At 36.3% G+C, this 143021-nt stretch overlaps 15 protein-coding genes and 1 pseudogene across 25 annotated transcripts in view; 11 read left to right on the top strand and 5 right to left on the bottom strand.

Moving 5' to 3' along the window:
* LOC306862960 (traf2 and NCK-interacting protein kinase-like) overlaps positions 1-947 on the top strand; it is a 61224-nt gene extending 60277 nt beyond the window's left edge. For all 4 annotated transcript variants that reach the window (XM_079406078.1, XM_079406077.1, XM_079406076.1 and 1 more), the window contains one exon: positions 1-947. This exon is cut by the window's left edge and continues 2286 nt beyond it. The gene's annotated coding sequence lies outside the window, so the exon portion shown is untranslated.
* Positions 948-4067: 3120 nt separating this feature from the next.
* On the top strand, positions 4068-7408 carry LOC306863620 (eukaryotic translation initiation factor 5A-1). 2 transcript variants are annotated; one of them, XM_079407070.1, is made up of 5 exons: positions 4068-4300; positions 5271-5461; positions 5547-5651; positions 6328-6459; positions 6549-7408. In XM_079407070.1, the coding sequence occupies exons 2-5, from the start codon at positions 5294-5296 to the stop codon at positions 6609-6611; spliced, it is 468 nt and encodes a 155-aa protein (XP_079263196.1). In that variant the 5' UTR covers positions 4068-4300; positions 5271-5293; the 3' UTR covers positions 6612-7408. The 2 variants fall into 2 exon arrangements, with proteins under 2 accessions (XP_079263196.1, XP_079263197.1); XM_079407071.1 differs by having other exon boundaries at positions 4279-4541.
* A 1500-nt stretch (positions 7409-8908) lies between these two features.
* On the top strand, positions 8909-10200 carry LOC306863155 (ribosomal protein eL22-like 1). The gene is made up of 4 exons (XM_079406367.1): positions 8909-8935; positions 9288-9392; positions 9765-9886; positions 9977-10200. The coding sequence occupies exons 1-4, from the start codon at positions 8927-8929 to the stop codon at positions 10116-10118; spliced, it is 378 nt and encodes a 125-aa protein (XP_079262493.1). The 5' UTR covers positions 8909-8926; the 3' UTR covers positions 10119-10200.
* An 8900-nt stretch (positions 10201-19100) lies between these two features.
* On the top strand, positions 19101-27297 carry LOC306863573 (putative cationic amino acid transporter; the record flags this gene model as incomplete). Its single annotated transcript, XM_079406994.1, has 7 exons — positions 19101-19398; positions 20399-20635; positions 20744-20961; positions 21063-21209; positions 23135-23343; positions 24580-25430; positions 26969-27297. 7 exons carry the CDS (start codon positions 19101-19103, stop codon positions 27295-27297), a joined length of 2289 nt encoding a protein of 762 aa, XP_079263120.1.
* A 4760-nt stretch (positions 27298-32057) lies between these two features.
* LOC306863665 (claudin-11-like) lies at positions 32058-33589 on the bottom strand (the record flags this gene model as incomplete). The annotated part of the gene is made up of 4 exons (XM_079407173.1): positions 32058-32331; positions 32398-32462; positions 33302-33368; positions 33490-33589. 4 exons carry the CDS (start codon positions 33587-33589, stop codon positions 32081-32083), a joined length of 483 nt encoding a protein of 160 aa, XP_079263299.1. The 3' UTR covers positions 32058-32080.
* A 1041-nt stretch (positions 33590-34630) lies between these two features.
* LOC306863315 (uncharacterized protein) lies at positions 34631-50908 on the bottom strand. Of its 4 annotated transcripts, none has more exons than XM_079406565.1 (14): positions 50730-50864; positions 47421-47624; positions 46672-46761; positions 46439-46594; positions 44970-45077; positions 44106-44343; positions 41097-41932; positions 40194-40353; positions 39769-40016; positions 39442-39574; positions 39158-39272; positions 38192-38288; positions 37848-38118; positions 34631-35675 (listed from the first exon to the last, which is right to left on the bottom strand). In XM_079406565.1, exons 2-14 carry the CDS (start codon positions 47595-47597, stop codon positions 35515-35517), a joined length of 2790 nt encoding a protein of 929 aa, XP_079262691.1. In that variant the 5' UTR covers positions 47598-47624; positions 50730-50864; the 3' UTR covers positions 34631-35514. The 4 variants fall into 4 exon arrangements, with proteins under 4 accessions (XP_079262691.1, XP_079262692.1, XP_079262694.1 ...); XM_079406566.1 differs by having other exon boundaries at positions 47421-47610; positions 50730-50818; XM_079406568.1 differs by lacking the exon at positions 44970-45077 and having other exon boundaries at positions 47421-47610; positions 50730-50908.
* A 587-nt stretch (positions 50909-51495) lies between these two features.
* LOC306863314 (uncharacterized protein) lies at positions 51496-56907 on the top strand. The gene is made up of 5 exons (XM_079406564.1): positions 51496-52038; positions 52200-52258; positions 55016-55099; positions 55387-55460; positions 55545-56907. The coding sequence occupies exons 1-5, from the start codon at positions 51719-51721 to the stop codon at positions 55560-55562; spliced, it is 555 nt and encodes a 184-aa protein (XP_079262690.1). The 5' UTR covers positions 51496-51718; the 3' UTR covers positions 55563-56907.
* Positions 56908-58704: 1797 nt separating this feature from the next.
* Positions 58705-68816, top strand: LOC306863312 (ski-like protein). Its single transcript, XM_079406562.1, has 7 exons — positions 58705-58976; positions 60821-61999; positions 65266-65348; positions 66202-66371; positions 66449-66645; positions 66769-66981; positions 67954-68816. Exons 2-7 carry the CDS (start codon positions 60941-60943, stop codon positions 68161-68163), a joined length of 1932 nt encoding a protein of 643 aa, XP_079262688.1. The 5' UTR covers positions 58705-58976; positions 60821-60940; the 3' UTR covers positions 68164-68816.
* A 1170-nt stretch (positions 68817-69986) lies between these two features.
* Positions 69987-76418, top strand: LOC306863311 (leucine-rich repeat-containing protein 31-like). The gene is made up of 11 exons (XM_079406561.1): positions 69987-70088; positions 70243-70324; positions 71013-71228; positions 71301-71447; positions 71541-71708; positions 72421-72591; positions 73547-73714; positions 73923-74090; positions 74161-74325; positions 74416-74583; positions 74691-76418. The coding sequence occupies exons 2-11, from the start codon at positions 70312-70314 to the stop codon at positions 75038-75040; spliced, it is 1734 nt and encodes a 577-aa protein (XP_079262687.1). The 5' UTR covers positions 69987-70088; positions 70243-70311; the 3' UTR covers positions 75041-76418.
* Positions 76419-76658: 240 nt separating this feature from the next.
* LOC306863663 (leucine-rich repeat-containing protein 34-like) lies at positions 76659-77903 on the bottom strand (the record flags this gene model as incomplete). The annotated part of the gene is given in 6 exon segments (XM_079407171.1): positions 76659-76781; positions 76881-77080; positions 77125-77237; positions 77774-77824; positions 77826-77846; positions 77848-77903. Coding segments are annotated over 6 exon segments (564 nt in total).
* Positions 77904-78839: 936 nt separating this feature from the next.
* LOC306863246 (myoneurin-like) lies at positions 78840-93210 on the bottom strand. 3 transcript variants are annotated; one of them, XM_079406495.1, is made up of 10 exons: positions 93117-93210; positions 92620-92659; positions 92272-92342; positions 92052-92167; positions 82528-83906; positions 81637-81796; positions 80917-81095; positions 80718-80801; positions 80536-80622; positions 79016-80395 (listed from the first exon to the last, which is right to left on the bottom strand). In XM_079406495.1, the coding sequence occupies exons 4-10, from the start codon at positions 92057-92059 to the stop codon at positions 79998-80000; spliced, it is 2295 nt and encodes a 764-aa protein (XP_079262621.1). In that variant the 5' UTR covers positions 92060-92167; positions 92272-92342; positions 92620-92659; positions 93117-93210; the 3' UTR covers positions 79016-79997. The 3 variants fall into 3 exon arrangements, with proteins under 3 accessions (XP_079262620.1, XP_079262621.1, XP_079262622.1); XM_079406494.1 differs by having other exon boundaries at positions 78840-80395; positions 92052-92342; XM_079406496.1 differs by lacking the exons at positions 92272-92342; positions 92620-92659; positions 93117-93210 and having other exon boundaries at positions 82528-83901; positions 92052-92148.
* An 839-nt stretch (positions 93211-94049) lies between these two features.
* LOC306862997 (apolipoprotein D-like) lies at positions 94050-96440 on the top strand. The gene is made up of 5 exons (XM_079406131.1): positions 94050-94255; positions 95112-95251; positions 95562-95683; positions 95773-95858; positions 95995-96440. The coding sequence occupies exons 2-5, from the start codon at positions 95135-95137 to the stop codon at positions 96228-96230; spliced, it is 561 nt and encodes a 186-aa protein (XP_079262257.1). The 5' UTR covers positions 94050-94255; positions 95112-95134; the 3' UTR covers positions 96231-96440.
* A 358-nt stretch (positions 96441-96798) lies between these two features.
* Positions 96799-98707, top strand: LOC306863004 (otospiralin-like). The gene is made up of 4 exons (XM_079406139.1): positions 96799-96888; positions 97059-97125; positions 97477-97500; positions 97781-98707. The coding sequence occupies exons 2-4, from the start codon at positions 97062-97064 to the stop codon at positions 97966-97968; spliced, it is 276 nt and encodes a 91-aa protein (XP_079262265.1). The 5' UTR covers positions 96799-96888; positions 97059-97061; the 3' UTR covers positions 97969-98707.
* Positions 98708-98761: 54 nt separating this feature from the next.
* LOC306863003 (COP9 signalosome complex subunit 9) lies at positions 98762-102446 on the top strand. Its single transcript, XM_079406138.1, has 3 exons — positions 98762-98948; positions 100767-100839; positions 102287-102446. Exons 1-3 carry the CDS (start codon positions 98886-98888, stop codon positions 102322-102324), a joined length of 174 nt encoding a protein of 57 aa, XP_079262264.1. The 5' UTR covers positions 98762-98885; the 3' UTR covers positions 102325-102446.
* A 2801-nt stretch (positions 102447-105247) lies between these two features.
* On the top strand, positions 105248-108410 carry LOC306863486 (uncharacterized protein; the record flags this gene model as incomplete). Its single annotated transcript, XM_079406835.1, has 4 exons — positions 105248-105311; positions 106149-106193; positions 106328-106467; positions 106941-108410. 4 exons carry the CDS (start codon positions 105248-105250, stop codon positions 108408-108410), a joined length of 1719 nt encoding a protein of 572 aa, XP_079262961.1.
* Positions 108411-109878: 1468 nt separating this feature from the next.
* On the bottom strand, positions 109879-112875 carry LOC306863662 (adiponectin-like; annotated as a pseudogene). Its single transcript has 2 exons — positions 112657-112875; positions 109879-110370 (listed from the first exon to the last, which is right to left on the bottom strand). The product of its transcript is annotated as an adiponectin-like (transcript).
* Between the last annotated feature and the right edge of the window lie 30146 nt (positions 112876-143021).

Here is a 143021-nt window from a genome sequence, read left to right as displayed (position 1 = left end):
TTATGTTGTCATTCCATGTAGATTCTGAGGTGATTTGAGTGTAGAGCGCCAGACAGAAATATTCAGAAATGGACACTTTTTTTAATAAAAAATAAATAAAAATCTTTGTGCAATGTCTTGTGTAACAGCCAAATCAAGCCTACACTTCATATTAGGGGGATTCTTCAATTAGGGCTACTTTTTGGTACCCACAGATGATTTTAAGGGAAAATCTTTCAATTTTTGATCTCTCTACCCCCCCCCCCCCCCCCCCCCCCCCCCAAAAGACATGGTCAGTTTTTTTGTAATTTATGTGAACATTTTTATTTTTATAGCTTTTATCCAATGCTACTGTCATCACCTCCATGCCAAGAATTTTATGTATTTAAAAAAAAAAATTTTTGGACCAAGCACACAACTGACATTATTTCAAAATGTATATGATCACATTGCATTTTTAGGATTACACATACACAAAAATGCCTCTAACTGCAGAATCGCTCATTAATAGACTTGAAGTCCTTCCAAATGATGTGGCATTTTGTTCAAATAGGTGGAATCATGAAATGACAGTCCTTTATATACTTTTATAGATTTCCATTACAGTTCTGTAAGGGCAATAGAGTGTGAAATTCACTTGACACAACTAGGATCTTTTGAGACGTCATGTTTTTTGTCCATCAAACTGTGAACTGAGTGGATGTGTGTGTGCAGGTTTGAAATACTTATGGGGTCTTCCCATTCATTTTATCAACATGGCTGTGAGGTTGGTTGATTTCTTCGTCTCTCATGCACCACCTTCAGTGGTGGAAAGTCTTTTGATGTGTGCTTGACCTCATTTTCTTTCTTAATATGGACATTAATACTGTAAGTACATCCTTTATATTCAGGCTGAGTGAGTTGTTGTTTTATTTCTGTATTTCTCTTTTTTGTGTGTGTATTAAAAATTGAGATTTATAGCACAACCGAGCATTCTGGATATTGGCTGTTATTTTTATGGTTGTTCCAGTGTGTGTGATTGGGTGTGTGAGATTTAAACATACCTTTTTTCTTTTAAGCCTGTAAATCCACCAGTTAAAGAAGTGATACAGGCATTTAGGGGAAGTCGTGGCCTAATGGTTAGAGAGTTAGACTCGTAATCGAAAGGTTGCGGGTTCGAGTCCCCGGCCGGCAGGAATTGTAGGTGGGGGGAGTGAATGTACAGCGCTCTCTCCCTCAATACCACGACTGAGGTGCCCTTGAGCAAGGCACCGAACCCCCAATTGCTCCCCGGGTGCCGCAGCATGGCTGTGTGTGTGTGTGTGTGTGTGTGTGTGTGTGTGCATTTGTTCACTACTCACTGCTGTGTGTGCGCACTTGGATGGGTTAAACGCAGAGCACCAATTTCGAGTATGGGTCACCATACTTGACAATACGTCACGACGACTTTGACACTAAAATGACAAAATGGTGAGGTTTCAAGATTACAAGCCTTCTGTTATAGACATTTGAAGCTGAAACTTGGCATATCATGTCTTGTTCTCGAAATATGCAGGCTGTAGTATTTTATAAATAGATTTTTAAGGCTATTATATTATAGAGTTTTGTTCCAAATGTAACTTTAAATGTAGCCTGGACTATTAAGAGATGGTGATCTCATTTAATCTGTGCCTGGTCCATGTAGTGGGTGTTTTATTCCTTACAATTTATTACATATTGTAAATCAAACAAACAACAGAATCACTCAAATCCCCATTTGTCATCCACAAAACCCACAAAAGAGCTGAATCTTCTAAACTGAATATTTTATGGTCGTAAACCTTTTTACAATCCAGTTTTTTTGATATTCTGATCCGTTTTATTTATTGTTTTGTACAGTGCTTTAATGCTGGTATCTGTATTTAGAAAGTAACAGTATTATTGCTGCTCTTTTTTTAAAGGGATTGTTTTCTTTAGCTGTATTGATTAGTCGTTTTAGAGAAATATGAAATTTATATTATAATGTCAGAGATGCTTTAATAGGAGTACTTTAATTTGCTTTTTTGTTTGTTTTATAAGTTGTTGGTTTGTTTTCTGATTTTAATGCAGTATTGTTCAGTGCTCTTTCCTTATAAAATAAATTCACCCCTGATAACTGCAAAAATGTTATATCATAGGGTTGTTTGTGGATCTATTCTAGTCTTGTTAAACAATTCTCAGTGCGTTTATGTTTAAAGAGGAAAATCGCAGAGAGAAGACTGCATATCAAATGTGATGGCAAAGCAGGTTGGTGGATCAGTCTAGAAAAGCTATAGCAATAATGAGCATTACTGATTTTGTCAGTCTTCATGTTAGACCCTTTTCTACTTTGACTGAAATTCCAGTTTTTGATCTTAATCAGATGGACTCAAGCGTTTCTGAATGAGGAGAATGTGAAATGGATAATGGAAAAATTTCAGATTTTGGAAACCGTGTGTTCACTTGTCACCTAAAACGGACAGTTTCTTTGCTTTTTAAAAAAAATAAATTGACACATCAAACCAGACCATGTGTGGTGTTATAATTTATTTTTATAATAGTTTCTGTAATATCATTTTATAATAAGAATTATAAATTAAATCACTTATATATAGGACTGATCAATGACTTAATAACCACAAACCACCTGGATTTTATGTCTAAATGAAACATGGCTAGAAGACAGCTGCAGTGCAACAGTCCTCAATGAAACAGACCCTCCTAACGTTAATTTTACAAGTGTCTGCAGGATTGTTAGGAGTGGTGGAGGTGTAGCTGCTCTATTTAATAATGATATTAATTAATAATTTGTTACATTTATATAGCGCTTTTCTGAGTACTCAAAGCGCTTTACAAAGAAAGGAGGAATCTCCTCAACCACCACCAATGTGCAGCATCCACCTGGATAATGTGACGGCTGCCCTGAGGAGCTCCAGTGCTGATGGTTCAAGTGCTGGATGTGTATTTTCCCAGCCTCACTAGCTGCTGCCTGTCTTTCAGGAAGCTGGTGGCACTGACAGACGGAGGTGTGGACGGAGAGCTGTGTCAGTTTATACTGAAGGGTGTCCATGATGATGGTGTTAAAAGCGGAGCTGAAGTCTACAAACAGGATCCTCACATAAGTCCCTGGTCTGTCCAGATGCTGCAGGGTGAAGTGCAGTCCCATGTTGACAGCATCATCCACAGACCCGTTTGCTCTGTAGGAAACTGCAGGGGGTCCAGTAAGGGTCCAGTGATGTCCTTCAGGTAAGCCAAAACCAGTCTTTCAAATGATTTCATGGCCACAGATGTTAGAGCCACAGGTCTGTAGTCATTAAGTCCAGTAATTTGGGGTTTCTTTGGGACGGGGATGATGGTGGAGCGTTTGAAGCATGAGGGGACTTCACACAGATCCAGTGAAAGCTTTTTCTACTCTTAACTGTTTTAAATTGTTTTTAAAAAATTAACTGTTTTAAATCTTAACGGTTTTAAATTCATTTTAAAACTAATTTTATGTAATTTCCTTGTTTTTATTGTTGTGATTATTATCATTTATATGATTATAATCTCACTTCCTTTTATGTAAAGCACTTTGAATTACCATGGTGTATGAAACGTGCTATATAAATAAACTTGCCTTGGTTACCTGGATGATCCATGGCAGTTTTTATTGTTTTGTGATGGTTGTTCATGAGTCCCTTGATTGTTCTGAACAGTTAAACTGAGCACTGTTCTTCTGAAAAATCTCCTGTCCTGCGGAATCTTCAGTTTTCCAGCATCTTTTGCATATTTGAACCCTTTCCAGCAGTGACTGACAGTGATTTTGAGATCCATCTTTTCACACTGAGGACAATTGAGGGACTCAAACACAACTATTAAAAAAGTTTCAAACATTCACTGATGCTCCAGAAGGAAATAAGATGGTTTGTTCCAAAAGTTTGGAATATGTTTTTAAAAGACGTCTGCATCAAGACTGCATTTATTTATAAAAACATTAATATTATGAAATATTATTACAGTGTTTAATACGTGTTCTATTTTAGGCTAACAGTCTATATTTTAAAATGTAATTTATTTCTGTTAAGGCAAAGCGGAATTTTCAGCAGCCATTTCTCCAGTCTTCGTTGTCACGTGATCCTTATGAAAACATTTTGCAAGCACTAACTTAATTATTCTTCCCTTTTGGCTGGATAAAATGTCATTTGAAGTAAAAGTGGTGGCATCCTAATCGCTGAGAGGCACTAAGCACAAACTACAGGCCCAGTCCATCCTCCCGTCTGCAGAAGAAGAGGAATCCCTCCCACTGTACGGATGCCGCATTAAAATTGGCCGCGCTTGCGCGTTGACGTTCCTTTTTTTCTTGGAAGTAAGTGCTGCATGGAACGTGTTTGAACTGTGACGAAACATTACACAGAACTTTCCTGTCTTGATGTTGTCTTTAAAACGCTGTCGGGTTCGAACGCGCGCGTCTTGCTGTTGAACGTAGCCGGCTTGTCTTGAGAAAGAGCGTTGCGGTGGTTCTTTAAGGAGCGGCTCTCTAGTTCGCAGGCCGCGAGCACAGCACGCGTGAGGCCTTTCCCCGCGCGCAGTGACTTAACTGAAAAGAGGCATGTGAGAAACTTGCTAAACCGCACGAGACCCGTTTTCCCCGCTTTGTTTGTTACGTTATAGTTTACCAGTCGTGGTTATATTATGTGTTTCAAATGGTATTTTATTGCACGGAAGAACGGGGCGTTAGCCTCTTAGCCGAGTTATTGATCAGCGGCGAAACCACGTTGACGTGCGCCTCGCGAATTAGACGTGTTGGCTTTTCTGTAAACATTGGCGTGGAATTAATGCTTATTATTGGTTTAGTGATTGTTTCTGGTTAAAGCGTTTTAACTTACATTATCATAAATAGCTCAAATAGAGTCCATCTGGCCTGCTTCGGCGTGGTCTTTGTGTTAATTTAGTGCAAAATAACGGCTGTAAAGTGTAATTTGAGGCTCGTTAAGTATTTTAACGATACATTTGATACTGTAAACAACTTAGTTGAAGTTTGATCGAATTTAGTAGTTAATTTGAATCGGATCCGTTATGTGGTGAAATTAGAGCTAATGCTAATGCAAACAGAAATCGATTTAAATGTGTTTTAACTGTTGAGCTTTTTAGTAAATGGTTCATAGTTAAATGCATTTTATCTTGCGCTATTAAGTTTGTAAGCCTGACTATGCCCAACTCGTACAGTGGAAAGTTTACGCATTCACACGTGATTTAACCATGATGTTCTTGTTATTGAGACCATTTTAAAATGAAAACGTACTAATTAACCACATGTCCCGTTTTTTTTCTTCCAGTGCCCCTTGTTTAGATCCCCATCATGGCAGATCCAGATCTTGATTTCACCAGCGGTGATGCCGGGGCTTCAACCACCTACCCCATGCAGTGCAGCGCCCTGCGCAAGAACGGGTTTGTGCTTCTGAAGGGTCGCCCTTGCAAAATTGTGGAAATGTCTACTTCTAAGACTGGCAAGCATGGTCATGCAAAGGTAATAATTTGATATCATTCTTTTGCATGGCAGTTTTTAACCTACTAGTGTTATTAGTGTTAAGTATTCCAATCTTTGTTTGCAGGTTCACATGGTTGGAATCGACATTTTCACAAATAAGAAGTATGAAGATATCTGCCCCTCCACCCACAACATGGACGTGCCTAACACCAAAAGAAATGACTACCAGGTGAGATGTGCATGGCTTTGTAAAATTCAAGCTTTATAGGGGGAAATACACATGTAAGGGTACTTCATTTACCCTAAAGTTCTCCTGACTTTTAGTTGTGTGCAATAAAGGCAATTTTTGGTAAACTCTCCAGAAATAAACTGACTTTGGTCAGTTTATTCAGGATTTAGATATCACCATGCTCTCCATTATTGTTCTTGATTGCATTGAATAATGTTTTGGTCATTTTAATTAGCTGGAAAATTGCTAGTTTTAGGTAAGGTGAAATGAAGTGATCATTGTTTTGCTGTGGCATTTGGAGCAACATTACAGACTTTGTGGGCTCTGCTATTCTGCGTATGATTTTAATTTTAGTATGTCACAATCTCAAATTGTATATAACTTAAATTATGTAATAGTATATGATAGGACTTAATGTAACACACATATGTATGTGTGTGTGTGTGTATATATATATATATATGTGTATATATGTGTGTGTGTTTGTTACATTAACTGTTGGTTCATTGCAGCTTGTTTTGCAGAGGTTTTTTTTTTTTTTTTTTTTTGTGAATCATTTCAACTTGATCTTTTCCACCAGGGCAATTAAGTGACACTTTAGCTTTGCATGATACGTTTAGCTAGATTCTTATTCCATTGCTTTTTCTTTAAAATACATTTTCTTTTGCTCTACTAGGTGGTTGACATCAGCGAGGGATTCCTCTCTCTTATGATGGACAACGGAGACGTGCGTGAAGACCTGCGTGTGCCAGAAGGTGACCTGGGCAAAGAAATCGAAAGCAAATTTGCAGCTGGTGAAGAGATGTTGGTAAGCGCACCAGTTTGAATGAATGCATTTATTTGTTTATTTTATTTTTTTGTCACTGTAGCCCGCTCATTTTTTTCTTTGTTTGGCAGGTTACTGTGCTTTCAGCTATGGGCGAAGAATCTGCAGTGGCTGTCAAACCCATGACCAAATAGGAAGAAAGACTGGGCTGCTCAGGCTGCGACATGCTACACTTTAACAAATCTCTTGCATTTGTTTTTTTGGTTTTATTTGTCACCAAAGCTATGGCCTTCACAAGCAACCTCAAATTTTTGTGATTGTATTCCTTTTTTCTTCTCCTTCCAATACTGTGCTGGACTTGTCGGGTCAGTTGGCATTTTCTCGAGTAAGGTTTAATACTGTCAGTGTGTTTACCCCCTCAACCTCCCCCTTTTTCCCCCCTCAAGTTCTACCACTTTCATTCCTGAATGTTAAATAATGGAATCCATTTTTCCTTTTTTGTATTCTCGACTTTCTTAATAGTAATTAGTGTGCAGGATTTACGCAAAGGTGTTGCGAAGTGAGGAAACCCCAAGTGACACTCAATTTCTCTCAATTGAATGCTCCCCCCAAAGTGAGATGCACACTGGTAGTTGGCACTTCCTTGTACTTTAAAAGTACCTTCTCAAGTAAGACCGCTATGACCGAGAAATAAACTCCAGCGAAATGTCCCCTTAAATGCCAGTCTCTAATTGTTCAGAAGTGGAAAGGATGTGATGGCCGTGTGCGAATGCCTCTGTAACACAATAGCAGCCAGCTTGATTTTTGGCTGTCATTGATGACCTTAAATAAAAGTGTTGAAGCCTGAATTTGTCTCCAGGTAGGCTCTTATCAGTGCTACCCCCAGAATGAGCTTGAGGACTAAATCTTTGTGAGTTCTAATCTTCCTTTGTTCACTCGAGGCCTTTGTCACATGACTGGAGAGCGCAAAAAATAAAAACTTAATAGATTACCTTTTCTTTTTTTCTTTTTTTTTTATGGCACATTTGATCAGTATTAAAACAATATCCAGAAGTCTGGTTAAAGGTTTCTTCATAGTTACGGCAGAATTTCATCTGGTAAAATTTAACACAAGAAAATGTATTCCAGTCTGTGGTGAATGAATATCATACTTATGTAAATTCAGGGAAAAACTTCCTAGTCTAACTTGTCTGTGGTCATTTGGTAAATCTCCCATTAAAGGTGTTAGTGTTATTCTATAAATAGAAAGTGTCTATTTTGGTGATTTTGGGTTCCTCACAGCAGTATTTAGTAGCACAACCTGCAATGTTTATTTTCTCAAACCAAGAAGGTAAAATAGTATATTCTTTTTTATATTATGTATAAAAGTGTTTTTAACATCTATTGTATGGTTTTAAATGTTAAATTAAAGATTTTAAATAGGCAAAATGACATGGGATATGTCATTTTAGAAAGTTAGGACAGTAACTGTGAAAGAAAGACAAAGCTTTGTTGGGTTGGGCTGCCAAGTCCTCTGCATGGGAGGAGCCAAACGCTCATTTCTTGTTTGTGGCCTGGTGCCCAGACAACACTGACTGAATGAAAGTATTGCAGTTCAGGATTGGCACTGCAGTCTATTCAAACTCCAGCTTCATCTGCCTACTGGCTCCCACTGAGTACTTTCTCTAAAGTCAAAGGGAATTATATGTTGAGTAACATTTTAATGTGAATAATTCAAATGGATTAGTTTCCAGTTTTGCTGTTGTGTAGCTGAGCAACATTAAAATGAAGATTGTATCCAAACAGGAGTATTAAATTTGTTCCAAGAGCAGAAATCTGCCCACTAACTGGTAAATAAGGTTGTTCTCATGTGCTGCTTGAGGCCTCACCCAATTTTGCCTTGGTATGTCTGCACAATGATGTAAAGATGAGTCACGGTTACTTAGTAGGTAAGCAGAGCCCAGTCTCTCCCTTCTCTATTCAGTGTGTACATGGGAATATTTGAATAGCCTATTTGTGGTTTATGTTTTTGTCATGTTAATTGTATGTTAAGCCAGCTACATCCATATACAGTAATAACTACAGAGCCATTTAGCAGATCTGTTTTCAATACTACAGTATGCACAAAATAAAATCATTGAATAAAGCCATAATGCTCACGTTTATATGGTGAAACAGAAATGCTATATGATACAATTTTATATTAAAATGTTATACAATAAGAAATTGTACAAATATAGCTCTTTACACTCAAAATGAACAAGATCAGTGAATCAGTTCGTTTCAAAGAACCGGTTCAAAAAACTGATTCTTTGACGTCAGATTTTCCTCAGAAAAGTACGTTTAATTGATTCATTCAAATGAACCGATTCATTCAAACGAATGATTCATTCACAAATCGAACGTCGCCGAACTAACCCAAAAAGTCCTCGTGAATGCTCCCTAACCGACAGCCAATCAAATGCGAGAAAATTTTGTGAACTCTTGCGCGGACCTACGCCACTTCCTCTTTCACGCCAACCTCACCAAGATGGCACCGGTACGTGTCGACCGGTCTTAATGGTTAAATGCATTTCATTTTTGGTTTTGTGTGATTAAAATATGAGATCTATTACATTTATATGTACTGTGTTAACCAGACTTAGTGTTTGCAAAAGGGATAATATATTAATCCATTAGTTTGACTTCAGTGGGAGACACGTGGATGAGCAGTTCAGCATGACAGAACTATTTAAACACATTTGGTTATCATGATAAGAGAGTAGTGCGTTTCATTATGTGTTCATAAGATTAATGAGTTTATAAACAAGTATGAATTACGATTGCAGTATTTAACTGAGAAAGTAGATGTTTAATTTAGGTTTATATAAATTAAATGTTTGTTTCTTTAGAAAAGGCAGACTGCTGTGAAAAAGAATAAAAAGGGTGCTTCTTGGAAGTTCACCCTTGATTGTACTCACCCTGTGGAGGATGGGATCCTTGACTCTGCCAGCTTTGTAAGTTGTATAAAAAACATTTGATGATAGAAACACATGACTTCTATTTATGGTCAGGATTCTTGTGGACATGGAAAATCTGAAAATGTAATGACATTTCCAGACATGGAATAAATTTGTAACATTTCTCTGCTGAAATAAAAAGTCCTGTTTGCGTTGGCTAGAACACCAAATGAATGCTTTATTTGTTCCTGTTAGAAGGATCTATACACTAAAATATGTACCTTTAAATCTATTAGTTTCTGATCCAAACAAATAATAAGGTATCCTTTAATGATCGTCACTAACGCTGTGCCCTAACTAGGGTTCCCTTCCCTAGTTAAATGCCTAGGGTTCTCTTCCCTAGTGGTCATGTTGTTTTATTACTAACAGGAAACCTTTCTGAAAGAGAAGGTGAAGGTTAATGGCAAAATGGGCAACTTGGGAAATATAGTGCAAATTATTCGTCAGAAGAACAAAATCAGTGTCACATCAGAGAAGCAATTCTCTAAAAGGTGAGATTCGTTACATCAGCAGGCTCATGTTTATTATTAGTGTTCTTTTTAAAGTCTTTGTATATATACTAACAACCTCATGTTCCTCAGGTATCTTAAGTACCTCACAAAGAAGTACCTGAAGAAGAACAACCTGCGAGACTGGCTGAGGGTGGTGGCGTCGGATAAGGAAAGCTATGAGCTGCGCTACTTCCAGATCAGTCAAGATGACGAGTCTGATGCTGATGAATGAAAGCTCTGTCTTGAGTGTATCAAGGTCCTGTATGAGCTGTCACATCTTCAAATGCAGGGCTGTATGTTTTGATATACAAAATATTTGATAATTTGATATGTAAATAAAATGATACACATTTTAAAAATCATGTCTGTTTTTTAATGGTAGTAAATGTTTCATGTAGTGGGCTTGATTTATAATCAAGGGTAAAAGAGATAAAGATTCATTAACAAACATGTTGCCAGTGGTGTCTGATAAGAGACATTATGTTGCACTGATGAAACTTAATCATTATAGTAGTAACAATCAATTCAGGAGTGTATTTGCAATATTAAATTATATAGTTGATTTATAAGTTACTTTATAGTTTTTGTCATGAATGTTGAGATTTTTTAGGAATTTAGTGTAAATGCAACTCTCAAACTGCATTTAATAATTTCTGAAGACACTTTGAAGTTAAAGAACAGAGTTCCTTTGTTTTTTGATATTTTAATAGCATCAGAAGATGCAACAACCAAATGTAATTGATTTGAACGTTCTTTGAAGAAAGATAAAAGCAATATGAAAAAATGTTTGTATGTTGTGTTGCACTAAAAGTGTATTCTAAATGTGATTGATTACACATTTGACCGGTTTAAATTAGTTGCAAAATTAAGGCTACACACACACCCACACACACACACACATATATATATATACACATACATTATATTTTTTTCTTCTGGTTGTTGACGATATTTTCAGATTTATGGAGTGATAAAATGAAATATCCAAAATTCCCTCTGTACATTTATAGTGATATTATTTTCACCCTGTTCACCTGTGGTGGCTTGCCTTTAATATTGCATTGTTTAAAAAAAACATGAATAGCTAAAACGCTTTCATGCTCACAATGACATATACTATAACAAGAGCTAAAGCTATCACTGGCAGTAATACTGATCTCCCAAATGCTAACCTTGTTAACTTTTAAAATGTAATCTCACATTTGATAGCGTTAAGTTTTATCTTTAACAAATTCTTCACCTAAGGTCAAAGGTTAGTGAAAATCTTATCAATAGACAGGTAGAGCAATAGAAAGGTCTGGAATTAAATGCATTTGCATTGTATGGGTGACTTCGCTATAAAGACCTTCAGTGTGAAAGGCAGCCAGTGTTAGAGCCTTCAGCCTGTTACCAGGATGTTATCTAATGCTCTGCACAGAGAAGAGACTGAAGCAGCACTATGGACCAGCACTGGGAGGAAACGTATTAGAGATCGATTTCGTGCTACTTTGGCAGGACTCCTGGAGTTGGAGGTCCTGAGAGTCAGACACAAAATAATGGTGGAGACAGCCCTGGGAAAAACCAAAGTCGATCCTAAAGATTCAACGTCAACGATTATCCAGCAAAGACAGCATCATTACTGGGTGGATAAAGACTCGTTCAGACTAAATCTCAAACGCAGTTTTTCTGAAGAGGCTGTTCACGAGGCTAGAAAATCCAGAGGACTTTGGTCATGTTCCAGTCATTCATCTGAAGACCTGCTTCTTCATCAATGCCTGACGGAAAGAAGCTGGCATGACCAAGAACTTCACTCGCACATGGAAAGTCAGTCAAGGGCAAGCTCAGGTTTTTGCGACTTTGGGGATGTTTTTACCCCCTCTGACTGTGACAAAACCATCAGCTCTCTCTCCACCTCCTTGGCCTCTTTGAAATACAAGAACACTCTCGGAGAGGGAGAATGTTTCATGGAGGAACCTCAGAGGAGCCGACCCATTTTATTACAAGAGCATAGAGGAGTTCAATCCCATTTCTCAGATGAGACGATTCCTGAAGATGGTTTCCGATCTGTGGCAGATCTGTTTCCAGACTCGCACTGGCCAGATGTTTCAGACATACTTCAACCCAAAGTTGTCTTGCAACCCACCTACCGTTCTGATCTTCCAGGTCACCAGGGCATGGAAGTGTATCGCTATCCCAGTCCACTGCATGCTGTGGCCCTGCAAAGTCCACTATATGCACCACAAAGCCCCCAGAACAACAGGAAAAAGAATGGTAGACGTTTTTCTGGAAGCTCTGCAAGCTCTTTACTGAGACCAGGCTTGAAGGTTTCAGAACATTCATGCTGTCTTGCAAAATCCACCTATTTATCATCCAACTTGCTAAAGAAACATACCAATTCTATGGGCAGGAACATGCAATTTGAGAAGCACAGACGTGAGGAGATCATTCTGAAACGAGCCAGAGTTCAATGCCACGGTCTTAGCGCTGCACCAAGAGATGGAGGCATGACCTCACGGCCAAAAAGAGGCATGCACCGCACCAACTCCTTACACAAAAACAAACCATCCTTCTATTATTTTCGGTCCACGCATCTGCAGAGAAACAGAGAAGATGTGTGTGAGGCTGCAATGAGCACAGCATCCACTATGCAAGCTATGAAAAGGCATCTAAATTTATAAAACGTTACCATGAGGCAAATACCTACTTGCTTTGACCAACTTGATCATGTGCAATCATGTCTTCAAAGGAATCCAAAGCTGCAAATGAAGGACATAATGCACGAGAGAAATGCAAAAGACAAATGAATAAAAAAGCAGAGTTAGTAATCGCATTAAAACTCATTATCTGTGATCTTTCAACTTGATTAAACTGCATGTTAAAACAATAAGTCTTCCTCTGTGATCAAATCATATTGTTATGTGGCATGTATGTTATTGCATATTCTCTTTGCGAGAAAGCTCAACTATAGAGGTTAAAATTAGTCACAAAAATACAGAAAATATATCAAAACACTTAGCTTAGCAGGTACGTCACGTGCATCCTATAATAAAATAAGTCTATTTACAACACTTTTCTCAGGTTAAATCCAATTAAATGTTAGTAGTAATAAATATAAGTATTTTGGTACTCACGGTATCGTTTTTCAGTTACGATATAGTAAGTGTGTCAAGAAATAGAGTTCATCTGAGGTTTCCATTACCTTAAATATTCCTAATATTAGTCTTAATTGAATTGTTCAATTAAATGCACATCATTTATTTTGCTGAATAAATTCATGTTAATTATGATCACGTTGATTTCGTTTATTTTCTTGCGTTGAAAATCCTCAAGCTCGTTCATATTTTAACTTAACATACCCGATCATATCCACCAGATGTCAGCAGAGATCTGTTAGTTTTATATTTCAAGATAACTGTACAGCTGTAAACGTGTAAAAATTCATTTGAAATATTTTGTAATTCCTGCTTTGTTTTGTTCAGTCTAACTGCATTTCTAACAAAAAACACATACAGGCGTTTAAACCTTAACTTTGACAACTTCAGTTATATGAAAAATATTGTTCCACTGACCTAGTCTAGCTGGCCAAAATTCAGGTTTGTTCTAAAGAAATGCCAGGCAAGAGATTTTTCTTCAGAACATTGTCTAAGGGGGGGAAAATCAGCAAAAATCAGCATCAGCAAAATCAGAAAAAAAATCAGAAACTGTTAAAAAAAATAATCTTTGTGATCCTGCTGTTTTCACAGAAATTGTGGGATAACAGATACTGCTGTGTGTCAACAAGTCAGAGCGCAGAAGCTATAAAAATGTGCCTGACAAGGTTTTAATATGGGAGTCAAGGCCATGTAAAGGAAATATTTGAAAGAAAATATTGCATATCCAAAACCAATTTTGTTGATTAGGACTTTGCTTTATGCAGACCAGTCAAGTTCTTCCACACTGACTGAATCAATCATTTCTTTTTGAACCTTGCCTTCTACACAGAGGCACTGTCATGTTAGAATAGAAAAGGGTCCTGTTCAAACTGTTGCAATAAAATTAGAAGCACACAATTCCCTAGAATATCATTATATGCTTAAACATTAAGATTTGTACTCATGGAAATGACTAAAGTAGTCAAACCTGTTCATTAGAATGGGGTGACCCAATACTTTTGGCAATATAGTGTATGTCATATCTTAATGCCATGATTCTCTATTGTGATACATGTGTCCCCTACAAAAAGGGGGAAAGAAGGCCACCACAGTGTTATACATTTATTTGACAGCGTCATTTTTTAACCTGCTTCAATTTTATTTCCTCCATGGAGCCACAATGGGGCTAAGCTACTGGTCACTATGGGTCTTTGAGGCTACTATACCTACAAAGGCGCTAGTAAATCACAGTTAATGGCATGTAACATTGAACTAAATGTGAAATTCTGAAGACTGAAATACAAATAATTGTTGAGTTTTAAAAAATTAAACTAAATAAAAAAATTTATTAAATCGGCACATATTTCAGTGAACTGAAAGAGTTACATGTAGCAAACATGCATTTCATTGGATTTTATTGCAGGTATGACTAACGCTGGTGAAATTTTGAAAGGTTGACATGACTTAGCATGGGGAAGATGTGAAAAGTGTTTGGTCTTGCAGTTGAAATGCATTTACTTATATTTGAAAGTGGTTGTTTTTGCAGAATAAGTGTGTTCACTGTTGCAGTGAGAGCTGGGCTCGTTGCAAACACTTGCTGCATTCTGGCATGCAGTCACCATGGCTATACTTTTGTTTCCTACGGAACCTGAGATCCACTTGAGTCTCAGCCATTGAAGTTGAGTGGCAGGGTAATTAAAAATGAATTAAATGCCATAGACAAGAATTACTACAATAATAATGAAACTGATGGCTTTGTGTCTCTACTACACATGTCTTTTTTGGGGAGGCTATTGAGTCAGTTTGTCAGTGATCTCTTTTACCTCTCAGACTATAATGAATGTGCTGCAACAAGTTTATTTGATTAACTATACAGGCTGTCTGTTTTCTGATTATGACAGTAATTGATGTTGCTGTTCATCATGTGTAGTATAGCTATTTCTAAGCCTTAGGAGAAAAGATCTCCTGTTTTGCTTATTTTTGAATCATCTTGCACATTTGCACAACAATAATGACCCACATTGGAATTTATCTTATTTATTTGTCCTGGTAAAGTAGGCTGTACATTTCAAACTCTTTGTTTAATCCATATCATCAGTCTCACCAGGGGAATGTATGTATGTAGACATTGACCTAAGAAAGTATGACAATCTAAAACTCCATCCTAAGCAGCTGTTGAATAGCGAACACATCTTTTAATAATGAACTCTCCTCTGATCACAAGGAGAAAAGCCTAAATAATTCACAATGTCTCCACATTATGTCCCCTGCCGTCTCTACAAGCTTTGCCTGGATTCCTCCTGTACTGCTGGACATAATGGAGAATAGAGTGTAAAATCCCCCATCGGTGAGTTTTTGCTCCTTTTCTGCCAAGGAAAAATATTTTCTGCCAATTTGAAACTGGACACTTCTATTTCTGTTTCGGAAAGCTATTTGTTTTTATCAGAGTGGACAGTTGCAGGCTTTACTTTGGCTCAGATTGGAGAAAATTGTGTTTTCTATGTGCTTTAAGCTTAAGGCTCAGCTCAGCATAGCACTCCTTAGTTTAACGTTCAACTCTCCCTTGACAAACTAAGGAAGGTCCTCATCAATTTTATATATGGGAAGGTTACCAGTTGCACAATTTAAATGACTTATTGCATTCCAATTTAATCATGCATGTACTACATATATTTGGATTAAATGCAGGAGACAAATGCAAAATCTGAGGATTTTTTGGAGTAAAATGCTGATGTTAAATATGAAGTTTAAGTGCACTATTCCAGTGTTTATTCTAATAAGATATTAAGGATATAGCATTCTTTCTCATTATTATATCATTGCATGTTGTCACATTATGTATGACAACGGAACTGACCAAGGTGCTGAAAAAATTGTCAGGATAAACAAATTTAATTTCAGTGTTTACAAGGCAGCACTGTTCAAATGCTTAATGTGCATGTAAGTGTTTAGTGCATAATTCAAGCCTTTTACAAGCTTTAAGAAATCTAAAGATTCAAGTTTCAAACAGACATTTGACATTGTTTACAACAAAATCTAACTGACAGCCATTACCATCATCAATATTTACATATTGAATTGCACTTGGCCTCCTTTCCTGCATTATATTTACACACTGCATTATCGTTGGTCATTTTTTCTCTAAGATATATTTAATAATCTAGCTGCTCATGCATATCTGCTCTATCAGTGCTCATTTTATATGGCCTGTTTCTCAAAATCTGCATTGTTATAATAGTCATAGCCACTTTTGTACCCCATAGCCACCCAGTAAAATGCCGTAGAATTGGCCAATTGCTTTTTTCCAATAAAAATACCACATCTGTTGTTCATTGTAAATGACCTTTAAAGTCTACACCGTTTTCATTTGGACCATTCATGGCCTGGATGATAACTCAAAACCACAAATTTTCACTTCTAAGTGACACAACACCTTTTTTGCATTTTACTGCGCTGCTTTTTAAATTGTTTTCTATGTAAACATTCGCTAGACGGACGTCTTTGACCTTTGCGCTGGGTCTCTTTCTTTTTCAGTAGGCCTATGTGTGGCACGTTTAAATGTAAAGCGGTCTCGAAACTCCGCAACGCGGAATAATGGTGTCATTTCCTTCTGAACTTTATGATTGGCTGAAAGCAGACTTCTAACTTTAGCAAACTAATCTTATGGCTTAAATATCATATTGTTTCTGTTACAAGGAACAGCATTTTGCTGGAGCTCTGTGTAATTGTGACTTTACTGATGTCTGGCTTCTCTCTTTATATATACATGCCATTCATCTCTCTTCCTTATAATCTGTTTCCTATCCCTTGCTCTGGAGTCTGATGACGTCAGTCCTTTTGTCAGGAGCAAATGAAATCAGAGATCCTTTTCAAGACTTCATGAATCATTTCTACACACAGAAGATGAGAGCCGACCTTTATCTTATATATTTGTCTATATATTGTGAAGACTATTTACTGCGCGCATATTATTACTTTGTAATTTTGAAATATTGTAGCTTATGTCTATTCAAATTTGCTGACTGGAAAGGTCATATCTGACCTGGAATGCTTGACTTTGTTTGCTGTTTAATGCTTAAATACTTTTCCATTTCCAGTTATTCATTTAATTCAGGCAGGTGAAATGAGAAACAGAAAAGTGAAATATAATTATAATGTCTATAATACGGCACTATTATGGAGACACCTGAGAGTGTTTGACATCTGGTCTCTCTCTCTTTCAAACTCCAAAGATAATGTGGATATAAGTTCCCTCTGTATATGACATGATCTGGTAAATCACTATCAGCCGTGCCTCAATTCCCCCTGCTTTGATAACAGATGAAATATTGTCAGGTTGTATGAAACAGATCCTGCAGGCACTGACAGAGCAGTGGGACTGGTAATTACCAACAGACAGATCCAGCAGATCTTGGGTCTGTGACGGCAACTGCAGCTTGTCTCAGTGAACGGCAGGCCTGCATTAGATTGAAGGAAACAAGATAGCACTGTGTGGTGATGCTATCTGTGAAGGGAAAAACAAAAGAAGGGCGTGAGGAACACGGTGGATTGAAGCTGATGGAGACTGACATAGAAGATGACAGTTTATAAATAGGCCTCATGCAGACAGGCAGAAGAAAGTATAGTGAAATGATGACATTAAATGTAAAAGGTTATGGATCAGGATTCCCACAATTATGAAAATCAGGAAATTTAAGGAAAAACTGTAGTTTTCATGCCTGGAAAACTTAATTAATGGACATTATGGACAATGGAAATTAATGGACTTAAACAGGGTAAACAAAAACCAAACCAAACCATAAAATAACATAAAATAAAATTATAGAACTTAAGATAAATGTTAACTGAAAAAAATAAAATAAATAAATAATAATAATAAAAAAAGAACCTTAAACTTATTTTATTTTAGCTAGTTTCCAAGGCAACATTTCTCATTTTCTTTTAGATTAACTTGAATTACTACAATAACCCAAACTAAAACGGAAATAAAAATGAATATAAACTATACTGGCATATTTAAAAAGAACAGAATCTAATAAAAATGGCAAAAACACATAAAATTACTAAAACTAAATTAACATGGAGGCAGAAAATATAAAAATTCAATTCAATTCAAAATATTAGGAAAAGTTATAATAGTGTCTCAGTGATACTAAAATACAATTGATCTTAAAATGCATTCAAATATCATAATTTCTATAGTGAACAGATTTTATGCCAAAATGTATTATATATGTTAAACATTTTTTTGTATTAAATTAATGACGTCCTCTTGCATTTATGCCAATAATTTAATACAAAAAATGTTTAACATATATAATAGATAGAATAATAATATTGTTTTGTTTTGTTTTAGTAAGACTGTTGCCATTGTATTATAGGTAATGAATGTATAAAATATGCTAAATATTCAGGAATAGTATATTCTGCTTCTTTAGTAAGACTGTATGTAGTCGATACATTTTAAATTATTGTTCACACAATTTCTATGCTTGTCTGTCCCAGTAACAATAAACTGTCAACGTTATATCAACATTTCGATCAATTCGGTCCTGTTTACAGACCTCTGTACTGTTTCTCCAGGCTGAAATATGACATTCTATTCACATTGTTGTCTCTATTAGTATATCAATGTCCGCTGGATATCTGATGCTCTCCATATGCTAATCTGCAAGTTTAATGAGACGTGCCACCATAGCAACATTTCACCTAAGTGAATGAAGAGACACTCTCTATTGTTTGACTATTGTAACATGTTGCTCTGCAGTTTTAAACCCAGCATGATGCTTTGTCTGAGTTGATTATGTTGCATTATCTGTGGATTATATGTGATTTACATGCTTTCCTCTTTTTGTAGGATGTCATTGCGGATCCAGTATAGAGCACTATGATGATTGATCGGCTCATGGATCCTCTCTGAGACGGCGTGTGTGTGTGTGTGTGTGAGAGAGAGAGAGCGAGAGAGAGAGAGAGAGAGAAAGAAAGAGAGAGAGCGAAGAATAAAGCAGGAGACGCTCATACAAGACAAGTTTAGAGGAAACACCTGGTACGAGACACTGAGGACAAACCTCACCCTCACCCTCCGAGTCTTCCTGTGCTGGAGGATGAGTGCTGTCTTTGCTAAACTGGACCCCAGGAGAATTGAGTGGGAGTCATCCTGGTATGGATTCCACTCACGAATCCTGCGCACTAAACCTGTGGACTCCATGCAGGAGATCTCAGATGAGCTGCATGGCACCAGGCTCGCCCGTGTGCTCACTACGGTGGATCTGGTGTCACTTGGGGTGGGCAGCTGCGTGGGCACTGGCATGTATGTAGTCGCCGGGCTTGTGGCTAAGGAAATGGCAGGACCTGGAGTGATCTTGTCCTTCATCATTGCTGCTGTGGCATCCATTCTGTCAGGTGGGACTTTATGCTAGTTTATAAACAGTTTGCATATATATATATATATATATATTTTTTTTTTTTTATTTTTATTTTTTTTTATTATTTTTTTTTTTTATTATTATTATTATTTTTATTTATTTATATATTCTTTTTCATGCGTCCTGAAGGCTGTGAGATAACCCCACCTGTCTGTAATCATGGCCAGCTGTGCTGAGGTGCTGTGCTGTGCTGAAATAGAGTAATAACATAACATGATAATAATAATACAAAGCAATAATACAATTATTGATTTTTTTTCTAATGAACAGAAAGTAAAATCATGAGACTATATATTAATTTAAACATTTATAAACATGTTATTTTATTAATATAATAATTTTATATTACATGCATTAATCATAAATATTAATACTTTTACATTCATTAGATTTTACAAAAAATGTTGAATTTAAATATTAATAAATTTTTGTCTAATAAAGAGAAAATGACAACATTAGACTATTTGAAATTAAAATTAATTAATTAAAATTTATATGCATATTATTATTATTGAGGATGATAATAATGATAATAATAATAATAATAATAATAATTTCTAAATAAATTATAAATATAAATACTTTTGCATTACCAAAAATTTTAACATGGTAAGCTTTAATTATCAATTACTTTTTCCTAATAAACAGAAAAAGAAAACAATAAAACTGTATATAAAATAAAATGTGCAAATCTAATAATAAAAAAACTAAAGTTATATTAATAATAATAATAATAATAATAATGAGAAATTCTACAATAAATAAATAATTTTACATTGCCAGTAAAACTTTAAACGTGGTAAAATATGAATTGCCTCTTCCTAATAATCAGAAAATAAAAACACATAGAAACGATAAGCTGTGACCTAAATTAACGTCCATAAATGGCCACATCCATAAAATTCCAGACGTTGTCTTTAAATGTGTTTCTGCATTATGAACATGTCAAACAGCTAATCTCAGTGATTTTCACACAGGTGTCTGCTATGCTGAATTTGGAGTGAGAGTGCCTAAGACAACAGGCTCCGCCTATACGTACAGTTATGTCACAGTGGGAGAATTTGTGGCCTTTTTCATTGGCTGGAATCTCATTTTGGAGTATTTGATTGGCACAGCAGCGGGGGCCAGTGCACTGAGCAGCATGTTCGACTCTTTAGCCAATCACACCATCAGCCGCTACATGATCAACCATCTTGGAACACTGAATGGCCTGGGTAAGTGTCTTTAGTAATCAGATACTAAACAAATCACTTGTGTGGTTGATGTGGTCTTTATTCCTCCTTCATGTTCCTCACATAGTTCATTTGTCTTTCTGATTCCAGGTAAGGGAGAGGAATCTTATCCAGACCTGCTGGCTCTGCTGATCGCTATGGTGGTGACCATGATTGTTGGTTTAGGGGTGAAAAACTCTGTGAGCTTTAATAATGTGTTGAATGTTGTTAACCTGGTCGTGTGGGTCTTTATGATGCTTGCTGGACTGTTTTTCCTTTCTGGAGCCAACTGGGAGGATGGGAGGTTTCTGCCCTATGGCTGGTCAGGGGTAAGAATGTTAACTATATAGGAATGTAAATGCATTACTCTTTGTCTGCAAAATGAGCATTCTATTATAATAAAGATCAATGATTTTTATGTGCTCTGTAGGTCATGCAAGGAGCTGCAACCTGTTTCTACGCCTTCATTGGCTTTGATATTATCGCCACAACAGGAGAAGAGGCCAAGAGCCCCGACACTTCCATTCCATACGCCATAACAGCCTCTCTCGTCACCTGTCTCACAGCGTACGTCTCTGTGAGTACAGTGACTCCTCTCATACCCAAACACTGAACTGAGAAGCATATTAGTTCATTATGTTTAATTACATAATCACTTTTAACAAGTTTACCAAATATGATATTATTTTTGTCATAATTCTGCTTTCTAAGGACTTAAGACAGAGAATAATCATGAAATGAACCCCTAGTTTTCAATAGTAAATAGAAATACATATAGAAAACTTATTATTTGTGCATTTTTCTGTGGAGTTTTGTCACATTTATCTTGTTCACTGAGGATTGTCAGGCAGTATTCTCTGTTATTCATATTTCATAGTTGAAGTTTCATATTTCATTTCAATTATTCATAGCTGAAGTGCAAATAAATAACTTAATAAATCTTCAGGTAATAACTCTGGTGGAAAGTAAGATATTGTACAGTGCTAATTTAATACAAAATAAATATTCACAAGGTATTTTAACCATTTGCTCTAGTTTAGTACAATAAAAAGCCAAATATTTAATTTTAAGATTTGTTTTTTTGCAAAATTATATAATAAATGTTTGTTGCATTAATAATATCACGATTAGGGGTTTTCTCACTCAGTATAAATGGATCTGTGTAATATGAAAATATGAAAACATATAGTGGCCTTTATTTTTTAAAGGGGTTGCTCACCCAAAAAGGAAAATTCTGTCATTAATTACTCTCCCTCATGTTGTTCCAAACCCGTAAGCCCTTCGTTCATCTTCAGAACACAAATTGAGATATTTTTGATGAAATCCGAGAGCTTTTTGACCCTCATTAGATGGAAATGCAACTGACATGTTCAGATATAATCTTTGTGTGCAAAAAAAAAAAAATTCAACAATTTCTTGTGTCAGACAATGACACAAAAACTATTCTCGTAGTTTCATAACATTGCGGTTGAACTACTGATGTCACATGGACTATTTTAACAATGTCCTTACTATCTTTCTGGGTCTTGAACTTGTCAGTTGAGTTGCTTATGGAGGGTCAGAATGAAAGCGCTCTGATGATGATGATGCATTTATATAGCGCGTTTATTGTGTATTGCCGTACACCCAAAGCGCTTTACAATCATGTGGGGGTCTCTCCTCAACCACCACCAGTGTGCAGCATCCACTTGGATGATGCGACGACAGCCATACTACAACGGCACCAGTGCGCTCACCACACACCAGCTACAGGTGGAGAGGAGAGTGTGATAGAGCCAATCAAGTGGATTTGTCTGATTTCATCAAAAATATCTTAATTTGTTTTCCAAAGATGAAGGAAGGTCTTATAGGTTTGGAACGTCATGAGGGTGAGTAATTAATGACAGAATTTTCCTTTTTGGGTGAACTATCCCTTTAAAAAACATGTACCTCTCAAAGAAAGGGATCAACATGGTTCATGGTTCAGAAAGTTTTTTTTTTTTATGTACTAGCTTATAGATAGCCTAAAATATTCTTATATAATAAACATGGACTCTATACTTTGTAACCTAACTCTGACATTAAACTGTTTACCAAATTTGAATATTGAATTATTAAAGGACAGGCACTGCAGAAAGAATAGATGTAAAAGATATGCAAGTATTTCAGCTTACATTGCACATTCAAACAATTCAATGAATCATTCAAGCACTTCAGTGCTGGCCTTTAATTTATTTAAGGCCTATTCTGATCCCTAGAGCTGAAGACCTCTGCTCATCCTTTTTAAAATATTAATCTGAAAGCAATTTGCTTTAACTCTCCTGAGACAGATTAACTGCACCATGAGTTTTCTTATTGTGCAATGGAATTGGATGAATCATCCTACAGCATCCATTCATTGGCACACCTTGAAATAAGATCTAGACTGAGATTGTGTCCTAAAGGACATTTCTATGCCATGTATTTTAAATTGTTGTGACAAACTGCCACATAATAAGCATTTAGCCTGTTTATATATTTTAGGTGAGTGTGATTCTGACATTGTTGGTGCCATATAACCTGATTGATGGCGATGCCCCGCTTATGGAGATGTTTGCCGTTCACGGCTTCCTGGCAGGGAAGTATATTGTAGCTGTGGGCGCTGTTGCAGGACTCACTGTCAGCCTACTGGGATCTCTGTTCCCTATGCCCAGAGTCATCTATGCCATGGCAGGAGATGGGCTACTTTTCAGGTATTTGTGTAAATACTTTTCTTTTTTTAATGCTATGCATGTTTTACAAGCTTTTATCCCAAGATTGTTTCAGTGTTATTTTTAGTACCATTGAAATGGTTTTGGTAATATTTTGAATTAGATTTTATTTTTCTATTTTCTGTTTTTAGTTTAATTTTAGTAAAAGTTTGAGTAAAGTAAAAAAGTTTGAGTAAAGTAAAAGTTTGAATTTATTTTTCTTTCTTTCTTTCTTTCTTTCTTTCTTTCTTTCTTTCTTTCTTTCTTTCTTTCTTTCTTTCTTTCTTTCTTTCTTGTCAATATAGTATTTAATCCCAAAATTTTGGCCAAATTGACCAGCCCTACAAACAATAGCAATTTAAAAATTACAGTGAGATTTTTTTTATCTGAAAAATTTAGATTTTTTTTTTTGTTAAAGTTTTAGTAATTTAGTTTTTGTTTTTTTTGTAATTTTACATTTTTATTCTTTTTTTTTTTTTGCTGATATAGTTGTAAGTCACAAAATAAAAAACAAAGAAGCAAATCTAGAATGTTTTAAATCACATTTTAAGTAAGTTTTAGTAATTTTCCTGTAGGTTTTTTGTAATTATTTATGTATTTATGTATTTATTTATTTACTTATTTTAATATACACATAGATTAGGTGAATATTATTTTTTAACAAATTGTTTTTCAAATTGTGCAGTCTTACAAACACATCAATCCAAAATCACATTTTAAATTGGAACCACAAGTTTGATCAAAAAACTCGCAATTATGTTTTTTAGTTAAAGTTTTAGTGGTTTTGTTGTATGTTTTTGTCAGTTTTATTATTATATATTTTTTTGTATAAATAGTTTTTAATCACAAAATATTGGCCAGCCCCACAAACAAACAAAGCAAACATGGATGTTTTTAAATTATTAAATCACATTTTAAATTGTGATCACAATTTTTATCAGAAAAAATGCAATTATATAATTTTAGTTACAGCTTTAGCCTTTTTATTGTATATTTTTTATATAGGTTTATATTTTGTTTAGATTTATTAGTTTTAGTTTTAGTACCTCAAAGTAAACTAAATAAAAATGGAAGATGAGAAATGTTGTCGTGGCGATAGCTGAAATGAAATGTATTTTTTATATATATATTTTATTTTATTTCAGTGAACGTTGATTTTATTTCAAGTAACAAAACAGTTTTTTATGGGTTCAGTTTTAGTTACGTACAATAACTCTGGCTTGTTTGTGTGAATGCCAGGTTCCTGTCCTTTGTGAGTCCCCACACAGAGACGCCTGTGGTGGCCTGTGCTGTATCAGGCTCTCTGGCTGCTCTGTTGGCTCTTCTGGTGAGTCTGAGGGACCTGATCGAGATGATGTCCATCGGCACACTGCTGGCCTACACACTGGTGTCAGTGTGCGTGCTGCTTCTGCGATATCAGCCCGACAGAGACAGCTTCACCAGTTTCCTCACCGAGGAGGAAGAGGAGGAACGGAAGAGGAAGGAGGAAATGATGGCAGCTAGTGAGAAGGACATGAACTCACCTGGTGGAGAAGAGTACGCCGACAACCCTTGTGGGGCCATGAACCTCCCCTCCAAAGGAGACGACGAAACTCTGATTGAAAAGTCAGACTCTGGAGGCTACCAGTCAGATAGTTCTGGCTACGGCGTTGGAGATAACGGCACTGCGGTGGACGACTCCAATAGTCTCCTGAAACGCATTTTGGGGTCTCATTATTACACTATACGGATGCGTTTGGGCCTGCCGAACTTGGGCGATAGGCCCACACCTGCAACAGGACGTACTGTTACTTCTTGTGTCCTCCTTTTCTTCATCTTGACCTTCTTTCTCTGGACGATTGTCATCTATGGCTTCGACCAGGTCTCAGGAGGAGCTCGCTGGGCAATATTACCTTTTATAATGACTGTGATTGTCCTCATGGTTACTTTGGTTATTATTATTCTCCGGCAGCCTGAGAACCCTAAAAAGCTGCCCTACATGGCGCCCTGTGTTCCCTTTGTGCCCACAGCTGCCATGCTGGTGAACATTTACCTCATGCTCAAACTCTCCAGCATCACGTGGGTGCGCTTTGTGGTGTGGTGCTCACTAGGTAAGCCAGATCTTCTCTTATGCACGCTAGACGTTAGGGGCACACAATTAATCGGAAAAAACCTATTATAACTTAATTTTTTATAAGTATGATTATTAAATTGCAAAGGCTGCGATTAAATTAAATAAATATATGCGTTGCGTGTTAAGCACAGAACTGTTCTTATACATGAGCAGCTCATTATTTACTCATTATCAACAAAAAAAAGGTCTGATCTACGATTTAACGTTTGAAAATGAAGAAATTAAGACTCAATTTAAATGTTTTCTTCTTTTTCTTCTCTATTTTATTATACAATGAAATATTACAATAGTAAAATAATTTTTTCTTTCTGTTTTTAAATTTTGATTATAAATATATTGTTTATTAAATAATGTGAAATAATATTTTGCGATGTTGTAGTAGTAGTAGTAATAATACTAATTATTGTTACTAAATCATAAAATATTATTTAACATAATTTAATATTTTTCAAGATAAATCGAATGAATTATTTCATTTTACAGCGAAACCTTACAATAGTAATATTTCTTTTGTTTATTTATTTGGATTATAAATATATTACTTAAAATGTATTATTTAAAAATAATTTAATTTATTATTTAAAAATGATAAAACAAATTATAATAATAAAAACAAAATAAATATTAGTACTGTAATATTTCACTGTAAAATAAGGTATTATATTTATTTACATATATAATTTCTATATTATGCATTTACAATATTCTTTACATATTATTTACAATTAATATTTATATATATATATATATATATATATGTATTATTTACAGTATTATTTTTGTTATTATTACTTGTTATTTAATGTTATTTAAATATTAATAATCCATACAAAAACAAAAAAGTATTACTATTGTGATATTTCACTGCAAAATAAAATATAGCATTTTTAATTTTTTTTTATAGCCATACATAACCTCAAAAATTTGGATTTTTTTTTGGCGTTTATTAACTTTATTTTGATAGGCCAGTCGGTAGACAGGAAGCGAAGTGGGAGAGAGAAGGGGGCAGGATCAGGAAAGGTCCATGAGCCGGGACTCGAACTCGGGACAGCCGAAGCGCAACGGTGTTATATGTCGGTGCACTGTCTGCGACAAAAAGAAAAGTTGATATTTTTTTTTATATGGCATTTGAAATCACAATCACAATTTTTATCAGCAAATCATACAGCTCTACTCCATATATTCCCAATTATCTGTAAACGCCCATTTACACCAAGAATGATAACTTTAGTGATGCCTATAAGCTGCACGCTGCAGTTTTGTCATCTGTCGACTTAAATCCTCAAGCTCTGTAAGGTTGGTGGATTCTGATTGACTGTAAATGTTTCATCATTCATAATTGGAAAACATAGTTCTGAAAGTGGTTCCAAAGATATTCCTTTATGTTGTTAATGTTATAGTCATGGTGTGCGCTTCCCTGTTCTCATAGAATTAGTATGATTATTAAAACTATAGTTACAGTCATCGTTCTTGGTGTGAATGGGCTTTAACTGACCCCATCTCTTCGTCCTACAGGTGTACTGATCTACTTTAGCTACGGGATGTGGAACAGCTCACTGGAACTCAGCGCTAGAGAGGAAGCGGCTCACGCCAGCTCCTACCAGAGGTATGACACAGAGGTGGACGACAGCTTCAATGTCGATGAAGACCTCCCTCCTCAGGAGGACGAAGACGACGGACAGTACCAGGGCTGGGTGGCTGAGGAGCGCGGCTATCAATTCCAGAAAGACTACCAGCAGCACTATGATGAACAGAGACCGTCCAACAGTCACAATTACAGAAGCAAAGGCAGGACCAATAAAGGCTTTGAGGAGCTGGTCAATGAAGAAAATTCACCTGAGTGAGCATGAGCAGTAGATACACTAAACTACTGTCGCAGTGGAGGTTGGATTTGGGTGACCTCGATTTTGGCAAATAGAATATGTTCCGATCAATGCAGCAATACCGTAATAAGTAATGAAGACAAAAGGAAAATATGCATCATGACGATAAATTAGAAAATTTAAATTAAAACATACTGTTGGTAATATATGTTTTAAAAAAGTAAAACCCCTGCAAGGATTTATAGACACATTTATATTTGCAAGGACCTATATAAATAATGTAAATAAAACAACTTTATTAGCTGGTTAATTAACTTACCAATATGAGATTAGTACAAATAAAATCAGGTCTAAATAAAAAATTCTGTATATAAATATAACATTAAAAATATATCAAATGCATTTTTTTCTCAACTAAAATTTGATTTTCTTTTACTAAAATTGGTAGCCATTTTAAAGTTGGGCTATTATTACAGTTTTTTCAAAATGCTTACACACAGTTTTTGAAACTATGGCTCCATTTCTCAAAACTGTATACACACAAAACCACAAAACACACAAACAACATACAAAACATCACACACATCTTGCAAAAGCAAACACTTCTTTGAAAACTGTTTTAACTCTTCTAAAAATTGTATTTTTGCATAGTAACTCAACACACAAACATAGAATAATTAGCCACGTACACACCAAACTACACACAGATGTGAAAAATGTAAAACACTACTCTTGTGTGTCTTTTGCTTATTCAGAGTGCAGTGGCATTTTGATTACTAAGTGAACAAATAATACAGTTATGTGACCCTGGACCACAAAACCAGTCTTAAGTCGCTGGGGTATATTTGTAGTAATAGCCAAAAATATATTGTATGGCTCAAAATTATTGATTTTTCTTTTATGCCAAAAATCATTAGGATATTAAGTAAAGATCATGTTCCATGAAGATATTTTGTAAATTTCTTACCATAAATATATCAACTTCATTTTTGATTAGTAATGTGCATTGCTAAAAACTTAATTTGGACAAATTTAAAGGCAATTTTCTCAATATTTAGATTTTTTTGCACCCTCAGATTGCATATTTTCAAATAGTATCTCGGCCAAATATTATCCGATCCTAACAAACCATACATCAATGGAAAGCTTATTTATTCAGCTTGTAGACCATTTTGAAAAATTGACACTTAAGACTGGTTTTGTGGTCAAGGGTCACATATGTGTTTTCGCACATGATCACTGTGTGTAGGTCATCAGTAAATGAGTTTGGCATTAAAATGGCAGTGTTTCCCAAATTAAATAAAAGAGCTGTTAATTTCGAATGATGTGTGTAATGTATAGAGCTGTGTTCAGAGTTTTGAAAAAAGTTTGTTTTACAATTACTAAGTTTAAAGCATGCAATGTGCTTATAGTTTTACAGACCTAAAGATTAGGTATATGAGTGAATGGTTCCACTAAAAGTGGGCCTCAAGTATCACTTTTAGTGTCTAAGCAATTTTAAAAAACTGTAAAGTCAGAATGAAACAGAAGCGACAGATCTTTCCTTCCATATAGTGATACATATCCGAGTGAAAGGAAGATCATGTTATGAAACAAAAAAGTAAAAAATTAAGTAAAAAAGTAAAAAAAAAAAAAAAAAAGAAACATGATGGATGAATTGTTTACAAGAAGATCAAGATGCATTTAGAAAACATGAATTTTCATTTCATGCTGGCTTTAAAATATTAATATTACATAATTTATATAATAAATTAGTGTGACATGACAATATGAATTTAAACAATATTTTTGTCAAAAGATAAAAACTATGACTAAACAAATCCAATGTTCAAATAAATACTTTTATTTTGATGAGGATCTCATGAGACCGGATGGGTAGTTAATGGTTAATGTTAGTATGTGCTTGTTTGAGAGGAACAAACGTCAATCACTGATGGATTTTCTAGGTTTGAAGGTGTTGTTAATCATGTCTCGCTAATTATTAAAACATTTTGAGTGTATTTCTTAGTGAACTTAAAAATATTTGTTCTTGAACAGGTACTTGTTAAAATGCATTTGCACCTTGTGGCAGATAAGTGATTATCTAGAGCAGGGGTGGCGAAGGAAAAAAAAACTGGTTTAAACATCCCTCTAGATCAGGGGTGGTGAACTCCGGTCCTGGAGAGTTTTGCTTTAACTCTAATCAAACACACCTGATCAAGCTAATCAAGGTCTGAGGAGTTACTAGAAAGCTACAGGCAGGTGAGTTTTAATTAGGGTTGGAGCTGAACTGCATTTGTGGTATTGCATTAGACTGGTTTGCATCGTATCTCGCAAAAAGGAGTTTTTCGGTGGAAATTGGTGAATTTTCATCAAGCTCAATTCCCATCACTTGTGGGGTACCCCAGGGCTCTATTTTGGGTCCAATTTTATTCTCCCTGTATTTGCTCCCTCTTCGTTTTATATTTGAGTCTCATAAAGATTCATACCATATTTATGCAGATGATCCTCAGCTTTATTTTCCTCTAAAATCAGGTTCTGATTCAGTGTCCTCTTTGCTGGCTCGTTTAGAGGACATTAAGAATTGGATGGAAAATAATTTCCTACAGAAAAAAGACTGAAGTTATGTTATGTCCTTTTCACCTTTTACAAAATTTAAGACCTACTCTGGGCACTTTTGAAGACAACATCTGTGAAAAGGTAAAAAATCTGGGAGTTATATGATCCTGATTTAAAATTTAACAAATAAATTAACTCTGTAGTTAGTGCCAGTTTTTTGCATCTTAAGGGGCTTCGCAAGCTGAAAAGTTTTCTCAGTTTTAACGATTTAGAGGTTGTTATTCATGCATTAATTTCAACCAGGCTGGATTACTGTAACTCTCTTTATGCCGGAATTAACCAGTTATCACTATCACATTTACAAATGGTACAGAATGCTGCGGCTCGCTTTTTGACGGACAAAAAAGAGGGAGCATATTACCCCTGTGTTAGCTTCACTTCACTGGTTACCTGTTAAATTCAAAGTTTATTTTAAGGTTTTAGTTTTAGTTTTTAAAGCACTTCATGGTCTTGCCCCAATTTACATTTCAGATCTTCTCCATTTCTATTCTCCTGTGAGAATGCTTAGATCGTCTTCTCAGAAGTTATTGATTGTCCCAAAATCTAATTTAAAACCTAAAGGGAACAGAGCTTTTTCAGTTCTTGGTCCTATGCTCTTGAACTCTTTGCCTTTATCCATCAGATCATCCCCTACGTTATCTTCTTTTAAATCATCTCTTAAAACATACCTTTTTTCTCAGGCTTTTGCTTAATTTGAAAATACTTTTTTGTTTTGTTTCTGTTTGTTTCTTTTGTTTGGTGATGTTTTGTATTACTTTCTGTATTATTTTATATTGTCTTAATGCTTTTGTTAGTTGGCATTTCTGATGTCTTGGCTGTGCAGCACCTTGGTCAGCACTTGTTGCTTTTAAGCTGCTGTATAAATAAACTTGACCTTGAACTCTGCAGGGCTGCGGCTCTCCAGGATCTAGAGCAGGGGTTCCCAAACACGTTCCTGGATCCTCCCCAACACTGCACATTTTGCATGTCTCCTTTGTCTGACATGTCTATTTCAGGTCTTGGAGTTGCTACTAATGAGCTGATGAGTTGAATCAGATGTGATTGATAAAGGAGACATGCAAAATGTGCAGTGTTGGGGAGGCTCCGGGAACGAGTTTGGGAACCCCTGATCTAGAGGGATGTTTAAACCATTTTTTTTTTGTAGTTTTGTTATTGAGGCTTCATAAGTGCCTTTAAATGGCCCCTCTTTAATGTTATTCTTCTAAAATCAAATATATGCTTAGATTTTGAACAGAATTAGTATTTCTTTCTCATGTGAGCTGCTGTTTCAGTGTTGATTTTAAATTCACTTTTTCATTATAATTAGATCCTAAAAGCAATGCCTTTGTCTTCTCCATATAAAAACTCAGGATAATTCTTTAAAGCAAAAACTGATTCAAGTTGTCACTACATGAGCAGAAAACCTCTGTAGACGCATTGAGTGGACTTTTCACCTTACATCATCTCCACAGCTGTGTTTGATCTAAAATCTCAAGGGGAAATATTAGGATTGGCTCCCTGTGAAAGCTTAATAGTTCTCAAAATATTTTGTGACATTGATATCAAATTCTTTCGATGTTGGTTTGTAGAAATGTCTTACTCTTGCGGTTTCACCCTTGTTTAGGTTTGCACAAGGATATTTACATTTCTTCCCTACAGCTATGTGTGTAAAATCATTCGGATTCAGAACACATTTATAAACACAGAGATCAAATGTTACATGTTTGAAGAGAATATACAAATATATTTAAAATGAAATATTAAAATGAATATATTTTACAATCACAAATGGTATTTTTTTTGTGTCATCAGCTATAACAATATTTTGCGAGTTCATGTTTTCATTTAGACTCATTACATTTGTGTAACATGAGATGGCATGACGATTTGAACAAGTAATATGCATAACAGTGGACGGTAGTTTTATGTCTTCAAACCCCCATACATCACCACAATAAATCAATCACCAACTATATGAGACCAGAAAAATGACCGGTTATCCTCTTACAGATAGAATTCTTTACAGTGTCTGTTCAAACAAAGCCTTTAATGTTCAAACGTCTGGGAGTTTTAGCGAACAGTTTCCACTGAATTCTCTGGCCCCACCAAATCTTCACGTTTGCAGTCAAACCACGGCAGCAGAAAACAAATTCTTCACATATTTCATTGGTGTGTGTTCAAATCTTGAGGTAAGGAGCCTGTGGTCCTATCCAGTGTGTCTTCACTCTCACACATGTGCACTCTTGGCATGGCTGTTAATAGGAGGGCCGGAGTTGGTAACTCCACTGTGTTTTGAGTAGTAGTAGCGGTTTTCAGGATTTTGACTTGGGCCGTCGCCTCTTGAGCAACAAATCATCACCGAGCTGCCAAAAAAACAAAGTGCTGAACCGACCCAGCCAGCATACAGGGAGAATCCGAACGACATCAGGCCGTCCTCATGAAGCACTCCGATGGGGAACCACACCATCCCACACAGAGCTGAAAACAAGAGGAAGGCCACTATAATGTAGTACTAGAATCATGGAAAATAGCAAACTGACTTACAATGGGTCACATTAGCAATGGTGAAATGATGCTTGACAGAAGTCACCTTCAAACCAAGCAGGTTTCTGTGGGTCATGTATCAAATTTGCTTGACCAATTGAACCTGATATGAAATTTGCATGTGGAAAGCTTTCACCCTCACATGAAATTCCAGAAAGTGTTGAGATTCTCATAGAAATTGCTATGTTTATTGGGTGTTTTATTTGTGTTTTTTTACAGTAAAAATGGGTCGGACAGTTGACCATGGCTGGCTCTTCCCACTCTAACAGGATGTAGGAAATCTCTGGATGTTTTACAGTTACTTCAGTCAAGGACATTTTCAGCCCTGTATGTTGAAAGCTTGACTTTAGAGAGGATATGAACAACCAGAGGACAACATCTAGCATTTTGCTTAGAACTGCTAAATTTTCAACAATTTAACAAATAGCTTTTTTTTTTTTAAGTTAATGAGTAATATATCAATGGGTCCTTTGCAGGAAATGGTACCATGGCTGTTCTAGAAATGGTGCTCAGGTGTTATTGGTTAAATGGGTTTGGGTAAACACCAAGTTTACTATGATGGTTGAATAAGGGTAGCACTTAATACTTAAAAAAAAAAATTCAAAGGGGGTTTTTGCCTCGATGCCATAGAACCATTTTCTTCAAAAAACATTTATTCTTAGTGTGCAGAACATTTTATTAATCTGAAGCATGTTTTACTACTATAAAAACCTATATGCAATGGAAATGTTACTTTAAACTACTTTAAACTGTGAAATCAACAAATTTAGGATTGAGTAAATAGTTTAAAGGACAGTTCGCTTTAAAATTGAAATGACACATTCATTGAACATAATTCTTCTTGGCACTTACATGAGAGTTCGTCTGTGTTTAGTGTTCAGTCTCTTGGCTCAGTTTGACGCACGGCATCGCCAGCAGCACGAGAGCCAGAGCCGGCATCGCCAGCAGAGCGCGAGACGTCTGGATGTAAGCTTCACACAAAAACAACAACAAATGCATTCAGCCTCCCCCTGACAACCAATCATTTGCACAAAAAACAAACAAACAACTAATATATATAGATTATAAAAAGGGCACGCATGCCGTATTTACAGGTCACCACCCAGTCGTTTGTTGAGGTCGCTATTATAATACCAGCCCAGCCGATGCAGCTCATTAAAAATCCACAAAGCAGACGACAGCTATGGGACATTCTGACTGAATATACACAAATATGTTCGCAGAGAAAATGTTAATGGTATTCAAGTAAAAAAATAAATAAATAATAAACATAAAAAATATTTAAAGATCACTGATCCTAAACTATGGAGAAGATGAGCATACTAACAATTCGAGAATGGACTGTGAAAACTTTCCAACTGGTAAATTTACTATTTATAGTGGTCGTGCCCAACAGAACTTTCAGCCAATCAGAAGAACGCACATGCAATAAGTCACAATCGCCTTCCCTCAAAGCTTGGAGAATAACATCTTTGATTTATTACAGTAATAAGTCTATGTTTTTATTTTCCCTCTCAATATCATACTTTTCGGCTTATTCCCAAATTAAATAATCGTTATAATATTTCACAAAATACAACAGAACTTTGCATCAACCATAACAATAATAAAAAAAAACGCTTTCTGAGGAAGTATGAAATTACTATTTTGGGAGTGAATGCCATCTAGTGGGTTAGATGATACTATGCTGTCCAAGACCAGTTTTTGACATCATAAACATATCTCTAATCGTTATGACTCAGCTCAGAGACACCACCCTTACTAAATGACAGAAAATAGATATATACACTACTGTTCAAATGTTCGGGGTCAGTAAGATTTTAAACTAGATTTTATTGTTTTTATTTATTTTATTACTCCAGTCTTCAGTGTTATATGATCATTCAGAAATCATAATATGCTGATTTACTGCTCAAGAAACACTTATTAATAATGATGAAAACAGTTGTTACTTAATATTTTTCTGGAAACCATGATACATTTTTTCACGATTCTTTGATGAATAGATAGAAAATTTTTAATAGCTTTCTGTAACATTGTAAAAGTCTTTACTGCCACTTTTGATCAATTGAATACATTCTTGCTGAAGAAAATGATACATTTCTGAAGAAAAAAAACAAATAACTGACCCCAAACCTTTGAACACATTGCCACCTGTTGAAGGTACACCTGTAAAAGGACAAAAACAATAATAAAATCGACAAAGAAATGTGTGCAATAAACAACCAATTCAAAGTTCCGTAACAAAATGTAGTTGGTTTAATTAAATAATCAAAAGTGGCACAAGAAAGGTAATGTAACAATGAGAAACAACACTTGATGACACAATCTAGTACATAGCTTGCCTCAGCAAAATGCCTACAGTAGTTTCATAAGGTCTCATAAAAAAGGCACCTTTTCACTGCCTTGATTTAAAACAATTGCCTTCGGGTACCTTCTTGTCTTATTCTTTGACAGTCTGTCTGATTTACACAGTACCACTGCGGAGATTTCACAAAATGTAATTTATGTCAGTATCTCAAACGTTGTTTAAAAATGTTTATAAACTTGAAATGATTCGCATTTGTACTTTCTAGAGCCTTAGAAGACAAATATATTAAATATTACAAATCCTTCACAAAACTTTTTTTTTATACACACAGAACACTGCATTGTTATATATGTATACATATGGACTACGATAGGAAAATATATACAATGGGACATGCACACAATAACAGCACTTCCGTCAAACCTCTCCGCGCTGACACAGGAAGTGATCTCCTTTGCTCTCAGCCAAAAATAGAAAATCATTGACCCTGATCATGATTACCCATACAAAAAAAGGAGACGCTAACAGTTCCCTCCTACTGCGATTAAATATACATCCTGTAAAACGCTCACAGACTGAGACCATTATATTGCTACCATGCTTTCAGACAGAGGCTAAGTTTACAAGAACTGTAAGGTTTTGCTAGTTTAGTTCAAGCAAATACATGTAAGCTTTCTCATAACAATGAAATTATCGCATAAATCTCTGAAGATTAAAGTGCACAAAATGGCTCTATTCTATTGGCAAGTGCTCTTATGGTCCACAAGGATATACCTAGCTTCTTTTGTGTCTCTGTTTCATTCTCTTTATCTTCCACCTTCTTTCAGGGAGTTGATGCGGGCGCATATTTTGAGAGCGGGGCCGAGTTTGACATTCATGGCGCTCATCAAATGGTCTTCGGTCAGAAGAAGCAAGGCCTGCCCGTCGATCTCTTGGGCTCTGAAGGATTCTGCGATGTCTTGACACCCTGAGATAATTGAGGTGGGTTAAAACAGTACTGCTAACATTCACACAATGGAACTAAGTTTGGAAGAAGTTTGTCAAGATAAAATTTAATGTTAGCTTGAGAAAGCCTGGCTAACAGACAGACAGGTAAACAAATGGCAGACGGACAGACAGATAGATAGATATATAGATAGATGATAGACTGCAGACAGATAGACAGACAGATGGCAGACAAATAGATAGACACAGGGTTCCTACACATTTTCGATTTCAAAATTCCATACTTTTCCAGACTCAAATATCCAAACCTCTCGGTAGATTTTCAGACCATATTTAACATACAGTGGGGGAAATAAGTATTTGATACACTGCCGATTTTTCAGGTTTTAGCCCACTCCTCCATACAGGTCTTCTCCAGATCTTTCAGGTTTTGCCCGGGGAGCAGTTGGGGGTTTGGTGCCTTGCTCAAGGGTCTCACCTCAGCCGTGGTATTGAGGGTGGAGAGAGTGTTGGTTATTCACTCCCCCCACCTACAATCCCTGCCGGACCTGAGAATCGAACCCACGACCTTTGGGTTACAAGTCCAACTCTCAATCCATTAGGCCACGACTGCAAGGAGGTTGTTTCCCAAAATCTCGCGATACATGGCCCCATCCATCCTCCCCTCAATATGGTGCAGTCGTCCTGTCCCCTTTGCAGAAAAGCACCCCCAAAGCATTATGTTTCCACCCCCATGCTTCACGGTTGGGATGGTGTTCTTGGGATTGTACATTGGGCCTTCTTTTTCCTCCAAACACAGCGAGTGGAGTTTATACCAAAAAGTTCTATTTTGGTCTCATCTGACCACATGACCTTCTCCCATGCCTCCTCTGGATCATCCAGATGGTCTTTGGCAAACTTCAGACGGGCCTGGACATGTGCTGGCTTGAGCAGGGGGACCTTGCGCGCGCTGCAGGATTTTAATCCATGACGGTGTAGTGTGTTACTAATGGTAACCGTTGAGACTGTGGTCCCAGCTCTCTTCAGGTCATTGACCTGGTCCTCCCGTGTAGTTCTAGGCTGATCCCTCACCTTTCTCAGGATCATTGATACTCCACGAGGTGAGGTCTTGCATGGAGCCCCAGTCCGAGGGTGATTGACAGTCATCTTGAATTTCATCCATTTTCTAATAATTGCGCTAACAGTTGTTGCCTTCTCACCAAGCTGTTTGCTTATTGTCCTGTAGCCCATCCAGAGCCAGAATTCTTGCTGGTTGGTAGGTGATCAAATACTTATTTCATGCAATAAAATGGAAATTAATTATTCAAAAATCAATACAATATGATTTTCTGGATTTTTTAAAATATTCTGTCTCTCACAGTTGAGGTGTACCTATGATGAAAATTACAGATCTCTCCATTCTTTGTAAGTGGGAAAACTTGAAAAATCGGCAGTGTATCAAATACTTATTTGCCCCACTGTAAATGGTTCATAGAGCATTATTTTCAGCTTTATATTTGGTATATAGTACAGACATCTGTAAATATTTTTATATTCTCAGGTTTTTTTTTTTTTCATTTTCTCAAAGTGACAACATAGACAACATAGTCCCTAAAATAAAAAAATATAAATAAATAAAAAATACAGAGTTTTACATGCACACAAGAAACTTTTTTGAGCCCTCGAGAAACTATTCACATGTGCATGGTAATGTTTTGCATGCTTACACATTACAATTTCTAGTTTTATAAAACCTATTTCCTTTGTGTATCACTGCCATCTTACTATGAATAAAACGAGAGCATGGATGCATGAATTAACAGAGATGTTGCTTTTCTTATGGTAGTACCTCTAATATCAAGGCCTGATGTCCAATTTAACACATCCTCTGTGGCGACACAGAAACCCTGACACGAAATAGGCTGATGGCATAAAATTTGGCAAGTTCAAGGGTCTATAAAAAGACTAGTTCTGTAAAAAAGTGTTTCAGATTTAGCTTTCATTGGGTCAGTATGCCATATTTCAAGGCCTTAGGTAATGCATACTCTGTGGCGGCCAAGAAACCACACTGCGAAATGGGCTGATAGACAGACAGATAGACAAATGGCAGACGGACAGACAGACAGACAGACAGACAGACAGATAGATAGACAGATAGATAGATAGATAGATAGATAGATAGATAGATAGATAGATAGATAGGGGTTCTTTGTACCTGGTAAATTGGATATAAAACTTGATACTTGATCCACCGACCACTGAGCTGGTTTTGGATAGGGGGAGACATCGGTGGGAGACACAGGATCTATGGGTGAGGTGGGAGCACTTCTCGTCTCCACCAGTGTTTGCCTGACTCTAATCTCTCGCTCTCGTTCCTGTTCCGTGTGTCTGCGGAGCCTGGTCTTCATCGGAGCGGCCGTCCCATCTTCACCTTCGTGTGGCGGCTGCTGAAGGATTCTCCACTGCTCCGTGGTCCCATGTTTGGCCTAGACGGTAACAGAGTTTAGTATAGCACACAGATCTCAAACACGTATATTGTTTTACAGGTCTTGGACAAACCTGGTGGAAACTTTCTTCAGCACCATTGTGCTCAGATCGGTGGTCCCCCTCACTCACACAGCGCCTGAGCGCACGGAAACGTTTGGTGTAACTGAACCTGCAAGAAGGTTGAGGAGGTAAACAAAGGTTGCCTTTATAGTCAGCCCAACATACTGACCAAAATCAGCCTTGCAGCTTGTAATGTGTCAAGGGTTGATGTTTATCACAAACCATGACCACATCCTGTCACAGTATGTATGTGTAAGTGTGTTAGTCTTTTTAGGACAGTGCTAGCTACTAGCTTTGAGCGCGTGACTCATTCACTATTCAACCATACTTAAATACAGTGCTCCTGAAAAACACTTTTGTGAACTTAATGTATCAAAGTCATTGCATTAGATTCAAAATATCACTCTAAGTAGCATCTGCAAACAAATTATTCAGCTTTTGTCTAAGCTAACGTCACTTAGCCATTTTGCAACGACCAAGTCATTTTTATTTCCTTAAGTTGACATACAGTTGTCCAGTACAGTAACCACAGTTGTAGTTCACCACATTAGCCATGAACCAAACAAACCCTATTTTTGTAAACATTTTCCCTTAAAGTCTTCAAAATATTGAGAACGCCGTTTTTTTTGGTTCTGTATTCCTTTAAAATAAACTCCACTTGGTTTGATAATTGCAGTTTGATCAAATTTACAGGTGTGTCCAAACACTTAAGGCCTTAAAAGAGACAATTTGACGTGTTCTGCTGTTATTTTTGAAGAGAACTCTAGAAACATGCAGGAAATCATGCTCAGACCCTTCCATTTGTGGTTTCTGACTCCACTAAGCAAGACTGACGTTTGCAAGGGTGTTGATGGAGCAGTTGTTCGTGCCAGAATACAAGTCAGACACCCATTCATTATTGTGTCATTTATGCTAATAGGTCAGGTTGTTTATTTTATTCTGTCAATGTGTTATTTATGTCACGTAAGGGAGGAGTACCTCTTGGCACAGGATTTGGAACAGAAGCGTTTGGAGCGTGAGAATGTTTGGGCGGTGCCTTTCCTCTTGCAAAATTGGCACTGCAGAACAAGCTTGTGGGACCGTCTGACAACATCTACAATGAAAAAAATTATTAAAAGAAGATAGATAGATGATATTGATTGAATGATTGATTTTGGCGGCCATAAATTGTTTAGTTAAAGATTACATGGTATTTTTGTAATGAAGATGCTGCAATAAACTACAAATACAAACTTAGAAAAGAAGGCAGGTGTTTTACTTACTGTTTGTAACCACATCATCTGAGTCTGTGGAGTCCTCTGGAGGTTCTGAACCGGAAGGGATGAGTTCTGCTTCCCTCATACCATTCACCCCAGACTCCCGGACAGGACCCACCATCAGAGACGACCTGCTCACCTGTGGTATTATTGTGAAATATTATTACCAAATATAATAAACGTTTTCAATTTTAATATATTTTAAAATGTAATGTATTCCTGTGATGGAAAAGCTAAATTTACAGCATCATTACTACAGTCTTTAGTGTCAAATGACACTTCAGAAATCATTACAATATGCTGATATGAGTGGTTGATAGACATCTTGTTTACCGGGAATGGCTCCAGTCCTTCCTGTATGATAAATCCTTCCACCAGATGTGTTAGAACCAAAGGTTTGGCCGCTCCTGATGGTTGCTGAGCCTCTGTGGCCTTCATCTGACTGACAGTGGGAGGCTGAACTGGTCTCTCTAGCACAGGGTGAAACTTTGGAGGAAAGCAGCTGTCCACAGGGGACATATCTAATGGCTGAGTGATGGAGGACTGGATGGGTGACATGTCAGAAGACAGGCTGGAAATTGCTAGAAAGATGAAGACAGTTGTGATATTACCAACAGAATCTATAAACGCTGTTTCAGGTTTCAGGAGACTTTATGGAGTTCTCAGTAATATATTGAGATATCTCAGATCCTAAAACATTCAGAGAAATTGTATATATTTGATAAGAAATATTTGACTTTTCATTGCAGACTAAATACCTGAGTGATTGTCTGACTGGGTGGACATTTCCTCACACTGGTCATCTTTCTCAGCTGGCCATGGTGCAACTGAGGTCGAGAGTGTCTCATTCTTCTGTGACGTCTTCATCTGGCTGTCAGTCCTCGAATCCTCTGTGCAGACTGTCATCTTGTCCAAGACCTGAAATGCAGAGATTGTTCACGTCAACATATTTTCACTAAAGCATTACTGTAAAACAGTAGTATCATTCTAAATATTAATATAACTATAATAGTATTTCAAAGTTTTTATTTGTATATTTTCCATTTTCATTTTAGTTGTAGTAATGTTTTTTGTCATTTTTATAGTCAATATAATTTTATTTCAGTTTTAGTTGTTTTTTTTAACATTAAGCTAAACTAAATGAAAATGCAACTAGCTGAAATAAAATAAACTAGAATTTTTTAATATTTATTTTCAGTTAACGTTTATTTTATAATTTAATCATGAAAATAACAAGGGCAAAATGTAACAAACATTTTTTGTGGTTTTAGTTATTAACTATAATAACCCTGCTGGGAAAAAAAAAAAGTTATTTTAAGAAGTAATGATAGACTGATATATCACCCATGAGTATTAATCAGATGATATTTGGCCATTATGAGACTATGAGCATTGGATTATAACTGCCTAATTGGCCAGTCATCCTGCGCTTCCCCTTGCATTGTTTCCAAAATCCAATTTTGAACAAACTTTGTGTTTATTACACTTCAGCAATTTATTTATGTAACATTTGTCATCATTAAATTGTCTTTTTAGCATTAAATCGGCCACACTTCTCTGTAAATATCATAGTATCATCCATTGAAAAATCTATATTGGCCACCCACAAGTTCTTTCAAATATATCCTAAGAAGTTTGAGGTTTGCACTGTATTTAATAACCTTCTCTGTAGTTTCATTTGACGGCTGATCTACGGTAACAGGCTGGGTGATTTTCTCTTGGGGTGCTGGACATTTCAGATCTTGAGGAGTCTGTTGTGGTACATCTCCCTCTTTCTGCTCTTCCTTTCTATCCTTCGGCTCTTTTGACGACTCGGCTGTTTGTGTTGGACTCTGTGAGGTCAAAAGAGACTGCAGCGGTGCGAGAATGCTGCTGGTGGACACCAGGGGCAGCACTGGAGACGGAGGGGACGCCCTTTGAGGAGACGCCAGCGGTGGGGTGGTGATGAGAGGTGTGGCCGCTGTGGTTTGTCTTGAGGGCGACAGCTGTACTAGCTGTGGGCATGGGTTTGGAGTCCGTAACGGCTGGGCGGGGCACTCTGGTTTAGCAAGCACAGGCGAGATGAGCGGCTTCGATTGAATGAGATCGTGGGGCGGGGACACAGTGGCTGTCTTTGATTGGCCGTTGGTGCACTGGGCAGATGCAGAAGACAACGCGATCCTCAGCAGCTGTTTTGTAGCCAGTAAGGACCCACCAGGTGAGGAAGACCTCAAGGGCAAAGTCAGAGTAGGGGGTGTGAGGTGAGACCTCGTGGGGGAAGGAACATTGATGGGCACTGAAGCGCTCTGCGCCGACATGCTTTGGGATGGCTGGGTGGACGGGCAGCGCTTTAACTCTGGAAGAGGCTTCTTTGGTGTGGCGGGGGGAGAGTTGGGGGGTGTATGCCTCTGATTGAAGGGGTGCTGGGGGATGCTGATCTGGCTGTGGAGCCTCTTGAGACCGCTGCTGTTCAGCTTCTGCTTCGCTAAGGCATGGGCCTGTGCAGGTGCATACAGGGCTGGAGAAAATGAAAGAATAAGAAACAAGAATCAGCTGGATAATCTCACATTAAGAGAGATATGTTGGAAATTTTGGTCACTTTATATGGCATTTTGCCCCAAAACCTCATTATTTTTTTATATTTGATGACATGTTCACCAAGGATGGATTGATTTTTATCAAAAATCACCATAAGATGGTTACACTTTCCTTGTGTAATTAATTATACACTAACAATATACATGTACTTACAATATGGCTTGGGTTAGTATAAGTATTGTTTTAAAGTTAGTTATACGGAATTTTGCATAATTTATTGTTATTACTAAAGTAAGTACATGTAACGTATAACAAGAACACCGCAAAATGAAGTGTTATGGTAAACACTTTTACATTGTAACAAAAAATTCTATTTCTTGTGCACCAAATCAATATATGTGACCCTGGACCACAAAACCAGTCTTAGGTCGCTGGGGTATATTTGTAACAATAGCCAAAAACACATTGTAAAATCAAAATGATAAATTTTTCTTTTATGCCAAAAATCATTATTTTTATTTATTTTAATTAAATTTTTTTATTAGGATATTAAGTAAAGATCATGTTCCATGAAGATATTTTGCAAATTTCTTACCGTAAATATATCAAAACTTAATTTCTGATTAGTAATATGCATTGCTAAGAACTTCATTTGGACAACTTTAAAAGCGATTTTCTCAATATTTTGATTTTTTTGCACCCTCAGATTCCACATTTTCAAATAGTTGTATCTCGGCCAAATATTGTCATATCCTCAATTAAAAAAAATTGACACATAAGACACATTAGGTTTTGTGGTCCAGGGTCACATATTAGTTTGATTTCTGAAAGACCATGTGCCAATGAAGTCCGGAATAGTGTATGCTGAAAATTCAGCTATGCCATCACAGGAATAAATTACATTTTAAAACACATTAAAGGGGTCCTATTATGCGTTTTCACTTTTTGAATTTTAGTCAGTGTGTAGTGTGTATGTTTGGGCATAAAAAATTTAAAAGTCCTCTCCAAAGGGAGATATTTCGTTTTTTAAAAATCCCTTTTCACGAACTACAACGAACGGCTCGTTTAGACTACAAAGTTGTTTTCCTGTATTTGAGACATCACAAAAATAAATCCCGCCTACTTAAATTTGAATGGCTGGCGGGTGGGGAGAACGCTTCGTTGAGCTCTGCGCGTTTCAAAATCGAAACCCGGGGCTGGTGTTTTTATATAACTGTATTTCTGAAGGAAACCCACTGTCCTCAGAAAATTTTGGATGTCATTTTCATTTCATCTTGCATATGTCTGATAAAGCAGCGTTTGTGAGCAGAGCTCTGTTTTGTGTCCAGCGTCACCGGGGAACCTCGCTCTCTCCCGCTCCAACAGCGCCTGCTGGCAGAGAATTAATTTGCATATATATGCCGCCACAAATAGTGTAACTCTGTGGGACTATGGTATAAATAAATTCAACTGTATAACAGTTTCACTGCAATTCATGTTATAATGTTAGAATTAAAGAACAATAAACATTACCATTGCACTTATCTGTAGCTACATAGTAAATGCAGTTATGTTTAAGCTGTTGTTGATATTCTATCTAAAACGTGATTTGGCCCCAAAAAAACCAACAACAATAATGTTACCACTTTAATATGTCTTGCAATATCCATGCGTGCAAAGGTTCTGCGCGATCCTCAATATTGATATAGCAATATAGACGAACTTGCTGTTTTAGCAAGGGGCAGGGCAGTACTGAAATGCCGTTCTCCAATCACATCGCACTGGGACAGCTAACCAATCACAACACATTTCGTTTTTTGGAAATGTCTTCAGAAAATTATCAGGCTGGGGAGAAAGGTTTTGTAATAATCTAAATTATGTGAAAAGCATGAGAGCACGTTCTAGTACACCCCCCCCAAAAAATCAAGACTTTGTAAAAGAGCATAATAGGACCCCTTTAAAACAGAAAACAGTTATTTTAAATTGTAATAATATTTCGCAATATTACTGTATTTCTGATAAAACAAATGCAGCTTTGGTCAGGAGAAGAGACTTCTTTCAAAAATATTTAAAAATATTACCGACTTCAAACTTCTGAATGGTAGTTTGTTTCTAAATTTGACTGAATCATTTGCATATCTTTTGGAGAGTAAGATATGTATGCGTTTACTTACATGGAGGTGGAACTGTAAGATGGCGAAGGGGTGCTTTTGTTTGAGCTGCTGGGCTTTCTGTCTTACTAGCTCCATCTTTCCCTGGAGCATTCGCTGGCTGGCTGGGTCTCAGATGGAAGGTTGCTAATCTTGGGCATGAAAGAGGAGGGGGTTGGCTTGATGTTGTGGGCTTTAGTGGTAAGTTTGGAGGGATGGTAAGGGTACCAGGTGGAGGTGGACGGAGAGTCAGACTCTGGAGCTGAAGAATAGAGACAGATTGAAAGATATTGATGACATAAATTTTGGTTTTGGAAAAACAACACATGTAACAGAAACCAGATGAACACAGATTTAAAGATTCAGATTTCAGAAAAAATATGTTTTTGGCTTTTACAGTTATATGTTACATTAAAGTTACATAGAATAAAGGGATAGTTCATCTCTAAATGAAAAAATTGGCATCATTTACTTACACTCGTGTCATTACAAACTTGTATAACTATCTTCTTTCAGTGTAGGAAGATATTTAGCAGAATATCTGAGCTGCTCTTTCCATATTTTTAAAATGGATTAAAAAAAAGCACAAAAAATAAAAATAAAAAGTTCATATGACTTGTCTGCGATATTCTTGCAAACTCTTCAGAAGATTTGAAAGCAAAGGATGATTTTCAGCACATAATAATAACAAATAATTTTTTGGAGCCCCATCAGTCACCATTCGTTTTTATTGTGTAGAGATTCTGCTCAAGTTCTCATTTTTCATTATATGGAAGTAAGTTAGTTCAGGGGGACAATGATTACAAAATATCATTTTTGAGTGAACTGTCCCTTTAAATTCAGAAGAACGGATGTCTTTATCACATGATCAGACATAATCAAGCTCACCTGTGTGGAAGGAAATCGAGGCAAGGAAGAGGAAGGGGTGGAGGAAGAGGAGGAGTAGGAGGAAGAGAGGGCAGGTACATCGGGCCGCACAGCAGACGTTAGAATCAACTGCCAGATGGCAAGCACAGAGAAAGACAGAAATGCAAGAGAGAAAGAAAAAGAGAGAAGGTAAAAAGATAAAGAAAAAGTCCCAGTGGTGCAGAATAGAAGGCTGTCATTTCCTGCCTGTTGTGCTTTTGCTGTGTAGGTGTGATGGTGAACTTCACAGCACAGTGAAGAGCTTTTGATGTGGTCAAGTAAAATCTGTCCTCATCAGAGACATGCAAGCATGCACCCTATGCAGACCTCTAGACACTAACCCTCGGCTTGTTTAAGCCAATATGCCTGCTGGTCACACTAGAGCAATACCACCTGTAGACATCAGTTATGTGTGCACAGCACATACACTACCGGTCAAAAGCTTGGAATTGCTTTCTGAAATCTGTTATACTCACTAAGGCTGCATTTTTTAATCAAAAATACAGTAAAAATATTCTGAAATGTTATTACAATTTTAAATAACTGTTTTAGGTTTTAATAGACTGTAAAATGTAATTTATTCCTGTGATTGAAAAGTTGAATTTTCAGCATCGTTACTCCAGCCTTCAGTGTCACATAATGTCCTTTCCTTCAGAAATCATGCTGCTTAAGAAATATTTCTTTTTATTATCAATGGTGAAAACAGCTGTGTTGCTTAATATTTTTGTGGAAACCGTGATACGTTATGATTCAATTTCAAGTTTGGGGTGAGTAAAAGAAAAAAAAAAAGAAATGAACACTTTTATTCAGCAAGGACGCTTTTAAATTGATTAAAAGTAACCGTAATTATATTTATAATGTTACAAAGGTTTCTATTTCAAATAAATGCTGTGCTTTTTATTTATCAAAGTATCCTAATAAAAAGGCTTCACGGTTTCCACAGAAATATTGAGCAGTAATAGCAATAATACAAGCACCAAATCAGCCTATTAGAATGATTTCTGAAGGATCGTGTGACACTGGAGACTGGAGTATTGATGCTGAAAATTCAGCATTACTTCACAGGAATAAATTACATATTAAAATATATTAATATTGAAAACAGTTCTTTTAAATTGCAGTAATATTTTCTGTATTTGTATCAACTAAAATACAGTCTTGGTGAGCAAGAGAGATTTCTGTCAAAAACAGTACGGCACTTTGATGCAGATACAAGCAATAAATACAACATTAACATGGACTGTGAGTAGTGCGGTGGGTCACAGGATGCCCTTCATATTTGCATTCACTAAGAGTTAAGAAACCAGCAAAGTTTCCGTTTGAGTGTGAAAGGGGGCATGGCTTCTGTTGCATTGTGGGTAAAACTGTTAAAGTGCATGTGAGGAACTGAAATTGCAACGATGAAGAGGTTAAAAATACTGCAGAACAGGACATGACACAGGTTGTCTCACCATCTGGGCCCTCAAAAGCATCTGCGCCTGACTTGTACCCGGGCTCTTTCCCAGAAGCAGCGCCTGAGAGGAGATTTTACGGGCGGCCGTAGCAGTGCTTGGATTCTGACTTCCTCTTACAAGAGGTGTTGATCCAGGAGTGTTGGGTAGAGAAACCTGAGAGAAATTAAACAATAAATGTCAACAACACCAATAAAATGAACATTATTTCTTCTATGTTGTCGCACACACACCATTTTTTGGCTCTGATGTGACGATGAAGCTTGGCTGACTCTCTCACTTGGTGAAAAAGAAGGTGCCAGTCGGTCCCCAGACAGATTGACCTGGAGAAAGAAGAAAGTGGTTATTTTTATTATAAAAGATGAAAAACAATAGTAACAAACAGTATTATAAAAATATGTATAAATATGAAATCAGAATGTTATATTAAAATTACATTTGACATGTTATGGACTACTTGCACAACTACTTCCATGTTCTACTTAGTACAGTTCAGGCGTTTCCATTAACAGCGTTCAGCACACCTTACTCAACAGAATGCAGATAATTATTTTGTCAGTTGATTATAAACAATGAATTATGTTCTCTGGAAGAACATGAATTTTATGAATTGTTCCTGTAAATATATACATTTCTTTTCCCAATGTGGATTCTGAATAATGAAATCAAATAAAATGCAGTTCCTCATGAACCTGCAGCTCATCTTATATCAACTGTGTTTTTACTTACTGATCACATTTTCATTTACAAATGAATTTGACTGATAAACAGGATTTGCATGTGTGCTTATACCGATCTTTTAAAATAGATGAATGAATACGGTACCTTCCTCAGAGAAACTTTATGATGCTAAACTTATTTAATTCATCATAACACAGTTACTAAACATGTTGACAGCACAAATACTTTGAATATTTATGAAAAGGGCCAACACTTTCAAAGAAATGATACACAAAACTGACCATGGTTTGAGCAAACATACCTGCACTACTTTTCTGTTGGTGGGGGTGGGTTGATTGTGGAAGGTGGTTACAGTTGTGAGCGCAGGAGGAGTTTTTGGGGCGCCATTGGCCTGATGGGAAGGATTCACCGCTGTGGTGGTCGTGGTGTTGACTGTGCTCTTTGCAGGTTCTGCTTTAGTTTGGGGCTCCTTGTCCATTGTTCCACAGAATCTGGACACAAGAAGCTGAAATACAGTTGACTGTAAATATGTATGTGTACTAAAACTCTACTTAAAGTCAAAATTTCGACCTTGAAGTTAATGCCATTTGTAAAATCCACTTCCCAGTGCAACTGACTGTAGTAAACTATAGATATCATAAAGAACTGCATATATGTCAACCACAGGCAGGTCATTTGTCTAGGGACTCAAGCTGAACATGCAAATTTCCACAGTTTTCTTGTATTTGCTTACAGGGCCTGTCTTCTAATGTAGGGTGAGACTTGAGTCAACCAAACAGTTCGAAATAAACTTTGCACGAGAATGAAACGAAGAACACGACTGTTGTGGAAACTGACAACCTTGCAGAAAGGTCTTCTGAATTTCATTACTCAGTGACAGGAGAGATCAATTATAATTATGTTTTAATAAGTGCATTTACATGCATAACAAATAAAAAATCTATTCACATACATAAATTGTACCACTATACATAAAAATATACCTAAGAAAGAGGTCTTTTTTTTCTAAATGACTTTTATGCATGATATAAAAAATAAAAAAAGACCACACTACATGATTTATTAAAGCAGCAAATATATTTTGATTTTATGGGATTTATTTTAGGTGCATTAACTATTAAGTTGATTCTGTTCAGTAGACTAACTTTAAAACAGGAGTTGTGCATGAGTGAAAATGTTACACTGTTTGAGTTCTAGCTGAATTTCTATCAGGAACTAAAGTTCAGATTCAATAAAATCAGAATGACATAGGGATATCAATTGTGTTGAATTATTAGTAGAATTATAATAGATTCTATATGTGCTGTTGTATGCTATATATGTACAGTATATAGAGTAGAAATGCCACATCCGACTTCCTCTAATAGACATGTCCGAATTGTGCATTTAAAATTCTGGGTATGTGCAGAAACAAATACAACTGAACAAAACAGTATGGAATCTGTAACATCTTATCATTATATTACCTATGCTGTAAAATATCCTTTTAACTAAAAAGAAGTGTTACAGCAAAAATGTCAATTGGTTCGTCAATGCAACTGTAAGTGATCTTACCATATACTGTGAAAATTATATCATAGTTTAAAAGACAATACATGAAAATGTACATTAAAACATGTAGGAATTATTTATAATTTCCACAAAAAATATGTTATATTAAGTTTCATCAATGGAATAAGGACATTTGCACAGAGAGCAGGCGAGAGCTCGAATGCCTCAATGTTAAATATGCCGGACACAAGACTTATAAAGCCGAAACCTGCTGCAACGAAACCTAAGCATGTGAACAAGAAAGCCAGAACAGTTGAAAGCACACCTGCAGTCAGAACCAGAGATGTCGGTCACCGCAAAAACAGGGCATCAAGCTGCCCAAGATGCACTCGTGACACCGAATACAAACCCAAAGCAACGGAGAGAAGCAAGAAAGCAATACAGGCGAAACCAGCCGAGACGTCAACGAGGTCAAAACCTGCGAAATATGCACCGAAGGAACAACCAACTCCAAAAACATATTCGTATGCGCTTTCTGAAATCCACAGGTAGGACAGTGCCAGTGGAAACATATGGTGGATCAGGTCTTAATCCAAGCATCAGCAGTAAACTGTGTAGTTAATTGCCATAGAAAATAAATTAGAGCATGTTTTGTTCACTCAAATAATTACTTTTGATCACTGACACTTTCCTATTTTTTGTGTGACAGTCAAAAGGCATTTACAGTATTTGCACCAAACCCAAAGAAAAGACAAGACATTCAGCAAAGTAGGTATATTGTGATGCAGCATCTCACTCTGATTTCTTTCTTTCTTTCTTTCTTTCTTTCTTTCTTTCGATTAGGGGAACATTTCTAACACAAAGGATGATTTAAAAAAATAAAAAAATGTAGTTTAAAATTATATCATAGTTTAAAAGACAATACATGAAAATGTACATTAAAACATGTAGGAATTATTTATAATTTCCACAAAAAATATGTTATATTAAAGAAATAAGCAAAAAGTATAAAACACCTTATAATTAAGGGGAAAGCAGCATTTCAATGCAAACTCATTTGTAGCATTGTTTTATTTTTTTATGAGTCATGTACATTGTAGCGGGTTATTTGGCATTTTATTAATATATAATAATCATGTAACTGGTGTTAAGTGCTTGTGTGGGTAATTGGGCTATAGTGGCCACAGATAGGTCAAATAGCTCAAATATGTTGGATAGGCCTATTAACAGTACATCATTTAATAATATGTACAGTTAGGAACTGTAAAATTTGACCACAAGCGTACAGTGCATTATTATTATAACTCACACCAGGCCGCAGCTGAACAAAAAATGAAGTATCTGACCATTTCTGCTTAAAACAAGACAATTTGGCTACAATAATAGCCTAATATAATATTGCGCCATGCCTGCACAGCGAAGACGAATAATGCGCTGCCCTTTGTTTCCTACGAGCCATAGAAATAAAAATCTAGAGTGTAAATGAAGCATTCGTGTAGTTATTGGAGATAAAGGTTTTAACCCTCTCTCCGTGCAATAACTGTGAAACCTGAACGACATTAATGGACACATACCAGGAAGCGCCGCGCGCACAGGTGCCAGGACGCCACGCGTGTTTTCAATGTTTATGCGTTGTGAATAAACACCCACAGTGATTCACAAAAACATCCGCGTATTTGTCGTAACATTTCGACGGCCTATAACGGAGCGGCAGAAATCGCAATAAAAACAAATGCAAAGGTCCTACAAAAAGCCCACTGAATGCGACGGCGCCTTGCAGAGTCGGTGCATTTACGTCTTATGTTCATTCCGCGGGTCATTATTTTGATCATATATTGAAAATGGGCGTGTGTTCGTGCAGTGACAGCTAGAGCCCTCTGACCTGCGCTTCCCTCAATTATGGCGCGGCGTGATGCATATAAAAGCAGCTGCCTTTTATCGAGCACACGAAATGCACAAAGCGTAACTTGCTGCGCATCGAAATACACAAAATGAAAGTCAAAAGGGAAAATGATGATGCTCAGTTCGCGAGCGTGCGCTCCTCCCTTTGCAACCGAGCCGGTCGCAGACCTTGCCTAAACATCCATCCTTTTACGATTTACGTTCAAGATAATCCTACCTGTCCGAAGTCAACAGGGTAGATCTCCCATCACACACTGACCGTTTCCAGCGACTGCTACAATCCCGTCATGTCCTAATGCGTCAAAGGTAAAAGTAGAGAGCGATGGAGATGCATCAGGGCGGTGAATGCTACAGCACCGCTTACAGTGTAGGAGGACCGTGCACGCTTCTGTCACTGAAAAATATGAGGAAATGTACCCATACACTTTGCAGCAGGCATAAAATGCTTATATTTGTGCACCTATAATCCAAAACAGACTCCATCTCTGTATTGCTGCTTTGGCCATTGTGAAGCTAATAACCATAACAACAATAAAGCTTCTCGATTACTGAGAGATTTAGTTAATGACCAGAGCTCTCTTAGGAAATACTAGGCCTACTAATGTATATCGGCAAATTTTAACCCTTAGTGAACCAAGCATTATTGATTAGCCTATGTAGGCCGTCTTCTATTTTTCCTCCTTGAATTTCCATATTTCCCCCTGTAAAATAGTCTAGGCTAACAGCTAATTTCAGTTTAGAAATTTAGTAGAGCAACATACTTGTTATAGGCTACATTTAATTTAATTTAGACCAACCACAACAGACTGCGTTGCAACAAATACAAAATGTATATTTTAAAAATGTATTCTAAAAAAAATAGAGTAAAATCAAATTAATGCACATTTATATTATTATTATTAGTAGCCTGTTATTATTATTAATTAGTAGGCCTAGGCTACCGGTTACTATGCGTGGTTACTATGGTTTACCGTGAGGTCACCAGTGCGCGCTCAGTAATCGGATCAGACACGCGGTTGCGCTGTTTACGGTTGTCCACTAAACTTTACACGCACGGTCTTTAGGCTATACTTTCTCTTATGTGAGACACCGATTCTTTTGAATGAAAAGATCTGTTTTATATCACTGGTTGAACCCGGTGCATTAAGTTTCATCAATGGAATAAGGACATTTGCACAGAGAGCAGGCGAGAGCTCGAATGCCTCAATGTTAAATATGCCGGACACAAGACTTATAAAGCCGAAACCTGCTGCAACGAAACCTAAGCATGTGAACAAGAAAGCCAGAACAGTTGAAAGCACACCTGCAGTCAGAACCAGAGATGTCGGTCACCGCAAAAACAGGGCATCAAGCTGCCCAAGATGCACTCGTGACACCGAATACAAACCCAAAGCAACGGAGAGAAGCAAGAAAGCAATACAGGCGAAACCAGCCGAGACGTCAACGAGGTCAAAACCTGCGAAATATGCACCGAAGGAACAACCAACTCCAAAAACATATTCGTATGCGCTTTCTGAAATCCACAGGTAGGACAGTGCCAGTGGAAACATATGGTGGATCAGGTCTTAATCCAAGCATCAGCAGTAAACTGTGTAGTTAATTGCCATAGAAAATAAATTAGAGCATGTTTTGTTCACTCAAATAATTACTTTTGATCACTGACACTTTCCTATTTTTTGTGTGACAGTCAAAAGGCATTTACAGTATTTGCACCAAACCCAAAGAAAAGACAAGACATTCAGCAAAGTAGGTATATTGTGATGCAGCATCTCACTCTGATTTCTTTCTTTCTTTCTTTCTTTCTTTCTTTCTTTCTTTCTTTCTTTCTTTCTTTCTTTCTTTCGATTAGGGGAACATTTCTAACACAAAGGATGATTTAAAAAAATAAAAAAATGTATAAATTGTATTTTTAAATAACAAATAACCTTGCCTTCGACTTTGTATTCCATATCCTTGCTTTTGAAAAAATTACCTGCTGTAACTATTTTGTCAAAGCAAATTTATTCAAATCAAAAAACATTGGTGCCTATCGACCGATTTCTCTGCTAAACGTATAAGATTCTGGCCAAAGTTCTCTGTCTTTGCCTCCAAGATGTCATGTCATGCCATCAATAATTTCTTTAGATCAAACTGGGTTCACATCGGGGAGGCATTCTTTTTTTTAATACTAGAAGATTACTCAACATTATTTTTTTTCCTTCATCCACTACCACTGAAGTTATAGTTTCATTGGATGCAATACCTGTTCTTTACTTTATGTAAATTTGGATTCGACTTCTCTATGCTTTCCCATCTGCCTCAGTGCAAACCAATGGTGTTCGTTCGCCACCCTTTTTGCTCCAACGGGGGATGCGCCAAGGGTGTCCACTCTCGCCCTTGTTATTAAGCTGAACCTTTGGCCATCTGGCTTTGTAGCCATGATGCATTTAAAGGCATTGTCCGCCATGATAAGGTCCATAAACTTTCCCTTTATGTGGATGATTTGTTATTGTATTTCTCCGACCCTTTAGTTTCTCTCCCTCCAATACTAGACATTCTAGACCAGTTTGGCCGCCTCTCAGGGTACAAGTAAAATTTAAAAAAAAGCAAATTATTTCTTATAAATCAATAGGCTAAATCTCTTCCTCTTTCTTCATTTCCCTTTAAGTTAGCCTTGGATGGGTTTAAAATATTTGGGCATATTTATAGCCAACTCATTTAAAGACTTTTAGTCCTAAAATTTAAAGACCTTAAATGAGATTTTATACCACTTTTGGACAAATGTAAATTAGATTTTGCTCGATGGAGCTCCCTCTCCTTATCCTTAATAGGTCGCGTGAATCTTATTAAAATGATTATCCTTCCAAAGTCCTTGTATCTTTTTCAACATGTCCCATTCTCTATAAATAAATCCTTTTTGACTAATCTAGACCAGCAATTGAATGGGTTCCGGAGTAACAAGCCAGCTCGTATTACAAAATCAGTTATCCAGCTTCCCAAATCTGAAGGGGGTTTAGCACTTCCAAACTTTTGATATTACTTCTGGGCATGTAATATTACTAAATTACATTATTGGGTTGGCTTTAGGTGTTGTGCCTCTAGCCCGCCTTGGTTAGACATAGAGATATAGTATCTTCTTCTCATTCCTTACTTTCTAATATTTGTTCGCAGCTTCCTCTTGAAGTAAACTAAATTTTGAGCAATCTAGTAGTTATCAACACTATTAAGATTTGGCTTCAATTCAGGAAACAATTTGGTTTGCACAGAGCCTCGATTTATATACCAACTTAAAATAGCCTAATCATTTATTTCCCCCGTGGCTTTCAGACCGTGTCTTCGATATTTGGGCAAGTAAGGGTCTTTGTACTTTGAATGACTTGTATGAAAAATAAATCTTCTCTTCTTTCCCTTCATTATGAGTTAGATTCAATCATCCTAATAGCCATCTTTTTCGTTTTTTTCAAGTGAGGCACTTTATTCAGAAATTATTTCCCCATTTTCCCAATCGTCCCCCTGAATTAGAACTTGATTCAATTCTCACCCTTGACCCTGGTCAAGGATGGCTGATATCCACCATTTATTGTAAAATAATCTCCTTAACCTCATCTCCAGTTGACTCTCTTAAACAAATTTGGGAGCAGGACTTGGACATTGATATACCTGAAGACCAGTGGAAGAACATTCTTGGTTTAATTCATTCTTCGTCTATTTGTGCTAGACATGCTCTAATACAATGTAAAGTGCTTCACAGAGCTCACTTCACTAATGCTAAGCTGGCTAAAATATTTCCTAACAGAAGTGATTCATGCAACAGATGTAAACAATCTCCAGCTGATCATATCATCTGGTCTTGCCCAAGGCTAATGGACTACTGGTCAGACATTTTTAGAACACTTTCGCAGGCCCTTAACACCACTATTGCCCCTAATTCATTGACTGTTCTGTTCGGCCTTCTTCCAGATTCAGTTGCATCATCCACAGTGCACTGCGTCATTGCCTTTACCACTTTATTAGCTAGACGTGCCATCCTTCTTAAATGGAAACATGCCTCACCCCCTATACTGGGTATTATGGAGAACACAACTGTAACATCAGGGCCTTCTCCTTAGAATCTTAGTAAGGGACCATTTGACCATTTAATTTTTTATTTTTTGTGGCCACTGGCAAGGGTTGTGGGTGGTGGTTTTGCTGCTGTTTATTTGTTTTGTTTCTTATTTTTCCTCTTATCAGACACCTTGTTTCATTTTGTAATGGAGGTAATACATTTTATGTCTGCAAAACTCAATAAAAAAAACTTAAAATAAATAAATAACAAATAACCTGTCTCCAATTATGCTCTTTCGCTAATTACGCCAAAAACAGTTGTCAATGGAAGTGACAAGAGTACAGTATATATCACCCATTAATGCATTTTATATTTCTGTACATAATTAAACATGATATTTCCTGTTGTTAAGTTTAAAAGGAAGTTACAGAAGGTTAAGCGGTCATTGCTCACTGATTGAATTCTTTGCTGTTTAACAGATGCAGAAGCAGAACTGGCAGCTCTGGAGGATCTGCGCTTGAGTCGGGCCATGGGTTACATTTCCATATCTCCTAGTACTGTGGGTGAGTCATTCAACCAGCCATGTCAGAAAACAAATATGAGAAGTCTAGAGTCTGTTTGATAGGAATCAAATAAAAAATCATTTGTGTTGAGACCACTAGAGGGAGTTAAAGTTTCTTTTATACATGAATATCTGGTTGGTCTGGCACAAGCGTAAAAGCAGTAAGTGTAGAAACTTATACATACATTATCCTAGGTCACCACATTTGACAGTCAATTGTTTCTACATGTGTTCTTCAAATAGAATACATCAATATTGTCTGGTTTAACATGTCTGCTACTTTCCCAGGTGGGTGCTTAACTCTGGAGGAGGTCAGGGCAAAACAACAACAAGACATGCAAATCAAGAGAAGACAAAAGCAGGTAAGGCCAAAATGATAAGCAGTGAACCAAAATTTCTCCATATAGTAAGCACAGTGATCTGATGAATGTCTTTTTCCATTTCAGGTTAAAAATGTGTTTTAGAATCTTCTTAAGTTGTGCAACAACTTTTGCAGTTAGAATATTGCCGACAAATGATGAGCATTATATTTCTATCTAGTTTGCTTTTTAATTTTAAAAGTGCAGCTAATCTCCATGGACTTCCTGATGTGACCGTATGTTCTAAATCTATATTCATTTTTCAAGTTTTTGTGAAATGTATGACCCTTATGTTTGTTCTGAAGTCTGGGTTGTGTAATTAGATGTGATTTAAATGCAAATACTTCCCATTAGATAGTATATTGACAAATAGGTTGTATATATTTAAATGAAAGAATAATAATCAGAATATATTGACAGTGTGTTTGTTATATTCAGTGCACGCAAATGTTTTGAAAACAGTGTAAAATTATTTTTCTTTCTTTTAAAATTTTAAGTGACAAAAACACATTGTGCTATTACAATTGCAAAGCATGCTGTAGTAATTCAGCTTAATTTGGTCTGTTATTTCTTGCAAAAGGTCCTCCTGCTGATCTGTTTTTCCTCTGTTTCTAAGCAACAAGGATTTTTTTCTCTTTGTTTTGTCCTCTGTGTATATTCTGGGAGCTGTCTGCTTTGAAGGCTCCAAAAATATGAACCAGGGTCCTGTTGCCTGGCAAGAGGAGAGTGACAACATAATGAAAGGTAGACGATCGGTGAGGGCAAATAAATGAATAAAATTAAAGGAATAGTTCACCCAGAAATAAAAATGTACTCACCCTCAGGTCATTCAAGATGTAGATGAGTTTGTTTCTTCATCAGAACAGATTTGGAGAAATTTAGCATTACATCACTCGCTCACCAATGTATCAGTGAATGGGTGCCGTCAGAGTCCAAACAGCTGAAAAAAACAATATTCCACAAATAATCTCCAATTCGTCAGTTAATGTATTGTGAAGTGAAAAGCTGCATGTTTGTAATAAACAAATTAATTGTTAAGGTGTTTTAACTTCATCTATCTGGACAATATACCAGCCCAAAATCCATAATAACACCTCCTCCAATTAAAGAGGATTCATCGGTGAGCAAGTGATATAATGCTGAATTTCTCCAAATTTGTTCCACTGAAGAAACAAACTCATCTACATCTCAAATAGTTTCAGGGTGAGTAAATTTTTTGGGTGAACTATTCCTCTAGTGAGACTCAGTCCCTTCATCGGTTATCAGTTGCCGCACAATACAGTTTTTCACCTACACTCACTCTAAAGACACAGTATATCAGTACTGTTCGGCATGTTGTTTTTTGGTCACATTTAATAACTTGTGTTTGCACTGCACATAATTCATAAACCTTGACTGTATTGCTTTAAGGTTCACAAAGATATTAAAACTGTTTCTCTTGGATCTCTTTCTGGATGAGATGAATCACTTGTTTTGCCTCCAGGTCTGCCACTTGTCCTACTGCTTTTCAAAACTTTGCAACTTTCCAATTCATTTTGAAAATAGCAAAACTGTTGTTGTTATTGCCATGCATTGAAACACTCTTAAAGGGTTTCTCTGAGAGTCTGGAAGTAATGAAAAGTAAAAGGCAAAGGCCCCAAAAGGACATTAAATTAGTCCCAGACTGAACAAAAAACAAGCAAACACAAAATAGCTTTCCCGGAAAACATGCACAGTAAGCAACCAGTGTTACATACATTTTCGTAATGGCCTTTAAAATACCCTTAAATTGTATTTTTGTTTAAATAAAAGAGATTTAGTTAAGGAATATAATTTTATGATGCTTACATTCTTTCTTTCTAACACACAGTTGTACAAAAGTCTAACCAGGAGGGTGTTTCCTCTAAATTGAGTAATCCAGGCATAGGTCAGGGTGTGAACAACATGTTAGCAGCTAAACTATAGAAATGCAAACCTTGACGCAAATGAAAGTCAAATTAGAACCATTTGCCTTATGCTAATGTCCACATGGAAAAGGACACAAAGAAAAAGAATGCAAATGGATGTCTGAAGGTATCATGACAAAAATGTAAACAAAAAATTATGAAATATTCATGCTCAAACACAATATATTGCATGTGAGGCCACTACATCCATTAACACAACCACCTTGTATTCAAAATACATTTTTATGTATATAATAGAAAATGTAAATATTTAGTACCAAGTGGTAAATACTCTTAAAGACAATGTTAAAGGTAAATCAAAAGCTATGAATGTTTACAGTTACTTAATAATACCAGCTGGCCAATGATAAGCACTATGACATAATTCCCCCTACTACACTGAAAAACACATGATTTACATAAACAAAGGCCAAAGGATGAATAAACAAGTTACACGGTGTGTTAGTCACAGTAATGTGATGCTGAATGACAGGATAGAACTATATATATATATATATATATATATATATATATATATATATATATATATATATATATATATATATATAATATGACTAATAATGGTGCTGCAGTATGTGGATATGACTGAGATAAAAATATATATATATTGGCAATCTAGTAAATTATTAAGAATCAGTGCAAAAAAAATAAAAATCACACAAGGAGACTAGGGCTAGTTATCAGACAGGAAAGCTGTCACAAAGGCTATCTTAGTAATTATAAGGTTTAGAGTCAAAAGTCCAATTTAGTTAAAAACTGTCTTAAAATAGATTAAAATCTGGGAATTTCAGGCTTTGATTTGATTAAAATTTCAGTAGCATAATATTTCTACTATATTCTTGGTTACACATTTAAGCAAAAGTATGCAAATTGTACTTACAAATGACTATTTCTAATAGTAATTAAATTATTTTTTTATTACTATTAATTATTTTTTTAATAAACCCACTCTGAGAAATACGGGGCGACTAGTAGTAATGGTCTGGTGCTTTCTTGATTTAAAAATGATTTACTACATTTGAATCATATCAGAATTTTTGCAAAGTTGACCTGTGTTTATTAAGCACAGTTTTATAAATGTCTGCACAAAGACACACCTTTACCATGGTTCACAATAATTCGTGTATGTTTACCGCACGCAATCCCTAGATCGTCAGACAGACTTCCTACTCTTGCTACGGTTGCTATGGCTGTGGTCGGTAGAAGCGACTGAATGGCAATCAGCGATTGGACAGTTGAGAAGTCATTCAGAGAGCTCCCCCAATCAGTGATTAGTTTAAAGGCGGGACTTATAGGGATTCGGGTAACGCCCCCAGATCTCGAGACAGACTTCACGCCGTCTAGCCGTGGCAGCCCGTCGGGTGACGTAGGTTGTTGGGTTGTGGATTGAGTCTATCAGCATGAAGCTCGCTCCAGTGTTATTAGTGTTATCTGTGTTATTAGTGTTATTAGTGTCAGGGCGACGGACGCTCGTTCTACTGTGAACTCCGAGACGGAATCCCGTGGTATAAAAACAATTATTTCCTCATCTTCTCGTCAAAACTACGCTGAATTCACACTTCAGATACTTCAGGTAAGCTTTGAATACATGCTGTTATTCGGTTTACATTCTCTTATAACGAAAGCACGTATTTAATATTTCAGTTTATTGCTTGATCATACATATATTCATTCCCTGCCGTGTCTTTAGCGTAACGTATACAATCTTGAAGGATTAGTTTCAGTTTAATTTTACATGTGATATTTTCTAAGATTGCTCATACATTCGCTATTTGATAATGGAGAGTAATCGGTTGTAGTTTATTTCCTTCAAGTGCTGTTAGAAAAAAATGACAATGTATGTTTTTCCATCATCGCGGTGATCATATTTCACACAATAAGCAGGACCTAAATATTTTTTATCACCATTAAATTTACAGAACCCTACGTTTTTTCCCGCAATTAAATCTTCTCGAGGGGTGCCTTCACAGTTTGTTGTGAAATGTGAAAGTGTCATAGGTGTGGGAACATATGGGGTAGTCCCGCAGAGGTCTCTGGCACGAGTGAATGTCATTACCAAGGCAGAGGGGGGAGGGGCGGAGCTCTGGTTGTAAGACGGTCGGAGGGGCGGGGCTTCGTGAAGAGGGCGGGGCCTCCCACTGTGAGAGGGGTCCAAACTCAGTCCTGGAGGGCCGGCGTCCTGCAGAGTTTAGCTCCAACTTGCCTCAACACACCTGCATGGAAGCTTCTAGTATGTCTAATAAGAGCTTGATTAGCTGCTTCAGGTGTATCTAATTAGGGTTGGAGCTAAACTCTGCAGGACACCGGCCCTCCAGGACCGAGTTTGGACAGCCCTGGTGTAAAGTCTATTAGCCTACATGCAGTCACAACACATTATAGATATGATTCATTTGTGAGAAGATTGCACTATCACTGACGAAAGACTTAACCGTTTTAAACAACGAGACAAATACTATTAACCCTTCCTGGAAAGGCTCTTTATGACTATTTAAACGAAACTGTTTTGTGAATTAATCAAATTTGGGAAATGTACACATCAGTACTACTTTATTATCTTTCAGATACTATTACTATACTTTTTATTAATATTTTACATTTAATGTTTTCATTTTAATTTTACTAAAGCATTTTTGTGTTTTTGTAATATATATATATATATATATATATATATATATATATATATATATACACACATTTTTATTTCTTTTTATTTTAGTTATTTTAGTTCATCTGGAAAAATTAGATTAGTTGCTTTGTCAAACTAGCTGAAATAGAAAGTTTATTATATTGATTTTATTTTATTTCAGTTAATGTTTATTTTATTTCAAGTAGTTTTTAGTTTTAGTTTTGTTTTTAATTTTAGTTAACTAAATCCTGGCTGAATGTCTGTAAAGTTTTTATTAAGTTTCATATTATTTATTTAGTTCCTTTTTATTTATTTAGTTTTAGTTATGTTAGTACATCAAGTTAAATGAAAGGAAAATGAAAATGAAAAACTAAATTTTAAAAATAGTAAAATATGTTTAGGCCTATTTTTTTCAAGTTAACATTTATTTTAAGTTACAAAAATGTTTTTAATGATCTTAGTTTTAGTAAACTATAATAACCTTGGCTCACATTGAATGTTTATGCAGAAATTTCAGTTTATGCCAAGTTTATGTCTGTGATTCATAAATCAGTTTTACAAAATAAATATTATATCATTAAATAAATATTGAAATATTAATTTTTATGAGATCAAAGTAATGTATTATATTTGAGCATTTTAATTGTACCCCCCCCCCCCCCCCAAAACAAATCTTTATCTTCTTACAATTCATTTTGAAATATTTCATAAAAAAAATGCCTGATAAGTTTTACTATCTAATGTTGTTTTTTAATCATAAGTAAACTGGGATGCTTGTTTTGATTTTTCAGCCATCTGGGAAGTGTTGAAGACAACTATGATCCACATATAAAAAGCACTGCATTCCTGACACTTCCTCTGTGTATCTTTTGGTCCCCGAAGACAGCTTAGCGATATCCATAAACAACATTATGGCGACTACTGAGAACAAGCGCCAAGACCTCCCCAAGGAACAGGCACTTCTAAAAGTGCCATTAAAGAGGTTGATGCGAGACAAAGCCGTAGACGGCACACCCATAAAGAAACGTGTGATGGCTGCTCTGAATTTATCCTGCAAAAAGATCCCAGAAACGTCTCTCGGCCATCAGGTCTCAAAGGCAACGAACAAAATGGAGGCCAATCCGGATCTGAGTCCTGGTTTGAAGCACACTCTAGCGCAGTTCTCTCTGAGCAGCCAGTGTTCTCTCGGTGGCCCGGCTGCGTTCACTGGCCATCATGGTCAGTATAAGATAGTGCCCCCTCTGGCTCAGGGAGGTATGGCAGGCGGACCCGTACTAGTTCCCCCTGACAGCTCAACAGACCTTGTCCTCTGCTGTCTGGAGGGCGAATCCATCTCCTGCTTCTCTGTAGGAGGCGAACTGCGTCTTTGTCTGCCCCAGCTGCTCAACACTGTCCTGCGGGAATTCTCTTTGCAACAGATCAACTCTGTGTGCGACCAGCTGTATTTGTACTGTTCCCGCTGCGATGCCACACAGTTACACATCCTCAAAGTGCTGGGCATCCTTCCTCCAGGGACTCCATCCTGCGGTCTCATCACGCTGACCGATGCCCAGCGTCTCTGCAACACTCTGCTGCATCCGGGTGAGGAACCCTTTCATGATTCATACAAAGGGCATGGTGAAAGAGAGGAGGAAGAGAAAGATGGCGAGGAATCTGGAGGATTTTGGGTGGAACACCAATGTCTGGGCAAGTGTCAAGGCCTGTTTGTACCCCAGCTTTACTCCAGCCCGGATGCACACTGTATCTGCTGTTCCCAATGCCGGATGTTCTTTTGCCCAGAGCGCTTTGTCATGCACTCCCACCGACAGCCAGACAAACGCACATGTCACTGGGGCTTTGATTCAGCTAAGTGGGCCTGCTATCTGCAGCTGGCACAAAGACATCTGGGAACAGTGGAGGAAGAGAAGCTAAAGAAATCTCTCGAAGATATGAAGACGAAGTTCCAGCAAGAGAAGAGGCAGCCGCATGTGGTAAGTATCTCTTATTAGCAATCTATATTAATTCAGAAATATCTAAGTAAAGCATTATATGAACAAAAATAGGTAAATAATTATAAATGGCTAAATTGTCATTTATCAGGTATGACAAATTAATGTAGTTTCAAAGTTTGCTCTCTTGAACCCTTACGGTGAATTTCACACACACACACACACACACACACACACACACACACACACACACACACACACACAATTAGCTCAAGATAAAACTTTTTTTTTTGACAAAATTGATATTTTATTTTCATTAAGAATTTATTGCATATACCATTTTAAAACCATAAAGCATTTAATTGATTGATTGTTTTTTTTTTATAGTTTAAATGTTTTTTTGCATTACTTTCATACAAATAAGATGATTTCGTAATCATAATAAAGATAAATAGATTACAGTTTATTTTTGTGAGATAAAAAAATCCAAGAAAACAAATTACAAATTTAAGAAAAATGATATTATATATATATATATATATATATATATATATATATATATATATATATATAATGTTTTTTTTTTTTTTAAATTCATAATAAAGATAAATGTAATAGTGCAAAAACCTTAATAGATTACACAGTTTATTTTTCCTGACATGTTTTGTGTAGTTTTTAAAAATGCTTTTTCTTTGATTTATAAGTTCTTGACATGTTTAGTGAGATTCAAGTTATTGTGGCTAAAGCATTTGCAGCCGAGAAAGCTTGAAAGACAATATTTGTCCAAGTCCCAAATTTTTAGAAGTGTTTTGAATGGAAAGTAAACAGCAAATCTAATGATGGGTCAGCTGAATCCAGCTCTCATGCCGCACCAGATGTTTCCCTCCGAAGGAAATAGCTGGATGCGGTTCAGACCAGGTCACTAGACTCTCAAACTCTTTCTGACAAAGTCTGCACAAACAGCGGGAGCCACGGCAACAGGGAGAGAAACAGAGAGAGTAGAGTGGGCGGGAGGGAGGGAAGAGAGAAAAAAACAGTTGAGGAAAGAAAGAGCGAAAAAGATCGAGAAAGGGAGTGAAAGAGAATGGCTGGGACATTCTGTTACATGTGCCTGCAGAGTATTGCTCCCCCTTTACAGGCCCAGCACTCACCCTGCAGGACCTCCATCACCAACCAATCAGAGAGCGAACCCCTGGCCCCAGCCTCCCTCTCAGCCAATCAAATCTCAGCACATTCAGTGAATTCCCATCTCATTATATAAAGCTTAGCCAGAGACTCAACAACATCCCCAGCAACCGCTGTTCTCAGACAGCCCCATTTTCCCGGATACAGACTAGACTTTCTGTTTACATTTAATATATAATATTGATACTTATTAGATATAATATACCTCTAGAGACAATTAAAAAAGTGCAATAAAATAAAATGTTTGTCTAGCAAAAAAATAATAATTTTAGTTTGGTCTATCTATCTATCTATCTATCTATCTATCTATCTATCTATATGTCTGTCTGTCTGTCTGTCTGTCTGTCTGTCTCTCTTGTCTGTCTGTCTCGTCTGTCTGTCTGTCTCGTCTGTCTGTCTGTCTGTCTGTCTGTCTCTCTCGTCTGTCTGTCTGTCTGTCTCGTCTGTCTGTCTGTCTGTCTGTCTGTCTGTCTCTCTCGTCTGTTTGTCTGTCTCTCTTGTCTGTCTGTCTGTCTCTTGTCTGTCTGTCTCGTCTGTCTGTCTGTCTGTCTCTCTTGTCTGTCTGTCTGTCTCTCTTGTCTGTCTGTCTGTCTCTTGTCTGTCTGTCTCGTCTGTCTGTCTGTCTGTCTCTCTTGTCTGTCTGTCTGTCTCTCTTGTCTGTCTGTCTGTCTCTCTTGTCTGTCTGTCTGTCTCTCTTGTCTGTCTGTCTGTCTGTCTGTCTCGTCTGTCTGTCTGTCTGTCTGTCTGTCTGTCTGTCTGTCTGTCTCTCTCGTCTGTCTGTCTGTCTCTCTCGTCTGTCTGTCTGTCTCTCTTGTCTGTCTGTCTGTCTGTCTGTCTCTCTTGTCTGTCTGTCTGTCTCGTCTGTCTGTCTGTCTGTCTGTCTCGTCTGTCTGTCTGTCTCGTCTGTCTGTCTGTCTGTCTGTCTGTCTCGTCTGTCTGTCTGTCTGTCTCTCTTGTCTGTCTGTCTGTCTGTCTGTCTCTCTTCTGTCTGTCTGTCTGTCTCTCTTGTCTGTCTGTCTGTCTGTCTCTCTTCTGTCTGTCTGTCTGTCAATGACAATGTTAAGGTCAAGGCAGGAAGACTAACTGATATTTGACTATAATTGAACCTTATAGTCAAATCTGGTGCATTTGAGCTGTTTCACAAGGTCACAAACGAATCATGTCATTGTAGCGACCGTCCTGCTCATGTCACTTCATAAATAGCAGTGTAGATTAGAGTCCTCGTGCCATGAGTGCCACGTGACGGCCCCCAGACAGCACACCCTTCCCCCAACAAGAGGCGTCTGGAGCTCTCGCACATGACTTCACATGTAAATGTATGAAAGAGTTTTTTTTAATAAACCTGTATTGCTTGTTTTATTTCTAAGAGCCATACACCAAACCATTCCTACCACTGGTATACAGTTTCAAACGTATGCTTAGAAAGGCTCTATTTCCAGAGAAGAACCACGTATCGAGTGAAGAACAGTTTCAGGGACGTGCTTTATAACCACAGCGGAGGGACTTTTGAGTACGTGTGAACTGTTACATTATGATCATAAACGAAATTTTTGTCTCTACATTGTGTGGGTGTGTGGTTTATATTTTTTTAAAGGTCCACATGCTCTTAGCAAGCAAGTGGTGTGCAAACTGGTCGCTGAGGCTTTATGATAGGCCTATTTACATTAAAGCGGCTTACGTTACCGGCTGTTGATGAGAGAAACGTCCATATTTCCTCCAGTATTCAGATTCAAGTTTCTGTCCTATATTAGGGAGTGCAACATCAACACACATGGCCTGTAAAACATGTCAGAATGAGAGAGTTAATCCAGGATGAGCTTTCACAATGATCTAAAGCCTTATTTACATATTTCTAGATCTGGCTTCTCTATTGGAATAGAATGAATCATAAGAACTAAATGTGTGTATGCATGAAGGTGTGCGGAAGTGACACAGTTCATACTGGTGTGCTTTAGGAGGCTGCTTTATCAAGTAAAGAGAATAAATCAATGTTCACTAAGTGAGAATACTCAATGCAACTGCTTATACATTAAGAGCAATCTGCATTGACACACAATGGGTTAATCAATCCCTTTTTGTTAGTGAAACCAGGCTAACGAGTTCTTTTTATCTCTCTCTTTCAGGGAGTTTCTTCACCTGCTTTTGTGTTCGACTCACGTTTGCTTGCCAAGGAAGACCCCGGTCATGTTGACTTGATGTGGCAAAGGTCCAGTTCATTCACAAATATACATTATTCAATATATATCAGAAAAATCTGATCCTGGCCATATTAATTCCAAAAAATCTAAATAAAAAAATATGATATTCAAAGCACAAAGAAAAAAGATTTATTTTGTATTGTGACCTTATTTTACACTATTACTTACTGTAAAATAACGAATTACTGCAATTCAGTGGATGTGTCACTTTTAGAGTTTATTTGTCATTTTTATTGTTCTCGGTAATCATTCTCATGACCTCATAATCATCCAAATAAAAACATAATTCAATAAAATAAATGTAAATGAATTCAAATTAAAAGCTTTATTGTTCTCATTGGTGACTCATTACCTCATAATTATCAAATTAATTAAATAAAAAATGTAAAAACATTAAAATGCAAAGGTTTGAATTAAACAAAATTGTTACACTGAAATAGAGATAATAAAGAATAAATAAACAAATACATGCTATTGTGATATAAATATTGTATAATTTGGGGTAATATGCTTAATTGTAATGAAAATAATGTCACAATGTAAATAATCTTAATTATGCTAAAATAGGCATTGCTGTCTGTAAAATATAATTTTCAGATGTTGAGGTGAAATATGATCTGAACTTAGAAGCATGTTCTTAGAAGCAGTGTTATTTTAGCATCAGATGAGATAATTACAGTTTTTGTTTAGATTTTATTTGTATATTTTGTTTTGAATTAGACTTTACATGCATATTTGATTTTAGTTAAGGATTTAGTCATTTTGTTTTTGTTATTTTTAATATTACTGCAGTAATTCTGCTGTTGGAAGTTGTTTTAGTACAAAACAGCAAGTGACTTCTTTTATTGTTTTCCTCCCCAGCTGGTACCAGTACATGCCTGACAAGCTGGAAGGTAATGGCTTGGCACAACACCCTGGGTATGTGCCTGGAAAGGAAATGGGGTCTCCAGGAACAGAGATGCTCGGCGACACTCAGGATGAAAAGAATCAGGAAGCTCATGACACTGACCCAAAGACGCCCACCTATGCAGGTCAGTTTGCTTCCACCCTAAGTCACATTGCACAAATAAATGTGCATGTTTCTTAATGAGAGATCAAACTGATACAGGGCAAGAAAAGCATGGCCAGTCAGACGATGCCAGTCCAGACGAATGGCAGAAAGTAGATACGGCAGCTTATAAGCGGTCGGTTGGTGTGACTGTGGAGCACAGTAAGGACGGCATGGTGATGGAGCTTCTTCAGATGTACAGCGCGCAACACGACAAACTTCAGTCAACGCTACGCAGACAGAAACAGCTTGAAAAGGTTTTTACCCTGACTAGATTACAATACAGCACACTTAATGTCGGTTTTTAGCACCTCCTTTCACCTCCAGAAGGTGCGTGTGAGTATCTGATGACTCTTTCTCACTCTGGTACTTGTGAACAGGAGCTGCAGGCTCTCTGTCAAGGTGAAGCCACAGACTGCTGTGACCTACATGGGGAGCTAGAGGCGGTTCAGACTGAACATGCTCAGAGGCTTGGTGAAGTCCAGCAGGAACAGAGAAAATTAAAGTCCCGACTCGACCAGCTGAGGCAGCAATGCTGCAAATGCAAAGAGCTGGCTACTGAGCCACACCAGGAAACGATCTATACCAAACAGGTACCGACCAATCACAAACATCCACACAAGTCCTTATCAGGTTCATAATATGTCATACTTTCTTTACATACAATTGTTTAGGATAAAATTAAATTTTAAAGTTTAATTTTAATTGTAAAGAAGCCTCTTATGCTCACCAAGTCATTTATTTGATCAAAAATACTGTAAAAATAGTAATATTGTGAAATATTATTACTATTTAAAATATCAGTTTTCTATTTTTAATATATTTTAAAATTGTAATTTATTCCAGTGATGGAAAAGCTGAATTTTCAGCATCATTACTCCAGTCTTCAGTGCCACATGATCCTTCAGAAATCATTCTAATATGCTGATTTGGTGCTCGAGAAACATTTCTTCTTATTATCAATGTTGAAAACAATTGTGCTGCTTTTTGTGGAAGTCTTGATATATTTTTTTCACGATTTTAATAAATAGAAAGTTCAAAGGAACAGCATTTTTTTTAAAGATAGAAATCTTTGCTACCATTATAAATAATTTAGAAAAATAATTTCTTAAAAAAGACCATCTTATTGACTCCAAATGAATGGTGAGGATAAAAAAATATTTTATATTTATATAGTATATTATATACATTTATTTATATTTTATATAAGTATAAGTATATAGAAGTATAAGAAAACAGTACTATTGTGTAATATTATTATTTTTAATAACTGAAAGTTAAAAGAAATAGCATTTATTTGAAATAAAACTATGATCTATTTAATAAACTTTTTTTCTATTTAATGTATTCTTGCTGAATAAAAGTATTATCTTTAAAAAATAAATAAATAAATTACTGACCCAAAATGTTTGAACAGTACAATATATTTATATTAACATTTAAAAAAGAACAAAATATATATTTTTTAATCAAATATTATACCTTTTGGATATCAAAGCCTATAGTTTTTTGTTCTCTGAGTTTAAGTGCATCACATTAACTGACCAATGGCATCCTGTGCTTAGTTATCAGAGCTGCGTCAGAGGCTGGACCGCGCTGAGGAAGACCGCGAGGAGCTGCAGGAAGAGCTACGCAGAGAGCGAGAAGCCAGAGAGAGGCTGGAGCGAACCATCTCTGAGCTCAAACATCAGATGAGGGAATCCTCCCACCCTGCTTCAGTGGACAGTCCCATGTCTTCAGCCTGTAGCGACACACACATGTCCCCAACACCTTAGCGTCGTCTACAGTCACCAACCCACAATCTGATTTCTGTGATCAAGAGTCATTTTGGAATGGTGTCTCCGTTTTGGAATTGGATGCCAAAGTTGTATTTATTGCAGCTCTACGGAACAATTATACAATTCGGGTCATCCTGAGTAGGTTCGAGTTTAATGCTGTGAATTTGTTGAGTAACTATTCAGTTGAATTGATGTTTTTTTTTATACAAATTAAGTAGTTAGAAACATTATGCAAACCACTAACCCTGCAAGCGTACAATCAACACCATCCGTTTTGGTTTATCAGTGCTAGGACTACTGATATCGAATTACTTTTTTTTTTTTTTTAAATATTGGAATTGTTTAAAAATATATATCAAAACTCATATTGTTTCTAAAAATATTTATTGTTTATGGACAAATGTTATGTGAATACTCTTATGTCAAATTATACATATTTAACATTCTTTTTGCCATATTTTGTTTATATTTTATGTAGGTTATGCTAATTATGAATGTACAAAATATATGCATGTGTACTTTCATAAAATATGGATAAATATACTATGTTTACACTGTGGTATGAAGTTCAGAAAATGTTTTCTATGCCTTTTACAGTGAATGTTTGCCTCTCTTAATGAACACCAGATTCTAGAAGGACTTTTAACACCAAACAGAAGAAAAACAAGAAAATTATAGATTTTAAAAGTGATGCTAAATATTAAAACACTGATTGCCACAACATTTACAGTTTAAGTATATGACACGGTCCTTGTACTTTACATTCTATAAACTGTCTCAAACAGGCCTATATGTACCTTGCTCAGAGAAAGATGTGTTATTCTTCTATGTGTGAGAAAGATAATTATGTATTGCTATTGTTTGCTGTAACTGACAATCAGCTTGCTTATCTGTAATTGTTTTTATATCCAAAATTGAACAGTTAAGATGAATTAAATAGTTGCTACCTCATACAAACATATACAGATATATACATAGAAAAGCTATAGGTTGTGTATAGAAGTGGATGGATGTAGTCAGTCAGGCATATGACTGATAAATACCTCTGTGCTGCTGCTGTGATATTCTTTTAATGACTTTTTTCAGTTTCCAGATTACTTAAAGATGCATGTGAGATTGAAGAAGTATATAATATTATATAAAATATATAAGATATACTGAGTATTGTTTCCTAACCTTTAAGCCAAACATAATTTCACAATGATGTTAAGTACAAAATGATAATTATCTTTGCCAGTGCCATCTTTTATGTGTATCGTATGACATTACACTTTTGTCCTACCTCCAATTGTGATCGAGACACTTTGTATCACCCACCAACTTTCTACATTAACTCATGGGAAATGATATATTAATGTGCTGTTGGGGAAAATAATAAAAATGATTATATATAATTATATACATTGACTTGCATTTATTTGTCTAGTAATAAAAATGCACAGTGTGCATCATTACAATATTTAATGGTAAATATAATACAATAAAGCTACGGTAATGCTATTATCCACCACTGCTATTAAAAATAATCAAAATAACTGAGATACTCTTGATTTCATATTTATTTTCGTGGTTTAAAGCACTAACTGTAGTAACTATAATATTTCAGCATACACTCACGGTTTCCATCATTATTTTCTTTAGGAGGTCCTGTTAACTATCTCCGGTGTCCATTCAGCAAATTCATGGGTTTGTGCAACTTTCATAAATGAATAACCAGGATTTTAAAAGAATGAGGCTTTTAAAGTGACAGGATTCATGTGACAACTCTTTGTTTACAGTGTTTTTATAAAGCCAAAGTTCAGCCTAACTTCCGGGATCCGGTATGAATGAGATGAATGTGACAGGTGTAAATGCGGAAATGGCTAAAATCATCGCGCACTGATGAATGCATAATGTATAAAAGATTTAAGAAATATTTCAAGGTAGGAACAGCTCAAGTCATTCAACAATTTTGACTGAATGCAACAATGGTTTTAAAACAGATCCTGTTGCAACGATGAGCAGGATATGAGAAAGTAAACAAATAAATCTTCTGTCTTTCATGCTGTTTTAAATATTAATGCATTCGTTTTTCAGACTGAAAAAGGACACAATAATCATACATAAATTACCTGCTGATAAGCCGAGATCTTCTTTTAAGAAGCAATGGATTCAACAGGTATGTTATCTGGAATGTCCGAACCCCAAAATATGAAATTATACTAAATTATACCTATATATATATATATATATATATATATATATATCAGTTTACCTGAAAGTTAAGCAAATTAACCACATCTCATAATTGTTAAATGCAAAAATACATAAACGTTTATGTAAAAGATTATATAAAAAATATTAAATAATATTTTCATATATATTTAGTATTTTCTGAAAAACAAACAAAAAAAAAACTTAAAAGTGAAACATCAGGAATAATAATTGTCCTGAAAACATATCATGTATATACATTTTCTGCAAAACATAGTGGCCTGGGGTATAGACTAAACCAGGATTAGGCCATACTTCAATTTAAGTAATTTTTATAAATATGCTTAGAAAAAAAAAAACATTACTGGGGTGCATGTTGAGACGAAACAAAGGCACTGATATATTTTAAGATCAGTCAGTGCAAGTTTATTTCAGTTGAAACAACTAAGACTTACATTTTAGTTTGGGACTAGGCTTAAACCTTGTCTGTGAAACCGGGGGAGTATCTTTTTTATTAATTTGGTGTTAGATTAAAACAAATATTATTTTCTCAAAGTCACCATTTATGCAATTATGCAACACTAAATAATTTATTAATTTAACAAAAAATAAATTTGGAGTCAACTATTAATCCATTTTGTCATCACATACAGAGTCTACCAAAGGGAAGGAGAGTGTTCAGAAAAGATCTCCTCTTGATCTGATTATGAACCAGTTCCGAAGGAAAGCCACTTTCACGGAGAGAAAGAAACCGGGTGTGGGCCGCCTCTTCCGCCCATCAGAGAGCAGTGACAAGAGAAACGTAGGCATACCTGAAGTGAAAGAATCAGAGGCCAGTGAGGGAAAGGAAAATAATGAGCTTGGGAAAGGTGGGCATTAGATGTTTTAAGAAGACTTGACGTAATGCAAATACAGATTAACAAACCCTAGTTTTCCTTTAGAGATCAATGACAGAGATGATGAGATTGGCTCTATTGTGGGCTGGGGTCGGGTGAAGCAGTTCGTTAAGAAGCTTGGGAAAACCCCTCACAGTCAGAATTTGAGCCTGAGCCACTGTGATCTGACAGCTACAGATGTGGTGGAACTAGGTGGGTGTTGTGACGTGCTGTTTTTCCCACAGTACAATAAGAAGACCATACATGTGTCAGGATCTCCCAATTATTGTTTTGATGTTACCTCAGCCACGTTACTGCCATTTCTGGCTCAGCTGGAGGTGATGGACCTGTCCTGGAATGATCTGGTTGGAGGCTCCCTGAAGGCCCTTACTGCCCATCTGCAGCATGTAGGGAAACTGAGTGTGCTGAAGCTGTGTAGCTGCAGATTAACAGATCAAGACCTTACTGCTCTTGGTACAGGAAGTATTCATTTATTATTATGACTTAAAAGGACAGTTCACTCAAAAATGTCAATTCTGTCATTATTTACTCTCGATGTCATTATAAACATGCTGGCCTATGGCATTCTTTCTTCTGCGGAATACATTTTGAAGAATGTTGGTAACCTATTGATTTTTTTCATCATACAATGGAAGTTGATGGGAACTGAAACTCAATGGAACTCAGACAAATGAAAGTCAACGGGAATGTTACCAATATTCTTCACAAAAAACACAAAATAAGATATTTTGAAGAATGTTAATGAGCAAATAATTTGAGGTATTATTGAAATTATTGTACTTCCTATTGACTTCCATTGTATGGTCAAAAAATATAATGGAAGCAAATGGGAACCAAAACTCTTTGGTTATCAACATTCTTCAAAATATCTTATTTTGTGTTCTGCTGAAGAAAGAAAGATTCATACAAGTTTGAAATGACATGAGGGTGAGTGAATGATGATAGTTTTTTGATGACAGTCATTTTTGGATTTTAGGTCTTTTTGTTTTAAAAGACTTCACAGAAATGCTAAATTAAGCAAAATTTTACTCACACGAGTTAAAAATCTAAATATACACGTTTCTTTAGAAAATCATATAAATTCCAACCTGAATTCTTGAAATTGGTCTCGTTTAAGATAACACTTTTGAATAATTGGCAAACCTCTCTTAAAATTATGTTCCAGGTGAAGCTCTTGATTGCATTCCTCTAATAGAGGTGCTAGATTTGTCCTGGAATGTTGGCGTCGGCGCAGGAAATTTCAGACACTTAACAGAACACCTCCAACCTCAAAGCACACTGAAGGAACTCCACCTGGTGGACTGTCAGCTCTCTGAGACAGACATTACAGCCCTGAGTAAGACATCTCTTGTATAAATCTCATATAATGATGGTAATTGGAATAGAACCTCCAACTATTCCCCTGAAGGATTTCATATGACATTGAAGACCATGAAGTTTAATTTTTGGGGCAGTGGTGGAGTTAAATTCTACATACTTTGATGAACTACAACCTCAGTAAAAACTTCTGCTTAAGTAAAGATTTGTATTTAAACATTAGACTGAGAATTTGGGGGGGGAAATGTGCGCAATGACAAAATGCTTAATATTTTTATTTATTTGAATATTTTTTATATTTATTTTTAAAATATAGTATATCATTTATTTTATGCAAAATATAATTTATTACTTTTAGGTTAAAATATCTCAGACATATTCTTGGCAGATTTCTACTACCATTTATTATTCCTCCAGCTCAAAATGCCTATTTAATTAGCGAGGGGTCTGATGTCAGGTCAGATAAGATATCATTATGACATCATTATGAATCAGTGCAGTCAAACTGAGGAACATATTACTCACAGTTCTTGGCTCAATTTGAGTCGGACTAGACATATTTAGTGATTTGTTAACCTGAAACTTGCTTTGACTGGATCATTGAATCAGTTCTTAACTGATGCAATCAGTAGTTTGATTACCTCTAAAAGAGGTTTGTGAACCAGACCGGTTAAATTAGTTAATTAAAAAGTCGAGTCTTGATTTTGTCCTTTAAAATAACTAGCAATGGCATGTTTTGTTTCTAAAATGTAGCAAAGGATATTATTATTGTAATCCAGTTTCCCCCCCAAAACGAATATACTCAGATATAGCTCTTAAAAATGTACTAAAATACAGTTAGAAAGTAAAAATGCTTTAGTCCACCATTGAGTGTATAAATTGGGAATTCAGCTTTAGGTCATCCAGAATAAGCCTAATGAGCTGTGAATGCTAATTCATCAATTTTCTTTAAAAAGCATGAATGTTTTTTACAGGTGAGGCTCTTCCCATGTTGTCTAGTTTGGAGGAATTAGATCTGTCCGATAACAAACTGTCAATCAAGGGAATGGAGAACTTCACCTCCTCTCTAGGCTCAACTCCACGACTGAAGACCCTAAAACTGAGCATGTGTGGACTCAGTAAAGACAGCCTCAGCGTTCTGGGTATGAAAGCAATGATAAAAAGCCCTTCAAAATAGACCCTCAATGGCAGACAAACAACTATTAACAACATAGCTGCAAACTTACAAGCACACACATTAAATTATCTTCCAGGAAGCTCCAAATTCAGACTAAATATCAGTAACCATTTCTGTTATAATAATCATTTTGGAGAATAATTTAAAGAATTTGTTTTGTGAAATGTTAAAAGGACAGGCACTCAGGTTCATCCCTGCGCTAGAGCGCATCGATCTGTCATGTAACAAGGAAGCAGGTGGAGGTCTCACCACACTGGCCACTAACTTAGTTCTCCTCCCACACTTGAGAAGTTTGGACATGCATCTGTGCGGTCTAACAAAGGAGGATGTGTTGGCTTTAGGTAAGACAGATTGTCACTGTTGATTTAAAGTTGAAGTTGTTTGTATTGTTATTCTAACTTGCCTTCTCAGTCCAGGTAGCTCCATCTCTCAAAGACCTCAGAGAGCTGGATTTGTCGTCCAATAAAAGTGTTGGAGATACACTCCAGAATCTCCTGCAAACCCTCCCTCTTTCTCAGATAACCAAACTTCCACTAAATAACTGTGCTTTGAGCACACATGCATGCAATGCTCTTGGTATGAAACCAATACAGTTTCAAAAAACCTTAAACTTGATTTGTTTTTATGATTAGATTTTGAAAAAATGTGTGTGTGTGTGTTTCAAAGCTACTGCAATGCAGATGCTAAAACAGCTTGAAAGGCTGAACTTGTCATGGAACAAGTGTGTGGGAGAAAATCTGAGGCAATTTCTGGAGCCTTTGCAGCCTGATTGTAAACTACAGGAACTCAGACTGAGTAGCTGTAATTTAACCACTGAAGATGTGCTACATCTAGGTCAGTTCTGGTCAAAGAACGTTAAATTAATTATGTTAAGGCTAAGGTTCTACACTGCTTTAACCATCCATCTAATGAGACTTTTGCAAACTGTTGTAATCTTGCAGAATTTGCTGGCCAGCGTGGAGCTCTGTCCCATCTGAAGCAGCTGGATTTGTCTTATAATGGCAGTGTCGGGGATGGTGGTTGGACATCTCTTTTTGAGAAGGCTGCTGCTCTAAAGGAACTGGAGGAGCTGGATGTCAGTCTGCGTCCTTCTGCATCCCTCTCCGTGTCTCCCTGGCTGCCCGCCTTGTTGGAGGCCCTTCCGCAGCTCTCGTCCCTCACCCGTCTGTCTCTGCAGCACTGGGCTCTGAGTTCAGCTGAGAAACAGAAGCTGGAAAAAATTCTTAGCAAGAAGAGTGTCATCCTGGAATGTGACAGGCTGGCCACGCCCACGCCAAAGGCTGCAGATTAATAAGAAGCGTTTCAACCGCTTTGATAATTATGGTTTTCCAAGGTACTGAAGCGGCAAATTAAGATGTTACTGAGAATGTGATGACAGAAAGGCATTCCACCATTAAGTACTTTCCTTTGACCCAATTTAAAAAATTTCAAACATTTTAAAATCACAAATTTTATCACACAAATGATTGTATATAAAAAAGAGGATTTTATATAATCAATTTAAAGCATGGGAAATTAAAATTTAACTAGTTAGCATAAGGTTAATGTAGGGTGATCATACATCCTCTTTCTTGGAGTTCTAAAATGTCCTGGTTTTACCAAACTTTATCATTATTTACTTCTGTGTGAAGATTCATACATTTTCATTTTTGTTTTGAATATCCCTTTAAGTGTTGATTGTTTGCACTACAGTAGAGATTATGAGTGTTTAGATTTACACTTTTCATTTTATTTATTTGCTTCCCTTCTCATTTACATAAAACAAAAAGATTGTTTTAGACCATTGGTCAAACTCAATTCCTGGAGGGCCGCAGATCTGCAGAGTTTAGCTCCAACCAGCTCCAAATCACACCTGCTTGGCAGTTTCTAGTGATCCTGAAGAGCTCGATTAGCTGGATCAGGTGTGATTAGGGTTGGAGTTAAACCGTGTAGAGCTGTGGCCCTCCAGGAATTGAGTTTGAGACCAATGTTTTAGACACTACAAAAAAGGCTGGTCTTACTTAGTATTTTTGTCTTGTTTCTAGTCAAAATATCTAAAACTTCTTAAATTAAGATGCATTTACTAGGTAAGCAAAATGACATAAGATATTTAGTCTTGTTTCCAGGAAAAAAAACAACTAAAAAACCTGGAGGCCCTTCTGCAACTAAATTAAGTGTATTTTGCTTAAAATAAGTCAAATTATCTGCCAGTGGTGTGAGTAAAATATTCTTAAAACAAGTATTTTACTTACCCCACTGGCAGATAATTTGACTTGTTTGAAGAAAAATGCACTTAATTTACTTTTTCGCCCTGGAAACAAGAGTAAATATCTTGTCATTTTTCTTATCTATTAAATGCATTTTAATTGAAGAATTTTTAGATATTTTGACTAGAAACAAGACAAAAATACTAAGTAAGATAAGATTTTTTGTTTTTTGGCAGTGGACTTAACTTGCTAAATCAAAATCTCTCTGACTTTTATTTGTCCTGCCAAAACTGTTGGACAATTTGCATGTGACACCCAATACAGTGAAGACTAAGTGTCAGAGCACATCATTTACATAAATGACGTGTTTTTCGCAGACATCATGGCAGCCTGTAACATTTCCAAACACTGGACACATGGACAAAAAGGCTGTTATCAAAAACTCTAACTTTGTGATTAATTATAATAAATACAAATGTAACCAACTGTGCTGTGGATTATTTTGCTTGCCAGCAACTGAAAAAGTTCAACAACAACAACAAAAAAGTCACAATCAAGTTTAGAGTAAATGTGTCTTATTTTGAAGCAGTAACATGCACTTTTGGACAAAATCTTGAATCATGAATGTGAGTCTGGGTAGATCTGCAAAGCCAATGAATCTGATGCCATCAGGGCCAGAGCTGAATTACTTGAGTCTCCATATTCCCTGTGTCTGGACGTCCATTAATAATGCCTGCGTAAACCATGAGAAGCTTCTGCTAGAAAAACATGATTGTCCACCTCATAGGGAGAAACATCTGTGTGCTCCTCCAACAGCCGCCCACTGCTTATCAGCCGAGAGAAAGCCTGATTATACATGCAGAGAGAAAATCAAGACATTTTAATGACCTTTCGTACAATAGTTGAACACTGTACTTGATCATTTAGAGATTTGTGGAATCTCACCATGGAAACTGGCTCCTCAAGCTTGTTCCCCCAGATGTAAATGTGTGTGAGACAGGAATTCACTTTCATTGCCTCATTGAGGGACATAAGACCTTCCTTTCCAATGTTGTTGCTTGTAACAGACAATCTAGAAGGCAAAAATGATGACATAAGCTGGTCAGCAAAGGATATAGTTTCATGAGTGAACCTGAGATTTAATACTGTTGTTTTATAAGTAAAGGACACTAACTCTTTGAGTTTGCACCATCTGCACCATCGTCTTCAATGCGATTAGAAGACAGATCTAGAATCTCCAAAGAGGGATTTTGTTTCAAAACCTCTGATAAGCATTTGGCTCCATCTCGTGTGATTCTGTTACTGTTAAAAAATACAGAAATGATCATTTCTCTTATGACTATCTTATAGTCATTTCATAACTGATGAACTTTACACATTTATGGAACTGAATCAACACTGAACACAAACGATTTAAACTGAATAATGTTAATATTGTCTTTGCATTAGAATTTGTCACATATTTGATGAAATTTGCATCATTGGTTCTGTTATTTTCCTGAAGACATTCCTGAAGCTGCTTTGAAACAATCTGTATTGTATAAAGCGATATATAAGTGATGGTGACTTGACTATCTTTTTTCTGTGCAGCACAAAATAACTATCATGTCTGAGTTACTCTGTGCCATACAACGATAGAAGAAAGCCATGGTCACCTTTCACTTTCACTGTATGAAAAAAACAGCTATGATATTCTGCTTTAAAACCTCCTTTTACTTTATTCTGTGAAAAGAATTGAGTAAAAGAGTTGAGTAAACGAACAGAATTGTCTTTTTTTTGTGTGTGTGAACCATCCCTTTAGGATCATGAATTAAACCGTTATGTAAGTGTGTGTATAGCAGAGAAGATCCAAGTATCGTAGAGTGACATTTAACTTCAATGCTTCACAGCCTCTCCACACCAGTATCAGTCATGTTTTCCCAAGTGCAGCTCCCTCAGTGTCTTATTCACCACCAGCATCTGTGCCATATGGACTGTTGTTGCCTCCTATCATTTAAGTTAAGATTACTTTTAACAATTAAAAAGACTTTTTAATTCATAATAAAGTATGTATTTCAATGCTATTACACTTAGTGTAGCCTTGTAAAAAAAAAAAAAAAAAAAAAAAAAAAACTACTTTAATTCAAATGTAAATTAACTTTTTGTGCTTATATTTATGTTCAACAAACTCCCCAAATCAGTCTGAGAAGTCATTCTTCTAAAGTAGAGTTGATCTGCAACATGGCACCTTTGTTTCCAATCTTATTTCCTGTCATTCTGAGCATCTTCACTTTTATTTTTCTGTGAAATAAAAGTACATGCTAAAATTGTGATAAATATTGGCATTAATTTAACACCTATAAATTATGTTCTGATGAATTTTAATATTCACTATAAATGTGAATTAGCCACACTTGCATGCAAACTTTTTGCTATCACTTCTGCACCATCTGCCTCAATGCTATTACACATCAGATCAAGACACTGAAGGGACTCGCTCTCCTGCTAAAATGACAATATTCCTTTAAAGTCTGACATGCCAGAAAGTGTTAGTTAAAAATATAAACAATGTGAGACACTGACAGTACCTGAATGAGGTGTGCGACATAAACAGCTCCTTTATCTTTGATATTGTTGTATCTTAGATCTAAACCTGCAATGGATTTTTACTTTCAGTTCACTATAAAATCAGTTTAAAAGTACTTGATTCAGGTATAGGTTACAATAAACTTGTAAATATGTACAATAGATTATGATTTGCATGACCTAAAAGTGTTCTGGGTAGGACGAGTTAATATTTACCCTTTATAGCCGAATTTCCCACGAGTGTTTTTGACAAGACCAGGCGGTAACTATAACAACAAAAATGTGTGTAAAAATAAAACATATATAGAAATGTGGTTAAAGAAACACAACAAAGTAATCGAGAATAAGTTAAACATATCTATTGAATCTTTCACAGATTATTGTCTTTATGAACGTATTACACAAGTACTCAACATATGAATGATATTCAGATATTTAAAATGCAGGGGGAAGATATACTCACATTTTGGAGGAAAGGCCTACTGGACCTATAATAAAAAAAAAGCTAGCCATCTGTAAGTTATATTTTATTTACACAAATAAGTAATGGGCTGTTTCTGAATTCAAATTCACAAATACTATTTGGTAATGCTGAAATAAAAATCTAACATGGATGCCTTGATAAAAAAATAAAATAAATACTCGTAGTGATGGTAATGTCATCAATATTATAAAAATATACACATATGAAGTGACAACAAACCCAAAATAGAAAAATTCTTGTATAACAGTTTAAGTAATTAATGTTTTTATAAGTTTCATAATTGTTTTTCTTTAAAATCATCCAAGGGGACAGAAAACGCCCCCTATTTGAAGAATTACCACGAATATAAAAACGAAGTAATATTGAGGAGAACTGAGGAAAATATGCCTGCGTTCTTCACCAGATTGCATTACTCAAAAATATATATCAACCACAACAAATATTCAGATGCGAGATGATTTATTATAAAAGTTTCCTAGTTTGTTAGAGGATCCAAATGATTTCACATCATATATGAAATTGTTCAGACTGGGTCATATAACATTATAGGTATTTACATGTCAAGCTTCTAAAAGACAAACGCATAGTTCAAAATATCAGAATAACCAAGTCAGTTGTAACGTATAGCCGCACTGTCCTTTCAATTAAATAGAAAAGTATTTTTTAAACGAACCAAAATGCATTTTTAAGCACAGCTTTTATATTACAGCTAAACGTAAGTTTGGCCTTCCCTTCATTTCAGAAAATACTTTATGCCTTTAATGATCCAGATTCTGCTCTGAATGTGACATTACGTTTAATTAAGAAAAAACCAAGAGAAGAGAAGCCCCACATATTCACACAATAGCTTTGCATAACTGATATCTGAAGAGTTTATCATTCAAACGCTGAGAAAACAAGTTATCTGAAGGGATGTTTGTGACAAAACGCTTTCGCACTGGCGTGACTGATCCTAACCTCAGTCTTCACTTAATGAAGAAAATACATTTAAAATGGAAGTAAAAGCCGGTATTTTAATCAATGGTCTGAACGATGACAATCTGCGTGTGCTCCATCTCAGCGCTTCCTGGGATTTCATACTGTTCCACTACATAGCTCACTTGCTCGCCAGATTCTCCGTGTTGGATGAGAACCGGTGCTTCGGACGATTCTGCGTGCTGGAAGATCATGGAGGGCTCTGTGCCGTCTGCATGCTGTATGATCATCTGAGGCTCTGCTGACTGCTGGATAATAAGTGAGGTTTCCGGAGACAAAATTGGCAAATGGGGCTCCATCTGAATTTCATGGTCTTGGGAATCGACAAGGGCGGATCGGACGCGAGCAATCAGGCCTTGGTGGTCAATGGGGATGTTGAGAGGACACTGCGTCGGGTCGGTTTTCAAAGGAGCCGGCTGCTCTTGGCCTGGAAGAACTGAAAAGTATATTTTGAAATAGATATATAAATGGATGGAACTTGGTGAACAAAAGATTTCAAAAATATTTTAAAACATAAATTATTTCAAACAAATTGTTTAATAAAAACAACACCACCACCACATTAAAATAACACACCGTCATGCTTCAAAATGCTGTGCTTCTTCAAGCTATACATGTCTGAAAACATGTTCCCACACAGGTTACACCTCACTTTTCTCGATCCTACAGGCAAAAGGGCATAGATAAATATGTATTTGCACATATTCTTGCAAGGTTTCTTTAATAAATGAAAGCTTTCATTTATTAACTACATTTACCATTGTGGATGTCCATATGTTTTCGAAGTTCACCAGCAGTTAAGCAAGGTTTTCCGCAATCCAAGCATATATACGGGGTCACACCTAAAATGGAAGGCCAAAAAAAAACATTTATTACCCAGACTCCCTGTGGCATCAGTATGTTAGCAAATCGCTACAGAAAAGGTTGAAAGCTTTAAGGAATGCATTACAAACCCACCGGTGTGTTTCCTATTGTGAGCGATGAGAGAGCTAGACACAGCGAACGCCATGCCGCAGGTGTCGCAGATGTAGGGTTTCTCCCCCGTGTGTCGGCGCTTGTGGTACATCAGAGTGCTGGCCTGTGTGAAGCGCTTCCCACAATCTTCACACTCATATGGCTTCTCACCGCTGTGCTTCCTAGATGGAAGTTAACGGAAATGTTTATTCTCCTAATTTATTATTGGTATTTTATAGATATTTTAATTGGATAACAACAAATACAGTATATTGGCCAATACAAAAAAAAAAAGATTTTTATGTTCAAGTGTCCAAAAATAGATATGGAGAGCTAGTCTTTACATATTAGTAGTCTCTTTACATATTAATAATAGTAATAAGAATAAACAATCCACATTAGAATGATAAAACCTTTAGACTAAAACAAAACATTCATTATAAATATTTTCTAATAATTGTCATCATTTATAGCATTACTAAAAATAATAACATTAAATTTAATATTAAAGAACAAAGTGTGAACTCTAATAAATATATTTTACTACAATGTGCAGCCTCTCTCTAATAATAATAATAATATAAATAAATAAATACTAAGAAATAGGGATGTTTTTGGGAAGCAGAGCAGATTTGAATGGGAGCACAACCACGTAGATGTGTAATTTGATCAAATTTTATGAGATTTAATTTGAATATTGCGCATGAATTGCACTACGCATACCTTATGTGAATTTTCAGATTGCTAGAAGTGGCGAAAGCTGCTCCACAGAAATCACATTTATGCGGCTTTTCTTCTCCGTGATGCATGCGGCAATGATAGACCAGCTGACATTTCTGAGCAAAACTTGCCTCACAAGATGTACAACTGAAGGGCTTCTCTCCTGAAAACAAAATAACACACGAATCACTCTACATAAAGTTGTTCTATAAGCAAAATTAGGCAATGTAAACTATATTTCAAAAGTTTTTTTTTTAAAGAAATACTTGTTTCAGCACAAATGTATTAAACTGATGAAAAGTGACAGGAAATACATGTAATATCACAAAATTATTTATATCTCAAATAAAGGCTGCTCTTTTAAATTCTATTTAACAAAGAATTGTAAAATAATGTTAGAAGAATTGTAAAAAAAACGTTTTCACAAAAATATTAAGCAGAATATTGTCTTTCAACATAATATAATAATAATAAAAGAAACAAATAATAATGTTTCTCGAGCAGTAAATGAGCATATCAGATTCATTTCTTAAGGATCATGTGATACTAAAGACTGGAGTAATGATGCTGAAAATTCAGCTTTGCCATCACAGGAATAAATGACATTTTACAATATATTAAAAAAAGAGAACAGTTATTTTATATTGTAATGATATTTCAAAATATTACATTTTTGATCTAATCAATTTTGTGAGCCTTTGTGAGCATAAGAGACAAAAACATAAAAAACAACAACTTTTGCACAGTAGTGTGTGATTAACAAACATTATGGACATTTCATATTATACTGTAGTTCCACTTTTTTTTGTCATCAAAACTATGGAAAGACAGACAAATTCATTCAAGTGAATGAGTAAATTGATGCAGTGTACCTTCTACATGCGAGAGTCATACCTGTGTGTATGCGCATGTGGGTCTTCAGCTGGTTGCCCTGTCTGAAGGAGCGGGTACAGAGCTGGCACTGATAGGGTTTGAGGCCCTTGTGTATGCGCATGTGTCTGCGCAGGCTGCTCATCTCTGAGAAGAGGTTCCCGCAGACGTTACAAATAGGCCTGTGTTTGTCCTGCAAGGGCTTCACTTCCTCTTCTCCGCCCCAGTCTTCATTGTCATTGCCAAATTCTTCATCCTCTACATCGTCGTCTTCCTCATTACTAACTTGGCTTTCTTTTAGCTTTCTACTCAAGCTTCTCTTTCTGTTGCTGGCACGGACCTTCTTGGCAGGATTTGACTCTAAATCTTCTGTATCTTGAGATGAGCCTTCTTCAATGTCTTGGTTTGTTTCTCCAGTAGCTTCTTCTCCACTGTTCTCTGTTGGATTTGAAGATTCAGGCGCCTCAGAAGAAAGAGGTTTGGATCGAGGTCTTCCTCTTTTATGGCCAGTCACTTCGTTCTCTTTCGTCTTTGCAGGTTCTGAGCCGTCTTCTGTGTTTGTAGTTTGGTTCTCAGTGGTTAAATGCTTAGTCCGTGGTCTTCCTCTCCCTCGTTTTAAAGGAGCTCCGCCTGGGTTTTCCACATCTGTCTTCACCTGATGATCATCTTCCTCACCAGCATTCACAGAATCTTCTTCAACAACTTCTGTTTCTTGGGTGTCTCCTTGTTCTTCATCTCCATTTTCTCCTTCTGCACTAGATGATAGGGGTCTATTTTGTGGACGTTCTTTTTTGATAGCAGAGCTCTCCTCTTCTCGATCCTTGGTTGCTACAGACTCATCTTCAGCGTTTCCAGAATCATCTCTATCAGTGGACAGTGGTCTAAGCCGTGGACGACCTCTTGGTCTTCCGGTTCCTCTCCCTACTGAGCTGCTGTTTGGACTCATGGTTTGCTGCGCTGGAGATTGTTCAGTTGAATCAGAAGTCAACGGCCTCACCCGTGGACGACCTCTCGGTCTCCCCCGGCCTCTTCCTCTACGAGCAGTAATGGTCTCACTCTCAACATCATCCTCATAGAGCCTAGTTTTGGGTTTCCTCCCTCTCTTGCTGCCGCTTCTCTGCGGTGTCTGTTCGCTGGATGACTGGGCTTCATCCATAGAGGAGGGATCATCCTGTAACCCATCTTCTTTCTTTTCCCTCAACTGCTCCAGTTCTTCCACCTCTGTGATCGGCTCTAAAGGTTCGTAGTCGTCTGGGCTCAGGGGAGAACGTGGATCTTCGTACTCTGCTTGTCTTGTGGGCGAGCCACCAAATTTTATATCATCTTGAGTTAGTGTACAACGAGCCACAACCTCAGGCATCCCAAGATGAGATGCAGCTTTCTGAACGCTTTCAATTTCTTCTCTTTGGACAACAAAGCACAGGAATTTACAGTTATAACTATATGAACTGTATGCACTATATAAATATATATTAGTTTTATCAACACAGGTAACGTTTTAGCAAAAATAACATTTACATTTTGGTTAAATAGTTCATAGCACATTTAAAAATGAAATCGATTGTGATAGAGTAAAACTTATTAAAATTCATATTCACTACTGGAAAAAAATATCCATAACTTTATAAAACTAATTTTTCAATGACTTCCATGATTTCTGGTCTATGCAAATTTCCAATGTTGTTAAATTTTTCACATTCATTTGTATATTATATTCACTATGAGTTGTTCTTTATGATTCTTTTATTATTACTCCATATTACATTCATATTACTGTCTCATATTAACTATATAAGCAGGTATAATTCAATTATTCCCCTTTTTTAAATTAAATTCCATTTAAACTCCATATTCCATTAATGTAGTATTTTCTTTTAGACTTGGCATTTCTTGACGTGATGGAAACTTATTCTCTGCAAAAAAAATATATTTATTTGCAAGGATCCAAGGTTAAATTTGTATTCTTTTTTTCATGGTACTAAGTGTTCCATGGGGAAGTCGTGGCCTAATGGTTAGAGAGTTGGACTCGTAATCCAAAGGTTGCGGGTTCGAGTCTCGGGCCGGCAGGGATTGTAGGTGGGGGGAGTGAATGGAGCTCTCTCCACCCTCAATACCACGACTGAGGTGCCCTTGAGCAAGGCACCGAACCCCCAACTGCTCCCCGGGCACCGCAGCATAAATGGCTGCCCACTGCTCCGGGTGTATGTTCACGGTGTGTGTGTGTTCACTGCTGTGTGTGTGCACGTTGGATGGGTTAAATGCAGAGCACGAATTCCGAGTATGGGTCACCATACCTGGCAGTATGTCACTTCACTTCCTTTCCTTTCCAAGTGCTGGTATTTGAAGACTGCAAAACTCTGCTCTTTCTGCTAGAAGGATGTAAAACCACAACCGAGATATGGGGTGTGGTTTTACATTCTTCTAGCAGAAAGAGCAGAGTTTTGCAATATAATATTTTTATCTGACTTCTACTTACTGCCTTTCACAGGTCATGTCAACGTGACCTCACTTTGACTTCAAGTAATTTAGGTGGAGAAAAACATGTGCCCAGATGTATGAGAGAGAGACAATGGGTAAATTGATCAGACAAACATCTTGAGATGTTCTAAGAGGATGTAAAAGTCTCTACTATTTATATTATTCCAATTGGCTTTTCAGACAGCTTCTCCTTTTCCTCTGCTCACATTACATGCTCTAAACACCTTTGTCTTTTGACTTCGGAAGATTATTATACTATGATTTTAGACTACACTCTTAGAATTTTAGCAGAATATACTCAGTTTAAATTTTTGCATTAATTGTTTTCTTTTTCTTTAATAATATAATCTGTAATTTTTATCATCTATGATTTTAAATTAATTACAATTTTACTGAAAGACCTGGATCTCTCCATTGCATCAATTTCCAGTATATGTTTACGCATGCTACACAGTCAAGTTAACACATTTTAAAAATCATGGAAATGTTTTTCAGTAGCGAATATGAACTTTTAGTTTTACTCTGCAATTAAATATTTAATAAGCTAAATAATTATCTATTTATCTAATATATATATATATATATATATATATATATATATATATAGCCCTCCACAAGTATTGGAACAGTAAGGCCAATTCCTTTATTTTTGCTGTAGACTGAAAACATTTCGGTTTGACATCAAAAGATGAATATGAGATCAGAGATTAACATTTCATCTTTTATTTACAGGTTATTTTCATCTGGATCTGATACACAACTTAGAAGATAGCACCTTTTGTTTGAACCCACGCATTTTTCATGTTACCAAAAGTATTGGAACATGTGACTGACAGGTGTGTTTTGTTGCCCTGGTGTGTCCTATTAATGGATTATTCAAACAATAAATAACACTGAATGTCTGCGCTTAGTTTCAGATCCGTGCAGACTGCATTTATAGTTAGTTAGACGTGTAACCAACATGAAACCAGAGAGGTGTCTATGGGTGAAAAACGAGCAATAGTGAAGCTGAGAGAAGATGAAAAATCAATCAAACCATTGCACAAACTCTGGAAATAGCAAGTACAACCATCTGGAATCTCCTGAGGAAGAAAGAAACCACTGGTGTACTAAGTAACACACCTCAAACGGGTAGATCAAGGAAAACATCTGCAGTTGATGACAGAAACATTGTGACAGCTGTAAAGAAAGACCCTAAAACAACTGTTAGTGACATCAGCAACAACCTCCAGAGGGCAGGAGTGAAGGTACCACAATCTACTGTTAGCAGAAGACTTCATGAACAAAAGTACAGAGGCTACACCAGAAGATGCAAACCACTCATTAGCAAGAAGAATAGCAGACAAGCCAAAAAAAATTCTGGGACAAGGTTTTATGGACTGATTTTATGGACCAAAGTGATGGAAAGGCTAAAGTTTGGAGAAAGAAAGGATCTGCTCATGATCCCAAACATACAAGCTCTTCTGAAACATAGTGTACACAGGTGTACATTATAGTACACATTACACAAGTAATGTAATGGCTTGGGCTTTCATTGCTTCTTTTGGGACAGGCTCATTAATCTTCATTAATGATGTAACATGATGGCAGCAGCAAAAAAAAAAAACTCAGAAGTCTACAGAAATATTTTGTCTGACAATTTACAGAAAGATGCAACCAAACTGATTGGGAGATGCTTCATCATGCAGCAAGATAATGACCCAAAATATAGTGCCAAAACAACAAATAGTTCATCAGGGGCAAGAAGTGGAAGGTTTTAGACTGGCCAAGTCAATCTCCACACTTAAACCCTGTAGAGTATGCATTTTATCTGCTAAAGAACAGACTGAAGGGAGTAACCCCCCAAAACTGAAAGAGTGGTGAAAGCCTGGAAAAGCATCACAAAAGAAGAATGAAAAAGTTTGGTGATGTCAACGGGTCACAGGCTTGATGCAGTTATTGAAAGCAAAGGATTTGCAACTAAATATCAAGTCTTTTCACTTTAATCTGTTAATTTGATATGTTCCAATACTTTTGGTAACATTGGTTCAAACAAAAGAACATGGGTTCAAACAAAAGGTGCTATCTTGTGTATCAGATCCAGATGAAAATACCTGTAAACAAAAGCTGAAATGTTAATCTCTGATCTCATATTCATCTTTTGATGTCAAACCCAAATGTTTTCAGTCTACAGCAAAAATAAAGGAATTGGCCTCACTGTTCCAGTACTTTTGGAGGGCACTGTATAAACACATAGTGCTGCTTTAAAGTTTGTGAACCCTTTAGACTTTTCTATATTTCTGCATAAATATGACCCAAAACATCATCAGTTTTTTTATTTTTATTTAAGTCATGAAAGTAGACAAAGAAAACCCAATCAAACAAATGAGACAAAAATATTTTCTTTATTTATTCAGGAAAATTGTCCAGTATTGCATATATGTAAGTGGCAAAAGTATGTGAATCTCTTGGATTAGCAGTTAATTTAAAGGTGAAATTAGAGTCCATCTGTGCAGAGGTGTTTTCAGTCAGTGCAATGACTATCAAATGTCAGTACGTGACCTGTTTTATTCAAAGAACAGGGATATATGAAAGTCTGATCATGTTTGTGGAAGTGAATCAGGTCACAAAAAAAGGAGATTATTGAGGATCTCGGAAAAAGAGTTGATGTTGCGCATCAGGCTAAAAAAGGTTACAAAACTATCTCTAAAGAGTTTGGACTCCACAAATCCACAGTCAGACAGATACTGTACAAATGGAGGAAATTCAAGACCACTTTTACCTTCCCGAGAAGTGGTCGACCAACAAAAATCACTCTGAAGCAGAACATGTAATAGTCTGCCAGGTTGCAAAAGTTCCCAGGGTAACTTCTAAGCAACTAAAGGCCTTTCTCACATTGGCTAATGTTAATGTTCATGAGCCCACCATCAGGAGAACACTGAGCTACCATGCTGTGCATAGCAGAGTTGCAAGATGAAAGCCACTGTTCTCCAAAAAGAAAATTGCTTGCTAAATATCATGTGGACAAGCCAGAGGACTATTGGAGAAAGGTTTAATGGATGGATGAAACCAAAACAAAACTCATTGGTTTAAACGGGAATCGATTATGTTCGGAAAAAAGAACACACTGCATTCCAGTTTAAGAATCTTATCCCATCTGTGAAACATGGTGGTGGTAGTAACATGGCTTGGGCCTGCTTTGCTGCATCTTGGCCAGGACAGTCATCATCATGATGGAACAATGAATTCTGAATTATATCAACAAATTCTAAAGGAAAACGTCAGGACATCTCTTTAAGAACAGAGTTTCAAGAGAACGTGGGTCATGCAGCAAGACAACAACCTCAAGCACACAACTCATTCTACCAAAGAATGGTTAAAGAAGAACAAAGTTATGTTTTGGAATGGCTGAGTCAACGTTAATCCAATTAAAATGTTGTGAAAGGACCTATGCAAGCAGTTCTTAGGAGGAAACCCACCAACATCACAGACTTTAAGTGGTTCTGCACTAGGGATGTAACGGTATGAAAATTTCTTATCACGATTATAGTGACCAAAATAATCACGGTTATCAGTATTATCACGGTATTGTTAAAATGTGCTGGAAATGTTCAAAAAGTAAAGCAAGTTTTATATTTAAGAGTCAACAAACAACAAATAAAATGACTTTGTTTGCATAATCACTAAAACAATAAAATTACCAATGATGTTCAGATTTTAAATGACAACTTGACTGACACCAGTTTAATAGCATGTTCAAATGTCGAATGTAAATGTTCAAATAAAGCTTCATAAAAAGGTAAACAGCCTTTAAATAAGGAAAAGGGTTAAGTCAAAATAATAATTGATTAATAAATGATTATATGTATTTTATCTGCTCCATAAATAATTCTAGATAGGCTTGATGGTTTAAGTGTGTAGAATCCACATAAGCTTGTTTTTCCATCAACCAGCCAAATTTACAGCAGGGCATGCAAATTCGGTCCGTTTTTGGCCAGACAGAAACTGCATACAGGCTGAAGCTCTGTAAATCCACTCACAGACACTAGGTGGCGCTTATGGAAAAGCTGAATTACAAGTATTGAGATTAGGAATGAACTACATGGAGTGAAGATGAAAACAAAATGCCATCGAATCGTTTCTGAAGACAGTCAGAACCTTCAGAGGTACATTCATATAATTAATTCACTGATATATTCATTTGTATAATTTCCTTCACACTCTTAAAACCTCATAGCTTTTCCGCCCTGTTTTCACTCAAAACGAAACCTCTCTGCCTGCTGTGACTGCTACTTAAAACTCTGCTTTATGCTGGACAGTATTTATCTTGAGTTGTTCAAATCGCGGTAATCAAATACGGTTTTAATGATAATTAAAATAGGAAACGGTAATACTAACCGTGGGGAATTTTATCATGATTAATCGCCAAACCGGTAATCGTTACATCCCTATTCTGCACTAAGGAATGGGCTAAAATTCCTGCATGTTATTGTGCAGGACTGATCAGCATTTACAAGAAACTTTGCCTTCAGTTACTGCAGAAAAAGGGGGTCACACCAGATACTGAAAGCAAAGATTCACATACTTTTGTAATGCACAGATTATGCAACACTGGATCATTTCTCTCAAATAAATGACAAAGAAAATATTTTTCTCTCATTTGTTTGATTCGGTTCTCAATGTCTGATGATGTTTTGGGTCATATTTATGCAGAAATATAGAAAATCCGAATGGGTTCACAAACTTTCAAGCAGCACTGTGTGTGTGTGTATATATATATATATATATATATATATATATATATTTATTTATTTCAAAATATGTAAATATATACAGTGCCGTGAAAAGGTTTTTGCCCTCTTCCTGGTTTTTTTAATTTTTTTCTGCAAAGAAGAGTAGGCCAAAATTCCTCCACAGCGATGTGAAAGACTAATTGCCAGTTATCGCAAACACTTGATTGCAGTTGTTGCTGCAAAGGGTGGCACAACCAGTTATTAGATTTAGGGGGCAATTACTTTTTCACGTAGGTCCAAGAAGGTTTGGACAGCTTTTTTCCCTTAATAATTGATCATTATTTCAAAACTGCATTTTGAATTTACTTGTGTTATCTTTGTGTAATATTAAAATTAGTTTGATGATCTGAATCATTCAAGTGTGACAAATATGCAAAAAAACAAAAACAGGAAGGACAAAACTTTTTTTAAATCACTGTATATTTATATTTACTATATATTTAAAAATGAATTAAAAATTAAAATGAATAAATATCATTAAGGAAAAAATCCAAAACTTTTAAAATGATACATTTTTTAAATTAATTTACATGACCTTTTCAGGGCTTAAAATGATTTAAATACTAAAACTATATAGGGGTAAACGTACCTATTAAGCCCTACACTGAGGCATTTTTAGTGCACAAGATATTGGTTTCAGTACAAAAAGTTACGTTAAAATAAAATATTAATCTCTAACAAAAAATATTTTATATTTTAAATGACAAAAGCATTTCACTTAAGATATTAAATTCAAAAAGTCTTTTTTGTACCCTTTAAGCACACCCCTATCCCCATTAAGGTCACATCGTGTTTTATAAAGTCAATCACACAAAAACAGAAAACTAAAATCAAGCAACAAGGCATTCGAGTCGATCAGTTATATATTCATAAAGAAGTGTCATCTAAGCACATTGCAACATCTAGCGCAGGGTTCCTCAAATCTCACCCTGGAGGTCCAATCTGCTGCAGAGTTTAGCTCCAACCCTGATCCAAGACTCTGATTAGCATGCTGAGGTGTTTGATTAGGCTTAGAGCTAAACTCTGCAGGAATGGTCCAGATTTGAGGATCCCTGATCTAGCCTAAACTAGTCTACGTTCAGCTAAGTAACGCAGTCAAAAAATCAAATAAAACAAACCAATAAAACATGGGGATGAACACAGAAACAAGCCTCTTTATGAAACCTATTTTTAAATGAATGTCATCTTATCTATAGTCTCTTAAGGCTGGAATACACTATACGAGTTTTGCCGATTTTCCACAGATTTAGTCTGGAGAAGTTAATGTTAGCTGCCAAAGATCAGAGCCAGTCTGCAGATTTGAGTTGACAGAATCCATAGAAAATCAAGTCACTTAATTTAAAGTGACAACCATCAGTTAATGTTTATGAAGTATTTATATAGACATTCATTGTGGAAGAGCTTAAAGCACAATGAACTTAATTGGAGCAGCAACAATTTTTAATAAATTTCATGTAATATTTATTAAAATTACAGGATTTTTGCTAAATAAATCGTCTTGGTCATTTATTAAGTTCATACATATGAACAACTGTTATTAACAATATCTACGAAATTATACTTTTTCTTATTAATGTCAAACTGAAGCTGTGTGATTTTCATAGTAGTGTACCCTTTAAGCTCACCTTAAAATAATATGAAATCTTTAAAAATTACAGCACTGTAAAATGACAAACCAGCTAATTATAATATTATGGATGTAAAAGTACAAGCCAGTAATGCCTGTGAAGTAATATGTTAGCGTAGCACACAATCTTCTACAGCTAGCCAGCTAACTGTGTTCTGTAGCATCTGTGCTGTGTTGCTAAAACTTTCATTTGGATCTAATGTAATTATTTCCCACCTCCAAGTTCCAGGTTATAATATGCAAAAGTCTGAACATTAATCTCTTTATTTTACAATAAGTAGTGAAACTTACCCAAAATAAAGGCTTAAACATCTAAAAACCGCACATTTAAGTTTTTAGACAGCTTTCAAAATGGCCACCAGACAGTGTGAACACATGGAGATTCATATCTCAGTGTGCAATGATCTGATTGACTTGAAATCATAGAGGTTTATAATAACAAACATATCAATTGGTTAAGACATCAAGTAGGAAAATAAATTATTTTTACTTTTTATAATCTGATCTCAAAAATGGAAGTGTGCTTAATAGGTACATTTACCCCATTTTAAAAATACTTTCAGGTTTTAAATATTTTCAGTCTTTATAGGAACAGTACAGTACTTATAAACATAGATAACACTACATACATATAACAATAAACGTATAGAATTATATTCCCATGAACTCACCTGTCCATACTCAAGTCACCGGTGTAAATGTAAGTTAGAAGTTTTTCAAACACAGCCCCGCTGACCAACTCTGGGTCCAAAGTTATGGTAGCATTCTCCTTTCCGGCATCAATAGACTGTGTAGAGAAATACTCGCTAAAGGCTGCCAGAACATTGTGGTGTGCATTATATTGAGACGGTCCTATTACTACTGTGCAGTCACACAGAAAGCTTCTCTCACGTTGCCTCTTCAGTTGCTCCAGAAGAAACTCACTGTGAGTGATATGTGGCATGACGTGGAAGAGGAGCAACCTGCAATGTCAAGAACATCTTATAACATCAGCCACTACTGAACATCTTAAGAGAGATTCTGCAGAAATTCTGTCATTATTTATTTGTATTGCATCCTCCTTCCATTTAATAAAAGTTGTAGGTTCTAGTAATAAATGTTTAGAACAACATAATGGTGAGCAATATGAATAAATGATTAAATAATTTCAATTTTGAGTGAACTAGACCTATAATGACCCTATTTTACATGCAATCATTTTGTAAATAATAAACAAAATAACAAAAATAATTCACTTACCGCACGTAAATTTATAATGGTTTAAACCGCACCCAAAAACCTGTTTAGATGAAACAGACATGCATGTAAAAATAAAGAACCTGTGGCACATATAAATTAACCAATAACTCAATATAACATTAGCAACAACATCAGTTAAGGAAAATAAAAGTTCCCGCCCATTACTCAAAAGTTAGCTGCAATAACGAGCTTGCTGACCGATAAAGGCCACTCAAAATATTATAATGCACCCAATAATTCTAGTCGTAAATATGCACTAAAAATGCATAAATACATTGTTTGCTGAATGCATGCAGATAGTAGTGCTTCTCATTTTGACATGCAAAACAAAGGGCTCTTATTTCGAAAATGCTCGATCCGGTAGAGCGCGAGACGCAATTCACAGGTTCGCTCTACACATTACAAACACGACACCGAGTCGTGCAATAATTATTAAAATTCTGTGATTAATAAATATAAAGTTAAATTCGAATTTTTAATAAAAATTAAAGTCTCACGTTATTTCGAAAGTCGATTAAAACCTCTTTCCTTTGACGGCCATTTTCGAGGTCTTCAAGGGGATTTGGTCGGTGACGTCATATCCTCCCGTCTGAATTCTTTCCGGTGTTTGAACCAAAAAGACAGCCGTGACCTTTAGGTGGAGCCAAACACACAAACCAGCACATGAATGGACTCACATGTCCAGAAACTAGTGCTGTAACTTACTTCATTGATAAACGTAAATGTTATTTTGGTAATGTGTACTTTTGAAACTACTTTTTTTCAGTTACAATTTCTGTTTTAAAGATTTCACATGAAATTTTTCCCCTTTGTGATCCCACATTTCACAGTCAATGACATCCATCCACAATTCATTTATCCTTGTGAAGAGATCTCATCAATCACAATATTAGATTTCAGATATAAATTATGGGGGGTTATTCCTGCTGGGTCTTTTCTACAGATTATAGTCACAAAACATCTTCTATTTGACTTTTCACCCTCAGACCCATGTTAAAAACGACATTAACCCAGGGTTAAGGGTTGTGTGAAAATATCTTTAGTAAATGTATGCTTGAATCCTGGGCCGAAACTACAACACAAAAAATTAACCAGGAGTGGTAGGCCTATTAACATCAACAATGTGACAGTTAACTACAAAGATATGTATTTAATTTGACTTAAGAATCAAACTTACATAACGATATTAGTAAATAATATTTGTTTAATGATAAACAACTGTCTACCATGGTTACCTAAATCACTTTAAATGGTTATGTCACTGTCATTTGGTCTCAACAATGACATATGTCTGGCCACAGCCCATGGGAAAGTCTGAGAATAAGAATAAAATCTTCTGAAAATAATCTTGATTGTAGTCACCTAAGCCATTTGACTAGACAATTTTGTAACTGTTTGAATACAAAAGGTCTGTGCAAACGGAAGACAATAGACACACAATCTACTTAGCAGCACACACCTTGTTACTGCAGTACTGCTCCCATGATATCTAATTACATAATCAGCTGCTTCTTGTTACAGCACAATCTCAGTCTGTCATGAACGTCTCCTACTCTCTTGTCAGCACACAGTCACTGGATCAGCACACACGCAACACCTCGAGCTCTGCGCTTAACAACAACTTCATCTGGAACAGGTATCGATTTACTTTGCATTGTTATTAAGTCTGTTTTGTGCTATTATATATAATCATAATTCTATAAATGATGATTTTCGGTGTATACTTGTATTGTGTGTTATATGTATTGTGTAACTGTAATGTTAGGTGTAAAATTTTGGTCTAAAAACATTTACTGCCTTAAAAACTGAAAAAAAGCTTCTACTCCGCTTCGATAACTTCTACTACAACAGTAATTTTTTTTTTCTAGCAAACTGGGTTATAAGCCGTTTAATTATTTAACAAATGTATTACAGTAAATAAGTTCATATAGACTATAGTCTTATATTGTTCATGTAAATCTATCATATTTTAGAATTAAAAAAACATAAAATTGATCAAAAAAGATAATTTCATCAATAAGTAATATGAAATAAAATTCATAACATCACAGTTTCATAACATATCTAACGTGCACATGCATGCCAGTGATTTGTGGTGATCATATGCAAACAGGTCCAACAGGTTTGACAGCTTCTGATAAACAAAACATCCTGACATTCAAAACAAAAGACCCACCATTCTACATTATACTTTAAGTGAATGCCCATTCACACAGAGAGAGCCAAGATGACAGCACAGTTGAATGAAAAGACATGTTTTTACAAGAACTTGAGATGCTTTAAAAAAAACAAAACATATCTTTAACATACGTTGCTCAATGGAATGGAAAAAATACTTTTCTACTTTTTAAAGTTTCCTGTTTCCACACAGTGAAATGCAAAGCCAGATTCATTCTGTGTGAACAGTCTCTAATATTAATTAGACAATGTAATTAACAAATATCCATGCAACTTTGTGACATATTGTCTCATGATTTAACTTTCTCTCACAGCAGAGACAGCAGCTCTTGACAAGATGAAGGCCATGATTGTGTTGCTTGTACCTCTTCTGCTTCCCTTGGTCTCTGCACAGACATTTCGTTGGGGCCCCTGCCCAACACCAATGGTCCAGCCAAACTTTGAATTAAACAAGGTAGGACTCAGCAAATATAATGAATTTTAAAGATAAAATTCAGAATTGTCATTATTTACTCGCCCTTACTCATTTGTTTATACTTTGTTGTGTTTTTTTCTTGTTTTTTGGTCGGCCGTGACTGTGCTTAAATGTGCTTTAGAAATAAACTGAACTTGAACTCGTCTTTCTAAATCCAAATGCTGTTATTTTGTTTGATTTGGAAAGGAATGAGGGTGAAAAAATAATGACAGAATTTTAACTTTTTGGGTAAGTATAAGCCTTTAATAATGTACAGTGCACTTATATGAGCTTTACCTTTCACTCCAAGTACCTTGGAAAGTGGTATGAGATCGAAAAGCTCCCAGCATCCTTTGAGAAAGGCAAGTGCATTGAGGCAAACTACGCGCTAAGGCCTGACAACACCGTCCAAGTTGTCAATGTTCAGACATAGTGAGTAATCAAATCTTTTGACTAAAATAGAACTTGTGTTTTGTCACCATCATTTATCCATAACTAAATTGTGTGTTTATATAAAACAGCAAAGGAAAAATTCAAAAAGCAGAGGGCACAGCAATCACTCAGGACCCAAAGGAGCCAGCCAAGCTTGGAGTCAGTTTCTCCTACTGTAAGTCCATGAATGTGCTCAGCCTCTGTGTGTGTTCAAACAACACATTTCTAGAACATTCAAATCGTTTTTCTCTTTTTTTTTTTTGAAGAGTTATTTTGTTAATTCACTGTCTGCTGCTTCTTTATATATGCAGTCACTCCCTACGCCCCGTACTGGGTCCTGTCTACTGACTACAGCAGCATTGCGCTTGTTTATTCATGCACTGATGTTCTCCGGCTCTTCCATGTGGACTTTGCCTGGATCCTGTCGCGCTCACGCATTCTCCCCCCAGAGGCCATCTACCATGCCAAAGAGATCTTCTCACGTGACAACATTGACGTCAGCAAAATGTTTCCCACAGATCAGCAAGGATGCGATAGTCCTCTTTAAACACTGAAGACTGAAATATATATTTTTGGTTTAGAAAAGTGCCTTCACTATCACTATTATGGGTGAAAACGGTTTGAGTTATCATTATAAAATTACTGTTGCATAAAACTGTCTGAACCCAGCCAGCACATAATTATAGCCTAATGTGTATATGAATGTTGTACCTTTTAAAAATAATAAATAAAATGCATTATCCTTTGCTTATGAAGATTTTGCTTATGGAGTTCTTTCATGTCATTCCTGAGACATTATTTTATTAAACAGGTGTTTTTTTTAAAATAAATATACCTGTTCTGCACAATTTGAGATATGCATTGGTCCACAAGATTGTGTTTTCTATTCCTTTCTGAATGCTTTTTTGTCAATAAAAATGTGATTTCTATTGGAATATTAATGAATTAAAATGGAATTATGTTCTTGGAATGTAAGTAATGGTATTTATTTTTAATTTTCATGGTTGTATGGAATGATGCATAAACCAAATTGATTTGAAATATCATATACAGCCCTGAGGTGGGTTTCAATGATGTAGATCTAGTTTGGGAGGGGACAAAAAAATTCTGAACCTGGGGTTCAGTCTGTGCAGAACCTGTGACACAACATCTTTTTAGCTCTCAGAAACGAACAGATCACTTGTATAATCACTGCTGCAAAAGAGGTAATGTTCATTTCCAAAACAATTAACAATATACATAACTTTTTATGTGACCTAATTATGGAAAGTAAGTTATGTGAGATGCATGCAATATAGCAAAACTGCTTTTTCAAGTTTGCTTATATTTACCTTAAATTTTAATTTGTAAAAGTATTTTTGTTTTTAAATTCCAGGAAATGATGAAGTGGAGTATTGTTTTGGGGGTTTTCTTGCTATTTTTTCTTGCTAATAATCTCAGTGGTAAGCAGTGTATATTACTCATTACTATTATTATCTACTATTAATAATAATCGCTGTATTTTATGGTAAATATTTCTGTATTATAGGACAAAAGAGGTTAATGTTTGTCAGATAAACAAACTGGTACATTTTATGAAAGGAAAACAGTGAAATACATATTAATATCATAATCATTAAAGACTTGAGCTGTGTTCATCAGGACAAGTGTGCAGATAGTTAGGAATAATATTTGTGGAGGAAACTCTCACATTTCTTGAATCCCTCGAGAGATCCTCAGTTCTCATGCATGAATCAGCTCTTTGTCAGGATTTCAGATTTCATTCACTTTTCCTCTACTCTCTCCTTCCACAGGTGCCAGATTCATTCCTGAAGGGGGTAAACAGACTATTTACAATGTTGTTTACACACCTTTAGCCTGTATATATTAATAGTAGTATTTCAAAATCCTAAATGCAAAATTATTTTTTTATTTGAACAAATAATTGAACTCTGTGCTGGTTTTATAATTATATTCACTATGGTAACCGTATTGTTATGTTTGCCTGAGGACACAAAGAGGCACATTTAGACATAACTTCTGCAGTTACACATCAGGAATTCTGGAATGCAAGAACTCAGCAGGAATACACAAGCTCTATTTTTCTCTCAAATATAGTGCCCTATGAACGGCCACCGGCTGTGCCCTACTGGTCTTATTCCACCTCAGATTTCTGGAACTATGTGGGATACTTCCGCAGCATTGGGGCCTACGACCAGATCAATGAATTGGCCAGAACATTCTTCGCCCATCAGCATCTGGGAGACACGCTGGGTTATGAAGTGGCAGAGCAACAAGAACACTAAGTGGATGTTATTAGTTCATCACTCATAGTTTAGTTTGTTATTAGAAACTAATGATAATTTACTAACTATAACTAAACATCATTTATAGCCCTATAATAAAGAGTGTTGTGCCGTATCCTTAAGTGTATTACTACTAATAAAAAGTAATATAGGAATTACAGTTAATGTTCCATTGTAGTGTGATTAACAGCTTCAGAGTGCATGATTGTGAAATATTATACGACTATTGCAGTTGCAAATATAGGAAATATAAGAAATAAAACAATAAAGTGTTATACTGATGCACAGCAACTATTTCAATGTCTTCACTGCAATAAATCGGAGGACCAGTTCTCCAACCGAGCCAGCGGGACCCGGTTTCCACCCGGTTATATTGTGACATAACACCACTAGAGGATGTGAAGCGAATCGATTCCGCGAATCGATTCATTCGAACAGTTCATAGTAAAGAACCGGTTCATAGCGGCTTACGACACTTGGTCCTATATTTCATGCTTTATTAAACATCCATGTTTAATACCATTATTATTATTATGTTTAGGTAATTAATTTAAGTTGTTTTTATGTGTAGCTGCAGCCATGATTCGGCTCATTTTAAAATGTAACTATATTTAATACATCTAAGTCCTTCAGAAATACATTTTGCATTCATGTACGTTTCGGATGAACACGTGTTTGAAGTACGTTTTATTTATTTTTCTGCTATTTGGACCAAATAAATTCAGAAAGCGCATCCTTCAAATCGGGTGTGGAAACAGGTTCATTTAAAAAGATTCGACTCAAAAGAACGATTCATTCACGAATCGGAACAGAGGGAATCGCAGAAGTGTTTGTTTTGGTGAATGTGACAGTGAGCTGAAAAATACATCATTTTAACATTTGTTTACCGCTGCCTTGTAAGTACTCACGCTGAAGTTATGAAGCCAGCAGTTGATGAAATGTTTCCCGAGGGAGCTGGTCCTTATGTGGACCTGGATGAGGTCGGTGTGTACACATGTTTCTGGATGATGGTCTGTGATTAGTTAGTCATTTGAAAACGTGTATCTTTAAGTTTACATACACTTAAAATATCATATATACAGGTACATCTAAAAAAAATTAGAATATCGTCAAAAAGTGAAACGTTCATATATATTTTAGATTCATTACATTTCAAAAGTTTTCATGTTTTAATTTTGAACATTAGAGCTTACAGCTCATGAAAGTCCAAATCCAGTATCTCAAAATATTAGAATATTTCCTAAGATCAATCAAAAAAAGGATTTGCAAAGCAGAAAAGTTCAAGTTCTTTAAAGTATGTTCATTTCTGCACTCAATACTTTGTCAGGGCTCCTTTAGCACAAACTCCAGCATCAGTGAGGAATAGCATGGAAGCGATTAGCCTGTGGCTCTGCTGAGGCACTATTGAGCCTTCAGCTCATCTGTATTGTTGGATCGACTGTTTCTCATCTTTATCTTGAAAATATACCATAGATTCCATATGGGGTTCAGGTCAGGCATGTTGGCTAGCCAATCAATCACAGTAATATCATGGTCAGCAAAGCACTTGGAAGTGGTTTTGGCACAGTGGGGAGGTCCTAAAGTCCTGCTGGAGAAGCAAATCAGCATCTCCATAAAGCTTGTCAGCAGATGGAAGCATAAAGTGCTTCAAAATCTCCTGGTAGACGGCTGCATTGACTCTGGACTTGATAAAACACAGTGGACCAACACCAGCAGACGTCACGGCACCCCAAATCATCACTGACAGTGGAAACTTCAAACTGGACTTAAAGCAGCTTGGATTCTGAGCCTCTCCAGTCTTCCTCCAGACATTGATTTCCAAACGAAATGCAAAATTTAAATTTATCTGAAAAAAGGACTTTGGACCACTGAGCAACAGTCCAGTTCTTTTTCTCCTTAGCCCAGGTAAGATGCTTCTGACGTTATCTCTGGTTCAGAAGTGGCCCTTTTCCTGAAGACGTCTGAGCGTGGTGACTCTTGATGCTCTGACTCCAGCTTCAATCCACTCCTTGTGAAACTCTCACAAGTGTTTGAATCAGCTTTGCTTGACAGTATTCTCGAGCTTGCGGTCATCCCTGTTGCTTGTGCACCTTTTCCGACCCAAATTCTTCCTTCTAGTCAACTTTGCATTTAATATGCTTTGATACAGCACTCTGTAAACAGCCACTCCTTTCAGTAATGACCCTCTGTGACTTACCCTCTTTGTGGAGGGTGTCAATGATCTTCTTCTGGACCATTGCCAAGTTAGCAGTCTCCCCCATTATTGTGATTTCAAAGGACAAGAGATACCCTGAATTTATACTGTAGAGATGGTCGTTTAATGAAACTCAAATATAAATATTCTAATATATTGAGATACTGGATTTTGACTTTCATGAGCTGTAAGCTCTAATCATCAAAATTACATGTAATGAATGTAAAATATATATGAAAGTTTCACTTTTTGAAATAAGTAAAAAAAAAATACGTTTTTCACGATATTCTAATTTTTTGAGATGTACCTGTATGTAAACGAACAGATTTATGTATAATTTTAATTAAATCTGTGTAAACCACAGCGTAACTTAACTTTCATGTGGCTTCTTCGTTCTATACATTACAAAAGCAAATTTTCCTCAAATGCACATATTATCCCATTAGTATTTATCCAGTAAATGTTTAATAAATATTTATGGCGTTATATTTGTTCTAAAACAGTATGCCTTTGTTCGCTTAAAATAAGTGAAAGAGTAAATATCTGACAGGGCTGTTGATGTATTATAATGGTGCTGTAATGCTGTAGTGCTGTGTGTTGACAGGCAGGGGGCAGCACTGGACTGCTGATGGATCTGGCTGCCAATGAGAAGGCAGTACATTCAGACTTTTTCAACGGTGAGACCCATAAAGTTATTTGATGCTGTACAGTACATCGATCAGCGACTTTCCTTGACCTTTACTAGATTACTAGATTTGTTTTTATTCAAATTAATTTGAATAAATTCTTAGGAAATATTTTAATTTGTATATACATATAAAATACTTTGGAGAAGAACAAAACATGAAACTTTCATTTTTTTGTTTTTTTTTTGTTTTCAAGATTCATTTACTTTTCTAAGCCTGGAAATGTCCATTTTTAAATTCTATGTTAAAATGATGGTATAATTAAGAATCAGGCATAACTGGAATAATTAAGATTTTTAATGTTGTTTTTTTAATAGGTCTATAATGCTCATTATATTTATTTTAATGCATTTTATAAAATGTAATTTATTTCTGTGATGGCAACGGTGAATTTTCAGCATCGATACTCCAGTCTTTAGTGTCACATGATCCTATCAATGTTGAAAACAGTAGAATCATTCAGTTGTTGAAATCTGCTTCATATTTTTGTGGAAACTGTCATACGTTTCTAAGATTCTTTGAATTGAAAGCGCAAAGAAAAATAAAATAAAAATATTTTGCACATTGTAAATGTCTTTCATGTCACTTTTGACCAATTTAATGCATTCTTGCTTAATAAAAGTATTGATTTCTGCAAAAAAATTAAACAGCACAAATGTTTTCAACACTGAGAATAACAAGAAATATTTTGAGCAGCAAATCAGCATATTAGAATGATTTCCAGAGGATCATGTGACACTGAAGACTGGAGTAATGATGCTGTTATTATTTTACAGTATTTTTGATCAAATAAATGCAGCCTTGGTGAGCATAAGAGACTTAAAAACATAAAAAATATGATTTATTCCAAACGTTTGACTGCCAGTGTGTATATATATATATTTCTATGCAAAACTATTTTTAAAAACATTTTTTCAATTAAGTTGCTCTTTTTATTTGTTTTCTTGGCAACAGAATATTGCAAAGTGCTTTAGCATGCAGACTCCACAATTTTCTTTACACTTTTCCGCCTCTATATAGCGATAGTAAAGGTAGAGCTTGGCACAGGATGACCTAAAAACAGGCAGTAAAAGAGTAAAGGAGGTATGAAGCTGAGCCCATGTAAAGCACTTTTATTGGGCTTCATTGGCTCCAGCGCAGCAGGTCTTCCCTCTTTAGAGGCTCTGTATCCATCTGCAGCGCTTGAAGTAGCTGAACACGTGTCATTTTATCAGGGGGCCCTTTTGAAAGGTTCATGGAAAATAACCCAGAGACCCCATAAGAGCTCATACCCTCATTTTACTGAGAACAGCATGTTTTAGATTCACATTTGTGCAAATTATTATTTAAAAAAAGCTCTTCTACATGTTCTGGTTTATTTTGCTATATCAAAGGTACTGTATGTAAAGGTGCTATTTTTGTTTTGTGCTATTAATTTTTTATGATTTTTTCTCCACAGATTTTGAAGATCTGTTTGATGATGATGATATTCAGTGATGAAGAGGACAAATGATTTCTCCATTGTATAAAATGTTGTACATGTAAATGTTTTTCTTTCTTATCTTTAAGAGTGATGTTGCATTGTTAACTCTGTTGAATAATAAACTTTTGTGCAATACAAAGTCTTCCTTTTTCCAGATGTTTCCACATTTAAAAAACCCCAGACATTCCGAGTCAAAAGTTGGAATTATTATAAATGTTTTTTCCCTAGGCTGAAATCTGTTTCTAGCCCTGATTGTAGGTTTTCGCACATTCCTGAACACCTGTAAGGGTGCATAATTACATGTGCAATCCACTTTTAACATAAAGCACAGATGTTTTACACTCTGACATTGACATCAAAATATTTTTTTCCTCCCAGATGTACCTGAACAGACATCATAATCTGTTATCATTCAGATCATTAAAAAAGACATATTAATTCCTAATCTGTATTGCTGCATTTCAAACAGGGTTTTAATTGTGAATGATCACTTGTAATGCCATTCTACGCAGTTAATTGTGGGATGATGGATTGAGCTGTTGCTTGGCAGATGTGCGTATGATAAAATTCCCCATAAGAGTTTTGCCCTGTTTGCTGCAGTTGATGGTTCAGTGCATTTACTCTGTGAGAATATCCACTAGATTTGTTTTAATCTCCGTTATTCTGTTAGTTGAAGATAACGAGCACCTTCACTTGAATTTACAGGGTCCGGACAAAACTTTTATGGGTACGTCCTCCCCAATGTAAAGACATGCATAGTAAATTTCCAGCTGTTGATGGTAACCCTGAAGTTGTGTTATTATATGGACTTAAAGGTGACCTGCAAGCATACTCAATTTAAAGAAACAGTTCTCCCAAAAAAATTGTAAATTTGCTGAACATGTACTCACTCTCAGGCCATTGAAGACATAGATGAGTTTGCTCCTCAATTTGGAGTATTTTAGCGTTTCATCACTTGCTCACCATTGGACCCTCTGCAGTGAATGGGTGCCACCAGAATGAGAGTTCAAACAGCTGATAAAAACATCACAATCCAAAAGCAATTGACATGACTCCAGTCCATCAACTGATGTATTGTGAAAAAATAAACTGCACATTTATAAGAAACAAACTCATCATTAAAACACTTTAATTTAAAAGTCTATTATCCATAATAACACTTCCTCCAGTGAAAAAGTCCATCCTCTATTGTCAAAATCCACCGACATATTTGTTTAGGACTGTTTTGGTCTGTAAACAATGCTTGATCTGTGCATATTTCTCTCCTGATTCAGACAAAATGATTTTTCACTGGAGAAAGCAATATTACGGATAGAGGATTTTAGCTGGAAGCAATAGTTTTAAGTTAAAACATCTTGATAGATTTATTACAGCCATGCAGCTTGTGTATTACTTACATTAATTGTGGATTATTGTGATGCTTTTATAAGCTGTTTGGACTCTCATTCTGGCGGCACCCATTCACTGCAGAGGATTCATTGGTGAGCAAGTGATGTGATGCTAAATCATTTTAAATCTTTAAATCTGAAGAAGAAACAAACTCATCTAAATTTTGGATGGCCTGTGAATTTTGGGTGAACAATTCCTTTAAAAACAAATCCGAAAAGCAGATTAAAAATAAAAATAAATAAATAATAATAATATATATATATATATATATATATATATATATACATACACATACATACATATACAGTATGGATTGCTCAAAAAGCAAAAAAACACTTATTTAGAAACTGAAAGCTACAATACTAAACTAATTAAATAGAACTGAGATGTATATTTTATTGCATTCACTATTTTAAGGCAACTAGTTTAGATATAGAAATCCACAAAACAGCCTGCATTATCATTACAGGTGATATTATTTTACAAATCTGTTCTAAAACAACTGCAAAAATGGGAAGTTTCATGTCCTGATTTTTGTCCATCAGCATTTTTTGTTCACCTTCTAAACACAAAACAGTTTTCTCTGCTCCTGTTTCTGTGTCTATAATTGCAACTTCTGATTGGTTGACTCGCTGGGCCAGAGAAGGCCAATCATAGGGCTGGAAACAGCATGCACTTGGCCCTATGGGATGCACCTTTTTGTTTTTAATGATCAAGGTTGGGTTTAAATTGTGGCCAGGTTCTCAACGGTGGCCCAGTCGGTGTACAGGGGTGTGTTGAGACTGCAGTAAACAAGGGGTTTGGCTCACCTTCCTCTTCCAGTCAGTCAGCTGTAGAGCTGAACTTTGAGTCCTCTCCTCAGCGGGTTCACATCATCACATCCTAACACAGGTAAGACACAGCTCAAACCCTTTTGTATGTCTTTTCATTTGTGTGATTATAAAGCAAATGCACATTTCTACATTTCAAAAACCCTTATAGTTACTTTTACCAATATGCAGATGTGCCCACAAATGTTAACAGTTCTTAAACATTTGAACTTTTTTTTGCACAGTTAAATGATAGTAAGATCATTTTTTGTTCTATATTTAAGAAAATATTTCAAACTTTTTATTTGAAAAAGTTGAAAGCTGCACAAGCAAAACACTGTCATTGACAGGATTATTGTAAGACAGCGTAAAGAGCATAAAATTATATGTTGAACGTGTAAATGACATGTTTCTTTGTATACAGGCATTTGTAGAATGTAAAACCTATAATTTGCAGGTAATTAAACATACAGGGTGAAGTTTCTTCTACTGTTTGCAGTTCTTTCTTATTTGATCAATTCTTCCTCTTAAAATGTCAAATATTAGTTCAGATATCGCTAAATTTAGATAATCAAATATAAAGGAGTAATAGGACATTCTCTCTTATAACGATTCTCATTTGCTACTATTATTATCATCTTGAGAGGTTCATCATGTTAAAGTATGAATATGAAAATATATACTACATTTAAATGCTATAAATAATTTTGTTTATCCAAAGGAGTCAGGAAGGGTAAGCATGGCTTGTTTGAGAAGATCTTCCATCTTCCATGTGCTGCTGCTAGCAACATTATTATTACCAGGTGAGACTTTTAAATTATTTTTTTAATGTAAAAAATTGTTTTTCCTCACAGTTGGAGCTGGTTTTATTTATTTCTGAAACTTTAAGTAGGAATCTTTATTTTTAGTAGTTCTATGAGAAGCTACTTGACTCAATGACTTTATATCTTCTGAGTGAAATTTCCCCAAAAGCCCTATAGCAAACAAGGGGGTATCAAGTGCCAAGTCTTCAGTTTTTGCTCTGCAACTGGTAACATGATAAACGGTTGTCAGCAAAACTCAAGTGCACCAGGTTTCCAGATGTGGCAGCAGTTTATAAGCTCATAAAAATAAACTTGCTGATACTCTGAAAGAGCAACATTTCCTTTACCTCCCTCATACAAGACACTGAGATCCTCCCTGCTCCGTTCAGTCACCTCACAGTAAAGACATCCATGATCCACTCGTCCCCATTCCAGCAGAGATGAACGTCACCTTTAGAGAGATAAGAAGAAAAAATTGTCAGTTCATACATTTTTCTGACGATAGGAAAATTAGGTTCACCTGTAGGTTCAGAGGCTCCTTTCCTTTGTAGATTTTATATAGCTTTTGCTTGTAGAGGAGCTTGGTTACTGCAGCCCCCTGCTGACAGGCATCAAAGTGCTGATGTGTGCTGTTTGAAGATTAATTTCCTACAATACCCTGTGTATTACCACCTTCCCTTCCTCCAAAAACTTGTAAAACCGCATCCTGCTGCCCTCAGCTCATTGGACCTTTACTGTCTGTAAGCATTTTCTATACTGTCTTTGAAAAATGCAACATCTGGTTGAGACTTGGACCCCCTAATCCCCCCCCCCCCCCCTACTCTTTTTCTCAAACAGAGTTTCTGTTGGCTGGCCCTGTGACCCAGCGTTTAAAAGGAGATGGTAAGTATGGTTTGTTCTCCTGTTCTGTCAGCTTCTTTATAGAGTCCCAATTCATTAATCTGTTATATGTATATCTTCCATATAATCTGAATGTTAGATATGCACAGTGAAGTAACACGTAATGTTTCTGCCAGATGGAAGTGATGAAAAGGCAGGCTTTGAAGCAGTTCCAAAGAAACTAATCCGCAACAGGAGAAACATCAGTTGGTACAAGCAGCACTCTGACTTCTGGAGCTGGTACAAATACTTCACTGACAATGGGAATCAACAGGGAGTGAGTACAGCATATTATAAACTAAACAGGACAACATAGTCTTTGCCCACAAAAAGTATTCTCTTAGCTTCAAAAAATTAAGGTTAAACCACTGATGTCACATGGACTATTTTAACAATATCCTTACTACATTTCTGGGCCTTAAATGTGATAGTTGCATTGCTGTCTATGCAGGGTCAGAAAGCTCTCAGATTTGATCAAAAATGTCTTCATTTGTGTTCTAAAGATGAAAGAAAGGTCTTACAGGTTTGGAACGACATGAGGGTGTGCAATTAATGACAAAATTTTCATTTTTGGGTGAACTATCACTTTAAGGATGCACATTATATCAGTACCACATTGGCCCAGAATTTCAATACCAGGGAATCAGTTACCATCTTGAGGATGATTTTATTTAGGATGGTTATTTATGTGTTTTGTGTTGGTTGTATATTCCACATACTGAATCAAAATCATTTATTGTCACCTTACAGGTTGCAGAGCTGGATCGCGTCTATCTTGCATACTTGCAGAACAAGAATCGGGCTGAGGCAGGTCGTTCCTACAAGCTGTACCTGCAGCACCTTAGCGACATCTACAAATCTTGTGCCGAGTCTGATGACCCAAACTGTGTGGCCTCATACACCAACAGACCCAAACCCAAAGCTGAGGCACCAATGCCTGCCCCAGTCAAGTCTTGTGACCCTTACAGAGACCCGTACTGCTCGTACTCGAAGGGATATTCATATTACCCATACATGGCTCCGGCCCCAGCCGCTGTCAAAGCCCCTGCACCTGCCCCAGTCAAAGCCCCAGCGTACATTCACACGCCGGTGGTGAAGAATCCACGTTCTGGTTACTACTACAACTCTCCGATGGTGCAACCCTTCCTGTCAGCCGAGCAGAGGGCCGAGCTGTTGCGCATCTGTGATGCCGAGGATGTTGAGTGTCTTCAGTACCACCTCCGTGCTGCTTACGGATACAAACCCGCTGCTGCCCTAGCCCCATCCTATGCCCATCTCGGCTGTGACCCTAAGACTGATCCTCACTGTGTCCCCCATCAAGTCCAGAAGGCGCCATCCGGTCTGTACCTGCGTTATCCCCATTGTGACCCTCGAGTTGACCCATACTGTGCTTATGCTGCTGCTCTGGCATCCTCACAAAACCTTGAAGCCCCATCTTCTGGCTTGGAGAGACCCTGCAACCCTCTCTACGAGGATAACTGCAACCCTCTGACAGCCACAAGGTTTGGCAGCCTGGCTCCTGAAGATCTGAAGGACGAGCCCGCCTCTGAAGCCGGTGCCATGCGGGCACCTCCGAGCCCTCGTCGTAACCCTTATGCCATGCATCGAGATGCATCTGCTGGGGCTGACCTGAGAAGACACCTGCCTACACATCTCCAACCTCCAAGGCACCAACCAGAGGAACCTCAACATCCTTTGGGACCCCGAGGGAAGACCAAGGAGGGATATGACTGTTTCATTGGGTATGATGCAGAGTGCTTTCCACTCGGTTCCCAAAATGAGCACCGTCCTGCTGTGCACAGACAGCCATCCTACCCAACCGAAGCCTACGAGCCCCACCTGAATGCCGATGGATCCAGGAATGGAGTGATCGAACCTGATCCTGACTGTGACCCGGAGTACGACAGAAACTGCCGTTTGCGCCGCTATGAACCTGAGGTGGCTGAACCCGCCAGTCCATCACCTCAAGAGGAGCTAGCCCAGGAGGAATCCCACCGTGAGGAGGTTCTTAAGCATAGAGAAGAGTCCTACCCTGAGGCCCCAGGCTATGACCAGCAGCAATATGAGTCCTACATGAGCGGACAAGAGGATCCATATGCCGGATACGGCCCCCAGGAACCTGGAGCGACTAGCTTTCAGGATGTCCTGAGAGGATACGGTGGTCGGTATCCTGGCCAGGATGACCACCGTGCCTACAACGGAGACTACAGAAAGAAATAAATACCTATGAAATTAGTATGCCAAGAATAGTAGATCAGGACAGAACACGTTTTTGTAGATAAATATTGCAATGCACACTAAAAAAGGTGCACACGCATTTTCACAGGATTTCACTTGGTTCACTCAATATTTTTGAGAGCTGCTGAAATTTCCTAGCTCTGGAGTTTGACAGCACTTGTATAGGATAATTTTTTTTGTTTCTTATGATTTCTTGCTGATTCTTTAAGCCCATGTAATCAGATTGTATGTTGCAGCATCTCTAGGAGTGATATTCTACTAGGAGCACTTGAAATAGCTCTTCGTATCTTTGTGGAGGGAAAATTACAAAAAACATGCAAAAGGTGAATAGTGTACTTGAATATACTGTAAACTGTCCCATTTTGGCTTTTTCTTTGTAAATTCACCCACCAACTTCCCTTCAAGTAAATATTTAATGAATTTCTGGGACCCTTGCTTATTGGTATTCTTTTTTTTAAATTGCCAAATTGATGCTTTGTGATTTGTTTGCATATTTGAAAGATGTTTTTCTTTGAATGTTTCAAATAAAAGCTTTAAAGGTCTTGAGCTCTTTTAATTTGCAAATGCACTATTACTACTGACAAACTACCTAATTTAACAAACAGTTTTTCACATAATTCAAATCAAATAACATTATATATATAAAAAAAAAAAAACTGCTGGTAGAAACTGTTGTTGCTCACATTTTATTGGACACAGACAAGTGATTTATTATGCCATCCTACTGTATTGTCATTCACAGAGCAATGCAATACTAAAAGCTGATTAATTATCTAACTGTTCAACTTACTAACACACAAACAGTCAATGATAATAGAATAATCTGCACCAAATTATCTTAAAAATCCATATTTATGAGGCATCATTGGCTGGATTTTTTAGTTAACTGTCTTGGGAGTTTAGATAAATGTTAAAACTCCACAATTAATACGTTTCTTCAAAATCTAGAGCACAGTCCAAGCTGTGACACAGATACCTTCATTAGCATGAGAATACTTTTAATAAACATTAATAAATATAAATACTCAACAGCTGTAATGCTATTCTCTGATTCATTAAAAACTATGGCCTACAAATGGCGATTAAAGAGCTGCTGCAAGATTGCAAGTCGCAAATCTAAACAAAATATAATTATAAGGTCATAGCTCAGCACGTATGGTGGTATCTGACCTTGAACATTGATTAAAATATCAGCGAGGATGAAGTATGCGAAACTGCACACCAGCTGCTGAGAGGAAGCCAGTTGGCTAGATGTGACATGCTTAACGGGTGGGCAGCTAGACTCCCTATGAACATATCTAGCCTATAAATCTAAAAATGACAGGGCTTATGACAGTATCAAACACAGACACACAGAGCAAATAATCTCTTCATGCTGCATTAAACTGACTGTTCCGTGAGATTAAGTGAACATGTGGATACAAAAACATCCACATAGACAGTGTCAGCGTCAGCGGTTGTCAGTTGGGTTGCTTAAGATTTTAGGAGTCAAAAGGAAGCCAGTGAAGGTGGAGTCGTTGTTGGTATCTGCATAAATCCCTGCATCAATTATGTCATCATACAACTTTAGCCAAACCTCATCTCCAGCAGACAGATTTAAAATCACCCCTCCGGAGGCCTGATCCAGATTTCCGTTGTGGAACTGGTCAAGAGTAAAGGCCACAGTCTGTCCGTTTTTAAACATAGCTTGGTCTCCTTGCCATTGATGGTAAGATGATATATAAAATAATAGATCCCAGGGATGGCACAGCGAAACTTTCCGGAGATGTCGTCGTAGCGGTGCTGCTCATTGTAAAAGGCTTTAGTGAAGCGGATGGGAGCACCACAGGCCGGGAGCTCCCTGCTAAAAGCAGAGTGGTAGGGGAAGGAACCCTCTCCACTTTCTCCTTTCAGACCGGGGTTTCCAGGAAATCCTCTTTTTCCTGCAGGTCCCTCGTCCCCTCTATTCGGTCCCTTGGGGTCTTGACAAAGATAATTTGTCAAAAACTTTTTTTTTCCAGACAAACCTTTTATATCAGGGGTTCTCAAAGTCTACATTCAAAGGTCCAAATCTGAATTTTCATCAGTGTCAAAGGTCCGGAACAATTGGTTATTACAAAACATATAACAAATAAACACTCATTTAAAAAAAAAAAGGTTCCCTTTGCATTCAAAATACTTTAATAACAAGTGCAAAAGTGGCAAAACAATTAATTTAAGTGTCAGCAGTAGAAGTCGACCTATAATGTTTTTTCTCTGGCCAATGGCGATATTTAGAAATCAGGGCAGCCTATGGCCGATACATGATACTGATTTTTTGGGCCGATTTTCTCTTTTTTTCCCTTTATATCAAAAGAGAGTTTGCGTAAATGGTTATTGCAGGGCACAAGATAGTAATAGTAGTAGTAGTAGCCTAATTCATAGTAATAATACATGGCTCAAAACTTAAGCACCTTCTCAAAACAGTTCTGAAGCATGCTTTTTTGTTTATGTTTGCTGACAGACACCAGTGTTTCCCGCAGACTAGCAAATGCAAGTTGATTCTCTGCCAGCAGGAGGCGCTGTTGGAGCGTGATATATAGCTGTTTCCCCGGTAACGACTGTAATCAAATAAGCGCTACTTTATCAGCCATTACAGGAAAGACCAAATGAAAATTGACATCAAAGCTTTTCTGAAGAAAACGGACGGTTCTTTTAAAAGATACAGTCATATAAAAACACCCGCACAGCATTTTATTTTTGAAACGCGCAGTGCTCAGTTTATTCAACGAAGTATAAGCCTTTTGGAAAATCTATTTGTAGCGGTCAGTTTTGATATTGTGACAAGCCGCCACAAATAAATGTATACACTGGGCACTGCTATAAGACAAATTGCCATAATATAAGTGATAGCAAAACAAAACAAAAAATTAAAATATTAGCGGTGAAATGTCGCCCGATTACGTCAAACGTCATACGCTCACTGGATGTCATGATGACAACAAATGTCATGAAGGAAACGTTTCAATATCTCGCCTGCAATTTCGGACCTTCTCCAAAAGACATAAAAAAATAAGAATAAATAAACAAATGATTTACAAGTTTAACGTGCGTTTATCAAAGTAGGAAATATAATTAGTGTTCTTGAAATATGAAATAGAAGCGGGTCCGGATTGAATTCCCTCCGGGTCCGGATCCGGACCGGAGTCCGGACTTTGAGAAGCACTGTTTTATATTGTTAACTGAGAAGAATCCATACAGGTATATTCACTAAAGTAAGCCAATCAAAAAAACAGAACTTTTTTTTTCAAAACAGTGAGAGAGATCATTTAGTTTTTTTTTGTTGTCGGAAATACCAGTGATGACTTTTTCTCATTTAGGGTCATGAACATGCCTGCAAAAGTGCTGACACTCCAGTGTGTTGTGGAATGTATGGATAAAATTTCTACAATTTCTATAATTACGATATTACGTCAAATTGATCTGCATGTTTTATGATCATAGGCAGTTGCACAGGCCTAAAACAGAAATATTTCATGATATATTTTATGTCGGGTTTTCAACTACCCTCTGAGGGTATTTAAACTTATGTATTTGACAGCCACTTTTTTTTTACGTTTATTGTTTTTACCTGATTTTTTAATATGTATCATACTGTGATTTTTGATGAACTGTACTTAATCCAATTACAATTAATTTAGATATAAACATTAAGTGCGTTTTATGTGTGCAAATACTTGTTGTGGACACTTTCAGGGATAGTTCAACAAAAATGGAAATTCTGTCATTAATTACTCCCCCCTCATGTTGTTCCAAATCTGTAAGACCTTCGTTCATCTTCGGAACACGAATTAAGATATTTTTGATGAAATCTGAGAGCTTTCTGACCCTGCATAGACAGCTGACACATTCAAGGCCCAGAAAGTAAGAATATCGTTAAAATAGTCCATGTGACATCAGTGGTTCAATCGTAATTTTACGAAGCTACTTTTTGTGCACAAAGAAAACAAAAATAGTGATCTTATGTCTTATGCTTCATAACACTATATGGTTAAACCACTGATGTCACACGGACTATTTTAATGATGTCCTTACTACTTTTCTGGGCCTTGAACGTGTCAGTTGCATTGCTGTCTATTCAGGGTCAGAAAGCTCTCGAATTTCATCAAAAATATCTTAATTTGTGTTCCGAAGATGAACGAAGGTCCTACGGATTTGGAACAACATGGGGGTGAGTAATTAATGACAGAATTTTTATTTTTGGGTGAACTATCCCTTATCTCCATTATCTCCTTTTCCCCCCTCACGTCCATCACGTCCGTCCCGCCCCGGGGATGCCATCGAACCCTGGAGTGCCAGGAACACCCCTCATCCAGCGGGCACAAGGTTCCCTGCCGTCTTGCTCAGCCAGCTCTGTGTCCTTCTCCTGAGAGAAACTCAGTCTGGCTGCCATTAGCACACAAAGCACAGCTATCCATGCAGGCTTCATTGTAAGAGCCACGTGATCAATTTATTTTGAAAAATGAAAAAAACTTTTAGAAAAGTAAAGACATCAGGATTAGAATATCAGGATTAAACAAGCATGTTTTATCCTACCTGGTCATAAAAAGTGTGTCATTACAGTCTTGTGTGTGGAGTGATACTGAGCTGTTGTCCGTTTAAGATCTTGTGTTCTAGTTTTTTTCTGTGCTTGTCACTCCTAAAAATATCTGACTGGACATACAAAGCAGCTGTTCGTATTAAACAACCGGTCACACTATCACATTGAGATAAGACAGTGTGAGAGTTTTGTATATGTATTGTTGTTTATTCATTCCTGCTGCCTGTAGTCAGTTTAATGCACACTTGGTCTGAATAGCTAATATCTGATTTAGAAGCTTTCTCAATATTCTTAGGGGTATCTGCATATTTAAGGAAGGTAGAAGCAAATTACTGCCTAGTAACCTACTAAGACCCATTTTGTCTGTGATCTATTCATATAATTTATCAATACAGAGAATTGCTAGGATGAGAACAGGAGTAACTTCTGTATTATAATCATTGGGCGCCACCTTGTGGCTGATATCAAAGGCCATCCGAGAGGTTAAGAAAGAGATGAATAAAGTAAAATTATGGACATATGGGTTTGGTGGTTAAAAAAACTTTCATTTAGAAAGCATGCTTTATTATTTTTATTTTTTTTTATTATTTGTTTGACATTCTTTTAAAAACAAAACAAAAAATCCTTTCACTTAGATAACATTTTATTTTATTTCGCAATACATTCATAATAAGCATAATGTTTCTTGAGCAGAAAATCAGCATATTAGAATGATTTCTGAAGGATCATGTGACACTGAAGAGTAATGATGCCGAATGACAGCTTTGTCATCACAGGAATTCATTACATATTAAAATAGATTAAATTTGAAAATGGTTATTTTAAATTAAAAATAGTAATATTCTGAAATATGATTACAAAGTGTGGCCTTAGTGAGTATAAGAGAACTCTTTCAAAAACATTTTGAATGGTAGTGAATATATATTCCCACATTATTCACAAAACAGTTCTCTATAACAATAACAGATTTAATGGCCTGGCAGATTTTTTTATTATAACTATATTCAGATATAATTCTGCTGTTTGAAGCACTGTCAAGACTACCTCGTGTTTTGATAAGGTTAGCACAATAGAGCTCAACGGACATGGCAGTTTTATAATAATAATGCATTATATCGTTATATACCTATTACTGGCCCAATTCTCCAGGTCTTTATAAGGACTCTCAGAGTTAATTAGATGCTTCATTAAAACATGAAACCATTAGATATGAAGGGAGTTCTCCATTCTCTGCTCTTCCCATCTCTGTTCTGCTGTAAAAGGTCAGTGTTCATCTTACACAGCTCCCTGTGCGCTGCCTGACACTTCACTGGACTAATTGTATTACTCGTACCGATAATAAAATGCCAACATATTTTGTTTAAGAATTGTTTTGCGGAAATGCCATGACTATGAATAATCGTCCTCCTATTTCACCTTTGAATCAACAACATCTATCTACTACTGTGTTTGTTTAAGCGGATATGAGTAGAATGAACACATTAGGTATTGTAAGAGCAAGAAAAAACCCTATTAATTTAAATGGCATCAATAATTGCTTATAATGGGTTAGTCATACATATACAGGGGGTTTGTTAACCTTATAAAGGCCTCTAAATTATGAGTGTGATTGCTGAAAACTGTTGTACACAATCTACTACATGTTTTCTGTCATCTCATTGATAGTTTATATATATAAAAGGCATTTTAGTGTAATTCAGGTCTTTATGCTGTAAAATCTTTATTGATTTTAATAAAATAAATAGAGGAATACATTTTATAAAGCAAGATGAACACTTGCTGGACTGAAGCAACTTAACTTGATCATCCATACATCATTTCTTTGTATCACATGTATTTGTACATTTCTTAATCGTCACTGTATTGCATTATATGGCCTATAAATATATAACATTTTGTAAACTTAATTTTAAACAAAACAACCTTTGAGCTTTAAACCATAATGGCTATAAAAGGTAGATTTAGAGGAGCATTTTAGAGCAGTTTATGCTACAGAAGTTTTATTTTGTCAAACTTAGAGAGAAAACTGGAGCACTATATGTAAGTTAACTACACAGTAAATAATTATCCTCAGTTTGACAAGAAAACACTATATTTAGTACAGAGACTTAAAGGAGATTCATTCTATTGAACCAGTCAGCTTCTGCAAGCACAAGTAACAAGCATCTGCAGGTAAAGCCATCACTGAGATCATTCAGGGCACACTTACACTAATCAGTGTCAAAACGTAAACAAGTGTGCATTGGTTACCAGGGATACAAATGAGCAATCGGAGTTTTGACCCCACATTTCAGAAAGTACGAGGAGGAAAAGCCCTGTGAACAGCTTGAATGGTATAAGGCAAACCAAATAGGCTTATCTTAGCACTGCAGAGGTTGTAATATGTGCACTTAGAGTCATTTCGTGGCTGCTTGTTTGCAGCTCTAATAGGATCCCTCTGGAATTGGATTATACAGGTAATAGGGGAATAATACGGTGTGGGGTTTATTACGATTATGACAGCTTCGTTCGGGAGAGAAAAATATACAGTTACAGTTGAAAATGGGTTTTCATGACTTCCCGTGTTCAAAAATAAATGGTTTGAAAGCATAAGTTTGAATGGATATCATTGGAGGTAGAAAGTTGTCAGGCTGAAGTTTGAGGAAAAGTTCCCAAAACCTGTCAAAGTCTAACTTTCTCTCATTGAAGACGGCTCAGCTAAGCTAGTTAGCTCAAACAGGGTGCGCTACTGGATAAACACTAGCCGAATGACCCCTCAATCCCCTTAATCACAAATGGGGATGAAATAATGAAAATTAGGGAAATTTCATTGTGTGCCAGTGAAATTAACGTTTGATCAAATAACCTGTTCAGTAAGTTCACCTTCCATACGGCTAATGATTAGCTTCATGAAAGTCTCTGCAAACAATCACCTAGGAACTTTATACATCTGAGAGGCTTAGCCACATGATAAGATGACCACTTTTCTGAAATTAAAACCAGGCACATTACTACTTCTGTGCTTAATATATAATTGAAATTTTGAATTAAATAAATCTATGACTTTGGTTGTAACTATGAGGCCTTTATTTACATCCATGTATATAATATGTTCTGTTTGGCTTTGTGCTAGCAGCTTGACAGAGAGCTAACAGCCTCAATTAATTTTTTTTTTCTGTTATAACAATTTAAATAAACAAAATAATAAGGAATGGCATAATATATGGCATGATGTATTTTTTTATTTAAATAATAATAAGCATGTGCAATATCTAGCACATTAAGTATTATTTCACTTTTGACACATTTTCAGAGAAAGGACATCTCCACCTGAGGACGAGCCACAAAAAATGGGAACTGTCTCCAGAAAACAAAGATGTCTGGTCATCCTAACATATGACTACGAGGATGGCAACTGTGCTGGCTTTTAATGAAGATTTATGGCAGCGTGGCAGATAATTTCTCAAAGTCCAGATATTACGTTTTTATGAAAATCATTCGGAAGAAACATCATTCAAACCCTGGAGAGCAGAAGAAAATGAATACACTATAATTCTCTGGGCTGTTCCTCTGTATTTGGGGTATATTTATTACAGTTCATTAGGTGAGAGGCGTCTTGAGTGCAGGACTTACAAACACAGCAGATGAACACGCTGTGATAGATGTGGATGTTGCTTTAAAAGCACCGCTGGGTCATTGGATACACCGCCAGGATTTTATTGCTGGGATATGAGAGGCCATGGACAGATCTTCCTTTGGCCTTAAAGCACATGAATCATCATAAAGGAGAGTAACTGGGGATGGCCTGATTGACAAGCTGGAAAATTATTAGATTTTTTTTTTATGATGCCCCACAAACATTTTACAAATAAACTTTTACTTTCCTGTCAAACTGCAACCACAACGCATACGCCTGTAAAATATATACAGTATAGATCAATAGATAGACAGAATTACTTGTGCAACCACACATACCTCAAGTAACCTAACTAAAGCATGAAGGTAGTGTTTGTAGATGTTATTTTGCATGTGTAACACTGGGCTGTGTACAGATGGGACAGATACAGACAGTCCATGACACTCCTCTGATGCCACAGCAGGTCGTCCAAGCAGCCTTCACTTGATGGATGGCTTTTATTTTGCTGTCAGCCTTGAACTATTTTGGTGTTTATCTTATTAGCTTCTCCAGATACTCTGTCATTTATCTAAGCCAGTCAAGGCAGAGGAGATTTTACCATATGTATCATTTGATAATAATTTGTAATTAACTTTCAAAGATTTTCTGATAGTTAAAATCATTTTTATTAAATTTATAGGCCTAATTTTTTATTTGTATTAAGTCTTTTAATATTTTCAATATTTAATTGGACCCCTATTAATTTCAATGTTTAGGCAACACAGCTTTGACTTTGGTTTTATGGTTTAATGATATAGAATTAAAAATGTCCATTTTAAATATTTATTTTGTGGTGGATATCACATTTCTAAATGTTTTGAATCTAATGTCCAGATTCTTTGTTTTGTCAAGAATAATTTCACATAGGTGGCATTTTAGGCATTGTAAATACATTTAAATAATATTTTCACATTATTTTTCAAAATTATAGCTTGATTGGAAACGAATAAAAATATTTTGATATTTACTGTACACTTATTTAACACATATAACTGCATATATATATATATATATATATATAGAGAGAGAGAGAGAGAGAGAGAGATAAAGAAAGAGAGAGCGAGAGAGAGCGAGAGAGAGGGAGAATCGTACATATGTGACCCAGGACCTCAAAACCAGTCATAATGGGTATATTTGTAGCAATAGCCAACAATACATTGCATTGGTCAAAATTATAGATTTTTCTTTTATGCCAAAAATCATTAGGATACTAAGCAAAGATCATATTCCATGAAGATATTTAGTAAATTTCCTACCCTAAATATATCAAAACTTAATTTTTGATAAGTAATATGCCTTGCTAAGGACAACTTTAAAGGCGATTTTCTCAATATTTAGATTTTTTTGCACCATCAGATTCCAGATTTTCAAATAGCTGTATCTCAGCCAAATACAAACCATACAACAATGGAAAGCTTATTTATTCAGCTTTCAGCTTATGTATAAATCTCAGTTTCATAAAATTGAGCCTTATGACGGGCTTTGTGGTCCAGGATCACATATAATGTATAATACACAAATACAATATAGCTTATATATTTCTTCCTGAATTTTACAAAATAAATATCTATATTTAGATTTCTGGTTAACACTAGTGAACATTCAGTCTAGAGTCCAGAGTGAATTATATAATTTGAATTATATTTGTTTGCGTTTCAAGAAACTTGAGTGAAATTCAGGGTTGCCAGGTCTGCATAACAAAAACAGCCCAGTTGGTTCTCAAAAGTAGCCCAAACGTGTTCTGGGGTAAATTGGCACTCAAAATCGCTTCGAAATTGCATAATGGGGGGGAGGGGATCTCCTTCCAGGGGGTTCTACCTAGGATGAAATCATGATCCAGAGGGTGGGATGTTTTGTTTCAACCTGCATACTAAAAAACAACCCACAGCATCAGTATAAAAGTAGCCCAATTCAGCAGAAAACCCCCCCCAAAAAAACACATACTTGGCAACACTGGTGAAATTAAGGAAAATCTGTTGCTATTTCTTCCTCAGTTTTACAAAAAGTGAAACTAATAAAGTTTCTAGTCTTGTTTGTTTATCATTATGCATGTTATTAATTGGTTTTAAACCAACTAATCCACAAAGACTACACAGATTGCATTGATTTTGTGGAAAATGACATATCTGAGGATTTGTCTTAGTCTCTGATCGTTCAAACTTGTCAGAAGTTACATTAAGTAGTGAGCAGCTGTAATCTTCAGGCAGTGGAGATGCCTGAGGTCTGAGCATGTGTGAGAAAGAGAGAGGACAGCAGCGTCTCAGGAGACTATTTCTTCTTTGACAGATGAATCAAGTCCCAGCATCCTCTCCTAGGGCAGGACACACTCTCTTTGCTTGATGCCATCAGACTTTCTTGACCTTTGACACACACTCAGTCCATCTATTCTACCTCAGTTCTCCATTGAACACCCATAAGAGTGTACTTTCCCTTATCTTTTTTTTCTGGAGAAAGCAAGAAGCTTGCTGACTGTCTCCAAGGCCCTGTAATGCATCAGTGCACTGTGATGATCTCTGCCTGAGGTAAACGGCTGTGAAACGGCACTAAAACTCAAGAGATTGAGATTGAGATGCCTTTAGGCGAACAGTTTCACCCATACCCCAGGAGTCCCGTCACTTTAATTATTTTCTTTAGAAGTGTGCGCCAAGGGAAGGAAGCGCTTAAACAGTTCTTATTGCTGATTTTATTTTGCAGTACTGCATGTGGAACAACCTCGAATTAAATCGATTTTAGCTCAGTTACAAAGTAAACTTTCAAATGAAATCTTTTGGCAACAGATGGGTTTGATGCCTGAAGCCGCTCAGGAATCACAGGCTCAAAGTGACGCATCTGAGAGCGTGACATAACACAACAAATGCGACGTATCTTTCATTGGACAACCTCTCTTGATAACGTGAACATCTGTGTGCAATACTGTTAGCTGATTCATCATGATCAGATGATCTCCTAGTGGAAATAAACTACAGGGTAAATATAAGTCTGTAGGTATTATTATATAGAGCAGAATTCTCTCGATGAAGTTCTGCAGTGGAATTACACATCTTATTATGACAAAAACAAGAATTGTTGAATATTTACAGCACATCTTAAATAATCATTTTGCGATGGAAGTGATACAGTATATTGGAAACCACATTTTTCAATAGCTAGCATTTTATGTATCTTTAATACACACAATTACTGTATATAATCAGTGTTGCTACTGCTAATGTTAGTACAAAAACATTTTTGCTAACAGAAATAAAACTGAAATTAGATGAAAAAAACATTTAAAAAAAAGTTGAAATGTTTCCCAGGCAACTTACTGAAATAAAATTCAAGTTTATTTCTATAGCTTATGTATAAAGATTATTTAAAGGTTTTTATTTAAAGTTTAAATTGTACTAAAATTACTGAAACTAAACATAAGCTAAATAGAAATGCCCCAAAATTAATAAAAATAAACAAATAAAGCTAATAAACATTAAAATATGAAAATAAAAGCTCATTTTAAATATTAAATATGTTAAATATTAATATAATAGAATATATAATATAATAATACATCTAAAGTTGGTCATGACAAACTCTGCTTTTCTAGTTAAAAAATAGTTATGTGAAATTCAGTTGATTTCAATTCTACCATTTTACATTCAAATTGAAATTCTAAATTCTGTTTACTACCTCAGCACAAATTAAATTCAAATTTAGGAACTTAAAATGCATTCTAAGTTCAATTCTGAATGACGCACAACCCTGAATTGCTTACAATGACTGCTGCGATGACAGAATGCTTTAATCGGCACTTCTCACAATTAGTTAATCACAGCTGCTGAAATCGTCATCTTGATTATATTTTCGATTACTTGTGCAGTCCTACATCTGGCTATTTATCAGGTGAAGTTGCTGGCGTTGCGGGACCTGACAGGTCTACCCTGGAGCCACGGCCTGCTGTGTGGATAGCGGCCAAACAGCACTGCAGAGATTTGCCTTTAAAAATATATAAGAATGAGAGGATGGAGCTGCTCAGAATGGATGAGCGCGATCCTCCCTTATCTCCATCTTCATGACCATCCCTACAGCAAGGGCAGCGGCTGATTGTGATGAATGGATAAAGAAGCGATGACAAAAAAATGAGGTTGTCAAGCTTTTAGCAGATGCTGTGATCTATCTATGCCATCTAGGGGACAGCGGACTGCGTCTGGGATACTGAAGGTAAGCAAATCTTCTGCTTGCTCAAATGCTAAAAAAACTTTTATCAACTGTGGCTTTCTGCTGTAAAGACATGACAGATAGTGCTGGGAAGAAAACACTTTTTAGTAGCATAATAAAATTGAAACCCAATTTGTCTGACAGGCTCTGTACTGAAACAAAGATGGCAGCTCAATTAGTTTTTGAAATGAAATCTCTTCAAACACATCTGTGGATTTACAGATACAATGTGGATTGATGACAATATAATCCCTTATTTATTCCAGAAACAGGGCGTCCAGGCGGACAGGCTCACAGCTGCCTCGGTCAAAGCATGCATTCTCCCTTCGGGCAACGTCTGCCATGTCTGACTGCATATGTGGCAGGCACTGCCAGGGCTGATGTGTCAGTGATGAAATATAAATAAAGTAGAAGCCCAGAATAAACAGATTTTACCCAGCTGCCAATTAGCACTGGACACAAAACCAGAAGCCTGAGATTGCAAGTCAAAAAACTTGCATGTTGTTCCAAATACATTATTTCCTCTGAAGAATGTGAACAACTTAACATCCAAAATCACCAGGTCTTTTCAAGGTTTGTATCATTAGCATTAGTAGTGGGGACTGTTCAGAAACTCTTTCTACATGTTATATCAATACGACAAGTGACTGTTTTTATGAGTGAGTCAACTGAATCAGTCAAAAGACTTATGATCAACCATTTATTAAGTCACTGATTCATCCACTCAAACAATGATTCATTTGTGACTAAATCTATTAATTATTTCTAAAACCAAAACCAAGACACCAGCACTTTGCTTCTGCTGCTTTGTTTGGAAATATTTTCAATGGCAGTGTATAAACACACAAAATTACTGGCAATATTGTGTCTAAAATTGTGTCTCTTATTGTTTTATATAATCAATATTGCACAATAGTTTTAAATTTGCAGTCTGTAAATATTTTGTGTCCAAAATTGACAAAATTAATGTAATAAGCAAGTACACCATGAATCCATTTTACAAACCGTGTTTTTGGCTTGTCCTGAATCCCTATGCTACACCTATAATAAGTGTTTATATTCAGACTATTTTAGACTGGTTCGAGTAGGTACCGCTGCGAGTAGCCCGGTCCCTGCGTGATTCGTCATAAAGAGAAGTAGCTCCAGCTACAATGTTCTTCTGCAAGACACACGCAGTTCTGTTTATTAACCTCTAGAGAGACAAAAGTTGCGGACTGCAGCTTTAACTGAACATTTTTGAATAGCAAGAGGCTGTTCAAACAGAACATTGTTTTTTTTTCGCAACCAACTGCTTTTGAATTGTTTTTGGGTCATTCCACCGAATGGGTGCCTTTTGACTCCAAAACGCTTCAAAATTCTTTTTCATTTTCTATCTTTTTTAAAGACTGAATCTAGTAGTAGGCTACACATATTTAACTATTCAAAATCTGTATTGGTCCATCTCAGGTAAAGGTTTATTTAATTTTTTACACAATTTTTAAGTGGAAGATGGATGCATTTTTCTCAGTCCTGTTATCAAAACTCTAATGTCTTTTAAAAAGCATGTTTAAAATTATGTCAACAAATTCCTTCATTTCCCCGTCAGGCAGGTGTTTATTTTAAAGAAATTGTTGGTTTCATGGTAAAAAAATATTATTTTTTATCATAAAAAGTCACTATTTATCTACACAATGTGTATTTTTCTAAACACACACCCATTTTTTAATTTTAAAGGCGACTCAAACCTCAAGCTTATCAATTTTCTATGATGTAATTTATTAAACAATAGGATAAATTATGGACCAAACTTAATTTTAAAAATAGTGGTTTAACCTTATTTTTTTAAAGAAAAAATGATTTAGTAACAGGAATGAAACTGGTAACAGGAAGGAGTATCCATTATATTAGTATACAGGTATGACTACACATGTGAGGGATTAATGGCCGCATATAGTGAAAGTGTTTAACATTGTGAGCTGACATCACTGCTAAAAAAGGCCAAATCATGTTTCTATTTAAATCTAGTGGTCTGCAGAGGTTTTTGTTGGGGTTGTGTTTAGGGGTATAGAGGACAGGTTATAAGATAAGATATAAATAACTTAAAAAATGATAAATATTCAATTAAAATTAATATTAAAGATAATAAAACGACTGAGTGAAAACCAGGGGACATGACTAAAATGTGTATTTTATCCAAAATGTTATAAATTTATTTTGAAATACATGTATTTAAAGCACAGATGGGAAATGGAGGTACACAAAAATGCAAAACAAAAACGATTTCTGAAGGATATTTTCAGCGTTTTAGGTAGTTTTTAATATATATTTTTTAAATTATATGTTTTAAATTTGCAGTTAGATTAATGTGCAGGACACTTTGCTTAATAATAAAATGTATTTTGTAGTTAATTTTTATGCATGTTTGTAGCTATAATGTCCTGGGGACAGAAATGGCGCCCATGCGGTGGAAGGGCCCTTTTATATATAAACATGCACTTTTGAATGTTGCACTCATGTATTTTGTAGTGCCTTGAATATGACATGGTGTTCTAAAAATGCAGCGCTTAAGTTAAAAGTAATTTAACTTTTAAAAAAACATGTCTCCAGACCTAGCATTTTTTCTTCGCAGAACGTAAAAATGTGTTTGTGGTGTAATGCTGGATTGTGCACATTTGAAAAATCTGAAAGGCAGATATATCCTTACGATGATAACACACTCTTATGTGATATTGGTTTAATATCTCTTGCATTGACCACTTTCACTGTGTCTTTTGGTAGCCATGGTCGCTATAACTGAAAAACCTGAATTAAAAAAAAAAAGTTTTGGAATGACATGAGAATTTTAATTTTCAGGTCAACTATCCCTTTAAAAGCATGACCAAAATAGAATGCGGATGGCTCTAAATTCTGATTACAGATCATATATCAGGGCCCAGAGCTCACAGCAGCAGGTGCACAATGCAACCACGGTTTAGTTTTGGGACCAATACCATTTACACCATTAAACAACAGGTGATAGCCAAGGGACATGGTTTGTGACATATCTGGCCCAAATAAAATAAAATGAGATGAGCGATAAGTAAAGGGCAAATGTAATGAATCATGCAGGACAGGTAATTCATCCTAACTCTATGGGCCATGCTAATGAACACAGGGAGGCCACGCGTCCCAGTAGACCTCTGCTTTTTATGAGCATTCCCACCATCTTCATCTCTCTCTCATTTCCTTCTTTTAATGGGATTTGTGGCTCCCATATCAGAGCTCCCATGCTGAACCTCATATATGAACATACGTATAATAGACCAGAAATATAGTGATCAATAGAGCTATTCAGCAATTTTCAGTCCGAGTGGGTTCTGTGTGGGAGTCTTTTTCTCTCCTAACTAATGGAATCCAATGAAATCTATTTCCATAGATACCTTGAGTCTTAGAAACATTACCTAAAACTGCAGCATTTTCTCTAACAACATCTTGAGACTTCAAGAAACTAGTAGAAATAAACTTCAGACATAAAAGTATGTCAGAGAGTTAGTCTTCACCAGATATAATAATTTGAGATTTCACACAGCTAAATAAGGAGGCACACCATCTAGACCTTAATGTAGGTCAGGGAACCAAACTGATGCTATATCATACTGAACCAGTTCATTATAAACTACCATTCAAAAGTCTGAGGTCAGTATGATTTAAATATATATATTGTTTTTGAAAGATGTCTCTTATGCTCACTACGACTGGATGTATTTAATCAAAATATTTTAAAATGTAATTATTCCTGAGATTTCTATATATATTATTAATGTTGAAGACAGTTTAATATTAATATTTTTGCTTAGCATTTTTGTACAAAACCTAAATACATTTCTTTCCCAAAGAACAGCATTCATTTAAAACAGATCTTTATCTTGATTTGTAATCTCTAACATTACAAATGTCTTTAATGCAGTCTTAGAGGTTAATGCATCCTTGCTGACTAAAAGTATTAATTTATTTAAATACAATTTTGATTAACCTCAAACCTTAGTATACATATGCATATTAAATTATGATATTATATTAATGAAATGGAAACAGCAGCTACAAAGCAAGCGTGTTTGCACTGAAAAGAATGACAATAGGTGCATCCCGATTTGCACACTTTTGCACTTCTCGATTCCATTTTCTAGCATAAATAGTGAGAGTAGTGTGAATATTCCAAAAAGAAAAAGTGCATTTAAAATACCTGGATATGTCATTTAGGAAACAACTAATGCCTTTAATTTAAAGACTCAAGGCAAAGCATTTGAATGTTTTTAGCACCTGGTTAACCTAAACTGATGATTTTTGCGTTGAATTATTGTGTTCCTGAGAGACACTACGCCCGCTAATTGTTCAGCGCTGTGCAGCAGCTGATCAAGCACTTGCTCAAACAACCAGCAGACAGCCCATGATTGTCAGTGTAGATGTACTGTCACACTGTTATAAAATACAGATGACTTTATAAACTGCTTAAAATACACTATAAAGGCCAAGGCACGCAATCAAGACGTTGACGACTTGAAAAAATGAGAAAAAGGCATTTTGTAAATTGCCAACGAACAGAATAGAGACCTGGTTATGTCATTTCTTCAGTTAGTGACAGCTGGAATAATGAGGTGTTACCTTGTCTATTTGGTATGCGTTCTAACCTTTTCCTCACTCTCCATATTTCTCTCTCTCTACCCTGTGGCTGTTTTAGGAAAGTAGACACCATTTCACTTATGCAGGGTCCATTTCCCTAGAGCCATTGCCCTCTTATGACAACTGAAATTGTTATCGGGAGGAATCTAGTGAAATATTGAGCCGTAGAATGGTTTGCACAGGAATGTTTTTATCCCTTTTTAATACTTTTACATATTAGCGCTCCACCATGAGAACTTGACCGAACTGCATGAAGAATATCTAGGCCTATATATAGACAGGACATCCATGGTGAGGGGTTGACTGACAAACTCCCTGGCCACCGCTTCACTCTGTGGACCTTCTGCATAAATATTTAGTGCAGGAGAGATGGAGAGCCAGGAACTGCAGTCTGGTCATATCGATTTCATCTAAGTCTTGCTGCTGGGTGAGTTTCTCCGCTTTTTTCAGGATGAAATCATGCAAAATCTGAGATAAGTTGGAGGCCCTAGGGTTAGGTCACATTTCCATGCAAGCATCTTGAGGATCCATTGAATTATGCAAAGATGTGAATGAATATCATAGAAAAACAATCAATCATAAATAGTAATAATAAGTCACGGCAATAAGTGCAGAGGTTCATTAAATGAGAAACGACTGACTGTGCCATGAGAGTTCAGCAAAAGCAACTCAAGCAGAAAAAGGAGAGTCATGGGTATAGTTTGCTAACAGCAAGCTAGTTTACATTCATATACCGTACGAAGGCTGAACAAATGAATATGATGATGACTCCTCACACACATCAGGATAATGTCTTTAGAGATGCAATGTTGTGTACAAGTTATGAAGTTATAATGAAAATGGGCTCTCTTTCTGATTAACATAGGCTATTTGAAGATTGTGATTTTTTTTATAATGCAATCCAACACCAAGGTTTCTCAAGAGCCCAAACTGCATCAGGAACTTTTTTTTTTAATCACCCAGAAATAACATTATTTCAATTTTCCATTGACATTGCTCCATCTCTGTTGTCAATACTCATTTAGAAGGTCTCGTCAGACCACCGACACACTACCAACACTAAGAGTTGATTAACTAGATGTTAGCATGGAAGGTACTGACATCCAGAAATAGCCTCCATGCCTCATTTGTACCTCTGGAAATTTCATTTACCCCTTTTCTCCTTGCATTCTGATGTGCTAATTACTTAATGACTTAATAAATGATCTTTTCTCTGCTCACAACCCATCATTGCCCCCCTCCTTCCTCAACAGACCCCAGATGTTGGACCACTGAGACGCAGCTGCTGTATTCCCTGCCTGAGAAACGTTTTAATGATGAACCAAGGGGCGGATTCCCCAGATGATCCGCTGCTCACTACACTCATGTTCAACACGAACCGAAGGTCATTTGATAGAGAGATGGAAGAGAGACAAGAAAGAAGAGGAATGAAGGAAAGTCTCTACATCCATAAGTCTGGCTAAATCCTCTCCACTTCTCTCTCCATCTCTATTTCATTCGTAGTCTTGCAAAGCCATAGTTTTTAATGTCTGGTTCAAAGACTATATTCTAGACATCATATTCTATAATTTTTTTTACCAGATATATTCCACTCTGAATCACCAGTGTGTGATGCTATAAATGCACATGCTATAAAATAAATAAAACCCTTACCTTACTTATGAGTTCTTTATAGTTCACTTGGCAGCTATCTTGAATAACAGCCCTGGGAGGCTATTTTCAATGAAAGCATTAGGCTTACAAGTACAGCTTCACCTATTTAAATGGGGGAAGACCGAAATGTCCAAAACAGTTTGTCAAGATTATATTTCAGTAACATATTACAAATTAATCATGTTATCAAAAATTCTGACAGCATGGTACAATATTTTTTGCTTCTTCTACTGAAATGATACTAAAACATACCTCACCATTTGCTTTTTTTCACGCTCCCCTGCGTTCCCTCTTATTGACTGTGCTGGATCAATTAACACAGAAACAGTAACATGGAGTGTAAAGTCTGCTGGAACTGCAGAAATTGTGCTGAGTTTAGTCTATGAAGTCCAGCCGGGTCATATCAGGCTATGAGTTGTAGTGTCTTACAGAGCAGCAGGTCTGGTCCCAGCTGACCACGCAGCCTGTACCTGCTTCAACTGGGCTCATTATTACTGGACTGTAGCTCTGGCTGGAGGGAAAGGGCACAGCAAGCTTTGGTCTTTCCACGACAGCAGAGCATTAAATCCAGCGCTACAGCCATTCAAACAGTATTAATGCCTGCACACAAACAAATATTTGTTCCCCACACACCGCCATAATGAGAAAACACATACATGGAAAGCAATTATTGTGAACAACTGAGAACAAGCAGTCCTAGAGAATGATGTTTCTTCTAAAGAAGTTAGTAGTTCTCAGTAGAGACAGCAGTTTTAAATCTGAAAATGAAAATATATTTCTATATTTCTGCAGCATCTTGTACATAATAACGTATTGACAAAGTTTTAAAATGATCGTAACAATATCAGAGACCAAAGTATGAATGAATCTATGTTAGTTTCAATAATATGTCAGCATATGGCAACTGTAATATATTAGTGTATCATACTATTACTATTGCTCATACTTTGGGTTAGGGATGTCAACATACCCTAGCAACACTCTGAGCACATTAGCAACCATTAGCAAACACCTACAATACCCAAATATTGTTTTTACCATTATTTACGTAGTGTTAGCATGGACAAAGTTTTCCTGCAGCAAATGTCAAATTTAGATCACTCACTTACACTTAGACTACTGTGTTAATAATTTGACTCTATGTGTGTGTATAAAGACTTGGTAATGGGGAGCATTCTGCTAAGAGTAAATGAAAACAAAAGAAGATATCAATTACCTTAGATAAAAATCTTTCTTCAATTTTGTGTTGTTTGTCCCCCAATTTGTTTTCTAGATATCAGATAACACAGTTTGACTCCATTTGCAAAATCTAAAACCAATTTCAAACTAATAGAAAAAGTTAAGAGCTATATCAGTAGGCGCAGGTGTGGGGCCGTTCTCACTGGCAACGATTTGCAGTAAGAACATCTAAAAGAACAGCAACCTGGTGACTTTTAGTGATAAAATCACTCAATTGTGCTGGTTCATAAAGATATTGGGCCTCACAACCTTTCAGACAACTTGCTCAAAGGTAACAGGATCGATCTGTTTGCTTTTGCCCTCCAGCACTCACAGGGGGTCATTTCATTGAACATACTCACCTTTACAGTAAATCTCAAAATCTTCCAGTCTTCTCACTCAATAAATCCTGTGACCACAGGACCAATGTTAACACTGAATATAGCTATTCAATACACATTCTTCTTACCTAAAAAACAGGGACGTGACTGACAGGCTGAATGTATATAAAATAGACTTATCAAAGCAGAATTATTAATCATATTCTGCCCTTCCCTGTGTCAGCAGTACAAACTGCCACACAAAGATGGACACTCAGTTTAATAGGAAAGCAGCAGTGCACCCACAGCCCACACCAATCTCACATCACCACCTGCATTTCACATCAGGCTGCAGAAAAATATCATGCAACATGATAAGTCATTCAATTTTGGAAAAGAAGCACAAAGATTAACCTGTTGTCTCAGTGTATGTAAATTTGTACAAGACAGAATTCAATTTCACACATGGAGTGAACCAACCACTCAGCGTTTCTCTTTTCTCATACAGCAGTGGAACTGTAATACGCAAAATCCTCCACCAAATTATGCTTGTTGACATTATTAGGTGAACAATAATACTGACGTAATGTTTATGCTGAGCTGTAAAGGCTACAACTCTCGTGAGAAATGCTACACACGTATTTTGCAGTGGTGGGCAGTAATAAAGTTTCACGATGCTCTAAACTATACTTATCAGAGTTTTACTCCACTACATTTCTGAAAACTATGTCAGACTGAGCTCTAAGTTATTTAAACTCTATCCTGTCTGAGTGGAACATTAGACCTTTCGGATTTAAATAGGTATTTTCATCATGAAGATTGAGTAGAATATAGCCTTTATAAAAAGTTAATAAAAATAAATAGAAGAGGTAGAGATAGGCATTTCTTTTCTAATGCAGAAATACACAGGGAGGAATTGAAATCCATCCAACAATAACCACCTCTGCTGTTTGAAGTCTGGAAAAAGACCCTACAGTATCCTCAAATGTAGCCAAGTCTGCACAGTGACTTCTTCACTTGGCCAGAGTCTCAGCTGTGACTACACATTTTATTAGCATGAAGCAATGAAACTTCGTGTTTTATGAAGGCAGAGGCTGAGGAAGCACACGAATAAGAGTATTTAGAACAAAAGCTTAGGGATAGTTCATTCATAAATGAAACTTTTGTCAGCATTTCACGTTCATGTTATTCCAAACCTGTATGAGCTTCTTTCCTGTGTAGAACAGGAAATAAGATATTTCAAAGAAAGCTGTGGTCCAAATGATCTAATATTTAGATAAAACAAACATTAAGAAATGGAAGTTTTATTTTATAATTTCATTATAAAGAAATAAAACAAAAAGACTAAGTTCAGTATCCTTTTAATTATTAGTAAATAATTTTCCTTTCTTGAAAATACCTGGGTTGAATTTGGATTTTGAGACAAAATACATTTATATGCTGAGCACATTGGTGGTTCATCCACTAATAAAATGTCTGCAGAGACTTGTCTCAAAGGTGTACATCACTTTTGCTTCAGTATCATACGTCTGTCATATTATCAAAATATCTGACATATTATCAAAAGCATTTTACATAACAGTGCTCTGTAAAGGGGGTCTCCCATGAGCAAAGTCATACATTTCTCATCTTCACAACCACAGAGAGAAGATTTTGTCTGCAAAAGAGAAATCCTTTTGATTATCGAGAGCAGCGACAGGGGAATTGCCATTGCTTCATTGTTTTCCTGCTTTTCTCTACACCAGAACATGTGCCAACATGCAAACAACAGTCAAGCTATGCTGCGAGCGTGGCATGGATCCATTATCCTGACAAATCAAACCCGTTTGACAGCCAGCAAGTCACACAGATTGAGTCTGAGAGCGAACGATAGAGGACCTTGGAGAGGTTCTTCCCCCCTGTTTTTCTGCATTCAGAAGTCTGTTTAATCTACCCCACCTTTGAGGACACAAAGTGAGCCAAAAGAACTCTTCAAAAGCCACAATGTTTCTGCCAGGGTCCCTGAGGGCCAGACGGCCATTCGTAGTGTGAACGTGGCCCGTGAAGGAAGAGCTGTGTGTGAATTAATGAGAGGCTGACAGCGAGATCGTGCATACAGAGAGGGCCTGTAGAAGCCTCATCTCTGGATCTGCGCTAGACAACAGCATCCTTGAGAAGCCGCTCAACAGTCAGTTCCTACCATTAGTATTTCCTGCTCCCCGCTTGCTGTCTGTATGAATAAATCATGGGTTTGGACTGGAGTACGCATTCACAGATTTTAAATTATCAGACTGTTGCACAGGGTTTGATGTGCACCTTCATCTCCACTACTTCAGTTTCTTCCCCCGCCTGGACATTCATCAGACAGCGTCTCTCTTTTTTTAATCACACGGCAGAGCATTTCACGGTCATTTCTGGTCATGCTTGACTAAACAACTTTTATTTGCTGTATATATTTTACATTTCAGATTTATCTTGGTTGCTGCGTGTTCACATGAGAAAATGTGACTATTTTATTTATTTATTTATTTATTTAGTCATTTAGCAGACGCTTTTATCCAAAGCGACTTACAAATGAGGACATAAGAAGCAATCAAAACCAACAAAAGAGCAACAACGTGCAAGTGCTATTACAAGTCAAACATTTTATCTCATGATGATTTCATATGAATTCGTAACAATTAGATTTAAAATAATACAAATTCATATTAATTACCCCCCAGTACAGACACTGATACTTTCAATATATCCGCATTCATGCTGCCGTGCGCATGTAAGAAATAATGTAACATCTATATAGGTGGAGCTGGGGAAGATGAAGGGTTTCAGAAGTGCACTGCAACTGCTACAGCAAGCACTAGCCAAGTATTTGAATGTTGAGCAGCGAGCTCATTGGTTGCTGATGTGAGTATTGATGTGATTATATTAGATTGAGTTTCATATCAGACCTAGAGTTTCATGACAGAACTTTGTATTTATCTTTAACTAAAACTAAAGCTATTAAAAATCTTTTTTTTATAGCTTTAAATAAATTATAAAAATTATTAGATGAAAAACTGATGTAATCAGTTTAAGCTGAAGTTACTAATAGTTAAACTGAAATAAAAATAAATTAAAGCTAAGTAGATATAAATAAAAAAAACTACAAAAGCAAATAACAAAACTGGTAAAACTTAAACTAAAATTAAAATAACTGAAAATATAAATATAAAAGTTGATTAGAAAAAACAAAAAACAACTCTAGTTTAACTCTATATAAATTCTATAAAATCTACCATTACATACTTACATCTGCATTATTCTGTCTCTTAACCATCTAATGTAATGTCTACACAAAAGAAAATATTTTTAAAAGCTACGTGAACCATTCATTATGATTCATTTAGACTACCACGAGTGACCTTTGACCCTATATGCCTTCCTATCTTCTATATGCTTCCTCTTATATATATATATATATATTTATTCATGACAACATTGGCTGGTTGCATAAACTTAGACTAAAAGTTAGTCAACAAATTATTTTCTCCCAGATTGGTCATAAGTTTTTAAAACCAGTTGCATGAAAACAAAAATTGGTCTAATTTGTATCCGAAAAGTAAGACTGATTACCATTTGGTTAACTGCTAGTTAGTCAAACTGATTGTTAAGGCACATGGAGCCTAAGTTTATGCAACTGACCCCATAAATTCTACATCAGTTCTGGAATTTGCCATGATCTTCTGTTGAATTGGACACATAACTTTCTTTTCTTTTTGTCAAAAAGAGCAAGATACAAAGCTGAGAATGATTATATTCTTGTTTTGAAGAAAAATGAAACATTGATCTTTCCTTCTTTGTGATTTGAAAATGCACAAATCAGTGGATTGGATGAGAATCAGTATTGTAATTGTGCCTTTATTTAATATTGGTTGTCTGTGAACTTGTGAGAACAGGAAATTTCACACATCTATTATTCAAATGGCTGAAAAAAAACCATAAAGCACCTCTGAGTGCCAAATTCAGTTCTTGCATGTACAAAATTAGGGTATGAATATTTAAAATACAATTACAAATAAGTAATGTAATAAGAGCATAAATTAAAAACACCTAAATAACATTTGAAAAGATTTAAAATGACATTGCTTCTATAGATTTAGCTTAAAGTACTTTCTTCTTGGTAAATAACATAACATAAAAAGTAAACTTTATCAAAGTGAAAGAGAAAAAAACTGAATAAAATACATTAATATTGAAACCATGGATGTGTATAAAAATAAAAAAGCCTGCAGTGACTAGTGCTTTTCAATTTAGCTAATATTTCACAAATAAGATTAAGTAGAAAAATCCCTCTGAGGAACAAATTAGCATCACAATGATCTTCTAATCATTTTCCTATTCCCACCCCCTGAATTCACAGATGTATTTTAATCACTGTTTGTGTGATTAATGTAATTGAACTTTTTCATATCCCAGAGCCTAGCACACATTCTCACACATGACATTTAGGCACTATAAAAGAACAGCTGCTGAAGAGAAATGGTGTGCTGACCCAGTTTGACTCGAAACGATTCAAACCTTTTCAACTGAGAAACTTGAGGTCAGACATAATAGAGCCATTTAGGTGCAGTTTTGACTGCTCTTTGGGAAATCTCTGAAGAGGTTGTGCTCTGATGCACAGGAAAGGTATTCGATGACAGAAATCTTTTACGAGAGCGCTGCGCTCTGGGAGTCTGCTTTAGAAATGACCTGGAAAAGGGCACCAAAGTGCATTGAAGACATAAGCGTGAATGTTCAAATCCGGGCAGAGAGCTACTTTTTGGTTTTTATAAATGTGGATAAATATTTAAGCATATAAACATGACACTCATTTCACTTCGATATTTTCAATGTATTTTTGAGTGAAACAAGATATTCAATGAGAAATAAGTATAAGGCAGGAGAGATGATTTTATCTATAGGCTATGAAGGGATACACCCGAAGTAAATTAAAAATAAAACACTAAAACAGTCAATTGTGTGAATTTAGATATACAGGATGAAAATGATTCTTTGTTCATTACATTTAACATTGTTATTTATTGTTAGGGCAAATAATAGGCTACTGTATACTGTAAAATAGAGAAAATGAGAATTGCACAGTTAAATATAATTGTAAAAAAAACTATTTTTTAGATTATATGTAACAGTGTTATTAAATTAGTGTTTTTAAATGAGCATTAGATTACAGCAAAAAAATTTAAATATAAAAACAGGGAAAATAAGAACTGCACAATTAATTTACCATATAAAATGATTAACTTTTTTAGATTACACGTTACGGTGTTATAAAATTAGTGTTTTTAAATGAGCATTAAATTACAGCAAAAACATGTAAATAGGGAAAATGAGAACTGAACAATTATTAATAATTTATTGATTATTAATTTACGATATAAAAAATTATTACCTTTTTTAGATCACATTTAACAGGGTTGGTAAATTATTAATGTTTTAAGTGAGCATTAGATTATAGGAAATAATATCTAAATGTAAAAACTGGGGAAATGAGAATTGCACAATTAAATATACAATATTGGCTATATATATATATATATATATATATATGCATACTCTCACGGTGCACACACACGAGGAGGACACAGGAACACGCAGACGAGGATATAACTTCAAATAATAGTCTTTACTGATGACATCAAGGCAGGGCAAGACAAGGCAGGGCAGACACAGACAGGAACACCGGGGAATAACGAGTAGACCAGATGAAACCAAACTGAACAGATAGGACTATAAATACACAGGTAAATGATAGATAATGAGACAAACACAGCTGGACAAGAATTAACTAATGATTACATTTAACAAGGACAGGAAACAAACCAAATATGGACACAAGAGGCGGGAACACAGGACACATACGACAGAGGACTGACATAACTCCCCCCTCCCGAAAGGCTCGTCCCGAGCCTTAACAGTTTCATCAGGGAGGGGGGGGGGTGGGGGGGGGGGGGCGCTCTGGAAGCCCCTCAGGACAGACACGGACTGGGACACAGGACGGGGACCTCCAGAGTGAAACAGACAGACGGAGGCCAAGGCAGAGCTGGGAGCTCAGGAGGCCATGGAAGATGGTCTTCAGGGCCTTGGCCTCAGACCCCTCGGCCCCTACAGCTGGATCCCTTTTACCCCCCCCCCCCCCCAAATTTCCCTGGGGAAGTTAGGGGGTATCAGGAGCCCTCCGGGGCTAGACACACAGTACAGTACAAAACAGGACAGGAACAGGACTGGGACAGGACAACCCACAGGAACAGGAAGCCCTCCTGGGCTAGCTCGGAAGCGGAGGCTTCTCCTGGGCATGACAAGGAGTCAGGGGCCCTCACAGGGTCCCTTAGCAACCGCCTCCACTTCCACGACAAGGGGGCAGGCGGCTGGAAATGGCCTCCGTGGCCACTACAAGAAAAGCCGCCTGCCCAGACGAGTCTCCGTGAACAAGACCGACATGACATGATTAAAACTGTTCCTGTGGGCACAACACAAAACCGGCACTCCTGGCCGGAACATGGATACAGCGGCAGCCGGCAGGCATGAGTCAGCGGCGATCCGGCGGGCTTGACTCAGCGGCGATCCGGCGGGCTCGGTGAGCCGCGAACGGCGGCGTGATTCGGGGGAGCCGCCGACGGTGTGTTGGCTTTCCCCACAGATGGCGGACTTGGGTGAGCCGCGAACGGCGGCGGATAACTCCCGCGATAGGCATGCTGGAGGGCTCGCGGCCAGCGGACTTGCGGCGATCCCGCCAAACTCCCACGCCGACTTGCAGTGGGCTATGGCGGGATCACGAGTGGCGACTTCCATGCCGCGGGACAAAATAAAAACTAGAAAAAACGAACTAAACAAAACGAGGTGAAGGAGCGCCGCTTACTGTTTGAAGGTCTGGTCTTCTGTCATGGTGCACACACGAAGAGGACACAGGAACACGCAGAGGAGGATATAACTTCAAATAATAGTCTTTACTGATGACATCAAGGCAGACCCAGACACAGACACAGACACAGACACAGACACAGACACAGACACAGACACAGACACAGACACAGACACAGACACAGACACAGACACAGACACAGACACAGACAGGAACACCGGGGAGTAACGAGTAGACCAGATGAAACCAAACTGAACAGATAGGACTATAAATACACAGGTAAATCATAGATAACGAGACAAACACAGCTGGACAAGAATTAACTAATGATTACATTTAACAAGGACAGGAAACAAACCAAATATGGACACAAGAGGCGGGAACACATGGCACACACGACAGAGGACTGACACATACGCTGTCATATTTATATATATTAGTGCTGTCAAACGATTAATCGCGATTAATGGCGTCCAAAATAAAAGTCTTTGTTTACATAATATATCTGTGTGTACTGTGTATATTTATTATGTATATATAAATACACACAAACACAGTATATATTTTGAAAATATTTACATGTAATTATATGCATATATTTATATTCATATAATTTATATTATATATAAATATAATTAATATATAAATATAACATGTTTTCTTCAATATATACATGCATGGGTGTGTATTTATGTATACATAATAAATATACACAGTACACACACATGTAAACAAAAACTTTCATTTTGGATGCGATTAATCGCGATTAATCATTTGACAGCACTAATATACAGTATATATATATATACATATATACACATGCAAAATTGATATAAAATATAAGTAAAATAAAAAAAATTTAATGAAAAAAGGATAATAATAAAATAATTAAAATTGGAATAAATGAAATTGCTGATATTTTTAAATCAGTAAATATCAGCATTATCTGCACCTGCAATACTGTATTGTGGAGGGGACGAGTTCAAAAATATGAAAACTTGTTGATCATATGAAAAGGAAGTTAGTGAGTGTATAGTGATTAATCATTCATGATAAGCATAGGAACATGTTTTATAAAAATAAAATTTAGACTTCATCTTGACAGTTCTCTGTTGAATTGTACCAGGGAGCTACATTTCTGTTCATGAAATTGTATTGAAATAACATTTTTCTTTTGGATAACCACTGCAGTGTGTGCAGCCTCCAGTGCTTTTGATTCATAATGCACATAGAATCGTGACAGAATGTTTCCCTACTGTATATCTCGCTTTCATTTGGCATTTGTACTTGTTTAAATGTTCTTTTGGGTGCGCGCGTGTCTTTGTATGCTGTGGCATGGTGGAGATAAGCGGTGAGCTGTGGTGGGCTTACTGAGCTGTGGGGTGGTAGGGTGCCAGTGTGCCACAGCGGACAGCCCAGCATGCCAGTGCTGCTCCCTCCCGTACGTCTGACTGGAGCCAGTCACTGCGGGTCACTGGCGTCTAATCTGTCACTGAGGGCATCTGGCTCCTGCCGCAGAGAAGCACATCAGCAGATGGCTCTCTCTATGAACTGGCAGTAACAGAGAGAGAGAAGCAAAATCAGGGAGGGAGTTTAGTTGCTGTGTTTCTGCACTATCAGTCGACTATCGGCATGATTCGAAAATCCCGATTCGACTATGAAAATCCTTAGTCGGGGACACCCCTAATAAATATATACATGTAAATGCATGTATATATTTTCAAAATATATACTGTATGTGTGTGTCTTACATGTACACAGCACACACACATACACACACACACACACACACACACACACAAATACACATATTATATAAACAAAAACTTTTATTTTGGATTTATTTTGGATTTAGTGCTGGCAATTAATCATTGCCAGCACTAAAATTAATATAATATAATTAATACAGTGATTACAATTAGAAAGACCAAAAATTATATTATTATTAAAAAAAATTTTTTTGCATCATTTAATTGAATTATGAATTACTCATTAATACTGCAAAACATGTGGAATACCTTATTTTTTTTGTTTAAAATTCTATTTTAAATAAATATACTTTCAGTCCACTGTATTAAATACTTCCATATTTACTCAATTTAATGTATCATTTATTAAGTCTAAAGGCTCGTTCACACCAACTATGTAATTATTATGTAATTATATTAGTGTCCACACCAACTGACAGATTAGTTTTGTTGAAGGTGGATTCTTATTGGCTGTCCTTTTTTTTGTCATTCATCAGCTGGAAAATATCCTTCTGAAAATGATTCCAATGATATCTTTCCTCTGTCTTTATCATTATAGTTGTATGGACTTCCCTATTCTTATATAATTAGAATGATTAGTAAAACTTTCTAGTTATAGTTATTGTCCTTGTAATAAACTGGCCTTAACTTTGAAGTGGCACCTGGAGTGGCCAATCACATTTTAGGGGACACACCCCTGCATTAGAGAAACTCTCTGGATAAAAAGGTTTCTCATATCCACGTAAAATATGAATAAGTGACATGATAAACAGGCAGATCCCTCACAGAAGTCACTGTGACGCTAACACTCTGCCAAAGTGACAGTGAAATAATTACGGTCAGGCCCGAGGGCTTTGGCGATAGTTCACAGTAAGTGAACACTGAACAGAAGAATAAATGTGTATTGCTGAACATTCATCCGTCTCTGTGGGAGATTGATTACTATGGCTTAAAGGTAAGAGGTTTTTATTTGATTTAGCAGATACGTTTTGCTCTGTTTTGTTCTGTGAATATCTAATACCGTCTGCTCCTCTGTTCAACTGTATTTAAATACATATTAACACAAACACAAGGGCAGTTCACAGCATGTGAACTGTACTGTATACTTTATCATCAACATTTTTAATATATTTAAAGCAGTCTTGTGACCTCATATTAAAGCACTAGTTCACACCAAATGTACTCACCCTTCTTTCCAAAATCCATATTATTTGATGTAACTGATGTCAAACCTGCTGTGATGCATTTTGGCGAGAAGTATTCTGAGAAGAAATTCTGCAAAATAACTGTGTTCCTGGAAGAAACAAAGTCATGTGAGTTTGGAACAGCATGAGAGTGAGTAAATGATGGAATTTTGTACATATATGCAATAACCAGTTACAGTGTCTAAAATAATGTAAAAATAACTAAAATAAAATACTAAATAAATATAAGGAAATTATATATATATATAAGGTGAGTGTAAAATTGTGTGACCGTTATGAGGTGTGAAGTTAAAAATAAGTGACAGGACTGTCAGCAGCTCAATCTTAGTGTGAAAACTGGAGACCCAACTCGACAAAGTTTTACAGACTCTGGCTGACACCAACACCACATATACACACACACATATATGCACACATTTTTCTAAACATTGTCTGCACATATATATTTATGAATGCATTATGTGAAATCTCTTGCTGTTTGGTATACTGGAAATATGCAGTATGCCTGGAAATGACACTACTCACTAATGCATCTTCCTAATGCACCTGCTGCGTCTGATAGCCCATCAACAAATACTTTTCAAGGCATTAGAAAGCTTTCTGTCTTTAAGCATTTCTCTCTCCCTCACCGGCTCTGCACCACCCTGACTATTGATTCATCCAGTTCAGAGAGGGATTTATCACACTATGGTGTGACTTTCCCATCTTCAAGTCTGAAATCAGATCCCAGTACATCACACTGTTAAGACAGAAACTAAGAAAGCAGACATCTGTCACAAAGACAGATGACGTGGATGCTTTACCCTTTGCATTTTGGTCTGAAATAATAGGAAACATTACTAATTTAGCAGAAAAGAGGATATCTGAAAATCTGCTTGACAGCTCAGATTGCCAAAGATTTCTTATACACAACGGCAAAGCAATCTGGAAATTTCAACAGAGCACAAACTAGAAATATGCTTTTCTCTGTTGTACAAATTGTATAAAAGGCATTGTGGACATTTTACAATCAAACAAAAGCAGTAACTTCTATTGAAACCACATACATATTTTATATTCAGATATTTTTATTATTAGCGTTAATGTAGGTAGCATTTAGAGAAAAAACTGCTTTGGTAATACATAATACAGACGAATGCTAGCACACACACACATACTTGCACAAACAAATTTACAAACGAATTAGTGATCGTCTGTCAAATAGTCCAGTGCAAATAGTCCACAACAAAACTATAAAGCAAAAGCTCTGATTTGGAGATCACTATGATGTATTAGCTTCATTTGGAGCATGTCAGAAAAATAAATCAGAAAGAAGTCTGTAATTTCAATCTTATTTAGATTGTACAAAGCAAGCTAGAATAAAAAAAAAGAAAAAAAGAAGAAGCTTGGATCTTACATGCAGCTGGACTGTAACAAATGTTGTTTTTCATTTACAAAACAATTCAGTGCTGTTCATTTGTATTTTTATGCATTTCAAAGTGCTGTTATATTGCATTTCCATATATATTCTGACACAATATCTACAGCATTGACTGCATACAGTGCACTTAATGCACAGAAGTTTTCACAACGTCAGCTTTGCACTACTATGGCAACTCATAAAAATGGGTCACACACCCCTTCATCTAGAAATGGCCTCATAAAAATACTTACTAACAAAAACCCTATTATACAAATAACCCTCAAAATAATGTAATTGTAAATCAAACGTTCATATAATTGTTAGTTTGTTCCACAAATCCAACTCTTGTAAAAATATACTTCTGTAAAACAGATCTGTGGCTCTAATCCAAATGTGTTTATTTAGATTATATGGGATTTCTGGGTAACTCCCCATTACTATATGATATGAGCCATAAAGAGATAACTTGATTTGTGAGAATTTTATAAAAAAATACAAATAAAATAAATAAAATATACCATTCAAAAGTTTGGAGTCTGTAAAATGTTTTAATGTTGTTTAATCTTTTAATGGCTGTTTCTATTTAATAATAATAATAATAACTGTAAAAACAGAAAATTTACCATTTAAAATAAATATTTTAATATATTTTAAAATGTAATTTATTCCTGTGGTGGCAAAGCTAATTTTCAGCATCATTACTCCAGTCTTCAGTGTCACACGATCCTTCAGAAATCAATCTAATATGCTGATTTGATGTTCAAGAAACATTTCTTATTATTATCAGTGTGGAAAACAAAACAGTTGTGCTGCTTAATATTTTTGTGGAAACCGTGCTAACTTTTCAGAATTTTTTGATGAATACAAAGTTCTAAAAAATGTATTCGAAATAAAAAAAACCTTACGGTCCCCAAACATTTGATTAGTGTTGTAAAACTAGGTTTTTGACACTGAATTATTATTATTTTTTGTTTACCGCAACAAGGCAGTACTAAAGATATGCACAAAAATGGAAATTAAAATTGATCAGCAAAAATATGACACTAAAACACAAAACACTTACTGTAAGAAATGCTTTTGATAAGTCCAAAAATCTCTCAGTCAGTAGGCTATAGCCTATATGTGATTCACTAGGGTGTTATAATAGAAATAAATCCTTTTTTGTTGTTTGATAGTGAATGTTGCTGCATTAGAAAACATGGATCAGCTGATAAGAACAGTAACAGCCCCACTTGGGACCCCGGGCCAATCCCACATTATTCAAGTCTTGAGGGGTCAAGTCTGCTAGTCGCTGAGAATCCTGTCCTTTTGATGCCAAACTAATTTAAATATTGATTACAAAACACCAGAATCAAAACAAAATAAACCGAAAATAAACATATGAACACTATAATTTATTAAACTGAAATAAATGCCATTGTAAACAGATTCTGCTGCAAGGTTTGGCTTCAAGGCATCATTGCTTTATGATACGTTATAGTTTATGAAAGCTTTTTGGCATTTATTTATTATTTTGTGTGTGTGTGTGTAAACAGTACGATAAAGAGGTTTCATGGGATGGGTGCCTGCTGCCAATTTCACATAATGTGCCAAGAAAATTGTGTATTTCAAATCAATGATTTGCTTATTTAATCTTGGAAATATATTGGCAAGGCTAAGAAGAGCTATTCCCAGACTGTTTTCATTTGCTAAGCAGTTTTACATGTTACACAACATCTGTTAAAATAGACAGAAAGCTAAAATAGAACTTCGGAGCTTACATATAAATACTTGTACTATTTCATGTAGACTTTTGCATTTTAATTGTTATTAAAGGGGTCATATCATAGATTTCACATTTTTCCCTGAGGTCAATTAATGATGTTAGTCAAGGTTTCTTACAGCTCAAAACAGGGTTTATGTCCTCAAACATTTTAAGGACTTTCATAAAACAAGTCCTGCTGAAATGAGCTGCACAAACTCACTGTTGTGATCAGGGTCCTTGATAAAAAACGAAGTAATAAACTACAGCCAAGCACAACTTTCGGTGGACATTCTTCATATCTCACTCTACTATTAGTGATACATTCAAGTTAGATTTACTTGACAATGAAAATTAATTATTGATGTATAAATGTGGATGTGCTAAATGTATTTGGGTTTCTACAGATGCTCTTTTAAGACCGAGGAGAAAGTTATTAAACTTCTGTATTTCAAATGATAAAGGAAAATGATATAACCCCTTCAAATTTCAGCAACATATATCCCATAAAGGAATAGTTCACCCAAAAAGGTGAACTATTTATTAAAATTATCAAAAACAAAATTGACATTCTCAAGCCATCCAACATGCACGTGAGTTTGTTTCTTCATCAGACCAGATTTGGAGAAATTTAGCATTACATCACTTGTTCACCAATGGATCCTCTGCAGTGAATGGGTGCCGTCAGAAAGAGAGTCCAAACTGCTGGTAAAAATACTACAATAATCCACAAGTAATCCACATGACTCCAGTCCATCAATTAACATCTTGTAGCAAAAACCTGCGTGTTTGTAATAAACAAATCCATTATTAAGATGTTTTTAACTTCAAATAGTTGCTTCTGGCTAAAATGGGAGTTCTATATCCATACTTTTGCTTTTTCCTGTAAACAATCAGAATCAAAGGTATGTGCTTTGAATCAAGAGAGAAATGTGCTCAGATCAAGCACTGTTTATATGCCAAAACAGTTCGAAATAAATATATTGGTGGATTCTAAAGTGAGAGGATGATGGGATGGACATTTTCACTGGAGGAAGAGTTATTATGGATTTTTGGTATTTTGGTCAGAAGGGACAGTTTCAATTTAAAATGCCTTCATGATGGATTATTTTCTTACAAGCACAAACCTTTCACAAGACATTATCTGATTACTTGTGGATTCGGCACCCATTCACTGCAGAGGATCCATTGGTGAGCAAGTGATGTAATGCTACATTTCTCCAAATCTACATCTTGGATGACCTGGGGGAAAGTAAAGTTTAAGCAAATTTTCATTTTTAAGTCAACCATTCTTCACAAACAGGCCTTCATGTGCTTAGAGTAGTTGTACATGTTCTAAATGTTGAGCAGAATTAGAAGAAGAGTAACAAAAGCATCACTTTAAACA

This window comes from Barbus barbus (genome assembly GCF_936440315.1).
Source record: "Barbus barbus genome assembly, chromosome: 44".
NCBI lineage: Eukaryota > Metazoa > Chordata > Actinopteri > Cypriniformes > Cyprinidae > Barbus > Barbus barbus.
This window is presented reverse-complemented; position numbering and strand designations above follow the sequence as displayed.

Bases quoted from the DNA above. Each gene is read 5' to 3' on its own strand.
- LOC306863314 (XM_079406564.1), top strand. From the start codon at position 51,719: ATGTTAAATATGCCGGACACAAGACTTATAAAGCCGAAACCTGCTGCA. The intron at 52,039-52,199 runs GTAGGACAGTGC...TTTGTGTGACAG, and splicing joins GCGCTTTCTGAAATCCACAG to TCAAAAGGCATTTACAGTAT. The intron at 52,259-55,015 runs GTAGGTATATTG...GCTGTTTAACAG, and splicing joins AAGACAAGACATTCAGCAAA to ATGCAGAAGCAGAACTGGCA.
- LOC306863155 (XM_079406367.1), top strand. The intron at 9,393-9,764 runs GTAAGTTGTATA...TATTACTAACAG, and splicing joins TCCTTGACTCTGCCAGCTTT to GAAACCTTTCTGAAAGAGAA. The intron at 9,887-9,976 runs GTGAGATTCGTT...CATGTTCCTCAG, and splicing joins GAGAAGCAATTCTCTAAAAG to GTATCTTAAGTACCTCACAA.
- LOC306863004 (XM_079406139.1), top strand. From the start codon at position 97,062: ATGATGAAGTGGAGTATTGTTTTGGGGGTTTTCTTGCTATTTTTTCTT. The intron at 97,126-97,476 runs GTAAGCAGTGTA...CTCCTTCCACAG, and splicing joins TCTTGCTAATAATCTCAGTG to GTGCCAGATTCATTCCTGAA. The intron at 97,501-97,780 runs GTAAACAGACTA...TCTCAAATATAG, and splicing joins CAGATTCATTCCTGAAGGGG to TGCCCTATGAACGGCCACCG.
- LOC306863620 (XM_079407070.1), top strand. From the start codon at position 5,294: ATGGCAGATCCAGATCTTGATTTCACCAGCGGTGATGCCGGGGCTTCA. The intron at 5,652-6,327 runs GTGAGATGTGCA...TTGCTCTACTAG, and splicing joins CCAAAAGAAATGACTACCAG to GTGGTTGACATCAGCGAGGG. The intron at 6,460-6,548 runs GTAAGCGCACCA...TTTGTTTGGCAG, and splicing joins CAGCTGGTGAAGAGATGTTG to GTTACTGTGCTTTCAGCTAT.
- LOC306863003 (XM_079406138.1), top strand. From the start codon at position 98,886: ATGAAGCCAGCAGTTGATGAAATGTTTCCCGAGGGAGCTGGTCCTTAT. The intron at 98,949-100,766 runs GTCGGTGTGTAC...GTGTGTTGACAG, and splicing joins CTTATGTGGACCTGGATGAG to GCAGGGGGCAGCACTGGACT. The intron at 100,840-102,286 runs GTGAGACCCATA...TTTTCTCCACAG, and splicing joins ACATTCAGACTTTTTCAACG to ATTTTGAAGATCTGTTTGAT.
- LOC306863312 (XM_079406562.1), top strand. From the start codon at position 60,941: ATGGCGACTACTGAGAACAAGCGCCAAGACCTCCCCAAGGAACAGGCA. The intron at 66,646-66,768 runs GTTTTTACCCTG...ACTTGTGAACAG, and splicing joins GACAGAAACAGCTTGAAAAG to GAGCTGCAGGCTCTCTGTCA. The intron at 66,982-67,953 runs GTACCGACCAAT...TCCTGTGCTTAG, and splicing joins AAACGATCTATACCAAACAG to TTATCAGAGCTGCGTCAGAG.
- LOC306863246 (XM_079406494.1), bottom strand. From the start codon at position 92,323: ATGCCACATATCACTCACAGTGAGTTTCTTCTGGAGCAACTGAAGAGG. The intron at 80,802-80,916 runs GTGGGTTTGTAA...CTTCCATTTTAG, and splicing joins TCACAATAGGAAACACACCG to GTGTGACCCCGTATATATGC. The intron at 80,623-80,717 runs GTAAATGTAGTT...TTTTGCCTGTAG, and splicing joins ACATATGGACATCCACAATG to GATCGAGAAAAGTGAGGTGT.
- LOC306862997 (XM_079406131.1), top strand. From the start codon at position 95,135: ATGAAGGCCATGATTGTGTTGCTTGTACCTCTTCTGCTTCCCTTGGTC. The intron at 95,252-95,561 runs GTAGGACTCAGC...TTTCACTCCAAG, and splicing joins CAAACTTTGAATTAAACAAG to TACCTTGGAAAGTGGTATGA. The intron at 95,859-95,994 runs GTAAGTCCATGA...TTATATATGCAG, and splicing joins TGGAGTCAGTTTCTCCTACT to TCACTCCCTACGCCCCGTAC.
- LOC306863311 (XM_079406561.1), top strand. The intron at 72,592-73,546 runs GTAAGACATCTC...TGTTTTTTACAG, and splicing joins GACAGACATTACAGCCCTGA to GTGAGGCTCTTCCCATGTTG. The intron at 74,091-74,160 runs GTAAGACAGATT...TTGCCTTCTCAG, and splicing joins GGAGGATGTGTTGGCTTTAG to TCCAGGTAGCTCCATCTCTC.
- LOC306863315 (XM_079406565.1), bottom strand. From the start codon at position 47,597: ATGGACAAGGAGCCCCAAACTAAAGCAGAACCTGCAAAGAGCACAGTC. The intron at 44,344-44,969 runs GTGAGCTTGATT...TCTATTCTTCAG, and splicing joins CTCGATTTCCTTCCACACAG to CTCCAGAGTCTGACTCTCCG. The intron at 40,354-41,096 runs GTTATTAAATAC...TCTGCATTTCAG, and splicing joins CAAATGAAACTACAGAGAAG to GTCTTGGACAAGATGACAGT.